We start from the raw sequence: 144,179 nt of genomic DNA, 5'->3' as shown, positions 1-144,179 counted from the left end.
CCGACAACCAATGTTCCCTCTAATTTTTTTTCGGTCTGAGCAAACACTCAAACCTCCTGAGCAGACATCAGCAACTACTGAGCAACATACATCACCTGCCGATTAACCGGTTAGTTGATAAGCGGCGGTTTGTAAAAAATCTGAGAATCTTAATTTCCCTCAATGTCTAACATAAAAATATACAAATCTTGCTGATACACCGAGAAATAATACAAAAAGGCATATTATATTCCTTAATCAAATATTTATTTGACCATTGATTGACGATACAGAGCAAAGTCCTTACTTTGGCGGCGGCGGTGTGAGTCGTGTCACTAACTTTTGTCTTTTTAGGAGGCTGACTCGTTTTTTTTAAAGAGGACACTGCCTTCAGCCTCAAGATACTTAATGATACTCAAAGTTTACTCAAAGATGCCTTATCATTATAATATATTTAAAGTATGCCTCCTCTGTATGGATATAAAATTATTGTTTATATTGTTTTATATAACAAAATAATATCTCTCTATAACCAAAGTTACTCAACATGCTGTATTATGCCTAAAGTAATCTATCTGACAAATCTCAAGAAAATAACAATCAACCTATGACAAAATAATATATATTTTCAAGTCTTACTGGACAAAATAAATAACAAGAACAATATGAAGTAATGTTCTAAATAATACCTCTTCTGTATTAGAAAATCCAGCTTAAAAAATATATCGTTGTATCTTTTCAATGTAATGTAAATTATAAAACAGTAACCTCACAAAGATACTAATTTAAAATGCACTATGCAGTTTCAGATTTGTTGCAATTAGTGTACTAAACTAATTTATTACACACATAATCCTTAGAATGATTGTATCATAACAAGCATCTTATCAAACCAAAACATAATTTTGAGGCATCAAAATAGTTTTCAATTATTTTCTTTCTCTCTGTATAGCTGCATGCTTCAATCAATTCGGTCAACTTTGCCATCAAACTCTTGCCTCGCACTGCTTTGTTTGTAATGTTTTTCTGTGTCCATGTGAGCTTTGAGATCGCCACCACTTTTATTAGACACAGAAACATATGGTCAAGCTTTGCATGCGTTACACTCCGCTTCCAATTAGTCTCGACCGGGACGATAAATTGGGAATTTTCTCTGCAGTTAATCTGTAATGTACATTTTTGCGTTTGCATTGTGAGAGGAGCCAGTGATGCTGGTCGGATCTGTCCGCTTCCTGCTCTGTTGTGTGTGTCTGTGTGAGCGCGTAGTAGCGCCGCCCACAAAGCACTGAAAGCGAGGCTTCTCTTGGTAACGTCACATGCAACAGGTTACCGTAGTATTCGGTGCAACGCACCAGTCAATTTAACTACATGCATTTTTTACACAAACGTTTCTGTGCGCGACAGATTTCAGATGTGCGCGGGAGCGTTTTGCCATGTGCGCGCGCGCACGGGCACACCTTGGGGGGAACATTGCCGACAACACACGTCAATGTCCCCATGGGCCGGACACGTCTTGTTTAAACAAGTCAAGAAGAAACATCACAATAAGTCAAGAACAAAACAAGAACACCATAAAGTCCAATTTTTTTTTTAATAAATGCAAAATAAATAAATGCAACACTCAGGGCCTTATGCCCCGGGGGGCAGGAGAAGCCGCTCAGAAGGTTCAACACTGCAGGCCAGACAGGAGGCGGTATGAAGCTGTTCTATGGGACCGGTTGAGACAGAGACAGAGGTTAAAAGGTTCTCCCATGGCTGCAGAAAAGCAGACATGGGAGCAAATAGACATCCTAACTAAAGACTACAGATTAATCTAAGGGTCAGTCCCCGACCAGGTGAGATCAGGCTAGGTTGAAGGAGAGAGAGAAAAGATGGGTCTTAAGCAGGGATTTAAAAGCTTCGACAGAGCAGGCGCCCCTGACGACGGCAGGTAATTTATTCCACAGGTAGGGAGCGCGGTAGACAAAGGCTCTGTGGCCGGCATATTTCTTTTTAACCCTAGGAATCGATAGAAGCCCCGCATTTTGTGAGTGCAGAGCATGAGCGGGCGAGTATCGAGAGATGAGATCGGATAGATATTCACTTCTTTTATTTTTAATTTAAAAAAAAGTTTGTAGATTTTTGTACTACCGGGCAGTCCGGTAGAGAGAGAGACAGAGGAAGAACGGGAGACAGAGAGGGGGGAAGACATTCGGCAAAGGATGCCGGGTCCGGGAATCGCGACGCAGCGTGTTACATGGGTCGCCACTTGGGTGCCCGATATTCACTTTTATTTTTTTTCTCCTCCTTTTCTGTTTTTTCTCCCATCCCAATTACCCGCTGTGCCAATTCTCCCCTCCCCTGTCTTGAACGTTGCTTGCATATGCCCCCCACTGGCCGGTTGTAGGGAGGATAGAAGCATTGCATCACGTGTCCCCTCCGATTCACGAGGAGGCAGCCTGTCACATCCTTTCACATGCCAGCGTGGACTCTCATTGGGGAGGTGTAACGTGTGGGAGGCTCACGCTACCCCCGCCATTTCCTGTCTCTGCTGTGCAGGCGTCCCCAACCGACCTGTAGGAGTCGCTGTCCACAACGTCCAGATTACCACCCATCGACTTCCACCCGCTAACTCTGCCAATTGAGTTAGTATGACGACTGGCCCAAGCCGGAGGCAACGCCGACAGCCGGAGTCGAACCCGGTGACTCTTGCGTTGGTGATGAGCGCAATGTCCGCTGCGCCACCCAGCCGCCCCTGATATTCACTTTCTTAAAGGTCCTCCTCACCTCATGTTCTGTTATCCTGAACACTGAGTCTCCACCGGCAGTGATTCCCCTCTCTATTGCAGTGGTCTGTAGGCTGATGTTGTTATTCACAGCCTCAAACCTGGCATAGAAGGTATTTAGCTCATTCGCCAGGGAGATATCATTGTTCAGCTTGGGGGATGGTGCCTTTGTAATCGGTCATCGTTTTGAGGCCCTGCCACATACCTCTGGAATCAGCCTGTTCAAATTGAAGTTCCACCTTATCCCTGTATCGCCTTTTTGCCTCTATTACTGTCCTCCTTACATTGTATTTCGCCGCCTTGTGCTCGTTCATGTTGCCTGTCACGAGCCCAGTGTTGTAGGCTGAGGTGCGTGCTTTCCCACCGCTCTTCTTCCCTGATTCTTCTTCCGTTCGGTCCTTGCGGTGGACGTAGAAGTTATTGGCCGGTTTTATGGCGTGATCCGGGACATCCGGGTCATATACATTAAATGCACCAACAGTTGGTATCTTCGCTGTCAACCATACCGATCATGTCATTTTCGATAAATGTGCAGACTGACTTGGGTTATTTTTTCGGCCCGTTGTGGGTCGCAGCTCAAAATATGTATTTGCAAGTTGCAAGTTGCCGTAGCTCACGTTTTCTTCCCTCGCTTATTTTCCAGACACAGAGGTGGTTGCCTTTATTGTTTATTGTTTATCGATGATGGTGCTTAGCGCATAGCTGTCAACATTGGGTTTTTAAAAAACGTGCAGGTTTTAGCCCCGCCCCTTCTCCTGGCCCCGCCCCCTCAGCCCGCCCCCTCCCACCCGGCCCCGCCCCCTCCCAATGGAGCACCGGTATTATTTTGTTTTCCTACTGTGTAGAGTGTAAATGCTATAAAAATACAGTAAATTACCTTTTATCAAAATATTAACCATTAAATAAAGGTTGTAATCTGTAAATGCATTTGATTTTACTGTAATTTGACAGTATTTGGAAACCATAGATGCCAGACATTTAGTTTTCTTGCAGCTTTTTTTCTTACAGTCTACAGTCAGTGAATCCTAAATCTCCACTAGGCAACCACTTAGAACATGAAGAACATATTTAGTATAACAGCGAACAGATATAATAACTAATTGTAAGAATTCTGTGTTTAAAACTGTTTTGAAACAGTTTGTACTCTCCACAGAGGAGAGGTGGGGGGGTATTTTTGCATCTGAATAGAGCTGCGCCTTAGTTAGCAATCAATCAATGTATTACCAGTGTCTTTATACCTTCATCACTGTAGGCTACATATTAATACGACAACTCAAGAAGAATCAAGAGGTTTATTTGTCACATACAGTGAAATGCAGGTGGTCACGCACGCATTGATTGTGCAAAATGCAAAAAAATATAGACACAGGATATGCATGATAAAAAAAGACATGCCATGTTCCTGAAAAAGCTATAAAAAATACCTATGGTCATTAATTTAGCAGTGGGAAATGGGAATATCATTTTTGGAACAGTGTGTGTGTGTCTATTAAGTCTGTGTAGTATGTCTGTATTGAGCCGTACTGTATTGTACCCATTCTGCAATCTGTTAAATAAAGTTTTCATTCATTCTACAGAGAAAAATGAGATAGAAAAAAAGCCAATGCGATTTTGTGTTTTTCCTCAATATCTCTGCAATGCCAAAAAGCCAATGCGATTTTGTGTTTTTCCTCAATATCTCTGCAATGCCTGCGAGTTACCAGTAACTGTATTTGTCATACCATGACAATTCACGACAACTTTTAAAACGGATCAATTTATTTATATGTATAAATCGCATTCAGGAAATTGGGCGTCAGTGAAAGCATGCTATCCGTGGAGGAATGGCAGGAGCAGGAGCAAACGGCTGTTAGTGTTCACCAACCATCACATTTACACATTCCTGCATTTGTATTGTTTTATCCACAGAAGATTTGCAAACCTTTTGTTCCAGAGACAAAAGCCACAGAGTGGGCAATCAAGAGACACTGGCTAAGTTGATTTGATGACACCCTCGGTCCGCGGCCGCCTCGGTGCATCATCTACTCTCTCCCCTGAGCTCTGAGCTCCGGTCGCGTCGCTGTCTTCTTCTGGTCGCAACGGTCTGACTTCCTGTGATAACGGTCCAATCTACACTGCTGCCACCTGTCGTCACGGAGGAGAATTGCACCCATTTTGTAAAAAAGAAAAAAATAATAATAAGCACAAAATACGTACCAATCCGTGCGCCGTAAAGAGGCCGTGCAGAGGGTCGAAAAACAGGAGAATCCCGGTAAAACCGTGAGTGTTGACAGCTATGTGCTTAGCGATGGTTCTTAGCCTAACAAAAGGATTGAGGATGGTTGTCAGCAATCCCCACCACCCCTGACATGAACAATGATGTGTTACGGTCTGGGGTGGTGGTAGGACCCAATAGCAGACAGGACAATTCAAAGGACAGCGATTCAAAGGAGCTTTAATTTAACATATAAACTAAAGCACCACAAACAAAACACTACCAACAAACGAACTTCACAAAAAAACATGAAAACAAAACCTCTCAGCGATGCTGGAAGAGGGGAAAACTAAACTAAGGGTTGCACAAGGAAAAGACAAAACTGATAAGAACATGAATGGGGGAACACGGAATGGAACCACAGGTAAAGATAAGACACGACATCCAAGGAACACGAGGGCAACAACGATAGTAACACCAACAATGAACGCACACCGGGAACAGGGAAGACAGGACTAATATACACGGCTAATTGACAAACAAGACACATAAGGGCTGATTACAACAAGAGACACCTGGGATGGGAAAACAGACTGACAGACTAGAGTACACAGAAAACCACAATACAAGAGACTAGAGTAACATAATACACCATAAGACAAGACTAGACAGTAACTCAAATACAAGAAGATAAACCACACTAGAAACATAACACTAAAAACTAAGACTAAACAGATAACACAATACAAGGGACTAAGACACCTAAAACAGAAAGGCAAGAGGCACACTGGGAGACACAGTAAGAGGGGGAGAAATGAGAAACATAGATACTTTAAAGATACACAAGTGCACAAGGAGTCCAAGAGGAGGTGAAGGGAATTGTCCAAGAACAGGCGGGGGGGAAGGCCATGCATAGGTGGGGGGAAGTGAGGTGGAGGGATAAGTCCATGCACTGGAGGGGGGAAGTGGGCAGGACGCGTCTATGCCAAATACAACGCTGTTCGGTTTCCGGGTTCCTCTGATTGGCCACTAAGCCCACGTGACCTCGCGCTAGCACGCCCCCCTTATCGCCCACTCTCGCGCTGTGAAGCGGAAGAGCCAGCGGGGCGAGGCGGTGGTTTCTCCCCGGCTCTGTGCGCCGCTCACTCGGTCCAGCTCCAGCAGCAGCGGCCGTCTTCTCTCCGAGGCGGCTCGTTCTTATTAATCCCCCATTGTTCAGGTCGACATGGTCGCACAAACACCCGTTGGAGGAGTAGTGGGGGAGAAATGAATTAATGAAAACTTTATTTAACAGATTGTAGAATGGGTACAATACAGTACGGCGCAATACACACAATTGTTAAGGGGATGCAGACCAGAGAAAGACGTTTGTCTTGTTTACATCAGGGTCCCCCATTTTCAATTCATATCGACATTTATGACATACACAACATACATGATATTAACATGTCTGACGAGCACAGAGTTGCCAGTCGATAATTCTTGCTATTTAAAAAGATTCCTCTTCTTCTCCCCCACTACTCCTCCAACGGGTGTTTGTGCGACCATGTCGACCTGAACAATGGGGGATTAATAAGAACGAGCCGCCTCGGAAGAAGACGGCCGCTGCTGCTGGAGCTGGACCGAGTGAGCGGCGCACGGCGCCGGGGAGAAACCATCGCACAGCGCGAGAGTGGGCGATAAGGGGGGCGTGCTAGCGGAGGAACCCGGAAACCGAACAGCGTTGTATTTGGCATAGACGCGGGCAGGACCAGGTGGAACATAACATGATGCCAGTAATTGAAAAACACATTAAACATTGTACTAAAACATTGTAGGCAATGACATTTTATAAGCTAATGCAGTATATTTGTCTTTGAGTACAATTAGTTACAAAATACAAATTGGTTACAATGGTATATTGCAATATTATTGGAAATGAGAAATGAAAGTAAAGATGCACATAGCCTATATTTAGTAATGCAATGTAGGGGAAATACACATATAACTGTATAAATGTATTGTGAAAACTATAAGACTCGACAGGTTTATTTACATGTAGGTAGGGGCTATATTTCACAATAATAACAACAGACATTCTAATGATCACCTAATGATTTTACTTACTTTCTTGAGAGGAATCCCGTCCAGTGAAAAAGAGAGGTGTGAGAGGTGAGAGGATTTTGAAGTTGTGCAGTTTCCTGCCTCTGTGGGGGGTACTTATATGCAAATATCCTGGCCAATGGCATTGCAAGACTAAACAATAGGATCCATTGATGAATGGTGAAAAAAAAGAACAGGAAAACAAATTACTTATACCCTTTTTTTTTTTAATAAAATACAAATGTTACACATGTGCAACTGTGGGCCTTGCAGGGTTAAATACGATCCCCATTAGCTGATGCCAATGGCACCAGCTAGTCTTCCTGGGGTCCGAAGTCCTACATATCAATATATACACATACTGTACATATATACATAAACACGCACACACGCACACGCACATATATACATGTATACACACACACACACACACACACACACACACACATAGATAATACACATATACGTACATACATACACATACACATACACAGAACATTTACAACAAGCGGTGCAAGGGGAAGGCTAAGAGAATTATTAAGGACTCGAGCCACCCGAACAACTGCCTCTTTGAACTGCTGTGGTCAGGCAAGCGATACCGGAGTCTTAAGGCGAGCACAGAAAGACTCAGAAGAAGCTTCTATCCCCAGGCCATCAGGCTGCTAAACGAACAATAAACACTATGCAACAACCATCAAATGCACACAGCACCAGTGATGCCGGTAACGCGTTACTAAGTAACGCGGTTATTGTAATCTGATTACTTTCCCCCGAAAATAGTAATCTAACGCGTTAATCTTTAAAAGCCAATAATCTGATTGCAGTTACTTGTCCAAGTGGCTGTGCGTTACTATTTCGTTACTATCTCATCATAAATTCATAATGCAGGCGGAATGCAGTATTTTATTTCGTTTTCGACAGTCAAAAATACATTTTGAGCTGTTTTTCTTTTGGGAGTGACGTAGTGTGGCAGTGAAAGGGTTACACAAGAATGTGTCCCGCGGCGTGACTGGACACTCTGTCTGTGAGTGACTCTGCTTTGGTACAATCACATTCCCCATCCACAGTCTGCGAATCAGAGGCAGAGTAGGGCGGGTCTTCACAGCACGTCATGTGACATATGCGCCAATCGTGTGACAGCAGGGCTCCGTCGTCGGAGAATTCCACCCCAAAACGCTTGGCAAAATTAAAAGTGAGTTTCTGTTCAGACTTCCATCCCAAAAACGCTCGTCTAAACGGGGCCTCAGTCACTACTTCACGTTCATATGCGGAGGAAACAAAATACTGTCTACCGCTAAAAACAGCACATCCAATTGCATTGAAAGCATCTGGAATCACAACACTAGCCGACGCTTCGACTAGGTACAGGAGGACTCGGAGGCCAGCCAAACAGCAAAAGAGAGAGATTGTTTCTTTCCCTTTTGATTAATGTATATTTGATGGTGGCAGAGCAAAAGCTCTTATTTGCCAGATTTACAGTTAATTTACATGTTAAAGAGAGACTGATTGTATGTTTATAGAGAGACATTTATAAAAACAATTTAATAGTTACAGTTGATATAATTGAATAGTTCAGCCTGCATTTGTTAGATGTGAATGGATACACTGGTTTTGTAAAACCACTGGCTGGCTGCTCTAATGCTGTGAGCATCATAGACTGTTGCTTTACCATACTTGATGGTACAGAAGCTGAAGCACTAGTTTAACAATTTACGTTATGTGCAGAGAAACAAGTTAAAAACAATTTATGCACTTTCAATAAAGCGTTTAAAAAAAACGGTTGGGGGAACGACGACGACTTCGTAACCTAGTTACTTTCAAAGTAACTAAGTTACTCTGATAATCAAGTAATCAGTAAAGTAACTTGGATTACTTTTTAAAGGAGTAATCAGTAATCAGTAATCGGATTACTTTTACAAGTAATCTGTGGCATCACTGCACAGCACACACACCCACACGCACTCACTCAAACAAACAACACACTGCAGCACCCACTCTCCACACTTTAGATCACACAAACACACTTTACACTTTATATTTATTGATAAAGGATTTGCACTACAACTCGTACACCTACTGTGAATTGTACCTAAATTGCACCTCGTCCCATTTCTGCCTTGCACTATATAGTATTGTATATTAGTACACTGCACAGTATTGTATATTGTATGGTAACTCAGTTACGTCTATTCTGCATCGAACATTGTACATATGTCTAAACTGAACACTGTGACCTCATTTTTTTTACTTCTAATTTTACTATGTTATTTTATTTCATACTTATCTTGTCTTGCACAGTCTCTGGAGCGTAACAGTAAGAAGCATTTTGTATAAAAGTATTCTGTACTTCTGTATGACAACTATTAAAGAAACTTGAAACATACATACATATACATATACATATACATACACACACACGCTATATACATACATACACACACGCACACATATTAACACTTTAAGGACCAGCCACGAGTTAACTCGTGTTTCGATTCCACCCGTTGAGGACCAGAGCCACGAGTTAACTCGTGGCAAGTTGTTATTGTTTTATTCCATATTAATAAACGGATCAAGATCCCGGATCGACTCTGCAGATTTACCGGCCAGATTTAAATCGGCAACATGCAATACCGGCCATATCCTCTTAGGGGCGCCATCGCTCCACTGCAGTATCATTGAGGCCGAATGGGAAAATTATTTTTTTTTTACTGTCTGGGGCGTTTCATATGAGCCTGGATCCCAGCCGAACATCCTCCATCTTTGATCACGTTACGGAACGCAGATTTCAGCCTGGAATAATGGGATTTATGATCAGCCAATGGACATATCGAGATGCCGATGAATAATGACGAAATGCTGCCGGCGATCACATGGGCTGATGGTAGGATACTATTCACCCAAATTACAGCCGGATTGGACATTGTTGTAACACGCAAGCGATCGATCAGTGAATATGGCTACTTGAACGCACACTGTATTGCTAATCAATAATACTGATCGGCGTCTCCTGCCGCCCCCATTTCATCCATAGATGCTCTGTAATAGTCCGGATGCTAAGCAGTTTGTTTTATTTCATTCGTATATATACAACAGAAATGGCGTTTGATATAACGTGACTAGCCTTTAGCCTCATATCTAGCTTCCCAGAAAAAAGACGAGACGAAAACTGCGATAAAGCTTATATTCACGACGCTATAAAATGACAACCAACCGATGGATTTTTATTTTCTTTAAGCCATTATGAAGGCACGGTTTATGCACTCAAGTGACAATGAGAATGGACAGATAGCAATACTATAAAGTATATATATAGCTGTTAGAAGGTACATCGGTTTGTTGACAAACCCTGGTCGTCCAGAACCATATTACACTGCAAACCGTGGTCGCCAATGTGTTAAGTATATACACAATACTACAACTAACTTATTACAATCGTCCAAAAAAAGACATCATACAAAAGAAAGAAAACAATATTGCACAGGAAAGATGAAGAGCTAATGCTTGCCTGTAAAGGGCAGCATTACCATCTTCAGCTTGTCAAAGTTAAGAAAATAATAAGAACAAATCATTTAAAACTAAAATAAATAACCACTGGACAACTGCTCACTAGCTAAGTAATACATTTGTAATTTATGTTTAAATGATGATTTGCTATTTAATTGGCGTATATCGGGCTTGACATTAGCACCCGCCCACCCGCCAGATGCGGGTAGAATTCCCCTGTGGCGTGTAACTCTGTCATTCTACCCGCCACAGTGGCTAGTGGCTTAAAGGTCTGTCTGTCTGTGTGTATGTGTGTGTGTTTAGCGTCTTTTTCTCCCTGGCCATGTGCGTTAAAAAAAAAGAAAAATATCTGCCTTTGATTGGCTATAACACGTGCATTATGCAAAGACCAGCCCTGGTCTGCCTCTGATTGGCTCTGATCATCACCCTGATTCTGAATGAAGGAATAAACAAAAAAGCCATGTGAAACCTGAAACCTCTCTTCAAAGTTCTTTTCATACTGAGTCGCGTCGCCAATAAACATAATAGTTTCAAGACATTGCGTCGGTCTGAGAGAAGAATCAAGCATCAGAAATACATTTGGACTGCAGTATTCTGTTGTGGATGGTTAAAACCTTTGTTTACATACTGGTGTGGATTAAAATGTTCGTTTATGGATCCGTTTTCTGCCTGGCTGAAATCAAGCTGGCAGGCTTGTTCGAAGTTGAACACAGCTAGAACATCCACCACAAGTCTCTGTAAGTAAGCTAGCTAATGGCTAATGCATCCTTACACTACTGACAAGTATTTTCATATCTTAACCAGCGTTGCAACTTGCAAGACGCTTATAATGAAACGTTCCAATGGCGACATTGTTCATCAATTCATTCAACCTAGAACCTAAGATAAGATATTCCTTTATTAATCCCCTTGGGGAAATTCCAGTGACACACACATACAGCTCATCGTCTCATTAATAACAACATATCACAATCATTACATTTTTACAGTAACAACGGCACAACATAAATTCACACAGACATGTACATTTGTTGACACATGTCATCTACAGAATGCCTGAGACGCCATATGCGATAGTCGGCTGCAACAACAACAAAGTGTCTGAAACAAAGTGTCGTCGCGCCAGGTGGCGGGAGGGAGGGCGGAAAAGATTGTCCAGAGGGAGGGGGCATGGACTGGGGGATAGGACATTGGTGATGAAACAGTCTTAGGTCCCCCCCCCTCCAGGATTGGGTAGGGATTGGGGGTGGGGGAAGCCGCTCGCCACTCTTATCTCCCAGATGGCCTTCGACTCCACAGCTCTCTGGTTCGACCTTGGTCCAGGAATTTGTTTTGGCTGACTGACTGGCACATTTATCCCAGCCACGTCACTTTAAATTTGATTTGAATAGAGTGAAATATAACTCTATTGATTTGAGTGGAGTGAGTTTTAACAACTCCGTCCAAATGACTGAATGCATTATTAGTCCAAGTGTCCAAGTGTCTTAATCAGTTCATTTTGGTAGGTCCTGTGCGCGGTAAACAGATCCAAAATCTTCTTATTGCAGTCCAAAAGCTTCGATAATCCAAAAATTACCACGTCTTCAAGTTGGTAGCCTGATTATGATGTCCCAATAGGCAGAGAGGGTTAGCCTTATTTTGCTTCTTGAAGAAAATATGCAATCCACTGATTAGATCCATTTAGAGTTGATTTGAGTATAGTCCGGCCACCGGCACGAAGCAGAGCATAGCAGCGGCGGTAGGAACGGCCTTGAGGGGCCTGGGGAGAGGAGAGAAATGCGACTGTCTCTGGGAAGGGCTGGGAAGGATTTTGGCATTAGATTTTGGGCGAGGTAACATGATATTCCCTTCTCCTGCCATTCTAATTATATGATTGTGTAAGTGACTGCATCTGATAATTTTACTATATAAAAACTCAGGCTTAGAGGTGTGGATGCGGTTGTTATGTTCCTTTACGCTACGGCGGGGCTTCACTGCATTACACAGAGGGAGGGCTGAAGGGAGAGGTGGGGTTAGATAGCTAGATAGATAGATAGATAGATAGATAGATAGATAGATAGATAGATAGATAGATAGATAGATAGATAGATAGATAGATAGATGACTGACTGACTGACTGACTGACTGACTGACTGACTGACTGACTGACTGACTGACTGACTGACTGACTGACTGACTGACTGACTGACTGACTGACTGACTGACTGACTGACTGACTGACTGACTGACTGACTGACTGACTGACTGACTGACTGACTGACTGACTGACTGACTGACTGACTGACTGACTGACTGACTGACTGACTGACTGACTGACTGACTGACTGACTGACTGACTGACTGACTGACTGACTGACTGACTGACTGACTGACTGACTGACTGACTGACTGACTGACTGACTGACTGACTGACTGACTGACTGACTGACTGACTGACTGACTGACTGACTGACTGACTGACTGACTGACTGACTGACTGACTGACTGACTGACTGACTGACTGACTGACTGACTGACTGACTGACTGACTGACTGACTGACTGACTGACTGACTGACTGACTGACTGACTGACTGACTGACTGACTGACTGACTGACTGACTGACTGACTGACTGACTGACTGACTGACTGACTGACTGACTGACTGACTGACTGACTGACTGACTGACTGACTGACTGACTGACTGACTGACTGACTGACTGACTGACTGACTGACTGACTGACTGACTGACTGACTGACTGACTGACTGACTGACTGACTGACTGACTGACTGACTGACTGACTGACTGACTGACTGACTGACTGACTGACTGACTGACTGACTGACTGACTGACTGACTGACTGACTGACTGACTGACTGACTGACTGACTGACTGACTGACTGACTGACTGACTGACTGACTGACTGACTGACTGACTGACTGACTGACTGACTGACTGACTGACTGACTGACTGACTGACTGACTGACTGACAGACAGACAGACAGACAGACAGATGTGTGTGTAGAGTGTGAGCTAATCACATTACTTTAAGACAGGCCGTTCCTGACACCCTAATCAACTGGTTTGGCTGGTGTACCTACTCAGAATTAACAAAAGGTTATCCTGCCGCAACCTTAACTTATTAACTGCCACGCTGTTTTCCCATCTTTACTCCCTGGCGCCAGCGTTATTGACCATGTTCACGATGTTTGCGGACCCATCGTATATTCTATATTATAGCTATGGAGACAATAGTATGGCTCATTTGACAGGCACAATTTATAGTCCAACATGGACAAACCAGTTCATTTCTACATACTTTCGTTTGTGCGCTATTCCACTCTAAACATCACCCCATTTCAAAAGAATCCAGTCTCGTTTTCTAGATAGTGAGATATGACGTGTTATATGCATATGCACAAATCGTTCGGGTTGCTCGCCTGAAACCTATATTATTTCCAAATCAAAGGTATATACCAATATAGATGTTTCTTCACAAAATCATCAATGGGGGGGGGGGGGGGGGGGGGGTCGTGTTACGAAGCTGCGATCGTTACCAAAAGGATGTTTTAGGTTCGGTAAAATACGACGCTGTGATCAATACAAAATCATCTTTTAGCTTCGGTAAAATAGACCGAAAATATACCTTAACTTAGTCAGAAGGTACTCCAAAATGAATAATCCCAGTAGTTCCATCGCAATCGCCATTAGTCGTGTGCATTGGGCCTGGCTATAATACGGGAAACAATAGGTTTCAGGCGAGCAGATCGGCGATTGTGTGCTGATTCACTTTGAGGGTGAGGGGATTCATGCAGCCGGAGGTACCTCAGTACTGAAAGACAACTGATAGACCCAGTTCAAAATGTAGGCGATACTGCCACCTATCGGGATTCGATCGTCATTGCAATTATAACGTAGGCAGCAGTGCCAGGGAGACACAGGCAGGTCCGCGCGAGTGTTTAGAATGAGAAAACGATCGAAGGATCAAAACCCGAGAAATCTCGGGTTTGGCGCTCAACGGTTGGATTCGAAACCAGAGAAATCTCGGGTTTGGCGCAGAAAGGGTTAAGAGAACAGAGGCCCGGGCGCAGAAAGGGTTAAGAGAACAGAGGCCCAGGCGGCCCCCCCTTTGGGCTATTGTTTCACGTGATGATGTCAAATCATCCAATAGACAAAAAGAGAAACAACTATCTAAACAGGGACAGAACTTCAGGTACCTAACCAGTACCATGGTTAAAATTTAAATCTAAGAATCCATCAAAGCAATGGCATGTGGGATGAGGAACTCTATAGCATGTCAAACTCACCATGAAGGGGATGCAAAGGATCAGACAATATTCACTGAGCCTTGTCCCTTTTCCGAAATACATACAACTCAGACTATTGTCTTTGTGGTTTCCCTATAACTTTACTTGCCATGTTAACAAGCCTTGCCAATTTGTTCTTATTCTTGGCCCCAAGGTTTTCATACCAGATTGAGATAACAAACGTTTACTGTATGAGCTGTGGGACTAGCTCCACATTCGTATAGACCAGCTTTAATTCAAAATGACATGGTTTTTTGGTTGTTGTTTTTTAAATGGGTGCCTTACTGCTGGAGTGGCTTCAGGGCAGAGACCAGCTCCTGTGCCCATTGTACATCTCCAGGAGTGAAGGAATATTGCCAGAAACAGAACATTATTGTCGCAGGCCACCACAAGGGCTGACTGTGCGGCAATCTGAATGGCAATCATTATTAAGCTAATTCATCATTTGAACTGACTCTTGTGCGACCTACTCTCACTTCACAGCCTCAGGAATTATATATGATGTAATATCGGTAGACTTAAGGTCAAATCTATGGGGCAATGAAGTTACGCTGAAGCTTACAAGGCTAGGACATTTACACCACACATAAATAATATCACAAATATATAACGAACAATAGTGCTATTGCACTGGTAGGAGAGAGAGAGTATCCAGGTGGTGCAGTAGTCCAGTGTATCATTGTGGTTACAACACTAAACTATAACTGTAAATTAAGCTGATTAAAAGGTGAGAAAACCATTTCATATCATCAAAGGCATGTGCATATTCTTTATCTGGATGAATCTAGCATAATGTAATTAGATTAGATTAGATTCAAATTGTCATTATACAGCACAAGTACTGTACAACAAAAATAAGTTGGCATCTAATCAGAGTGCAATGTAAAAGTAAAGTGCATTAGCAATATACAGTGTAACCTACAGTGTAATGCTAATCTGATGTATGTACAGTATTATTATGTACAGTGGTACAAGTATGAATACACTACTATGGTATGTATACATGTATGAAAACAGGAATATATGTGGATAAATATATATATGTAAATAAAAATATACATAAGATATATACAGTATTATTCTACATGGCTATCATACAGTGCTATATGTGTATCTGCAACATATTCATACCTGAGACACCATTTTGTTATTCAAGTGTCATTGGTTGGCATGGCACATTTGATAATCTTCTGAAACTTTGGAATCTCAGTTTTTAAATAGTGTTGTGCAGTGAGCAAACCCAGGCTAAATACTGTACGCATGGCTATTGTAACTGAGGGGTACAATTCCCTGACTGTATTGATAAGTATGGTATCATTAAACCACTACCGCTTTATGTACTTTAATTACTGGCCATACAGTACATGATATATGAATATGATGAACACTTCCCACAATGAAATCGGTTCCACACAAAGGTATAATCAAGTATTTAATGGAGCAAAAGGTACATAATATACTTTATATTATACTTTGAATGCACTTGTAAAGCAAAGGAATGTGCGTAGGCAAATCAACAATGAATGTCCATTCTCTGGTTACGCAGGAGGTAATTATACAACCTGAATCTTAGGGAATTATATCTATGGTACACTAGTAATATATATAGCGGGAGATACTGGAAGGGTCCCCCTGGTTGTAAGCCAGCAGGGGTAGAAGATCTGTCGGTAGTAGAGAGTCTGGTCAACGATGACTAAGGAGACTCCAGGTACAGGAGCCGGTGCAATAGCCTCTTGATCCACAGACGAATACAGCTGTTCTCCGTAGACTGTAGCTCCACAGTGAAGAAAGCTAGCCGGCCTCAGGCTCTCTGAGGCGCCGACTCGACTTGACTCCTCGCGGGGTAAATCCAACACGTGCAGGCGTCGGCGATTCTCCGTTCCATAAATCACAGGACCAAAGCAAATATATTCCAGCCGCAAAGGGCTATGTAGTCGTCGGGTAGATTAATCCAGTGTACATGTCCACACGGTTCTCGTCTAGGTCTCCTCGGGTGAAAGCGCAATGAAAGCAGCCCAGCCTGGATAAGAACGCTAGCTAATACGAGGAAGCGTTGGAGATGCTGGTCACTGTAGAACTTTAGCTGCACGATACACTATACACAAATAGACTATTATTGACTTAATAGAAATATGTCGCACTCGACGGTATAGCGCCAAACTCTGACAATTCAGTTATTAATTCGCACGCGGTCTCAATGCTCTATTCTGGGGCCAAACAGGCCATACTTCACCGCACGTTGTATCGTGGGTGAGGCTTCAACTTATTGGGTAACATACTTCTGTATTCACCTGCGACGTATTTATATGCACGGTGAACAAACTAGTGCCAATCTCATTTCTGTCGCGTATCCCTGGGCAAGGCCGGGCATGTCCAGACATGTCTTGACGGTGACTTTGAACCTGACTCCGGTCCACCATAATATTTCATTCTCCTATTGGACAGCAGTCCACCGGTCCCTGGCGCCGGTGGACCGCTGTCCAATAGGAGAATGAAATATTATGGTCTGGGCTAAAGGGATATTCCGTGTATATGTACAAGGAATATACAAGGGATATCAAACGATATACAAATACTATGCAATATATATCAATCAATAAATATATATATTCGGTTTAATCTGATCCTTTGTAACAGCTATGATTGCATTCTTGAATCCTTGTCTTGTCTTCTTCTAGTAACCATGGTGAAATAAACTGACCTCACCGTCCTGCTCAGCCAATGTCTGCATGGTTAGGGAAGCTTTAACACGTAGAAGAAGCAACAGCTGGAGCAGGCTTACTGTAAGATCTTATATTAATTTGAACTGCACCATGTAAAAGCCACATGCTTGCATAAAATGCGTTGACCAGCTTATGTTATGAGAGCAGGTCAAGGGAAATGTTGGAAACTGTATTTACCCTATAAGCCTATCCTAAATATTGGGACACAAGTACGCAATTTCCATGTGTATTACATTTCTGGCCTCATTACGGGCTCACCAAACAAAAATGGTTGGGAACCCCTGAACTAGCTGAGACCACAGACATGTAAGAAAGCTGCTCTTCTGTAAGGGCCTTAATCGCACAAATCAAAACATTGCTGTGATTTGGAATAACTGTTTAGAACCAACCTAGTTTACCAACCTATCGGTACTAGCTACTGTACTTCACAATGATAAATAAGCAAAAGGGCACATATTTTTTTTAGTCCTTTTCAACAAGTATAGGCCTTTGAGGACCCCTAAACATGTCTTTGAAGTTTTGTGCTGAAAGAACACTGAGATCTCAACAGGATGTTTTTGTGCCTGGAACGAGCGAGACGCTTTTATTGTACAAAGCATCTAGCGGTGGTGCACGAGCCTGTACCGTCAAGCGACATTCAGATCAAACTGTCAGACTAGACGTTGCAGATAAAATATGACTCAAGATACAGCAATAGCATGTTAAACGTACCCTTAGAAATGTTGTCAGAAACACATTTTAGGTTCAACTTTAGGTAAAAAAAATAAAGATTTCTTCACACGCACATACACACACATACTGTACAAGTCATTACTAACATTACTACGTTGATTGAAGATGCTATTCTGAATGGCCCAAGAGGGAGGGTTCTTTTCACAGCTGAAGTGCAGAAAAGGCACAAGGCACATATTCTCAGTGTTGGGACAACCCCTCATTCTGTAAAAACAACGCACAATTTTCTTGAAGTATTTTGTCACACTAATGCCCAAATGAGGTTCATGTTCTTATTTTGGTGTAAAAGCTCACACAAACATTTGATGGCCTCATAAAGTCAGAGCCCCAGTCAGTGGTGCAGTCGTGGTCACACGTGGTTACACACCGTGTTACTAGATGATCACTGGGCAGAAGTACGCGCGCACAAAGATGCGCTCTATCTATTCGTTGTGCGCTAAGTACCCGGCCAGTGGCCACCCATAACAAAAGCGCGTCTTCAACCACGCCCCCGCCCGCAAATACAAACAGATATAAACAGATCATTTGAGTACACCCGGCCACCCATAACAAAAGCGCGTCTTCAACCACGCCCCCGCCCGCAAATACAAACCGATATAAACAGATCATTTGACTACAGTATCATGTTCCTACCTGCAACGCAACCTGAACCAAAGATGCCACCGCCGCTCCCCAAGAGAAGAAAGTTGCAGCTTCAGAATCAGCTTATCCAAAGCAAACTTAGTTTCGCTATACCTGCACGACCTCCAACGCCCGGGTACAGTACAGTACAGCTCAATACATGCATACAATTGTTAAGGGGATGCAGACCAAGACTTTCGTCTTGTTTACATCAGGGTCCCCCATTTTCAATTCATCATAACATACACCAGATAGACAGTCTTGCTCTCTTAATATGCTGGTTAAATCGGCTGTCTTTAACCTGAATTAGCAAACAAGATACAAAGCATTCAGTTGACTAATTGTATATGTTCTAATGTTCTCTGTTCTAATGTTCCTGCTACCTTTTTCAGCTTCGCTATTTAAAAAAAAAAAATAATAATCTGTTCTGTGCGCATGCCCATATTACGACTGCACCACTGGCCCCAGTCAACTCGTTGTTGTGATCGTTATTTCTTTATTCGCTATTTCCATTCATAATTCATCCAGCAAGGCTCTGGGAAACTCTAGCACTCTGTCTGAGATCGCAACGGCCCGATACTGCCGCCTGGTGGTATTCGGCCGATGTTGCACTTACTTTCTGCAGGAAGCATGGCTCTGTGCGTCGGTGAATGTCGTCCGTGCGCAGTTATCTTGTAACGTGGATCCAGATGAACAGTTGAGTGCATTGAATCGCCTTCGAGACGCAAGAATCAATATGCTTTTGGAGTTTATGGCATCGGCAAAACGGAAATACGATCTAGCAGATGGCAAATAATTGGAATATTCTTTCTGCGGTCTCATTGCAATCCATCTGATCAACGTATGGAGTTGTACTCACGAATGCCGTTATTGAGAATCAATTAATCATAAACGACCCCCCCCCCATTTCCTGCATGCACGATGGAACATAATATATACCGATCATATGCATTTGAATTTTTTATTGTAGCGTGTATAGTGACGAAATGCCAATCGATTAAGTATAATATGCATCGCGGCCTATAACTAGCATTCTAGGAATGACCCCAGACCACTCTAAAACTATACTTATATTCACCACGGTATAAAACGACAATGTATGAATGGAAAAAATATTACTTTCCCACATCTTGAACGATAGATACCCGATGTCGAATGGGCCATAGTATTGCAGATATAGCTATAATATTTAAATAGTTATAGCCCTGCAAACAAGGTGAGCGACTCCCACCGTTTACAGCGTTGGCGGTAAAGCTATAAGATTGGGAGGGCTGGGTAAGGACTGCATGCTGCCCAACGAGGGGGCGTGCCGAACATTCTACCTCACGCACCTGAGAGTGGTTGGCAATCAGCTCGTCGGGAGACTACTAGTACTGCTGGTTGCCTTCCACTCATTGCCTGGTCGCTCTGTATGCTACCATCAACCGCCGCCTTCCTGGTGAGACGTCGTCTTCGCTCTCTATAATCCCACGGGAGGATTTCCTATGTTCTCACTGGGAGACGTCGTGCCATCCGTTGCTGCCATCTACCGCCGCGTCTCTGGGGTGAGATGTCGTTCTCCGTGGACCTCGCTCTCTATACAGTAGTTCCACGGGAGGATGCCCGTGTTCTCACTCTGTTCGTTTTTTCATTCATGGACTCAAGAAGATATTCCTGTGTACTTTTTGTTCGCCCTTTAAAGAGACAGCGCTGCACTTTTGTTGTTTCATGGACCCTAGTGTATTTCACCCTTAAAGGGTCAGTGCCGCTTTTTGTGTGTAAATAAATCATGCCCTTGTTTTTGGCTAAACTCTGAATACCTGTCTGTGTCGTGCTATTGGGGTTGATTTACAAACCATAACAAAGATGCTGATATTGCGTGGCAGATATTGTGTTAAAATAGATAATCCAAAGTAGTTATAACTAAAAGCTACTGATATTTGAATAGTTAAACTGCCACCCAACTAAATGTAATGCAATTAGTAATTGAAATGCATGTAGTTACTTGCCAACAATGTTAATTACTTACAGGAATAATTACTTTTGTATTTGTGTTTCTTCATCTCCAGTAATAATAATAATAATAATAATAATAATAATAATAATAATAATAATAATAATAATAATAATAATAATAATAATAATAATAATAATAATAATAACACACTTTATTTGTATAGCACCTTTCATACAAGAATTGCAGCTCAAAGTGCTTCACAGCAGTAAAAGAAAATAGTGCAATAGTGCAGTGCAATAAAACAGTTAGTAAAATAGAATAGACAGAGTTCTGAATGACTGTTTAAACAGTTTAAAACCTGACAGTCTTTCCTGTTTGATATCCACACAGTTTAAAACCTGACAGTCCTTCCTCCTGTTTGATACCCAAACTGCTTAAAATCTGACAGTCTTTCTTCCTGTTTGGTACCCAATTTGACCCTTCAAACGTCCCTCTCAGGGCAAACCTCCCTCTCAGGGCGCAGTTCCCTCTCTCAGGGCACAGTTCCTGGGTCACCCACACAGTTTAAAACCTGACAAGACTTGCTTCCTGCTTGATACCCACACAGTTGCCACACAAAACCTGACAGTCTGTCCCACACAGTAACTAACAATTACTTCCTGTGAATTTGAATTACCTACAGTAGCTCTTAGTGTTCTCATGTTTAGTTCAGTTAGTTAATTTGTTATAGACTTGTCCAGTGATCTCAGAGTCAATGAGACAGGATCTTCTCCATTTTCATCCCATTAGCACAGCTTAATACATACTTTTCCTTATTCAGTCATTTCTGTATGACCATAAACGAGAATGTGTGCGATGAATCTTCAGCCGTGGTGGCATCTCAACGTACAAACACATTCTCTCCCCATGCCGTTTTAGATGGATCCTTAGGTAACAGTATTGCATGTCAATGGGAGATGCAGAATAAGCACATCCGGATGCTAAAACTGACAAAATGAAACGTGATTAGCAGACACGTTAACAGCCTAAAATGGTGACTTGTGCCAAAGACTTTATTATGTCAGTATTTTTTTTTATCACCTATTTGGCCTGAGTAATGCAGCATTGAGTTCCCATCTGTCAGCTTTGTTGTTTCGACACTGGCTCACTATGCTATTTCATTATCTCACGTAGCAAGGCAGGTTGGTAAATGTAAATTGTAAATGAGAGCTTGCTCTCAATGATCCTTCAAGATTAAATAAAGATTGAATGAATGGTACAAGCTGTATTTACTCAGGTTTTGAATACACATTTCTATTTTCAAACAGCAAGTTATGCCACAACAACACTATGACCAGTAGTGGGATAAGTACACAGTTCCTTTACTTAAGTAAAAGTAGAAATACCCAGATACAATAGTACTCTGGTAAAGTAAAAGTCCTCCATTAAAAATTCGACTTAAGTAAAAGTAGAGAGGTTTTTTATGTTGATCAAAAGTAAAAGTATGCATTGATTCTACTATGATGTTTGTGTATTCCAGTGCTTGGGAGTGTTCATTCCTTGAAACCGTTTACCTCTAAAGGTGTTAAAGTAGTATGTCGTCCAGATTACATCCCCTTGTGGTTGACAGGCTTCAAATTTGAGAGTACAAAATCTCTTCATCAATCTTAAAGTAAAAAGTACAATATTTACTTTGAAATGTACAAAGTTCTCTAACATTTGTAAAATACAAGTGTCTCAGAATTGTCCTTTAATTAAAGAAAAATAATTAAGTAAGAAAAAAAAGTATGTAAAATAATAATAATAAAATAAAGGAAGTAACATTAGGGCTATAGCGATAAGCAGAGTTACTGAGATGGAGAGATCACAAAAAAGTTAAGATGTCGACCTCATCCCTGATGCCCTTATAATACATAATACTTTCCTGTCACAGGTCTTAGACTTTACCAGTTTAGTTCACAGCCCCTACAGGTGCCTGCTTGTCCACCAACTCAAGGTAGAGGACATTGTTGGGTCGGAGCGGCTTATACATGTTAATGTTCTCTTTTCTCTATTCCAGTCCTGTTAGATTGATGGCTCAGCAGTGGTTCTCATTGATCAATCAGACACAATCTGCTTCTGAAATTAACCTGGGCCAGGGGGATTGTGCATTCTTCCAGGGGACCCGCATACCCTTAGGGTATGACAGTGCGGCACCGTTGGATCGATTGTTTTCAACTTATTATGTGTAAATACTTTGTAACCTTGTTCATTTATCATCTGTGGCTCTCTGCCACGGAGCAGAGACAACATAACTACAATACACAATGAACAGACCGCCGACTCTGCCCGGCCGGCTCATCATTTCCATCGAGGGGTGGTCAACGTCTGGAGAAGGATTACAGTGACGACAAGAATTAATTATGCATTTCATCAGTGTGACGGATACCACGCATTCAACTCAAAACCATATATTTCCCCTGAGATCCTACCATGCTTTCCATGGGTGAAACCTTTGAGAAATACTGTTGATTGACACTTTCGGCGGATGGAACTGTACTGATGTTAAGTGGGAAAGGGTGTTATTTTTCTCTTTGGAGATGGATTGAACACCATACCACAGTCGCTAGAACGCTACTAATAGTGGTGAGATTCATTGATTAATCATCTCTCCTTTGAATAGGTCAGAGTTTACTTTTCTTTTCTTTCTTGTAAAGTCTGGAGACTTTCCACCTCTTCCATTTTTTTTTAATCCAGGCGGCTAGTTTCCAGCGGTAACATTCTGATTTGATGTGAAGGTTGTTTGACGTTTAGAGACATCCCCATTGCCCACAAAGAGATTACACTTTATTTTTATTGTATGTCTATTGTTTTCAGTTGGGGTTTTGCTAAGCGATTTCTGAGCCATATTTATCAACGTAATTCTGGTAATGTTTCTACTCTAATCATGTCTACACACACTGGTGCCTGTTCTTACACTTGTGGCTACAGTCCTGTCTATGTTAAATTTGTATTTGATTGACAGGCGGCTGGGTGGCGCAGCGGAGATTGCGCTCGTCACCAATGCAAGAGACTCCGGTCTCGAATCTGGGTGTCAGCATTGCCTCCGGCTTGGGCCGGCCGTCATACTGGCTCAATTGGCAGAGCCAGCGGGTGGAAGTCGATGGGTGGGGATTTGGACGTTGTGGACAGCGACTCCTACAGGTCGGTTGGGGGACGCCTGCACAGCAGAGACAGGAAGTAGCAGGGGTAGTGTGAGCCTCCCATGTGTTACACCTCGCCACTGAGAGTCCGCACTGGCAGGTGAAAAGATGTGACAGGCTGCCTCCTCGTGTACCGGAGGGGACACGTGATGCAAGGCTTCTATCCTCCCTACAACCGACCAGTGGGGGGCATAGTCGAGCAACGTTCAACACAGGGGAGGGGAGAATTGGAAAAACACGAAATTGGGAGAAAAAGTGGATCAAAAATAAATAAATGTATTTGATTGAGGAGTTGCGCCGCTTCATCAGTTGCTATCCAGCTGTTGCACTCTCCAAACCGTTATGTTTGAAAACTAGCTAACTGACAGGGTTTCTGTGTTTACGGTAGACACCCTGGTACAGCTATTCTCGCCATTGTTTAGTCTCTGGTTCCATTCCAGCACCTGAACAACAACTGTGTGCATTTTCCTTTTCCTGTTCTGATCAGATTATTCTACAGTAGCGATGTGACGTTCACACGAACGATCCAATTATTTTTAACAGCTCTTCGGTAGGAACGAAGAGAACCGAGTCATATTATTTGTATTGTTTCCAAAAACTGCAACGTTGTATAATTTGCTTAATTCGTGCTCTCGTAATTCAAGCACAAAATACTGAGTTTATTTTAATCTGACATTGCAAACCGTTGCAACAAGCATGGTTCTTTTTCAATCTAATTTCCCCTTCTGCCCTCTATAACGCGATAAGGATATGCTTAATATAGGCCAATATATTTTCTTTCATTCAAACTTTGGTGGATGCTTAATATCACACTAATTTTGGATATCATACATACATTTTAACGATTTGAGGCTTTGTTTCCAGGGGCTTTAAGTATTTAAGTTCCATCAAAATGTTATCCTATCATTATCCTAGTGATTATTCCGTGGATAAAGCAAAGATTTTGATTCAAGACTGCTAAACCAAGTAACCCCCGCCCCATAAAAAAAAAGGACGAGGAGCCGTTCTTTTGAACTCTTGGAAAGGAACAGAGCCAAAAAAACAGATCCGGCTCCATTCAACAAGCTGTAATTCCCATCACTATTCTACAGCCATGTCAACCAGCTGGCAGCTCCCTAACATTGTTCTACCGCGATTGTGTTACAGAATTCACGTTTGAATTCCTATTGCGATCCAATTCTTTTTGCTCTCCATCAACCCAGATATGACTGCAGACAGTTTACAAATGCATGAGACAGTCACTGGGGAGGAAGACACTGATGTTTCCTGTCCAATGAAGAGATGCACCTCGGGCGCCGTCAGCCCTGTCCTTATTTGTCACAAGTGTCCGACGTTTCCCATGGCTGGAGACAAAGGCCAAAGAATGCATGAGGAACATGCATTTTTAATGTGACATTCCTCATCAAATTCACCACAGTGGAATGGACGGAATGCCAATGATATCTTATTCCTCTACTCCTCACAGAAACAGTGGGATGATGTGAATGAAGAAGTGTGAAGGCCTTATCTTCCTCTCTGAATGAAATATTTTGAGTCACTGGGGGGGGGGGGGGGGGGGGGGGGGGGGGGGTGATACGGCAAAGAAAAACCTTCATGTTGTTACAACAATATGTTTTACAAATTGTTTTAATATCAAGGACACAGTTATGTTTATCACTCATGTAAAGACAAAAAAAAATACGGATTTCTTCACTGAATCACCCAATATGATATAAATAAATACCACATGACACTGTAGTACATCACATCATGGTTCCTGTTGCTTTAAGCACAGATTCTGATTTATCGTGTTACATACAGTATGGTATACACTAGGGATGCTCGATATTGTTTTTTTTACCGATACCGATATTCCGATATTGTCCAACTCTTAATTTCGATACCGATACCGATATCAACCGATACCGATATATGCAGGGTTTCCCCCCAAAAAAACTGAATAATTTCAGGTAATTAATAATTTCACTGGATGCATTCAAAAGGCTTTCTAAATGTAAGCATTATCTGTGCAAAATATGATAATTAAAAAAGTAAAAATTAACATTACATATCTCTTGTTGTTGAATTAAACCAACATGCATACTTTTGACAATAAATAAAATAAGAATTGGTTCTTACTTGCTTGCCTGGGTAAATAAAGGTTAAATAAATGTAAAAAAAAAAAAAAAAAAAATTTTTTTTTTTTTTTTATACCGATATTTTCCGATATCACATTTTACTGCCGATATCGGCCGATAATATCGGTCGGCCGATAATATCGGACATCCCTAGTATACACTCATTATTTAGCATTCCTGAAATGTCACCGCAGATTGAAAGATAAACAGTTGCATTCCTGTGTTATCAAAAAAAAACACCAGCACGACTGGAAATAATTCTGTCCGTGCAACACAATGCATAGCTCTCATCTCTAATGTTCTCTTGCAGTTGTTGGACCATGCTCTGTCATTTTAATGAGGGAGGTTCAATTAGCCAAGGTCTACAATGGGGGTTTTAAATGTCACAGTGCAGGTCCTGACATTTCTCTATTTGATATGGATTTCAGATTGGGAGTCACAGGGGTTCACAGCAGGAACTAATCTGAACTGAGAAAATAATAAATCCCACTGTGTCACTGCGTCAGAGAAAAGGCTAGTTCAGACGCTCCGAGAGACGTTGACTCGGAACAGCGCTGCCGCTGTGGCTCGCTCCTTGCTTTCCCATGATGGAATCTATTAACATTGTTCAGGAATGTAATTAACCGTCAAAAAGTTAGCATGTCAGGACACGCATTCAAAGCCACGTTAACTTCTGTTTCCAGACGGCGATATGGTGATATGTAATTCTTCGATTAGGGAACCAAAAAACTAAACAAAAAACAAAACTGACATCAGAAAATGAATGGCATAGAAATACCTTAACAGCCTAGTCGTTATTATGGTTAATCATTTCCGACTCGACAACGTGACACCTCCCACAGTAGATGAACCAGAGCATTCATGCCCAAAAAACACATTCATTTACAACTCGGGGTCACAGGAGGTTGGTTTTTAAATGTGCTCATATCAATACCACGCATTGCATAGAGAGCTTTCGTCCCCGTCTTGAATGTCAAAAAACAGACTGTCGCCTTCATATCACTTGCAGAAATACTGGTGGTTCTTATAGCGGACGGACCGCTGTCCCGCAATACCGACCAGGCTCTTAATAAGTGCTGGATTGTTCTCAAAGAGGGAGAGAGCGAGAGAGCCAGCGCGGGTGAGAAACATAGAAATCCATTTGTAACTCTGGGATCTGGCTATTTGCATGGCAATGAAGGGCCCCGAGTGTTCAGATGTGTGTGTCCAGACAATAGTGACAGTGTTTGTTCTTCCCAAAGACGCAGAGAAAAGGGGGAGAGAAGGAGAAGAAGAGGGGGAGGTCGTCAACGGAGAGTATAATTCTATGAGTATTACGCATTGTGTGAGAACGCTCGCTCCAACCGCTGTGGTGGCTGAATTGCTTTCCGGTACCAGGGCCGTTAGTTAAGCAGATTGTGTTTTCTTACACCCCCATGATGGTCTCCCTTGGCAGCTGTTGGTGACAAGTGGCTCGGCAAACAGCAGAATCCCGCACACACACACACACACAGGTGAGTGTGGCTCCATCCTGTCACAGATGATCTTATTAGTAGATACAGTTACATCAACAACAAAAAAGAGACAAAGGTATCATGTGGTATTGACTGTAGAAGGAGAATACTGTATGGACCTGACATTTGTTTTAAGTTCATGGTAATTACTTGACCAGACAGAGTTCTTTGTATTTATCTTGTTTCTTATCTTATGTGTAGTGAGTGTGACTGTTTATTTGAGCTGTTTCACTGATTTACTGCTACTGGCACTAAGTGACAATAAAAGGCTGGCAAAGGAAAGTTTAGAGTTTTTAGGCTTTTTCTAATTCTATCATGCTCTTTGGCTGCCACAATAACAAAGTATGCCATGGCCAAATCAATATCTCTGTGATAAAGAAAACAGCCGCAACGGTTTCAGTCAACGTTCGCCGGGTGACCTCAAGCTACAGTCATTTTCTAACAAAATATAATTTGTGTTATATTTTATGAAGGCCCATTCCCAAAAGAGATGGGGCGAATAGTATGTGGTGCCATCTTTCTCCCTCTACTGAGTTGGTGTAGCTGTGTTTTTAAGTTGGAAATGTTCTCATTTTATCATCTCATATCATTTTAGTAGCCTATATCTTTCACACTAATCACAGTTTATCTTCGACAGGAGTACATTTGAAACTTTTGGGATCAAATACACACTTGAGTTGGTGTTAAACAAATATACACAATGATTTCATAAAAAAAATAAGCTAAACAGGAGTTTTTATCAAATTGGGGAATGTATATAGTGAACTATTGGACATTATGACCCTGTTATATGATAACTTGCCTTTCTGTTCTATGATAAATAATTTGCCTGGCATGATTTTGAGAGATTCATGTTGAGGCCTTGTCACTTACACATGAAAGACAAGACAGAATACAAATGATTATTTGTATGGTTCAGAAATGTAATGTCCTCCACTTCCTATAGGTTTTATATAGGTTCATGTTCACTTTCCACATTCAATAGCATGCGTTCCCTTTGTAGTGTAAGCACTTTGAGCTGCAGTTTCTGTATGAAAGGTGCTATACAAATAACGTTTATTATTATTATTATTATTATTATTATTATTATTATTATTATTATTATTATTATTATTATTATTATTATTATTATTATTATTATTATCTCTGTGTAGCATGCGTTCCCTATGTATCTCTGTGTAACATGCGTTCCCTTTGTATCTCTGTGTAGCATTTGTTCCCTTTGTATCTCTGTGTAGCATGCGTTCCCTTTGTATCACTGTGACTGTACATTGGATCCTGGGTTATGGAAGAGAGAGAATCTGATCCTGGAATATGCATGGATATGGAAAGAGCAGGATATGTTTTTAAAACACTCCTAATAGTAACTTGTGGTTATTTTAAAAACGACTTGACAACATGCTATCAGCTAACATGATAACATGGCGATAGAGTCCCAACCATAGGGCTCACATACAGAAACGTAAGATGTACATAGTTAAAAAAAAAACATGTGAACATTTCAGCGTTGCGGCTATTACACATTAAAATGGTTTTATTCAAGCTTCATTCACTCCACTATTAAAACACTGAAAACTGAGAACGGGAAAACCAATTATGACATCAGCTCCTTGGAACGTTGTGTGTTTGCTCACCTACAATATGAGTTTGTAGTTTTACACTGATTGAGGATAGACGAATGTTTGCATTTCTAAGGAGGCGTAATGAATCCAAATGGTTATATTTCACATCCTAAATCTTCAAGATACCCGATAATTTGTTTTCCTAAAAAAAATGCGTTCAGAAATATATACATGTATGTGCGGACATGATTTGGTGTGCATCTTAGAAAAGATTGTTCAAAATGTGTCAAGCATATCCAATATCCCCAACTGCCTAGATGCCTGATTAGATTAAAATTAGATTAGATTAGATTCAGATCTATTGTCATTGTACAGCACAGGCACAGTACAATGAAAAGAAGTTGGGTCTAACCAGAGTGCAAGATAACAGTAAAGTGCATAACAATATACACCCCAGTGTAATAGGGAAGGAATGGAATAACGTATATATAGTAACAAAGCTACTATGTAAATATGCAGATGTATGTACAGTATTATTATGTACAGTGATACAGGTATAAATACACTATGGTAGTAAGCCATACTGGCCAGTGGTATAACTAATAAGAGTAGGCCTATGTGTGGGGTATATATGCAGCGTGTACAGTGTGCAGAGTGGGTATGTGTACTGGTATGTAAACAGGAGTATATGCAGATATATTCAGATATATAGTATACTGTATCTATATAGTAGAAATACTGCCTCGATATGTGACTGTGTGAAGATACGAGTCAACAGGAGGGGGGAAAAGAACCCTGCCTTTTAACACTTCATATCCCGTTGAAAACGTGTTTTGTATCGTTGCATAATAAAGGAGTGCAGCACTTCTGATGGTGGATTCCTAAACAGTGACAATTTTCACACAACATAACGAGCAGGTGACTTCTAACGAGTGTGTGATGGTGTGACGTCCCCCCGTTGTGTCAGTTCCAGCTTTGGGCTCGTCTGGGGCCCTGATTCGGGAGACGAGGGGGTACTGTACTGTCTGTGCCACTGTTTTCTGGAGCTGAACGGTAAACAAGAAGTCCCAACATTGGCTCCCCAATGACCAATTACACACCATTTCACTTTAGAGGGTTGAGCTAAAAATAAATACAGTCAGTAAATAATATATAAATAAAAGAAAGAAAGGGGGAGAAAAAAAAACAATATGTCTAGCGGAGGGAACGTTTGTATCTCTGCAGTCTTCATTCCAGTTGTCAGGAGAGTGCCCACACACCACAGATAAAATACTTTTTTTATTTGGCATGGTGTTATGACTGACTATAGAACTCTCGCCAACTTAGTAGATTGATGCATGAAAGACATTTGGATGTGCATGTCGAACAATACTCAAAATGTCCAACAGAGACTAAACAGAGACTATTTATTATTATTATTATTATTATAGACCTTTTCTTGTAACATCCATCAATCATGTCAATCACAGAGCACCATTTTCATTAGAGAGTAGCCTACACATATCATCATATAGGAATATAATGTGATGGTCTTACTGCATCTAGTGCTCAGCATTGTGAGACTGCAGCTCGTTCTCTCTCTCTGTCATGTGGCGGAATAGTGTATACAGTATACAGGCTACAGAGGGCCTGTTGGAAGTGGGAGGAATACCTATTAGATGTAATGGATGGCTATCAACCGTAAGGGCTCATCTGCATGTACTGAAAACTCTTAACTCTTTCACGACCAACAACGTTTATATACGTGTGAAGATACGAGTCAACAGGAGACACTGGGGGGAAAATAACCCTGCCTTTTAACACTTCATATCTCGTTGAAAACGTGTTTTGTATCGTTGCATAATAAAGGAGTGCAGCACTTCTGATGGTGGATTCCTAAACAGTGACAATTTTCACACAACATAACGAGCAGGTGACTTCTAACGAGTGTGTGATGGTGTGACGTCGTTTTTCCTTTTTTTCCGATTTTAATATTCTATTCAATGTACCGGCCAGATCCTGCTAGTAGGCAGTATCGAGAGTGCAGTAAACCTTGTTCCAGACTGGGTGTTACGTTTAAACTGCCCTGGGCACAGTCTTTTAGTACAAGGAAGCCTAGGGCTTCACTCAATCGCATTGAATCGTTTTCGGGACAATCGATGCATGTGTTGTGCCGTATTATGTCGTGGACCAAATGGACATCAGATGGACCAGATGGTGATCAAACTATTGGAATATTCTTTTTGGAATACCCCCGACCACAGGTAAGGACTATCTGACATCAATTTCAGCTTGATCCAACAATGTTTTCATACCGATCCAGCTGATCGGCGTGTGTTGTGGTAATAACGAATGCCGTTACTGGCAATCAAAGCATCAGAAACGACCCCCCCCCCCCCCCCTTTCATGCATTCATGATGAAACATAATACCTATTATATATACATTTGATTTGGAAATAGTAGCATGTCCAGGGACAAAACGCCAATGCTTTTAGTAGAATTCACGTAGCGCCCTATAACCAGCCTCCCAGGAATTAGCCCGGATCATTCCGAAATTATACTTATATTCACCACGGCATAACGCGCAAACGTATTCATGAAATCTTTTTTTCTTTTTTGCATCTTGGACAGAAGATTAGTTACTGTCAAATGACCATAGTATTGTATCCATAGCTATAATATAGAATATAGATATAGCTCTACAAACAATGTGACGCACTCCTATCTTTAAAGCGTGGCCTAGCTAGAACAGGATGAGGAATATCCTCTGCCCTGAATTTGCTTTGGATTCTCTCTATGAAACGATGTATTTGTAAACACCGTAAGCCATTACGCAAGGACCGCTCGGGAGGTAGAGTGGTCGTCTGGTAATCAGAAGGTTCCTGGTTTGAGTGTCTGTTCCCGATAAGCAGGCTGGAACCTTGCATGGTCGCCTCTGCCGTCTGGGTGCGTGAATGTGTTGACTGAATGGAGTGAACGTGAGGATAAATGCCAAGGACACATGACCACTGCTATTGTGTACCAACTATGGCTATTGTTGTTGTCCCCCTCTGGCCATCAACACAATGATGCAAGAGTCGCTTTAGTCTTCTTTTTGTCTCCCAACCGGTTGAGAATGTCAGGGCTGTGTGTGTGGCTGTGTGGTTCACCCATTATCCCTTCTTGTCATTCATCTTTTCATTCGTCCTTCTTCTTTTTTCGGTGGCTGAAGATCTGTTTGGCATCATGACAGCATTCCAGCCACTTAACAGTGAGAGACTCGTTCCTGGCTCACAAGAACATCGTTAGGGAACTGTTGTCTAGTTCTGGCTCAAGGCATTCTGTTTGGGCGCTCGCTTGGCAGCCCTATGAAAGCCCATAATAGCTCACGATTCACTGGCCGCTAATTGGAATGTCACTCCGCGAGGCTCGGAGATATGAATACAGTCTGTTACAGTAAGACACACACATAAGCACATAAACACACGCACACTCGCTCACATTGTCGCAACCAAATTGAATTTCAAAAGGGAAATCAGGCAGTATAGTAATTGATTTCACCAGCCCGTCATAACAAATGGGCCTTGACAGCCAATTTACTTTTACAAGATTAAACATGACCATTATGCACTCCTAAAACATTAATACCACAACTGCCGCCGTGTTATTACCATCGCGGCTTCTAACTACCTCTATCTCTTCAACTGCATACTGTAGACGTGCTAAAATGATATTACCTAACTATGAGTTGTGACCGGTGGCCGGTACATGAAAGTCCAAATAGCCTCTGGTGCTGCAGGGCATTTCTCTGGGTCTTAGAAGTTCTGCACGCTTCGGATTGGAGTGCTGAAAATCTTTGGGTCAAGGGTCTCAGTTTGGCTAAATCAATTTTCTGCTTTTCAAACAGTCGTAAAAACCGCAGGGCAGAGGCGGATGATGATAATACTGTAAGGGAACGTTCCACAATTACAACCCAAACACACAGCGGCACAGCACCCTCTGTACGAATAATACTGTACTAGGTACAATATGATCCGAGAAGGAGAAATCACGGATTATCACAGAGATAGGGAAAAACCGAAGAGAAATGTGATCAGAGAGTCTGAAACAGACAGTGTCTTATCTGCACCGCTTGCCTCGACATTCTGACAGTGTTATATCGGTCTATAGGCCAATGACAAACAGAGAGGACAATGAGTTGACAAACAAACAGAGAGGACAATGAGTCGCTATGGTTGCCATGGTGAGAAAAACTGAAATTGACTTTCTATCTGTCTCTCTTCCTTTCTTTGTGGTTCTTTCTTTCTTTCTTTCTTTCTTTCTTTCTTTCTTTCTTTCTTTCTTTCTTTCTTTCTTTCTTTCTTTCTTTCTTTCTTTCTTTCTTTCTTTCTTTCTTTCTTTCTTTCTTTCTTTCTTTCTTTCTTTCTTACCTTCTTTCTTTCCAACAAGACACGGTGCAACAGTACAGTAGCATTCATAGCAGTGTCAAGATTGCAGATTGTCAAGACTGCCTTAGCAGACAGTTATTTTGTCCCTTGATATACTGTAAGATTGATTGAATTTGCTCAAACAGGGTAGAAAGCTTGTTATTTTTTACTAAGACACTATATGCAGCCCGTCCTCCCTCAAAATATGAAAATAAAGTACTAATGGACCACAGGAAAAAACATATATTTACGTGTTGTATCGGCAATGTACAACATTTGTACGTATTACAAATAAGTACATATGGTACTTATGCATGTGTAACATAATATATATGTATAACAGTTTACGTTTTCAGAAAATGTAATGTCTCATGAAATGAGTCTTAACACTTTCAGCACCAATCACGTAAAAAGTCGGCTCTCGCCAACGGTTGAGCGCCAAAACCCGAGCAAAGTCAAGTTTTCGATCGTTTTCATCGTTTTTTCTTTTATTCGATTTTAATATTCTATACAGTCTCACGGACCTCTGTGTATCATTGGGACTCATTCTGAGACCTCGAGAGTGCAATGCCGGCCGAATCCTGCTAGGTGGCAGTATCGCCTACCCTTTGAAACCTTATTTCACACTGTGTGTTATATGGTCCGGGCGGAGAAATGGTATCACTCTGAAACTATACAATATTCACCATGGAATAACACGCGAACGTTTACACATATTTTTTTTACTCTTTTTTACATGTTGGACGAGAGATAGTGACTGTCAAATGAGCCATAGTATTGTCTCCATAGCTATAATATAGAATATAGATATAGCTCTACAAACATCATGACGCACAGTGAAAATGCCTATCTTTTAAAGCGTGGCCCATTGACTACAGGGATGGGGATACTCGCTGGCACTGAATGAGTTAAGAGAAAATCTGGCACAGGTCTTTGATCATGGCTGTTATAATTGTCTCCTTGATTAGTGAATAATGTGGGCGACAGTGACTTAGGAGCAGTGTTGGGAAAGTTACTTTAAAAAAGTAACTAGTTACAGTTACTAGTTACTTCTTCCAAAAAGTAACTAAATTACTTACTCAGTTACAAATTATAAAGGTAACTAGTTACTTCAGAAAGTAACTATTGCAAAGTGAGACTAGCCTCCAATCAAATGCCATGTATGTAGATATTATAATTACTATGTTTATATAGTGGATCATACAAATACAAACACAATAGATGTTTTGGAACTTTTGATATGTATTGCCCCTCAACAGGCCACAACTGGGCAACATTCAATTATGCTTGTTAAGCACTATACCAAAAATAAATAACAAATATATACTGATTGATTGATTGATTGAACATTTTAATTAACATATTGCAGAAAGGGTACAGTACAGTACAGCTCAATACACACAATTGTTAAGGGGATGCAGACCAGAGAAATACTTTCGTCTTGTTTACATCAGGGTCCCCCATTAGTTTCAAGTTCAAGTTTCAAGTTTCTTTAATAGTTGTCATACAGAAGTACAGAATACTTTTATACAAAATGCTTCTTACTGTTACGCTCCAGAGACTGTGCAAGACAAGATAAGTATGAAATAAAATAACATAGTATAGCATGTAAATTAGAAGTAAAAAATGAGGTCACAGTGTTCAGTATAGACATATTACATCAGGGTCCCCCATTTTCAATTCATAATGACATTTATGACATACAACTAAGACATACAAATATACAGTACTGTTTAAGAAAAATCGATCATAAAATAATATTTTGTTTTACCGGGGCCAGTTTCTAATTGCAGCCACCGGTAGGTGCTCTTTGAGAGCGGTCACATGTTGTGGACATTTACTACCCATTGTACTTCTTCTGATCAGAATGTGTTGCTACTGTTAATGGCACTACATTTTATTTGAATGCTTTCCCATTATCTCGCTAATCTACTGTATGTCACCAAGACTGACTCATCTCAAACTATGAAGTTATTCCACCAAAACAGTTTAAGCTAACTCAATTGAATATATTGTAATTTCAAAAAGATTGCAGCATAATGTGATAAAGTAATGTTCTGGAATTATTATTTACATTTACATTTACATTTAGTCATTTAGCTGACGCTTTTATCCAAAGCGACTTACAAGTTCTGTACGACAAGTCATCAGGAAGGGCACAACTCTATCAGCTGAGTAACAATGTTCATCAAAGTGTTGAGTGCTACAGTGTAGGTTTGTTTATTAGGACAAGTGCATGACAGTAAGGTTAGTTAGGGTTAGATATTATTAGAATTTTCTTTGAGATAATAATAATAACATATTATGAATATGTTATTACAAAGGTTTACTCCACTTAATCATAAAATAACATCACAACAGCTTTATAACCATGTAAGCCCCTCAGTTGCAAGAGGACAACATCACTTTTAGCTAGTTAAAAAAAAGTCTGTCAATTTTTTCACTTTTGGTCAATGCGGTATTCACCGTCAAAGATGGAAAAAAACTAATACTAATACTAATAATTTATATTCTCCTTTGGTTCATTACAATTTACTCAAGCATAGTAACAGACAATATTTACGACACTGGGAATACATACCCACAGGTCCATAGATGTCCATAGTGGAGCAATCAACCATTTACTTGGAAATAAATAAAACTATGCACATACTGTATGTATTCGCCCCCTGCCATTCTTGCTTATTTTGTGTCTGAAAAATAACAGAACATTATGGGAAATGTGCTTACCAGGTATAGCACAATTGAATGGAAGTGGATATGGATCAGCTAGCCTACAGCCTAGCCTAGCTGTTGGCCAAAAACACCTCTATTTTAAGCTATCTGATCCGTATCCTCTTCTGTTCACTTGTACTTGATTCAATTGAGAGAAAATTGGACTCTATCATGTTGTCTGACTCTGGAGGAGATGGTAAGCGCATTTCCCATAATGTTGGCATGTTCTTTTAAGAGGGGGCTTTTAACCCTGTGGTATCCTATGTCTCTGCCCTAATTGGGAGCGCTGGTCGAACTGGTGCCGTTGTGCTGGCGCTTCTCAATAGCTAATTTGAGGTCTGACTTTCCTTTGTCCTTACACTCTGGCCCCTGGTCGTACAATATAATTGGCGCATCGCTTCTAATCATGGTTTTTCAGAGGGATGTGCGTCTCAGTTTTCCATGTCTGGTTGGATGATGATCTAATTAGCTGGCTTCATTAGTCAGCTGCAGAGTGCAGCGTCATGCTAAAGGAATGATGCTCAGGCTCCGACGCACCCCCAGAACACAATACAGGGCCTTGTCTCCACTCTAAACAAAGGCTGGTTTTCATCCACCAATGTGCCATCCAACGTCAGGCCTCCCAAAAAGTGGAACTAATTTCCACCCTCTAAACTTAAGGATGTAAACAAACTGAGGATAATTGTTTTCTTCATTTTCTTTCATTAATTTTTCCTTCTGGTCTAAATTTACTTAATGTTGATAGATAGTACTATTTGGATACAATGAGCAAAATAATCGTAATTTACCATAATATGCCCAACACTGTAATTTCAGGGATATAATGTTCTGCTAAGTAATTGCAGTTGTACATCCAAAATCATATTCACCATTTAAAAAAAGTTCACCTGATCTCACAAAGTGGTTCCATGGCATACAATGTACAGTAGTAGCCTAGAATATTATTACAGTTATTAGATATAGAAGATATTTACTTACAAAACAACATTTAAAGCTGGAATAATCTCTGTTTTCTTATCAACTGATATCTCAATATCTGTTAGCAACATTGTTCCAAAATGGATACAGCATCTTAGAATAAAACCCAAGGAAACTATAAAAGAAGGAAGGGTCATCACGTCAGAATACCAGAGCTCTATGCTCTGTTTGGTGTCAGACTTTGGTGCCAGTTCTATTGAAGCATGTATTAAAATTCTAAATATAAAAGCTATCTGAGGAAATATACATCAACCAATATATCAAACTCTCCAACAACACCAAGCTACGGATCTTCAATACCAATGTGAAGACTGTCCTGCTCTACGGCTCGGAGACGTGGAAGACTACTGAGGGCCTCACAAGCAAGATCCAGGTATTTGTCAACAAATGCCTGCGCTACATCCTCAAGCTGTGGTGGCCCATCAAAACCACAAATGAAGAGCTGTGGAGGATAACCAACCAGGACAGCATAGCTACCACCATCAAAAGGAGAAAGTGGAACTGGATAGGGCATACCCTTAGGAAGGACTCCAACAACATCACTAGACAGGCCTTGGACTACAACCCGCAGGGGAAAAGGAAGGCCGGTAGGCCGAGAAACACCTGGAGACGTTCCACACTCCAAGACCTAAAGAACATCGGAGTGAGCTGGAAAGAAGCAAAGGCCCTGGCCCAGAAGAGAGTGAGATGGAGAGCTCTGGTGGACGCCCTATGCCCCCCAACGGGGTAAAGAGGATTAAGTAAGTCAATATATCAAAAGTATTAACTTGTTTAAATGACATAAACAAAGAGATGGCGATCCCATTCGTTTTTTAGTTTACTCAGTTTATTTGAGGGACAGTGCATATTAATCAACAGTTCATACATTTATAAATTAATACAAAAAAAAAAAAATTAAATATGCCAACATTAGCAGGGTTGCTAGTTTTCAGGTGTAGTCCCTGGGCTAGATGTTTAAGCCAGAAAAGAAACAAAAAATGGAAGAAAAAAAATAGAAGGATATTAGAGCTAATATAAAAACAGTCTAAAACATATTATGTACATTCACTCTCTAGGCATTTTGTGCATATATACATAAAAAAAAAAAAAGAGAAAAAAGAAAACAGTGTACAGGGACAAATCAAAGCTATACATGTATAAACATCGTATAGGCAGGCACACCATATGATAATCACACATATGCACACATATACATAATCATAAATCATATAACCACATAATCACAATAAGGACAGTCAGGCTAGTATAGGCAAGCATACTGGGGCTGGGAAGCTGGACTGCGATGTGACTTGCTAATGGTTATGGTCACAGACCTGATTTTGTAACAGCCATGATTTGAGTGTGTGTGTGAAGGACCTGAGTGTATTAGTACTGCGGATGTGTGATGGGATGGTGTTCCAGGGCCCTGTTTCTTGTACCTGGTTCAACTAAGTCGATCAAGATGTCATTATCCAGCTTCAGTTAACCCGATGTTCGAAGCCGGGATTTTCCTGTTCCTCGAAGGTGGATTCAGTCTCGTTAACTCAAGCCAGACTTGCGACTCAGGCTAAATGCGCGCGGCCGCTTCAGGCGAAAAGCCAGCACGTATCGATGGCAGAGATCCTGATTCTCTAACGGCATTGATTGATTAATTGATTTAAAACTTTATTGACAGATTGCAATACGGCTCAATCGCCTCGCCGACAAGTTAAATGCGTTATCTATAGGCTAATTTTAAGTCCCTCATTACCTCAATCAATCAGATTATATTTCTTTAAACTTGCCTGCTGGATTGAATAATCAAATGAGATCTTGCTAGCGAAAATAATTAGTTAAACTTATACAGAATTACGATACGGCTCTCTTACCCATTGATTGATGTATAGTCGATCTTTAACTTATCTCCAATGTGGTCTAATGGGTTGTTGTTTTGACTATCACGCAGAAGACCGGGGTTCGAGACCCTAGTCTTTTCCTTCTTTTTGCAATATAGGAATAATTCAATTTGGTGCACGTTGAGAGCTATATAAAGAATGACATCCTCAATGCATGTAGATTTATAATATTTTAACTTAAAACCAGGCTACTTTGGCGTATAATCATTAATATTATATTCAAAAAAATCATATTGGAAACACGGGGTTTTGAACCCCGGTCGCTGGGTTGGGAGGCTTGAGCACTACCGCTGCACCACTGTGCCAGATGGGATAAATTCGTTGTTTATACATTAATGAACGAGAGACCCGTGTTTAGAATATCCTTTGTTTTGAATGAAGTTTATCTCTTTATCCTCATTCATTAATGTGACGTCAACGGCTCATTCAATTTCTCAAATCCGTCAAACAGCGCATCTCATCAGACATCTTAATCCCAGTTACAATTAAAATAACCACATAATGTGTACATCGCACGAGCGAGCGCCACGGTATATATAACGTGCATTATTTAGGACAAAGTGAATTTAGTATCAGCATTTTGGGTCTATTTTACATTTCAAAAGCCCCCTCTGGAAGAATGGAGCACCTCAAGGTGCCCCGAGCGCACAATATAGCGCTGGCCTATGCCAACTCTACTACCCCATACACAGCGGCTCTAGCAGCACTCGACCAACGTTATGGACGCGTATGGGACTATGTGATACAGGAGATAAGAGACATTGACCGTCTCCCCCCAGCCAGAGACAACAGAGCATTAGATGACTTGTCTATCAAGGTACAGTCCCTGGTAGGGATGCTGGCGTCCCAAAAGGAAAAGGGTATCTACGAACTGTACGCTAACTCCAACGTAGAGAGGATATTAGAGAAGCTCCCTCCCGCCCGACAAGAGCGCTTCAGGCGGCAGAGAGACTACCGCGACCCCAACGGTCCAGAGGCATCCCTCCTAGACCTATCTGAGTTCCTCGCCAGGGAGGTCAGTAGCCTACGACTCGACACGTTCGTATGGAGTGGACCAAGCCCAAGACTCGGACCTCGGGGACAAACGGATAACCGCCGGTTGGTGACCGTTATGCACCAAGCCGAATCAGTACCACACAAGAACCACAACACCCCCTCGACGAAAGAGGACCAGTGGAGGATTGAGTGCCAGTACTGTGAGGGAGAACATCGGCTGTATCAGTGCGAAGATTTCAAGAAGCTGACCACGGATGATGTGAGTCAGTGGGTCAAGGACCACCGCCGCTGCTTCCGCTGCGCGCGCAGCCACCTAGCAGCTGAGTGCCGCTTGAAAAAGAAGTGCAGCAGGTGCGGTGGCACCCACTTGGAGGTCCTGCATGACATCAACAGGCGTCAGCCAGGACAACAGAGTGGGCCCGTCGCGGTAATGTACCATGCCGAGGCGGTGGCACCAGCACCGAAGAGCCACCAGACCGCTCCCTACTGTACCTACTGCGACGGCGGACACTGGCTGGCACAGTGCGCCGAATATAAGACACTGAACCCCGTCCAAGTGGACCAGTGGCGTGAGGCGGCCCAGGCGGGCGCCGCTTACCACGCAGGGGCGGCCCAGGCGGGCGCCGCTTACCGCGCAGCACGGTGCGGAGCCCACCAGAAGGTCCAAGACAACCAACCAACAGGAGTGCTCCACATTGACCAGCATAGTGGGACCCCCCGTGTGCTCCTCAAAGTGGTCAGGGTGCTCCTGAGCTACGAGGACAAGGTCCTGGACACTTACGCCGTCCTGGACGATGGGTCTGAAAAGACTCTCCTCCTCGCTTCCGCAGCAGCCCAGTTGGGCCTGCGAGGTGTCAAAGATACAATGACCATACGCACCATCAGAAGGGACCAGAAGACCATAAAGGGTGGAAAGGTCTCCTTCAAGATAGCAGCGGTGGACCAGCCTGAGAAGCAGTATAGTATAAGCAACGTCTTCACCAGCCACGACATAGGCCTGTCTCAGTACACCTACCCCATCCCACAGCTGATGGCTAAGTATGTGCACCTACGTCAACTACCTATACCGCTTATCGACGGCGCCACACCGACCCTGCTCATCGGCTCCGACCACGCGGACCTCATTCTCCCAATTGAGGCGGCCCACGTCGGACCCAAAGGATGCCCAGTCGCGGTTCAGACCCGACTGGGATGGACGCTCCAGGGCCCCCTCTACGGACTTGACAGTCAACCCACGTCTACACGCTGCCTACACACAGAGGCGAGCGACACCGGCCTCTCCCCCGTACAGCAGAGGCTATTGACATTAAGCGAGAGGCCCGTGGGAGAACCGTGGGTACCAGAGGGAGTTCGGAATTCCACCCCCCTCAGCTGCGCTCCAGACGTAGCTGACCTCGAACCCAGCACCCCAAGCGACTCCTTGACGGGGTGGCCGGGACCGGCCCCTCCTCAGATGGGGTACAGAGCAAACAAGAGAAACAGACGGAGGAGGAGAAAGTACAGCCAAGCACAGATCAAAGCAGTCTCAGGCCCGCTTCCTCCTAAGCCCCCCTTCATCCCGTCCAGTCGTCATGACCATAGACCAGTCACTACCCCAAGCTGCGTGGCCGGCCGGCCGCGTAAGCAAAGTGACCACTGGTGCCGACGGAAAGGTCAGAGTGGCAGAAGTGCTCGGCCAAGGGCAGACCTACAACCGACCCGTGGCGATGCTGATCGAGTCGCCAAGGCTCCCCGACTCGCTTAATGACGACCATGACCCCTGACTTTGTGAACTGACCGACCCCTCACAACGGACATTGAGTAGTGGACAGTGCGGTTAATCTGTCTCTGCTTAGCTAATTAGGTGGGACTAATTAGGGGGCGGCTGTTACAAAGGGTCAGATTAAACCGAATATATATATTTATTTATGGATATATATTGAATAGTATTTGTATGTCGTTTGATATCCCTTGTATATTCTTTGTACATATGCACGGAATATCCCTTTAGCCTACAGCCCATAATAGTTCATTCTCTCATTGGACCAGAACCTGGCGCCAGCAGACAGGCCCCCTTGAGTCAAGTTCAATGGTGCCGACGAACATGTCGTTACTAGCCCCGGCTCCGCGCAGGAATACGGCTACCGAAAGCAGAGCGGCACTATTTGTCCACCGTACATATAAATAGGGCGCAAGAAATGTAGAATTCCTCTTAGTCCCTTGTCCCGTTCAGTCTCGTTCAGTTCCAGTTATCCAAGTGACGTCTCTCCCCACTACGCAACGTGGGCAGAGTAGGGCTCGTATTGCCCCAAGATAGAGTCTCGTGTTATCCTAATACGTTTGTTTAACGTATCGTTCGCTCCTTACTAGTAAAAGCCTTCATTACGAGTCAAAGACCACGTGAAGTGGGTAATTGTGTGTCTACATAGAGCACTTATTGCCGCATGCTAATAAGGATAGTAACGTCAAGTTCAACTGTGAACTACCGTGCACCACGGAGGATACCTACACCGGTGATTGCAGAGCCACCTTCCGGCAGGATTATTGCTTTTGACTGTGGCTGCTGGAGCAGAGAACCGCCTACCCCGCTGCTGTGGGATCTACACAAGCCCGTGAGGACATCACTCGAGCCCGTCTCTGTCGGAGCAGAGACTCCACGGCTTCATCTGCGGCGCGCACCCTAGGATTACAGCTGCTGCTTTCCCCGCTGACACAGGGGTGATATCGCCTCCGTGGACCCTTGACTTTCATAGAGCATTGCCTCCCCCTGCTGGCTTACAACCGGTAGTACACCCCTTCCCAGAGTACAATAGAGAATTCCTAATATTCAGTATTGACTTGCCTACGCACATTCTTTGCCTTACAAGTGCATTCAAATGATAAATGTAATAATACCTTTTGATGTAATAAATATTCTAAACGAGTATTTGTGTGGAAACCGTGTTATTGTGGAGAAGTTCTCATCATATACCTGTGTACGGTATTGGCCAGTAATGTACATAAGACGGTAGTAGTTTAATGATACTAATACTTGATTAATACAGTCAGGGAATTGTACCCCTCAGTTACAGGAATTGAACATGGGCCCACACCTACAGTAACCTTTGGTCCACCTGTTTGAGGTGGTCTCAATCCACTTCCAAGTGAAGCAGCTTGAAGTGGAGCAGTTAGTTTGACGTGTGAATGCAATCGGACCAAAAGCAGGAAAAGGGAACAAAAATCCTGTGGTGTATTTAATTGGTCGGTTTTTAGTTTTTTCATATACTTCCAAATCATCATAATTATATTTGCATTATTCATTATTATTTTGCTGCTGGTAAGAAGCCAAATGATGTTGTGATGCTACACAAAAGTAACAATTACATTTTTTAATTGCACCATTTCAACAAACTTAGGTGTGAAAATGTCCTAAAGTTTAATTGATCTATCTCAAGCCCTGCACACTTTTCTCGATCCTTCAAATTGTTGCTATCCCTCGGCAAACTCAGGCCTACGGTGGAAATTGCACCCTTAACTGCGCAGGGTTTGTGCGCGGTATCTGCTCGGTCTTTGCAAGCTATCCACTAAGGACATTACGCAGATGAGATACCAGTGCAGACACGGCCATTATGTGTGGAGTTTTTCCCTGCTCTGCTCCAGCACAGTTGGCTCGCGGAGCAGTCTGCACCTGACAGCACTGAGAGAGGCAGAGAGAGAGAGCTCGGAGGAGCTCGGAGGACGTTCACTTGTTTCAACAAACTGTATAAACTTTCTGGTGGACCAAATGTGAGAATGATACATTGTTTGATTTTGGTTTGCGTTCATTTGTAAACAAAGGACATACAGTCTATTGGACAGATCATTTTTGGGAAAATCCTGCCTGAACAGCACACGCTCGCACACACTCTCTCTCATGCTCGTTCGCACACACACACACACTCTGTCTCTCTCACGCTCGCGCACGCACGCTCTCTCTCTCTCTCTCTCACACACTCGCTCTCTCATGCTCGCTCGCACACACACACGCTCTCTCTCTCACGCTCGTGCACACGCTCTCTCTCTCACACACTCGCTCTCTCATGCTTGCTCGCACACACACACATGCTCTCTATCTCACGCACACACGCTCTCTCTCACACTCGCTCTCTCATGCTCGCTCGCACACACACGCTCGCGCACACATGCTCTCTCTCTCTCACACACACGCTCTCTCATGCTCGCTCGCACACACATACACGCTCTCTCTCTCACGCTTGTGCACACACTGTTATGTCCCTCATGGCCCTGCTCCTCCTGTTCATCCACATCATCCCCCACTCATTCATGGTCCTCTTCCTCCACCTGCTGGACAATTCTCTTCACCTCCTCTTGGCCAATTACCCTCACTTTAACATACCCTCCTGGTGCACTGGTGCATCTTTAGTGTTTCTGTCTTCCTCTGTGTTGTCCCCCTTTTGCGGTGTCTCCCAGTGTGTCTCTTGCCCTTCATGTTCCCCTGTTAGTATTATGTCCCCAGTGTGTTTAGTCTTGTCTTGTGTTGTTATTTAGTATTGTACTCTAGTCTTGTCGTTCTGTTCCCATCCCAGGTATGTCTCGTTTCCAATCAACCCTCATGTGTCAATTAGTCTGTGTATATATGTCTTGTCTGCCCTGCCTTCCTTGTCGGTTCATTATCCTGTTTACTGTTTAGTCTGGTTCCTGTCGTATTAATGTGAGTGTTGTTACTGTGCATTTAGCTGTTGATTTCCTCGTAGTACTTAGTGTTTCCCGTGTTAGCTTTTGTGCCTTTATGTTTTTCTCCTTTTTCCAGCATTGCTGAGGTTTGGTTTCGTGTTTTGGAAAGTTCGTTTTTGTTCCTCCTCGTTTTTTCTGCGTTTGGGTTCTACCTCCTACAACCCATGCACACCATGATAAAACATTTTTATTTGGTTCTAACTTGATTTTATCTCTTTGTTTTTTATCTCTTGTTCTTTATCTCTTGTTTATCATCTCCTGTTTTACATTTATTTCTGTTTTTTCTCTATTCTATGATACATTTTCTTTGTGATACATGCTTTCTTATGTTCTATAGGTGTATGGTATCTTGTGTATGTGTATGTTGTTGGACCCCAGGAAGACTAGCTGCCGCTAAGGCGTCAGCTAAAGGGTATCGGTTTAAATAAACAAATAAATAAACACCACCATGCTGTCTAAACCTAACACAAACACTCTCTCTCTTTCACGCTCGTGCACACACACTCTCTCTAACTCGCTCGCTCGCACACACACATGCTTGCACACTCTCTCATTCACACTCACTTCCACAAATCCTGGGCTTCCTAGATTAGGTACTATATAAAGTTTGATTGCGTTCACACTAACAGCAAACCGCACCATGCTCCACTTAGTTACCAACTTGTCTGTGAAGACGGTAGGTACGTACCGTTAACTGCTTGGTGCAAATGGGAGCCGGGCTTTGAGGATTGGGAGCATTTTTGGACGAGGCTCATTTGCATAGAAAGGGGACATGTTCCGCCCATATTACCTCATTTAAATATGCACCAATTGCACCGGACGCAATGCTGACGGAACGCAGTTGCCACCTCATTTCACCCGTTGCGCGTCCTCTGTGGATAGCAAACTTGCGTCGGAAAAAGCCATGCAAACCCTTTGTGGATCCCGCCCACAGTGTGTGCCGCTGCGATCATTCTCACTCAAAACCACACATCAATTTAAGATAAGATAATATATTCCTTTATTGATCCCCTTGGGGAAATTCGAGCATCATAGCAGCATGGGGGATGCGGGAGGGGAGGTACAGGTATTGGCAGGGCAATAGAAGAAAGACATAAATATAGGCAATAAAATGTAATCTGAATATAAATATGAGAAAAATAAACAGTGTAAACAAAGGTGCAGATGTCGGAATGTATGCAGTAGCGGTCATAACATATGTTAATTTCTTACTTGTTCTGCAGAGATATGAAGATGCAAAGGAACAGGGGTGACACCGAGACGCCACGCTGCCTCTCCGAGGTCATTACCTGCTGCATGAATGGAGGTGTGGCGGCGCTGGACCAGTGAAGACACCTCTATCTTCTGCGTGCTAAACCATGGGAAGGAGAGAGGAGATGAGCTGCCACGGCATCCTGGCCGTGGTGACGGTCTTCTCTCTGATGCCTTGCTGGGTGTTGGGGGACGTGAGAAGGGGCCAGGGAGGCGCAGGGTCCCTGCAGCTCGCCCCCGGTTCCGGCCCTCCTCCCCACCGTCGACTGAAACGAGGCTGGATCTGGAAGCAGCTGTTTGTGCCTGAGGAAGATCCCACTCCTCGCATCATAGGGCAGGTACTCGTCTGAATGCCTTCCGCGCTCCTTGATACATAAGTGGCAATGCACTTTCCACAGTCCGGGTTCAGTTGACCCGTGAAGGCCGTTGTAATGATGTTTTTTTTATTTATTTTTTTCTCTGCCTGATTTTCTATTTTTCTCCCCATCCCAATTTAGTCGTTATGCCAATTCCCCCCCTTCCTCCTACTGGTCAGTACAAGAGAACCCTGAAGTCCACCACATGCTTCCTCCGACACATGTGGAGACAACCAGTGGCTCTTTTTTCACCTGGCAGCGAGGACTCTCATTGGTGAAGCGTAACGCGTGGGAGGTCATGCTCATGCCTTCACCATTTCCTGCCTTTCGCTGAGCAGGCTCCCAGACCTGATCTGTAGGCGTCGCTGTCCGCAACGCCAGATTACCACCCACGACTTCCCTCCCCCTAACTCAGCCAAACGAGTTAGTATGACGACCGGCCCAAGCCGCAGGGCAATGCTGACTCCGGCAGTCGAGACCGCAGCCTCTTGCATTGGTGACGAGCGAAATCTCCGCTACGCCACCCGACCGCCCCTGTAATGATGGTTTTCTATGGATGATAACATATTTTATATAAGAAAGGAATACTAAGGGCGCTTTCACATATAGTTTTGGTGGACTCGGTGCGGTTCGGGGGGTGAAGTTGCAACATTGTTGCATTCTTCATTTGGTTCGTCTGCATTCACATTGCAATTTGTCAAGCGCACTAAACTTTCTGAACAATGTCACGCGGTTGAAAAGGGCGCTTGTCTATTGGACACAATAGAGAGTGGAAATGTGTGTGTATGACTGTGACTGCGAGCCCTAACGTGTGTGTGCGCGCGCATGCGCGGATTTGACCGACTGTCCCGCATCCCGCATATTGAGAGGATGTCCCTCTTTTCGAAAAAAATAAAAAACATTGGTCTAAAAGCCCCTCCCTACAGGCAACCCGCCTCTTGTCCACACACATTGCTCTGCTTGTGACGCTACCTCATATCGCAGATCTGATTGGTTAGCGCTCTGCTCGTGAGAGGTGACTCACTTCCTATATTTAGTCGGCATTTGGTCCGATGAAGCGAACCGAGACCTAGGTTTTAAGCGGGGTCGTGGCCACACCATCAGCTCCTTCCCAAGTCTTTCACCACCGAAGGCAAAGACCACAGGGCCCTCAGTGAGTCCGAGCAGAGCGCTCGCTATACTCATATAACTATGGTTATAGAATAACCGTATGTTATATATCGTAATAGCTTACGCTCTGCTCATAGTGGAACATAGGAGCTAAGGCTGAGCCCGAACCCTGTTTTTAGGGTTCGAACGTTCGCCAGGGTTTATCGAACGAACGTTCGAACATTCGTTTTTTGTAAATTTTTTAATAAAATTTTTTTTTTATAATTTTTTTTTTTTTTTATAATTTTTTTTTATTATTATTATTATTATAGATCCTACGGAGGGCGGCACTGCATAATCTATTGGTGAAAAAACATGTTGTTTACAGTGGTGGCTGTTCATGTAAACATGTAATTAAACAAAGCACTCAGAAGAAAATAAACAAGCTACTGAGTACTGCATAAAGTTCCTACTTATGATAAACAATAGCCCTTGCACACCGCAGTCACGTAAGGGGCTAGATAAACAAATGCATTCGTTTTGTGGCATTCACGTTATATAGTTAGTGTTACACGTTCAATAACAGGTATTCACTCTTGGTCGACGGGAAGGAGAGAGGCGCGCGCCTCGGCTCCTTCCACCGTCTACCTCTGAACGGGGGACGGCAGAGAGACAGAGAGACACCGGCGCGGGGGTCCCGCCGGGCTCCCAACACGCCTGCCGCCTCGGCCAGAGTTGTTTCCAACGCAACCACCTCCCGCCATGAAGCTCGCGCTCCGTGACCGAAAAAGGCTGGTATTCAATACTATTTATTAATGATCCTTCCGCAGGTTCACCTATGGGAAGTTGTTACGACTTTTACTTCCTCGGCGGGGAGCTAACGCTACGTTAATGCTTCTCTCAAGCAGATCAATGGCGGCATTGCCGGAAGTAAAAAAAATAATAAACGCTTGCCGATTGGTGGTAACAGCAGAGGCGGGTGCAAGCGGTGTGACGTAATTGGCAGAATCGCCTGTCATTCAATCAAAATTGTTCTATTGCATTGGTTGAGACTAGAGCTCTGGTTGAGTATCCAGCAACAGCCCGGCAGAGACCATACTGGTTGAGCCGAGCGATCTCACTCGGGGGACGCGCCGCTTCACATCGCCTCACCGTCGTTGCGCCTGCTTTATTTTTTTTCACCGAACGTTCGAACCCATTAATTAAAGTCCGAATGTCAGCTTAACGAACGAACGTTCGAACGTTCGAACGTTCGGGCTCAGCCTTAATAGGAGCTGAGCAGAGCGGAAGCTCGACAGATGTACCTGCTGAGGCCCCCCACAACCATCAGAACCGTGGAGGACCCGGGCCTCCTGGACCCCCCTAGAGGAGAACGGGAGGGAATCGGATCCGACTCTGCGAAGAGGGTTTAGCACCTCAAAACGCACAGGGTAAGCAGACCGTGGGACTTACCTTCACACAGAAGGACCCGCGACCACTCAGGCGCGCATCCCACATGCCACCAGGGAACGGACGGGAAGCAAAACACCCCCGTCAGAGTCCCCAACATCACAGGGTCGAAGGTCAAGAACCCAACCCTGTGGCAAGGCCGTAGCAGCGGAGCGAGGAGGAGGACCCAGCCCTAGGAACAACCTGAGGGCCAGGACCCCCCGAAAAAGGGGGCCCGGTGAGGTCAACGATGCCGTAGCATCGGGACCCCACCAGACGGTCACTGGTGACACCACCACCCACATCGCCAGCGTATCGGACAGGGCCCAAATCAAGAGTAGGCCCTTCCCCCCTTTGGCACGCCGCTCTGAAGCACTCTAGCTTACTGCACCTGGTATTCCCAGGGGGTCTCCCATCGAAGAACTAACCAGGGCCGAACCTGCTTAGTTTCCGAGATCTGACGAGATCGGGCGTGTCCAGGTCGGCATGGCCGTAAGCCCAAAGAGGCTACCGCCCCACAATACTGTGGGGCCAGACGGCGCGCCGGGGAGACAACCCCCAAGGGGGTCTATCCCTCAATCCAGGCAACAGGCCAGAACTCGACCTGTGCCTGGAGCACTGCGGTCTAGACAGGCGCCTAAGAGGTCTACTGTGAGAACAGTACCTGGCGGAAGGGGTGTTCGGTATGCTGTGCACCATGTTATGACCTCCACAAGCCCGACCCCTCCAGCGGGGTCGAGGTTCAAAGGAGAGGCCGACACAATTGGCAGACGTCATGAAAGATGCGGGGGCATACTCTCGGGCAGACGGGGTCAAGCCCGGCCTCAACCAGACAGTCGACTCTGCTACCAACACACCGGAGAACCAACCACCTCCCTATGTTTAGTTTAACAGGAGGCGGTTGTTCCCTTAACCCACCAAGACAACTTTAGAAATATAACTGCGGGCATACACAGGCTATACAAGCAGTACAAGTGTTTCAGTTTTCAAAGGGTTAACCCAGGCCAACATGTCGACGAGAACGAGTCCGGACCTGGGCCTGGCGGACCGGGACCTACACAGGGATGCCTAGAGGGGTTGACAGCAACCACCCCGACAGCCCCCTCCCATCCCCGCCCAGCAGGGGGAGGGAGGGGTGAAACAAATGCTATATGCACGTCAAGAACCCGAAACACATCAATGGTGAATTCTAATAAGAAACACCAGACAACGTTCCCTCCATGCTGTCTGGGACGAGCAGCAGGAAGCCGGTCAATAAGACACAGACGCGTCTGAGGGCAACCCCGTCAATTCTGCTCCTCACATAAGAGGGGAAGACAGAAGTTCCCCCAGAGAGACCTCTACGTGAGTAACAATTGAAAAACATACATGCAATAATAATTGGGCCAAGTGACCAACGGCCCAATACACACTGTAATAGAGAGCAGAGCAGAAAACGAACAGTTTTCGAATGCATCGCATCATCCAACTTTGACAAAGACAGCGGTCTGCAGCACAGAGCCTGTAACCTCACGGATGTCTCCTGGCCAATAGGAAAACGTGCCCAGTGACGTATTCCATGGCCGGGGGGAAATCCCGTGACCCACCCATCCTAACATGGAGTGGAACCAGGGAACCCCCCCCCCCCCCCCCCTTCCCCCTCCCTGTGACGCGTGGCCACTTAAGGTAACTAACTTGCGTTCAGCGTTTCTCTGATTGGCCACGACGCCCACGTGACCACGCGCTAGCACGCCCCCTTATCCACGCCTGCCGCTCTGTGTGTTGCAGCGCGCGGCAGAGCGGCAGAGGTCCCTGTGTGTTCTCGCCTTCCTGTGTGTTGTTGTAGCCACTGGGTAAATCGGGATTTTTTTATTTGTTTGTCATGACAAACCAATTACATAATCCAACATATGTGTAAAGGCACAACATATTCCAGTTAACGGTATATTTTTTGAATGATTCGTTACGGCGCAATCAATACTTCCATGCATTCGGGACCTCCATGTTTTGGGGGTATTCATCAGACAAATCGGATCCGGGATTCGGCTCCCATCAGTCGGGCAAGAACTGCGGGTTTTCAGCCTCTCTCCTCTCTCCTGGAGCTTAAGGGGGTGCTTAGTATTCCTGCCTCTGAGGAGGTGGCTACAACAACACACTGTGACTACATGCAGTCACTGTGTGTTGTTGTAGCCACCGGGTAAATCGCAATTTTTTTAATTTGTTTGTCATGACAAACCAATTACATAATCCAACATATGTGTAAAGGCACAACATATTCCAGTTAACGGTATATTTTTTTAATGATTTTTAACGCTGTTTTCAGGTAGAGAGAAGACATAAGCCTTGGCCAATGCTAACCTAAGCTATACAAAGCGACCAAGACAATTTTCACACCACACGTCGTATCTCCAAATGTAGTGAAGCAACATATGTTTAGTTTAAACAAAGACATCGTTATTAACCAAAACATTCGGGAGGGGGAGGAAGGAAGAGTGGAGCAATGTCCTACGGACATCTTACCTGCACCTACGAACGCAGGACGAAAGGCCGCAACACAGGTTGGTCTACCACATTGACAAAGGCCTCTCGCTGGCAGGGCCAGAAGAGGCAATGGCTGGAGGCTCCTGCAGCCGGTCATGGCGCAGGCCCGACGACATCTTATACCAGAGATGACGTCGTAGTTAGAGTGCCAGGGCCCGCTATCCTCACGGCTATGGTTGTAACATAGCTAAAAAAGCTAACAGCTAACTCCAGGCTAACTGATAGCATCAAGCTAACGTTCCTAGCCGAGCGTAGCCGCCAGCTAACGCAGTGGCAAGCTAAGCGGCTACTACTGAAGCTGTACAACATGAGAATAGCAATACAGGCCAACACTTCAGACAGCCGCTGTCTTTTCCTCTTCTTACCCGAATAAAAAGGAAAAAAGGCAACACACGCCCCTCTCAGAGAACGGTGTTTACCAGACACAGCGGTATCGGCAGCAAGCCCCTCGTTGTACGCGGGCTGCAGCCGACCTGAGCTCGGAGACATTCTCATAATGAAAACACCAAGCTCACCCCCCTCGCGCCGGGTGTTTTTCGTCTTGAAAAGCGGGGCCAGCGCGGCGGCAGAGGGTATCCGTTTGTCCAGAGACCCGGGGAATTGAACCGCAGATTCGGAATCACGGTCCCAGGAAAACAAAGCTACGACTTCACTGAGGAGGAGCCAATGTTATCGTGGGGCATCAGACTAGAACCCCCTCCACGCCGCTAAGGGGCAGCGAAAAGGATTCTAGCCTGGAGCCGACCTTCGTAAGCTGTGCAGTTGTCCCCCCACAACTGACACACCTGGCGCCCGCGTCACAAAAAATATCACCCGCCCAGAGAGGCCGTCAGCCCTTACACAGCCGACCGCCTCCCAAGCATAGTATCCAGCTGCAGAGCCGGAGACAATGCCGGCGGGGATTGCTCAGCGACGCGCGCCCCTAATACGAAGCGCCGGTGGAGGTCAGAATGATCATCATCTTCTAGACACTCTGGTGGCGAAGACATTATCGCTGTATTTCCTCGAAAAATTGTGAGAGAGAAAACAAAGATACAATGTCAACGCAGCTCCTCTTCTCCAATAACTATTTCAGCACTAAACTTTAAAGTTGTGTGTTACAGACACTTTTTCGGTGGTGAAAATAGGGAAGGAGCTGATGGTGTGGCCACGACCCGCTTATGTAGAGGAGCGGGTGTGGGTGTGGCCAGGCGGATGGGTGTGTGCATGTGGAGAAAATGTTTCATTATTAGACTGGATAAAGGGATAGTTCCACTACGAGCAGAGCGTAAGCTATTACGATATATAACCCACGTTATCCAATCAGGAGAGAGAACTCCACACTGCAAAAATAAGAAATTAAAACTACTTTTAAGCAACAATATAATAATCTACCAGTGCAGTAAGGAAATTGGTATGGCAAGTTTTCTTGAAATAAGTAAAAATATCTAGGGTTCTCTCTCCTGATTGGATAAAGTGGGAAGGGATACCAGGACATGTTTTTTGTGTTTACTGTAGAGCAGAGGGACTGGGAGACCCATGTTACTGACCAAACACTCTATATCATTGATGGCTGTCGGAATGTAGAGCTAATTATTTTAACAATAATATAGAAAATACCATTTTCAGCACCTTTAATTCATGATATCTGATATTATAATAACCAGGAGACAATTTATGAGGTTCAATATGATTTGTATTGTTATTACATTATTACAACATGATTTATTACAGATATGGATCCATACAAGTATGCAACAGCAATAGGTGAAAGATAATTAAGTAAATAAGCAAGTAGAAATAAAAGCAAGTGAAGATTTATCTTTCCATGATATTTAAGATAACAGGATACCGGGTGTTCCTTACAATAACAACATTCAGGTTAGAATACAAACGTACACAGGTACAGTACCTACAGTGCCTTTCTCCTACTGGATATCTCTACAGTTCGTTAGATGGGAACTAACAGACCTTTGATGTCTTGCATGCAAAGTTCACTATTGAATGTACATACAAGATATATTCAGAAATACACTAGATGCATGAAAGAGACGATAATATAGAAATGATTATGGATATGATATAGATATGATAAAGATACTATATGTAGAATTCACCTACTCATAGCCGTTTATCAGGTTCACCCATAGCTTTCAATGGCCAGTAGCCATTGTGACATCATCATTAGAAAGAACACACTGATGTGATCATACACAGAAAAAACATACTCTCTCTCTCTGTCTCTCCTTTTTACAGCTCAAGTCTGACTACGACCGGGGCGACTTTTCCGTCAAGTACATCCTCTCGGGGGAGGGTGCCGGGGAAGTGTTCGAGATAGACGAGTATTCCGGCGAGATCCGGATGCTGCAGAAGCTGGACCGGGAGCAGAAGGCCTTCTACGTTCTCCAGGCTCAGGCTATAAACAGGAGGTCCAACGAGCCAGTGGAGCCGCAGTCGGAGTTCATCATCAAGGTCCAGGACATCAACGACAACGCGCCAGAGTTCCAGAACGAACCCTACACGTCCAACATCCCAGAGATGTGTCCCACTGGTACGTGGCCGACGGGGTCCTGCCTCTTAAGCGATGGGTCACGTCAAACATTTTACATTATGTAAAATTCTAACAAAGCAGTCAACCAGCACCTGCTAACAGGTCAGATCCTTTAGCTCAGCTGGTTAGTGCGGCCGCCCTGTGGATCCCAGGTTCAAATCCACATTGGTGGTAGCGGTGGGATCTCACTGCCCTGTGAATCTGTATCCAGGTTTACATAGCAATAGGGGTGTGATCTCAGTGTCTTATCCCTGGGAAAGTGCAAGGATGTGACTGTAAACTACTAATGTATTGTTCGCAGTCAACCAGCACCTGCTAACGAGTCTGACCCTTTAGCTGATCTGGTTAGTGTGGCCTCCTGCGGATCCTATGGTCCCAGGTTCAAATCCACTTGGTTACATTTATATGAATATATGTTGATGTCAAAATCGACATTGCATAATTCCAACAACGTTGGACAGTTCAGTCAATATCTTCAAATGTACACAATTGTCTCCCTGTACCAGAAATAATAGTGGCGAGGCTTGAACTTGTGACATCATCCAGGGGAAATGTGTGGAGTCGGCCCAATTGCTGACCGACTTTGTAGGCACATAGCATTTCAGTTTGTGCTATTACATCCAAATGAGTTTTATTTAAATGCAGGAATCAGAATCATAAAATATACCCCTACCCCAGTAAAATCACCATGGCTACTGTCATAGTGTCCTAAGTAGTTCCATTATTCACTGTCTGAGGAGCAGCTCCAGGATTTATCTCTTGATGACATCATCACTTGAGTATTCTCTGGTATTCCAGTCTTTGGTGTTCAGCTGAAGGGTTGTTCATATTCACGAATTGCAACTGAGCTCAACGTTACTATAGAAACATAAATAATATTTTAGAGTGCATTTCACCCTTTAGAGGAGCACTATAAAATGTGTTTTATTTCAAGTGAGGACCATGTAGAGTCACTAATTTGGTTGAATAAGCGTGTTATTTAGTGGTCAAGGCAACCCGCTCCTCATTCGACACGGGTCCAGCAATGTGGGGACCGTGTGGACTCAGCCACTCGAATCCTGCGCTGTGGGGACCGTGTGGACTCAGCCACTCGAATCCTGCGCTTATTCCTCGCAATCGAGTCTAACAGTTCCACATTTCCAATCATCTAAATCGTAGCCGGTGCATCTTCAGAAACACTTGATTAATGGGTGGACATACTGTAATTTGCAAAGATGCAGGTTAAAATGTTGCTTGTATTTCAAGGGCACCCATTTCAAACAAATCACCCCATTATCTTTATCTGAAAGGAAGAAAAATAACCAAAGCTATTTTGAATGCCAGATGCCTGCCAAACGGCCCCCCCCACCCCCACCCCTTAAAGGAGTTTAAAGTATTGGTTCAGGTATCATTGATTGCCTTTATATGATATATTATTTTACTTAAGTAATGTTATTAGAACCAGTGGCCTTTCATAGCACAAACATTACCATTTCAATTTATATGTAATCTGCTTTTTCTCCCCCCAGTATAATATCTATCGTAATAAATCATAATGCATTTCTCTACAAAGACAAAAGAGAAGGGGGCGGGGGTGGGGGAGGGGTAGTGAGGGATACTGAGAATATCTGGCTGTGAGATAGAGAGAGACATACTTACTGGGAGGAAGGAGAGAGAGGCCACATCCACACAGACATAGATTGAGACAAAGAGAGAGATAGATAGAGAGAGAGAGAGAGAGAGAGAGAGAGAGAGAGAGAGAGAGAGAGAGAGAGAGAGAGAGAGAGACAGAGAGAGAGAGAGAGAGAGAGAGAGAGAGAGAGAGAGAGAGAGAGAGAGAGAGAGAGAGAGAGAGACAGAGAGAGAGAGAGACAGAGATTGAGACCAAGAGAGAGAAACAGAGATTGAGACCGAGAGAGAAAGACAGAGAGAGATTGAGACAGAGAGAGAAACAGAGATTGAGACACAGAGAGAGAGAAACAGAGAATGAGACAGAGAGAGATAACAGAGATTGAGAGAGTGCTGAGGAGAGAGGGATGGGGTGGGTGGACGAAAGGGCAAGGAGAGAGAGAAGCAGAGTGAGAAAAAGATAGAGGTTTGTTCCACCCTAGGTGAAAATCTGCATAAAATGTATACCTAGGTAAATGGAATATTGCTCCACTTCTACAAGGGCTATTTGCATATTCTTGGTATCTAGGTATCTATGGACCTCATTGAATGTATTCTCAGTGTCAGAAATATTGTGTCTATTACTAGGCTTGCTTAAATTGTGATGAAACAAAGGAAAATATGAATTATGATTTTTCTTTTCATCTTTGACAGTGAATAACACCATGATAATAATGACCAGACTTAAAAAACTGCCACTGACCTCGTTCAGTACCCTCTTGAGATCATGTGTACAAAAGATCTAAGGAAATTAATAAAGGGAAGATGATAAAAGGTTCTGTATATACAGTACTGAATTCTCCCATCCGGACCAATGCAATTTGAAATATTATTATAGAATATAGAATATATGCTTATACATTACTGTAACTGAGGGGTACAATTCCCTGACTGTATTGATAAGTATGGTATCATTAAACCACTACCGCTTGATGTACTTTAACTTCTGGCCATACAGTACACGATATATAAGTATGATGAACACTTTCCCACATATGAAATCAGGTCCACACAAATATAACAGTCGAAGGTTTAATATAGCAAAAGGTATATACAACATTCACTTAATTACATTTATGATTTGAATGCACTTGTAAGGCAAATGAGTATTCGTAGGCAAATCAACACTGAATGTTCAATCTCTGGTTACGCAGGAAGCAAGTATACAACCTGGTTCTTTAGGGAAACTATAGCGATGGTACTTAAGGATTATAGCGGGATACTAAAGGGGTCCTGCTGGTTGTAAGTCAGTAAGGGGGGGGGGGGGGGGGTTTGGAGAGCCGTCAGCTGCATCCCATCTGGTCAACGATTCCTGGGGAGAATTCAGGTACAGAAAACAGTGCCCGCAGGATCTTGATCCACAGATGAATACACTTGGGCCCTCTTGTAGACGGTAGCTGTAGGTCCACAACGAAGGAGAAGCGAGGCGGCCTCGGTCTGGGTTGAGCGCCGTCTCACCTGGGCTCCTCTCGGGGGTCATTCCAACACTCACTGGCGTTGGCTGTTATCCGCTCCACAAATCAAAGCACCCAAAGCAAATAGATATTCCATGCCGTATAGGCTCAGCAGTCGTCCGGGTAGGTAATCCAATGTGCAGGTCCACTCGTCCTCGCCCAGAACTCCTCGGATGAAAGCACCACGCGTGGTCTGCCCAGCCTGGTTAAGACTCTAGATAACGCGAGGAACGATGGGGGTGCTGCTCACTTTAGAACTTTAACCGAACGATGCACCATACATAATAGACTATTATTACTTAATAGAAATACGTCCCACTCGACGGTACAGTGCCAAACTATGACAATTCAGCTATGAATTTACACGAGGTCTCAATGCCTATTCTGGGGCCAAATAGGCCATACTGCACCACACGTGGGTCGTGGGTGAGGCTTCACGTCTGTTACTAGGTTGGAGGGTAAAGGACTAATGGACTAAAAGAAAGTTCTACTTTACTTGCGCCCTATTTATATGCACGGTGAACAAATAGTACCATTCGTATTTCGGTAGCCGTATTCCTACGCGGAACCGGGGCTAGTTGGGACATGTTCGTCGGCACTATTGAACTTGACTCAAGGGGCCTGTCTGCTGGCGCCAGGTTCTTGTCCAATGAGAGAATGAACTATTATGGGCTGTAGTAGACTAAAGGGATATTCAGTGTATATGTACAAAGAATATACAAGGGATATCAAACGATATACAAATACTATTAAATATATTCCATAAATAAATATATATATTCGGTTTAATCTGATCCTTCACAACAGCCGCCCCCTAATTAGTCCCACCTAATTAGCTAAGCAGAGACAGATTAACCGCACTGTCTACCACTCAAGGTCCGCTGTAAGGGTCAGTCAACTCACAAAGTCATGGGGTCATGGTCGTCATCGATAGTGTCTGGGAGTCTTGGCAGTTCTATTAGCCTCGCCACGGGTCGTGTGTAAGTTCGCCCTTGGACGAGCACTTCAGCTGCTCGGACCTTGCCATCGGCACCGGTGATCACTTTGCTTACGCGGCCAGCCGGCCACATAGCTCTGGGTAGTGACTGGTCGATAATCATGACGACTGTTCCTTCTGTCAAATTGTCTCTCTCTTTTACCCACTTCTGGCGGGTCTGTAGAGACGGTAGATAGTGGAGTAGGAAGCTATTCCAAAACGTGTCAGCCAATCAATCAATCAATCAATCAAATTTATTTATAAAGCACATTTCACATGACGCGTGTCAACCAAAGTGCTGTACAGAGGGTAAATAGCCAGTACTTGACTGTACCTCCACATTCTTCGGCCGTTCGCTTCTTCAGGCCTGTACATTGTCTGGGGTAGCGCGGGGTCCAGCCGCCCCATCAAGAGTGTGTTGGGGGTGACTGGGTCGACATCTGCTACATCACTTGAGACGTAACCGAGGGGCTTGGAGTTCAATACTCCCTCGATCTCCGTGAGGACTGTCATTAGGACTTCTTCCGCCACAGTCTGGGCCCCAAGCACGGCGTACAGGGCTGTCTTTATAGAACGTACTTCTCGTTCCCAGGTTCCACCGAAGTGGGGTGCGTTCGGGGGATTAAACTGGAAGTCAATCTGGGATGGAGCGAGGTGGGTCTTAAGTTCTGGGCCCATAGCTTGGAAGCTCTCTCTCAGCTCTCTTTCTCCGCCTTTGAAGTTTGTCCCGTGATCAGACAACAATGTAGACGGTTTTCCTTTCCGCGATGTGAATCTTCGGAAGGCCATAAGGAATGAGTCTGTGCTCATGGTTGGAAGGAGTTCGATGTGTATCGCTCTGGTGGTCATGCATTTGAATACAATACCCCACCGCTTCTCGGTTCCTCTTCCTTTCTTTATATACAACGGGCCAAAACAGTCCATGCCTGTGGAGTGAAAGGGCTTGTCGCCGAGTCGGAGGCGACAGGGAGGTAGGTCAGCCACCCGGGGTATGCTGGGCTGCGCGCGCCACTTTCGGCAGTCTAGACAGGTTCGCTGGAAGCGTCGCACTGCTTCTCTCCCTTGAAGTATCCAATAGCGACGTCTGATCTCCGCGAAGACTCTCTCTGCTCCTGCGTGGTGCACATCCTCGTCGTATTTCTTTATGAGAAGCTCTGTGACCTTGTGTCGGCTGTTCAAGACTATCGGCTACTTAACGTCATCCGGTAGGTCGGGGGCTCTCCGCAGACGACCACCCACTCTGATGAGATTATGGGCGTCACTCTCGGGTGCCAGGTGGAGCAGTCTGCTGTCTGATGGGACGGGCTTTCCTCCCTGTAGACAGTCTAGCTCATCGGGGAACGAGTCTCTCTGGGCTCGTTGTAGTAGAAGAAGTTCTGCTTCTTCGTAGTCAGCTGCTGAAATGTCAGTGGTGGGCTGAATCTCTGGGTGGTGCCACAGGAATGTCTTTATCTGCGCACTCTGTAGGGTGAGGCAATCATCTATGTTGGGGTCTGTGGAGGCGACTGTGCTCAATCCACAGAACATAGGTTTCTTGTTTTCTGCCTCCTCTTTACTCGCTTCCCGTGGGGTGGGCGTAGGCCACTCTTCTTCCGGGAGCTTGAGGAACTCTGGTCCGTCACTGTAGATGTTGTGACGGGTGAGGTCATCTAGGGACATTCCCCGGGTGATGACGTCAGCTGGGTTGTGTTTGGTGTCCACATACCGCCAGCTCGCTGCTTCTGTTAACTCTTGAATCTCTGTGACTCTGACTCCCACGAAGACCTTGTATCTGCATGAATCAGACTTGATCCATGTGAGTACTGTCGTAGAGTCTGACCACAAGATTGTTCTTTGCACCGGGATGGTGAGTTCACGTTGGATTAACGTGGCTAGATGCGCTCCTGCTAGGGCTGCGCAGAGCTCTAGACGCGGGATAGATTGTTGCTTTCGTGGGGCTAGTCTTGAGCGAGCCAGGATGAAAGCGGTGTGTATCTCTCCTCCCTTCTCTTGGGCACGCAAGTAGGCCACAGATCCATAGGCTACTTCGGAGGCGTCGCTGAAGACGTGTAGATCCATCTTGCATGTCTCTGGCCTCACTGTGGGTGGGAAGTAGCTGCGGCGTATGTTGACGCCTGGGAGTGAGCGGAGTTCCGTCTCCCACTCTCTCCATGTGGAGGCAAGGTGTGCGGGTATTGGGTCGTCCCAGCCCTGGTCCTTGTCCCATAGTGCTTGTACAATCATCTTTGCCCTGGTGGTGTAAGGTAGAATACATCCCAACGGGTCATATTGTCTGGCGAGTGTTCTGTACACACTCCGTCTGGTGGTCGGTATCGCCGTCGACCTTCCCTGCTCCGTGGTCAGGGGTTTGTGTCTATAGTGGAGCGAGTCTGTTTTGAAGCGCCAGACTAGTCCTAGTGTCATTTCTTGGGCTTCTCCTGGGATGGTCGCCATCCAGGTCTCGCTACTGGCTGCCTTGTCTGCGGGGGAGAGGCTGCGCAATACTTGCGGGTCGCTGCTGGCCCACTGCCTGAGATCAAAGCCGCCTTTGATCAGGGAGGCGCGTAGCTTGAGTAGGAGAGCCTCGGCTTCTTCTTGGGTCGAAACGCTTTGTAAACAGTTGTCCACGTAGAAACTGTTCTTCACACTGTGTCGGACCTCTTCATCTGCTGCTGGGTCCTCTGCGACGTGTTTCGGCAGTGCAAATGTAGCACAGCACGGGCTGCATGTGGTTCCGAAGGGGAGGACTTCCCATTGGTAGATGGCTGGGTGCTCATCTCCGATCCTCTCTCTCCATAGGAACCGCAGTAGGGGCTTATCCTCCTCCACTAGTCTCACCTGCAGGAACATCCCTTTGATATCCCCGCTGATAGCCACCTTGTCCTGGCGGAAGCGTAGTAGCACGCCTAGTAGAGAGGGGCCGAGTGTGGGGCCGGGCAAGAGCTCTTTATTCAGATTCTGGGATCCGATCTGGTAGCTGCAGTTAAACACAATGCGATCCTTGCCGTTGTGGTGGACCTTGTGGTGCGGCACGTACCATGATTCGGTCGTCTGATCGGCCTCTTTAATGTCAATCTTCATTACGTGTCTCGCTGTGATTAGCTTCTCAATCTCAGCGCGGTACACACTCTCTTGAGCGGGGTCTTTGGCTAGTGTTCAATAGATACCGCTCCGTAGCTTCTTTCGTGGCGTGAAAGGTGGGCATTCCCTCTCGCCTCAGGAGTGGAGTTGCGTATCTCATCACTCCGCCGACTGTGACTCTCTTTGTCCCTTGCTCGAGGAGGTTTATGGCGTAAATGTCTTCTTTAGAACGAATGTCTTTCTTTTCGTTCTTAAAGGGCATTGTCTCTAGTGTCCATAGCCTCTTGACATGCTGCAGGAGAGTGGTGTCTTCTTCTGTCACTCTGGAGTGGAGGCAGCTAGTGGCTGCTGTTCGGTTGAGAGATTTAGCGAGGGGGCCTTGTAGTGTCCATCCTAGGCGGGTCTCGACTGCTGCAGGACAGCCTCTGGGTCCTGTATGGACCCGGTCTATCGGGACTATGAGGTCTGCATGGTCGGAGCCTATCAGCAGGGTCGGGGTGGCGCCGTCTATGAGCGGGATAGGTAGTTGACGCAGGTGCACATATTTATCCATCAGCTTGGCGATGGGGTAGGTGTACTGTGATAGTCCTATTTCTTGGCTGGTGAAAGCATTTGTAATCCTATACCGTCTCTCTGGCTGCCCGCTTGCTGCGATAGTGAAGGAGACATTCTTGCCTTTTATCGTCTTTAAATCTCTTCTTATTGTCCGAATCGTCATGTGGTTCTCGCTCCCCCGCAGTCCCAGCTGGGCCGCAGCGGATGCGAGGAGAAGGGTCTTCTCTGACCCGTCATCAAGGACGGCGTAAGTGTCCATGACTTTATCTTGGTGGCTCAATGTTACACGGACTACCTTTAAGAGCACCTGGGCGCCGCTGCTGCTGGCGGGGTCAATGTACATGACACTTGCCTTTGTGCTGCTCGATGGTGCAGGTGCAGGCTTTCTTCTGTTACTGTCGTGTAGGACATCTAGGTGTGCTCCGTCACACCGACTGCACCTCTTCTTTAGGCGGCACTCGGCTGCCATGTGACTGCGCGCACATCGGTAACAGCGCCTGTTGGACTTGATCCATTGACTCACTTCTTCTGCATTCATCTTCTTGAACAGGTCACATTGTGACAGCCAGTGTTCCTTCTCGCAGTACGGGCACACCATCTTCCACTTCTCTTTTCTCGAGGGGGTACTGTGGTTCTTACTGCTCGGTACTGATTCTGATTGGTGCATGACAGTCACTGATCTTCTTCCATCGTTTACTCTCCTAGGTCCCTCTCTGGAGCTTGGTGTTCTCCGCACGAATGTATCCAAGCGTAGGCTGCTGACTTCTCTCGTCAGGAAGTCGGCTAAATCGAGGAGGGATGGTTCGGGACCGTTAGGATCACGGTGGTCTCTTTGCCGCCTAAAGCGCTCTTGTCTGGCGGGCGGCAGCTTCTCTAAAATCCTCTCGACGTTAGAGTTGGCGTATAGCTCGTGCATACCCTTTTCTCGTTGCGCTCCCAGCATCCCTACCAGGGACTGCACTTTTATAGACAGGTCGTCTAGTGAGCGATTGTCTGTTGCTGGGGGTAGGCGGTCAATATGCCTTATCTCTTGGATTACGTAATCCCATATACGTCCATATCTCTGGTCCAGCGCTGCTAGAGCCGCGGTGTATGGGGTCGTAGACGTGGCATAGGCTAGCGCTATATTGTGCGCTCGGGGTACTTTCAGGTGCTTCAGTAATATTGCATACTTGTGGCGTTCGTCAACGACATCCACCATCATTGTCTCTAAGCACATCCGGAGCTCCGTGTACTGTGCTCGATTCTCATGGGTGAAGTCTGGAACGTCGGTGTGCCAATGTATGACGCCGTGGATGGCTGGCACATCGGTGAGCGTTGGGAGAGAGGCCTCCTAGGCGAGTCTCCTCTTGCGCCTCTCTGTGGGCTGGTACCGGCAGGGTACCATGGCCCGCTGGTCCAGGTGCTGTTCCTCGGGGCTGGTCGTGCGTCATGCTCACCCGTGAATAGAGTCGGGGGTCTGTAGCGCAGCGCCGCGGGGGTATAGCCTGGGCTGTACTGGACCTCCTGGTCCGGTGGAGTACTGTGCTGTCGTCGGGCTTGGTTCTCCTCCTCTCCCTCTTCTTCTTCTGTCAGGTCCTCTAGATCCTGTAGTCGTTTATTTAGCCTCTCCGCAGTGTATGCTGCTCCTTCCTTGTAGCTGGGTCTCGCTTGGACCGGTCGGGGAAGGGGGTCTGCGGGGGGTATAGGCTCTCTCTGGTGGTCAAGTTCAGGGTCGCTTGGTCGGTTAGGGGATGCTGCCCTTGACTGTTGTCTCGACGAGGCCCTTGAACCCCTGGCGGAGGGAGAGGGTGTTGCCCTGGTGATCAGCTGCTCCATTAGCTGCGCTTGTAGTCTGTCGCGCTCGGCTTGTAGTCTGTCGCGCTCGGCTTCGCGCTGGATGAGAGCGATGTCGCGCTCTGCTTCTCTTTGGGCACCGTCAGCGGCGCGCTGGGTGTCGGACCGGTCTCTTGCCATATTCTCTTCCGTCTGAAGGCGTCTCATCTCCAGGCGTATGTGCTCTTCTTCGCTCCGTTGCTGTGTTTGGAGTCGGTCGCGTTCACCCTGAAGTTGATCGCGTTCACCCTGGAGTCGATCGCGTTCGGTAGAGGCTGTCAGGCTGACGAGGAACGCCTGTGACAGCATCCTCTCCGCCTCGCTGGGGGAAGACGCTTGTAGAGGTGAGCCGCTCCTGGCTGTCCTCGTTGGGGAGTCCTGGAGCTCTATCTCCTCGGCGCTCTCCTCATCTTGTTCCGTGCAGGGTTCCACCTCTGGAGGGTTGTCTTCCTCCCGGAGCTGGTCGGGGACTACTTCTTCGGTATTGGCGGGGGGTAAAGGCATGTCTGTTCCCTCCTGGTCCCCACCGTGAGCTTGGTCAGTTACATTAGAACCCACTAGGGCCTCTGTGGTCGGGGTAACCTGGTCGTTAAGGTCAGACATAATTTTACTTTCTACTTTTACCGCGTTTACCGTCTGTAGAAGGCTAGGTAGTTGACTGACAGCGTAATCCTCTAAGTACTGAGGTGTCTGTCGTCTGCGCCGCGGGCGTTCTACGTTAGGAGGACCGTTTCGTGGAGTGTTCATCATAGGCCATTTCAATATTAATAACACTATATTAATATTACACTAGTTACCCTCCGGCTCGAAGGACCAATTGTAACTGAGGGGTACAATTCCCTGACTGTATTGATAAGTATGGTATCATTAAACCACTACCGCTTGATGTACTTTAACTTCTGGCCATACAGTACACGATATCTAAGTATGATGAACACTTTCCCACATATGAAATCAGGTCCACACAAATATAACAGTCGAAGGTTTAATATAGCAAAAGGTATATACAACATTCACTTAATTACATTTATGATTTGAATGCACTTGTAAGGCAAATGAGTATTCGTAGGCAAATCAACACTGAATGTCCAATCTCTGGTTACGCAGGAAGCAAGTATACAACCTGGTTCTTTAGGGAAACTATAGCGATGGTACTTAAGGATTATAGCGGGATACTAAAGGGGTCCTGCTGGTTGTAAGTCAGTAAGGGGGGGGGGGGGGTTTGGAGAGCCGTCAGCTGCATCCCATCTGGCCAACGATTCCTGGGGAGAATTCAGGTACAGAAAACAGTGCCCGCAGGATCTTGATCCACAGATGAATACACTTGGGCCCTCTTGTAGACGGTAGCTGTAGGTCCACAACGAAGGAGAAGCGAGGCGGCCTCGGTCTGTGTTGAGCGCCGTCTCACCTGGGCTCCTCTCGGGGGTAATTCCAACACTCACTGGCGTTGGCTGTTATCCGCTCCACAAATCAAAGCACCCAAAGCAAATAGATATTCCATGCCGTATAGGCTCAGCAGTCGTCCGGGTAGGTAATCCAATGTGCAGGTCCACTCGTCCTCGCCAGAACTCCTCGGATGAAAGCACCACGCGTGGTCTGCCCAGCCTGGTTAAGACTCTAGATAACGCGAGGAACGATGGGGGTGCTGCTCACTTTAGAACTTTAACCGAACGATGCACCATACATAATAGACTATTATTACTTAATAGAAATACGTCCCACTCGACGGTACAGTGCCAAACTATGACAATTCAGCTATGAATTTACACGAGGTCTCAATGCCTATTCTGGGGCCAAATAGGCCATACTGCACCACACGTGGGTCGTGGGTGAGGCTTCACGTCTGTTACTAGGTTGGAGGGTAAAGGACTAATGGACTAAAAGAAAGTTCTACTTTACTTGCGCCCTATTTATATGCACGGTGAACAAATAGTACCATTCGTATTTCGGTAGCCGTATTCCTACGCGGAACCGGGGCTAGTTGGGACATGTTCGTCGGCACTATTGAACTTGACTCAAGGGGCCTGTCTGCTGGCGCCAGGTTCTTGTCCAATGAGAGAATGAACTATTATGGGCTGTAGTAGACTAAAGGGATATTCAGTGTATATGTACAAAGAATATACAAGGGATATCAAACGATATACAAATACTATTAAATATATATCCATAAATAAATATATATTCGGTTTAATCTGATCCTTCACAACAATTACCTTATTATAGCCAATTCGCACATTTATATATATATATACATATAGTATCTTTAAAATGCCCGAGTTCAATTTGTATTTAGTATCACCAGCATGCATAATAACAGATAATAATATCTACTGTAATCGACTGTACTTTTTTATTTTTCTCATAGTGCAACCATTTTGAAACTAATTTCAGATCTAGTTGTTCCTATATGCTAACAATAGGGAGGAGAAACTAACTGCGTTTCAATATTTGTCAAATCGTTATCTTTTGTGGCTTATTATCAAGAATAATAACAGTTATTGACATTGCAACCTGAGCCAACTCTGCCTGTGTGATCTGCCCCCTTCCCTTTAGGGACCACCGTAGCTCAGGTGACAGCCACAGATGCTGACGATCCAATGTTTGGAAACAACGCCAAGCTTATCTACTCCATCCTGCAGGGGAGCCATACTTCTCCGTGGAGCCAAAGACCGGTACACAAAAATAATAGTTATTTGTTCTGCTGTTTGAATTAATACTGTAGTTCAGCACTAACACTGTGTGTATGTCACACGCTTCACTACTCCAGGCAACGTTTGTTTACTTGTGTGTGCAAAAGAAAAGCTAAACACTAGAGTTAAAACGACCACTACCGACCGATACACAATGCAATCTTAATGACTAGCTTTTCTCATCTCTCTCTCTCTCTCTCTCTCTCTCTCTCTCTCTCTCTCTCTCTCTCTCTCTCTCTCTCTCTCCTCTCTCTCTCCTCCTCTCTCTCTCTCTCTCTCTCTCTCTCTCTCTCTCTCTCTCTCTCTCTCTCTCTCTCTCTCTCTCTCTCTCACACACACTCTCTCTCTCTTGTCTGTCTGTATATCTACCAATCTCTCTCTATATCTACCTATCTCTGTCTCTCTATATATCTACCAATCTCTCTATATATCTACCTATCTCTGTCTCTCTAAATACCGACCAATCTCTCTCTATACTGTATATATATACCTATCTCTGTCTCTATATATATCTACCTGTCTCTCTATATATCTAACAATATCTCCATATATCTAATAATCTGTTTCTCTCTCTCTCTCTCTCTCTCTCTCTCTCTCTCTCTCTCTCTCTCTCTCTCTCTCTCTCTACCAGGCATTGTGGTGACATCGTGGCCTAACATGGACCGCGAGGCCAGGGAGCATTACCTGGTGGTGGTGCAGGTGAAGGACATGCTAGGCCTCAGTGGCGGTTACTCCTCCTCCACCACGGTGACCGTCACCCTGACGGATGTCAACGACAACGGCCCCACGTTCCAGCATAGTGAGTCACTCGCGTCATCGCTCACTGGCGCTCCTCCGTGAGCCGTTCACGCACAGCAAATCAATAGAGAAATCATCATTCAAATTCTAAAATAAATAAAAGGTGGGATTCTGAGATGACATGCTTATTACAGGTCACATACCGGTATTGTGAAAAATGATTAGTATCATACTGTAGGAATACTTTTTCAGTGCTTGGGTATCTGATGGTCATACTAACACAACTGTGAAATGACAGCCCATCCAGAAGAGGACTGAAACAGAGGGGTATAGAGACATGTTAGAATGCATAATCTGAGTGGTATTTTCAGAAAAAAAACTTCAAAGACATGTCTTAAGTTGGCGACCTCAGAGACGTCATTTTTATATTATTGTTCAATATGTGACCTTTGATATATCCTGGGGGGGGCGGGGGGGGGGGGGGGGGTTGTGTGGTTTGTAGGGCTATTCATATCATTATAGGCATGGTAAGCATGAGATTTAAAGAGGGCCTTCTGCATGATTGCAAAACAATTTGACAGATTTGTTCATTTAAATAATTAGTCGATTAATTGTTGTATTTCTTTAGTATAGTTGCGGCTGGTCCATAGAGGGCGCTAGGGTGCCACCCCCCTGGTGGAAAGTGGTTTGTATTTTTCTATAATTGTAGATTTCGACCTCTAAAAATATAATATAATAAACATTTTTAAAATAAATAATAATTACACATTTTAAGTATGTTTGTGTTTAAAATGCACAATAACGTGTAATATATCAAATATAAATCATTGTTTGTGCATCCTGTCATCCCCTCTCTCTTCTGGGGTGCTCGAAATATCGCCCCACTGACTGGACGTCAGTGTTCAACGCAGCCAATTGAAATATGCACAGGGCAACGTAGCAACTACATTTAGCCAAACAGCATCTTCAAATATGATGCATGAAGTGCGCTTTTTGTAGCACCCCAAGCAGAGTCTTTGGTTTAGTGGTTTAGTGGGTGCGCAGACTGATGACGTCAACAGTGGCGACTGGTCATTAGGGGCAGAGCCCCACCTACACAAATGAATGAATGTATGAGTGCACACATGGACAATTCGTTCAAGCTAGGCATGCTAGACAGCATCAACATCGCCACACAACTGGACAGAGGCTACAGGATTGGTGTGTGAAAACACAACAAAGAGGTGAGAGGTTTACAAGAGGTTTACATTTACGTTTACATTTAGTCATTTATCTGACGCTTTTATCCAAAGCGACTTACAAGTTCTGTACGACAAGCCATCAGGAAGGGCACAACTCTATCAGCTGAGTAACAATGTTCATCAAAGTGTTGAGTGCTACAGTGTAGGTTAGTTTATTAGGACAAGTGCATGACAGTAAGGTTAGTTAGGGTTCGATTTTTTTTACATCTTTAAAAAAATAAATGTATTTCAGATAATGGTTGAAGAAGTGCATCTTTAGTCAATGGCGAAAGATTGGACGGGTTTCGGCTGTCCTAACTGGGGTGAGTAGTTCATTCCACCATTGTGAGGCAAGGACTGAGAAAAGGCAGCTTCTCCTTGATGACCCTCCCGGAGCTCGGATAGGAGTGGGTCTGAGACGGCCAGAAGATGCAGAGCGTAGGGGTCTTGAATGTGTGTAGTTAGAGACCATTGACCGGGAGCTGTTCCCTTTGCCGCACGGTATGCCAGGTCGAGGGCCTTGAAGCTGATTCGTGCAGCAATGGGGAGCCAGTGCAGGTCCCTAAGAAGTGGGGTGACATGGGCAGACTTCGGTAGGTTTGAGATCAGGCGGGCCGCTGCGTTCTGAATAAGTTGAAGAGGCTTGGTGGCAGTGGCCGGGAGGCCAGCAAGCAGTGCGTTGTAGTAGTCGAGGCGGGAGATGACTGTTGATTGGACGAGGAGTTGGGTGGCTTCTTTTGTCAGGAAGGGGTGGATCCTTCTGATGTTGCTCAGGAGGAATCTGCAGGTTCTGGTTGTTGCTGCGATGTGAGCGGAGAACATCAACTGGTCGTCGAGGACAACACCAAGATTCTTGGTGGTCGGGGATGCGGTCACAGCTGCATTCTTGACTGTGATGGAAAGGTCGGTCAAGGGGGAGGATTTGGCCAGCAGGTTGAGCAATTCTGTTTTGCTTAGGTTCAGTTTAAGGTGGTTGGTCGCCATCCAGGCGTAGATGTCGGACAGATCCGCTCAGAGACGTGGATATCTGAGGGAGGGAAGGAGAGGAAGAGTTGAGTATCATCGGCATAACAATGATACGAGAAGGCATGAGACGTGATAATGTTACCCAGAGATTTAGTGTAGACTAGAGGGAGAAGAGAAGGGGTCCTAGGACTGTTCTGTAGTTACTGAAACTGATTGAATATGGCACCGCCCCACCTAGAATAATTTCCACCAGCCGCCACTGATTCCATGCATTCTATATTTACATTTAGCTGACACTTTTATCCAAAGCGACAAGTTCTGTAGAACATGTATACATTCTCCTACTATATATATGTTGTTATTCAGTATGCAGCCAACACTCAGAGACAGAGAGAGAGAAGCAGATAGAGAGACAGACAGAGAGAATGAGAGAGAATGAGAGAGAATGAGAGAGAGAGAGAGAGAGAGAGAGAGAGAGAGAGAGAGAGAGAGAGAGAGAGAGAGAGAGAGAGAGAGAGAGAGAGAGAGAGAGAGAGAGAGAGAGAGAGAGATGGTGAAAGATGAGTCTGCTCTGTTCTGTTTGTGTATGCATGCATGTGTACGTGCATTGCTTAAGCTCACTGGATGAATTTAATCATTCACACATGAAAGGACATTTGTCATGACCTTTGGAAACAAACCTGGCCTTCTCGGAGATAAACCCCTTTAAATGAATGCCCCGGGAGGAAATCAATTTCACAGAGATGAGAAAACAAGGCTGATGCTTTTAACTATGAACGCCAGGATCGCATTTCCGTCCTCACGCTGTTCCAGTCCATACTGTACGCTCATGTCAGAGGGTCCATCTGCATGTTGTGGGGAGAAAGTGCACCGTGAACGGTGTGCTATATTGTGTCACATAATTGCACCTCTAAACTCATTATCAGAGGGAGTTTGTTTTCTGTCGGGGAGTTCGTGACCCTCTCTGCGCCGCCCCTATCTCCCTGTCTCCGGCTGTCCCTGAGCAACGACCGGAGTGTTAAATGTCCCTTGACTAAGACGGGGAGGACGTGACCCTCTTTGCGCCGCCCCTGTGCCTCAAATAGATTGCTATCAGCTCTATCTTTAATCTTTCAAAATGTTCAGTTGCTATCGCTATTAGCTCTATCTTTAATTTTTCAAAATGTACAGTTGCTATTGCATGCACTCATCTGTGTTCCACTACACACATGAGTGCATGCTTACCAACTGTCCGTCTGCAACACTACTATCACCAACATCTAAGAAGGGAGATCCCCCCTTGAATGGCCCTTCTAAGGTTTCTCTCCTCCACACTGCCTGTGGAGCTTTTTTTCCCCTATTGTTAGGTTTTAGTGAGTTTTTCCTTACCTTCGCGTGGGGTATGTCTGGGAGTGCTTGCATTCTTTCATTTATTTGCATCCATCTAAAAATGTTTGCACCTTATGGTGTTCTTGTTCTGTTCTTGACTTATTGTTATGTTTTCTTCTTGACTTGTTTAAAGAAGATCTGTACGGCCCATGGGGACATTAACGTGTGTTGTTGGGCCCTATAAATAAATTTGATTTGATTTGATTTGATTCAGGGTGGGGCGGGAAGGGTGGGTTACGGTGGGGAGGCTGGTTGTTTGTCGAGTATCTCCTAATAGTGGCAACCATCCAAATGGACTCCCTTGAAGACACAATCACATCTTCTCATCTTCTTATTAGAGTTCGACCAGGATTATTGTGCACTTGCCACAACTTTATCTTTGACTCACACAAATTGACTCCCCCACCACAATGTTCTCGCTTCCTATCCTTTTGCACATAGACTAATATCTCGACTGTTGTCGGGTCGCAAACTTTTAAAAAGGCCCATCCTTCCCGGTTTGGTTATGGAGCACATCATATTTTGTGGTGGTACAGATGAAAGCGGCTGTGTGGGATCACACAGTTCTCTCTCTGACACAATGGGAATGGATGAAATGACTATTTTCTGAGTCCTTCGGCTGGCGTTAAAGACGTACTTAAAGAGAGATGTGTGATAATTTGGAATGAGATCCGTTAAGCCGTATGCAAATTACAAATTCAGGTTCAAGTTTATTTGTTACATACAAGCGTATACACATACATTACATTGCAGCGGAATGCTTTCTCTGTGCGTCCCCCCCCCCCACCCCGAACTGTGCATAGCAAGATAAAAACAAGACAGTAGAGCAGTACTGCTCAGTAATAAATAAAACACCTTAAATAGCATAACAGTAAAAATATATGGTGCAATAACCATCAAATATGAACCTTCAAATATAAGTATCTTAACCCTTCAGAAGACGCTGCCTGGTGCAATGGATGTGAAAATGAATGAGGTGAGATAATATGGCTTAGGCTATATACTGTACATTAGTGAAAATGAGTAGTTAGATATAGAAATAGACTATGGGTGTAGGTAGATATAACATATATACTGTACATACAGTAATGCAAATGAAAGATATTTAGATATCAATGTAGATCTAATTTACAATGACATTGAGAGGAACAATACATAATACAAAAACTATATAAAAACTGAAAAGTCAATCAATTAAACAATTAAAATCAATCAAAACAATTACAGGCTGAGGTGAAATGGTTGGCCATTATATATTTAAAGTAAACTGACCAATGGATATTCAAATATTGAGTTTTAAAGTGCTTTGCAAAACATTCCATGTGTCAGGGGCTAAAAGCTAAACGCACATTTTCCTAATTCAGTGCAAACTCTGGGGACCTTAGGCGTAAGCCAATCACCAGAGCGAGTACGATAGAGTCCACATGGATTATATATGGATACATATAGCCATGGAAGATATACTGTATACATACCGTAGTTTGTTCAAATGAATTATAGTAAGTATAGTATAGTATAGTATAGTATAGTAATCTTTTAGAGTCATTGTTAAGGATTAGACTCTTCTCTTGAGCCTCTCTGTGGCCTTGCCTGACCTGCACCAGAGAGAAGAGACTGTTGCTCGGGTGGCTGGAGTCTTCTGTGATTCTCTTGGCCTTGGTCGTACACCACTCTGTGTAGTCCTGAGCAGTGGGGAGTACAGCTCCAGGGTTCTGCAGGTCACTGGTGGGGGGGGGGGGACACTGTACAACTGTACAAGCAAAACTGTACATTGGAATATTGACAACCATACTTGGTCATTTACTGTACATTGGAGGGGGTTGGGTTAGGACATTTACATGGGCCAGTTTCGAATTGTAGTCTCCCGTAGGTGTTCTTTGAGAGTGTTTTTGAAAGTGGGTAGTGATTCACATTCCTTTACAGCTTTGGGTAGGGCGCGTTCCACATTGATGTGGCATAATTGCGAAACGTGTTTAGTCCCTTGTTTGAGCTGAATCTGGGTTTAACATGATTTGTGGAGCTCCCTCTGGTGTTCGTGGTATTCACTGACCTTTGGGAAGTATTTTGACATGTACATGGGTACCTTGGTTGTGTAGTGTATCTTGTAGACCAGGCCCATTGCAAGTTGCTGTACTCTGTCGTCTACTCTAAGCCATCCTAGGTTGTCAAAGTGGGCAGGGGTGAGGTGGGTTCTAGGAGTAAGGTCAAGCAGTAGTCTGACCAGTTTGTTTTGAGATGTTTGTAATTTAGTTTTTAGAGCCTTTGAGGTGCTTTGGTACCATTAGGTGCAAGCATAGTCGTAGTACCCTTGTATGAGTGCTCCTGCCAGAGTCTTCAGGGTGTTCTTGTTTACCAGAGAGGAGATCCGGTACAAGAATCGAGTTCGTTGGTTGGTTTTTTTATTACATTGGATGCCATTTTGTCACAGGACAGATTAGCCTCTAGGATGGAGCCCAGGTAGGTAATTTCATCTTTCCTTGTGACAATATTGTCACCCACTGTAACTGAGAAGCCGTCGGTCTTGCTGAGTTTGTTATTTGAGGGAGGGTGGTTGATTGACAGATGTGGATGGGACGGTGTTCCAGAGGAAGGGTGTGGCAACTGAAAAGGCCCTGTGGACCGCTTGGCCCTTCGGTCAATCAGTGTCCGTTGTTCACTCTCTCCACTAGGACCTGTTGATCCTGAGAGGGTTGTACCTGTGGTTCCTCTCTGTTTCCTCTGAAAGTCAAAATCAACTCCTTTTGGTCCTGCTGATGTTCAGTGAGAGGCTGTCCTCCTGGCCCACCACAGCTGTGTCGTCTGCAAACTTGACGATGGTGTTGGAGCCATGCATGGTCATATAGTCACATGTATATAAAGGGGGGGGGGGGGGGGGGGGCTCCCATGTTGAGGATGAGGAGGTGCAGTTGCCTACCCTCACCATTGATGTCTGCCTGTCAGGAAGTTGAGGACCCACCCTCACCATTGATGTCTGCCTGTCAGGAAGTCGAGGACCCACCCTCACCATTGATGACTGCCTGTCAGGAAGTCAAGAACCCACTGGCATAGGATGTTAAAGCCCAAGCCCCTGAGCTTGGTGATGAGCATGAGCGTGGTGGGGGGGTGATGAGCAAGAGGGTGGGGGGGGGGACTATGTTGTTGAATAATGAGCTGTACTCAACGAACAGCATCCTCATGTGATTCTCAAGTATGCAGTATTCTTCAGTGGACCAATTTGGATAGTAGGCAAGGGTCTAGGGTGCTGGAGAGAGAGGAACACATGTTCAGTAGCCTAGCTTCTCATAACACTTCAATGTCTGTGGAGGTGAATGCACAGGGACAATAGTCAACTTCTTGAACCAAGTGGGAATGACAAACTGAGACAGGGAGAGATTGAATATATCCTGAATACCGATGCTAGTTGGTCAGCGCAGACTTTTAGGACACATGTGGGTATGTACCTGCTGCTTTCCTGGCATTCACCTTTTTAATAAAGGACATCCTCACGTCACACTCCGTGATCCTGAACACACGCTTCTCACTGGCGACGCCTCTCGTTTACGATGACCAGGGAAATCTCGCTGAGTGCGTCTTTAAAATAAAAAAAATATCTTTTGTCTCTCCAGACCTGTACACCTTCGCTGTTCCTGAAGATGCGGCGGTGGGCACCACGGTGGGCAGGATCATGGCGGATGATGGCGATGTCGGCGTTAATGCCAGGATGAACTATAGCCTGGAGGACCTGGAGGAGAGCACCACCTTCACCATACAAACAGACCCTGTGACACAGGAAGGAGTGGTTTTGCTGGCCAAGGTCAGTTCGAACAACAACCTTTTTGTAGTCATACAAGTGGTTTGCATCCTTTTTTCCTCTTCTATTTCCTGATTTATAGGGACATTTACCACACTTCCAAAAGTTAAAAACCATCACACGGTAATGACCTGTCAAATACCTTCATCTGAATGATTTTATTTCTTTTAATAGTATTTTTTACTCTCTTGGGCATGATATTGGATCTTATTTCATAGACCAGACTTAATGTATTCTAGATAGATGTTTCCCGTGACACAGTGGGTTGATTTAAATGGCCTTGTGATAATGAGGGAAAAAAAGAAAGAAAAGGAAGTACGGGTTGAGAAATGCTATAATGATTTGCATGCTGTTCTTCGTTTTTTACAACCAGCATCATGTTGTTAATCACAAACACAATATTATTTAATGTGCACTCCCAGCTGGTTGATACTCATTGACATTTACAAAGCCACTTTCCTCACCCATTCTGAGTGTTGTATGGCTGATTTGTCCTTTGCGCCAACTCATTTGAAGACATATTTCTTGACATCTAACCAACAAAGTGTTTTTTTCCGTTCCACTTGTCCCACAGTAATAGTGGTAACTGGCTAAAAGGCGATGAGGAATGAGCTTCGCATAAAGAGGTGATACTGATTTTCTAAAACTTTAACTTTCAGCCACTGGACTATGAGAGCAAGAGGCGTTTTGTCATGGCTGCCGAGGCGGTCAATGACCACATAGACACTCACTTTCTGAGTTATAACGACTTCAGGGACAGGACCACCCTCAAGATCGCCATTGAAGACGTGGACGAGGCTCCTGTGTTCCTCTCCCTTGTCTACGAGTGGAAAGTCCCAGAGAACGCACTGGTGGGAACTGTGGTCGGCACGGTTAGCGCCAGAGACACCGACGCAGTCAACAATCCCATCAGGTAATGTGACCCACGCTCCACACACTCCCCCAGATGGGTCTCACATGCCACACACAAAGGACACCTGTCCCAAATATAGGTCAGCTGTATTCAATGATTGAAACAAAGAAAAGCCTGGGCCATTAATTGAAGTTTTACGGTGTTCAGGCTTGGGTAGAGCAGAGTGGGGGGAGGAGCATTCACCTCAGAAAGCTCCCTCCATGGGGTGAAAAATCATTCCATTTCAAATAGCGTTACTGGCTCGGTGCATCCATTTTACCCTTGATCTCTGTGGATAACCCGTACATGGCCATATTTATCTCATATTACTTTAGTAGGAAATGAGCCCTGCTGAATAAATCATGGCTATTTTATTTTTTATACCTCACAGGCTTCTCTATCTATTGCTGTGGTATTATCACAAAGGGACGCGGCCGGGACCTATGAATGTAATAAAGCACCATACGGAGCGGCATATGGAATTCATATTTCCAGTCATTTGCAAGGAGGACACGTTGCAGAGGAGGGCTGGAGCCTATAGTCCGTCCCAGTAGAGCTAAAGAGTGGCGGGCTCTCTGCGTATCGCCCACACTCTCTCTCCATTCTATCTGTGTCTCCACCTTTTACATTTTTTATAGTTTTTAGATGGTGCTCCTCTTGATAATGTCAATTAATATAAGTATTTGGATCTTTGGCTTGATTCTTAACTCACTTTCAAGTCACATATTGATGCTGTGATAAAGAAAACAAATTGTAGCCTGAGAATATTGTATCATTCTATTAACCGTTTTTCCCTCCATGTTAGAAAAATAATTATTACACAGCTGGTGGACTACGCAAATATAGTCTATCAGAACACCTCACTATCGGGGTGCTCCAGTAGCACGCCACATAGCGCGCTGAGTCGCGAATCGGTCGTCCCGGGTTCGTTTCCCAGTCCCCGCGACCATTTGCGCATGTCTTCCCTACCTCTCCTCCCGTTCTCCCTCTCTCCCTCTATCGGTCCTGCGTGGCCAGAAAAAGCTGAAAAGGCTAAAAAAAATAAAAGAACACCTCACTATCAAACCTCCGTCCTTTAAATGTCACTTATAATAGTGTATGCAAATTTGTATTTGAGGTGTCCTTGTAGAAGCCACAACTGTCTTATGTTTGAGTCGTTAAACTGGCTTTCCCCTCAATTCAGAAGACATTTTCATTGGTTTCTAGGGCTGTCTTAAATACTTCGAAGTTTTGTTCATTGGGCATGGGATTCGAACTGGAATTTTTTTTTCTTTTTTTATAATAATAAAACATATTTGTTTTCTTTTTCTTTTTTTACCTGCAAAATCTTGCGCCTCCAATGCAACGGACGTCATATGCCTCATTAACTCTGCCTATCTTTGTTAACTACAACAAGCACATGGAGATTCCTCATTAACTCCTCTCTGTGTTGAATACAACTTGCTGCTTTTATAAAGCCTCAAATGACGGCTTACAATATTTCATAAAAGCAAAGTGTTTCGTTTGTCTAAGATTTAAAAAGGTTTAAACATTACAGCACTGACAATTCTCTATAGTATTTTTAGTTTAACTGTGTTTGATAAGACACCCAGTCAGCAGAAGTGTCCCGACCCATATACAAACATGTCTTAATAAAACCTGCTTAATTAATAGAGACAAAGGCAGAATTCAACTTAACTACATATAAATATTTATATAATTGTTTACTTTATAGACGAAGGTTGCAACATAATTATGTAATGTAATGTCGTTGGCTGTGTAACGGAGAGCAGCCGCCCAGGCAGCGCAGCTCCAGACTCCTTATTCATTTAATTAATTAATCCAATCCACTTTATTTATAGAGCACATTTAAAAACAACAAAGTTGACCAAAGTGCTGTACAAGTCCCACAACATAAGAAAAAAAATAAAATAAAAAATTTAAAGTTTGACGCCAACATTTTTTCCGAAGGTCAACCCTATTGGTTTCATGTAATTTACTTTAATTACCCCCCCCCCCCCATCTAAAGCAGTTCTTAATTCCATATAGTTCATCCTATAATTTAAGACACACGGATCATCCTTTCTTTATCATACCTCGAACCACCAAAGTTATTGGTCGACTCGCCTTATAAAGCTCCAGCTGATTGGAACAAACTGCCTAGTTGACTCAGATCTCTCACATCTTACCAGTTATTTACAGTAGAGGTTTGATTTTTAAGAGCTGGATCTGTAAGACATCTTTGTTTACTCATCTGCAGACTACTTGCACTTGCTAGAATCTGATGTACTGTGTTATGGTTTACATGTTTACAGATCAAACTGTCATTTGTTGTGTACACTTATATGCAGGGGCCGACCTTCCTACAGCCGATATAGGCGGTCGCCTAGAGCGCCACCCAGAGGGGGGCGCCAAAAAAAAAGAAAAAAAAAAAAAAAATTATTTTTCTTTGTGCAGTTTTGGCCATAGATATATATAGAACACTAGATAGCTTGCCCGCGCTGCCGGCCAATGGAGAGCGACGTCACTGAACCGCCGCCATCTTGCGGAGGTCAGTCTTGAGTGAGAGTGAGTGAGCTGCACAGACTAAAATACTCATAACTCACTGAAATATTGACGGATTTACAAACGGTTTGGTTTATTACAAGCATTATTAACGTGGCTATGATTCAAGCGGTTTGTAAAAAAAAACATCTTCAAATTCTTTTTTTTATAAGTATGCAGTATCATAACTACATTTTTGATGTTTATAGCAAACCAACCCGTTTGTAAATCCGTCAATATTTCAGCGAGTTATGAGTATTTTTGTCTGTGCAGCTCACTCACTTTCACTCAAGGCTGACCTCCGCAAGATGGCGGCGGTTCAGTGACGCTGGTGACTCCGCCTTAAGCTATCTAGTGTTCTATATATATCTATGGTTTTGGCGCCCCCCTCTAGATCTGCAACCATTATTTTAACATAAAAACAATTCTAACATAAGGGAAAATGAGCCAAAAATCTAAAACGGTCGGTCGGTCTGAGCCTCAGCTTTAGGTGTTCACAGTCAGAACATGCTAGAGCGCTGTGCATTGATGGGTATCGGTCAAGTGTTTATAGAATTGAGCATTGAGGAAAGAAAGACTAACGTTAGAGAACTATGAAGAGGCAAAAGCCATCCGGCCATCCAGTTTAAAAAGAGAAGAAAAGAAGAAGACGAGAAACGTGCCAAGGTGAAAGGTATGCAATTTTGTACAACTTCCAAGACCTGCCACACCAAGAGCTGATGAAGCAAGCAAAGGCACTTGTACACACCTTAAACCATGGAGGGCAATCTGATTTGGATGGGAAGGAGCTGGCTCAGGAGTTGGACAATTTGATGTGATTGATGACTTTGCAGCGAGGAAGGCCAGAAGGATTGCACTGTAAATGGAAACCAGTAGGAGCTACAGGCTAACCTTGAAGTCTGATGATAGGGAGTGTAATGTAAATAGTTCTTTAGACAAAGTTAATTTGTAATTTTTTGTTTGTTTATTTAGCATATTATATTTTGATTATATATGTGTAACATATTTTACAATACATCATTTTCTTTTAAAGCAAATTTGCACGTTATTTTATTGTTTGTTGTTATTATTGTTTGTTGTTATTATTATTATTATTATTATTATTATTATTATTATTATTATTATTATTATTATTATTATTATTATTATTATTATTATTATTATTATTATTATTATTATTATTATTATTATTATTATTATTATTATTATTATTATTATTATTATTATTATTATTATTATTATTATTATTATTATTGTTGTGTGTTAGCTAAGTTGTTTATTTGTTTTAATTCTTTAGTGTGCATTTTACATTTATTCTTAGCTCTTGTTCTTGCTTGTAAAAATGATAGGTGCAGTACTTTACTGTATAACTGTTAACCCTTTCACTGCCACACGACGGAGGTTTAACCCTTTACTATCACACAACCGACGGTCGTGAACGGGTTAACCTTCGGTGTATTGTCGCAGTGAAAAGGGTTAACTGGTTGGTAGCGCGGCGATGTTTTAGATTTTTGGGGGGGGGGGGCTCAGACCGACCGACCGTTTTAGATTTTTGGCTCATTTTCCCTTATGTTAGAATTTTTTTTATGTAAAAATAATGGTTGCAGATATAGAGGGGTGCGCCAAAACTGCGCAGAGCAAAAAAAAATATATTAAATATATTCACCACTGCGGCGCAGTGGTGAATCTCGCCTAGGGCGCCAAATGTGCTAGGTCCGCCCCTGCTTATATGGGAACATAATATTGACAATCCTCTTGGGAGGAATCAGTGTGGACTGTGGGGGTGAGGTTGGGAGAGCGTCTGTCAGTGTATTTTGTTGTCCTGTGTTTTGTTTTGTTATGTATTGTATGTTTTATAATTTTATGTTAATAAGACATTGGGCGACGGCCATTAGCCTTATCCTTGTAGCTAACGCGCCAGGTTTCCATAGCATATTTTCACTGTGCGTCACTATGTTTGGAGAGCTATATATATATTCTATATTATAGCTATGGAGACAATACTATGGTCATTTGACAGTGACTTTCTTCCATCGAACATACAAAAAAGAGATAATTTTTTCATGTATACGTATAGTTTAGGAGTGATCCGGGATAATTCCTGAAAAGCTGAGTTATAGGGCGCTACATGAATTCTGCTATGCGTTGGCATTTCTTGCCTGGACACGCTACTATTTCCAAATCAAATGTATCTAATAGGTATTATGTTTACGTTTTTTTATGCTTTGATGGCCAGTAACGGCATTCGTTTTGAACACCCCACACGCTGATCAGCTGGATCGATATGAAAACTTTGTACAATCAAGCTGGAATTGACGTCAGATAGTCCTTACCTTTGATCGGGGGTATTCCAAAAAGAATATTCCAATTGTCTGATCGCGATTTCCAGTATTGGTGTCCATCGTGTCCTCGACATAATCCGGCACACACATGCATGGAGGGTCATTGGACGCGTTTCAATGTAATCGGGTGAACCGCTAGACTCGCCTGACCCAAAATATGGCGCCCCGAGGGATTTAAGTGTAACACCCGGTGTGAAGGAGGGTTTCGAAGGGTGGGTGATACTGCCACCTAGCAGGATGCTGCCGGTATTGCCGGTACTCTGGCGATCTCAGAATGATTCCCTATGGTAACCCCGAGGTCCGTGTGCCTGAAATGAATACAAATATAGAATAAAAGAAATAATGACCAAAACCCGAGATATCTCGGGTCTGGCACCCCACCGCATGGCGAGTTAACCTGGGATATCTGGGGTCTGGCGCCGAATGTGTTAACAGGCGCCCCCAAAATTGGCAATTTTAGTTTTTGTTTTTGAGGACTGCATACTTTTTTTGCAAACCAAAATACTATACTTTATACTTATAGCACATGCATGAGCCTGGTCTCTTTTGAAAGATGACATTCTGAAGTTTCTGATACAAATAAAACGTAAGGTTATCCTATAACCCTAGTTATATGAGTATAGCGAGCGCTCTGCTCTATTGGAACTATCCCTTTATCCACTCTAATAATGAATAACTTTCTCCACATGCACACACCTATTTCCCTCCACCTGGCCACACCCACATCCGCTCCTATGTAAGCGGGGTCGTGGCCACACAAACAGCTCCTTCCCAAGTCTTTCACCACCGAAGGCGAAGACCATGGGGTCCTCAGTGAGTCAGAGCAGAGCGCTCGCTATACTCATATAACTAGGGTTATAGGATAACCTTACGTTATATATCGTATAGCTTTACAATCTGCTCTATTGGAACACAGGAGCTGAGCAGAGCGAAAAGCTCGACAGATGTACCCGCTGAGGCCCCCTACAACCATCAGAACCGGGGAGGACCCGAGCCCACCGGTCCTCCCTAGTGGAGGATGGGAGGGACATCGGATCCGAGAGGGTTTAGCACCTCAAACACACCGTGGGACTTACCTTCGTTCAGAAGGACCCGCGACCACTCTGGCGCGCATCCCACATGCCACCAGGGAACGGACGGGAAGCAAAACACCCCTGTCACAGCCCCCAACATCACGGGGTCGAAGGTCAAGAACCCAACCCCGTGGCAAGGCTGCAGCAGCGGAGCGCGGAGGAGGTCCCAAGCCTAGGATAACCTGAGGGATAGGACCCCCTGAAAAAAGGGGCCTGGTGAGGCCAACAAGGCCGCAGCATCGGGACCCCACCAGACGGTCACTGGTGACATCACCCCCCACATCGCCAGCGTATCGGACAGGGCCCAAATCAAGAGCAGGCCCTTCCCCCCTTGGCACGCCGCTCTGAAGCACTCTTCAGGAGGCTACCCCCCCACAACACTGCAGGGCCAAACATTTAATTTAAATTTTTTTTTATCGGATCGGGAAATATCGGTAGATACTCAAAATCACATGATCGGGATCGGATCGGGAGCCAAAAAACGTGATTGGGACATCCCTAGTGTATACAGACACTTTCGGTGGTGAAAGTAGGGAAGGAGCTGATTGTGTGCCCACGACCCCGCTTATATAGGAGCGGGTGTGGCCAGGCGGAGGTAAATAGGTGTGTGCATGTGGAGAAAGTTATTCATTATTAGAGTGGATAAAGGGATAGTTCCAATAGAGCAGAGCGTAAAGCTATACGATCTATAACTCACATTTAGTGCTAATGAAATAGAGTAACATAGGTCTGAACTTGAGTTGTAGAAAAACTTGTTACTCACGTTTTTCTGTAGTAGTTAGTAGTCCAGAATGAGTATTTCCAAAAACAAATTTGTATGGCTGAAAAGACACCCTGGGTCCATAGCCTGAAGTATTTTGTAGTACATGTCCAAATTCTTTCAGAAATGAGTGATTAGAACTTAGAAGCGGTTTTGGTAAAAGGTGAGAGGGCTCAGAAAACGATTTTCTCATAGACTTCAATGCATTTGACGGAGAATTCTCTTCCTGTTTTGGCTTGAGACTTTTCACCTAGATTCCTGATTCGCTCATTCCCACGTGGGATACCATTGGAAATCCCTACTCATTGGTTACAACCCTGTCCAATAATTATCGATATCGCCAAATGATTGACGGAGGTAGAGGCTCGAGAGTCAGGAGTGGTATTTGAACTTGAATTTGTACTTCGGCGCACGCCTCACATATCGACATTTAACTCGAGAACCACTGGACGGATTTTGTCAACTGAATCGACAGGCTATCGACAGGCAACAAAGAGGGCTTTAATTCGATATATATATTGTATTAAAAATATGCACACTCAAGCCGCTAGAGGTCGCCAAAGTGCCGGTGGGAAAATCATCCTCAAGAGAAAGGACCCCTTCGAAAACGAGATATCTCAAGGGGTTTATCCTTCAAATACATTTCAAATGATAGCTCCAAAGCTCAAAATCTAAAGTCGAGTTCAGAATTGGCTCATTTGCCATGTCAACCAAGTTCTATTCTATCCAATTTCTATTCGTATTCCCCCCCCCCCTCTAGTTCACTGTAGTACAATGAATGTTTATTTATTGATTAGTATATTCATGCCATTCATTTTAATTAATGTAGCTATGATGAAATACAACTATATCCATCTTTGTCCACATTCAATGAGAAAAACATTGTAAAAAAATTAAATATCAAGGTTACATCACTTCTATTTAGTTGATTCAACTAAGAAAAGTCAACGCCAAAAGGTTACTTGAAATTATAAGTTGAGGCAACCTATGGTTTTTTACAGTGTAGGATTGCTGAAGCAAAAAGTTGTTGAAAATATTATCTGTTGAGCAACATTATCTTGAACTAAATATACCATTGTAATAATTATTTTACGTCTATTGCCATACTGAGAATAGTATTCAGTATTCAGCACAAGACCTTAGCAGACTACAGAGAGTGGCCCATTCAGCCGAACGCACAATTGGAGGTGGGCTTCCCACTCTCCAAGACATTTACAACAAGCGTTGCAGGAGTAAGGCTAGAGAATAATAAAAGACTCTAGCCACCCAAATAACTGCCTCTTTGAACTGCTGTGGTCAGGCAAGCGATACCGGAGTCTCATGGCAAGCACAGAGAGACTCAGAAGGAGCTTCTATCCCCAGGCCATCAGGATGCTCAATGACAATAACACTATGTAACAAACCATCAATACACTCACAGCACACACATCCACACGTACACACTCACTTTAAATAAACAACTCACTGTAGCACCCACTTTACCCACTTTAGACACTTTAACACTTTATATTTATTGGTAAAGAGATTTGCACTACAACTCATACCTCATTGCACCTTACCCTAAGTTGTACTTCATCCCATTTCTGCATTGTACTGTATATTGTATTGTAACTCAGTTACTTTTTCTCTACTCTGCATTGTATATTGTATATATGTATATTGAACACTTTTGTTTTGTTTACACTTGTCTACGTACTTGACTTTCTATTTTATACTTATTTTATACTTATCTATTTTTATCTAGCACACTCTCAGGAGCAAAACAGAAAGAAGCATTTCATATAAAAGTATTCTGTATTTTTGTATGACAACTAATAAAGAAACTTGAAACTTGAAACAACAAAAGAGTTTGTTTACGTCTCTGTCTCAACTTTTAAAAATCATTTTATTTCACTGCTCGCTGTTGCCATCGCTTAATTTCGGTGTGTGCGTGAGCTGTGGATATCTGTCAGATGATAAAAAAAATACCAGTTTTCCCTCCCCATGGCATTGCAGCGTTTTGTGTGCCTAGAAAAGAATTCCACTTGCTAAATGTGTCCTTGCGATTTTTCTTTCAGATACTCAATTGACAAAAGCAGTGATATCAGACAAGCCTTCAAAATAGACCCAAACAATGGAACCATAGCTGTCGCTAAACCTTTGGACCGTGAGACTGCAAACTGGCACAATGTGACGGTTGTAGCCAAGGAGACAAGTAAGATGAATTTCATATCCTATATACAATAGTACCCTGGTAATAAGGCCAGGCAAAACGCACATTTCCTTAGATAAGAAACCCATCTACAGTATGTCTGATGGTAATGCACTGATGACAAATCTAAATTGTGCAGGGAACAAAGCAAATCCATTCAACTCCCTTGAAAGGGTTTATTTTACAGCTCTTTCACTAGTCCTGCGCCAGTGATGAGACGGGACACATGGCTAAAGGTACAAGGTGTTTATTGATAACTGGCAAATGGAGCAGAGTCGAGAATAGAGGGGTCAATACATGTGCCTTACTGGCGGCTTGTCGTGGATGCACTGGGTGCGCGCTCGGCAAGGTGGGATGGGGGCGGGGCAGGGAGTGAACACATGCGGCCGGCCGTCTTTGATCGACACCGGAGTTGCCGGCGTAAAAGGGGAAGCGCGGAAACCGAGCGTGCAGACTGAGGGGTGCAGACTGAGGGGCGCAGACTGAGAGGAGCAGACTGAGGGGTGCAGACTGAGAGGTGTAGACTGAGGGGTGCAGACTGAGAGGAGCAGATTGAGGGGTGCAGACTGAGGGGCGCAGACTGAGGGTGCAGACTGAGAGGTGCAGACTGAGGGGCGCAGACTGAGAGGTGCAGACTGAGGGGTGCAGACTGAGAGGTGCAGACTGAGGAGCAGACTGAGAGGAGCAGACTGAGGGGTGCAGACTGAGAGGTGCAGACTGAGGGGTGCAGACTGAGAGGTGCAGACTGAGAGGTGCAGACTGAGGAGTGCAGACTGAGGGGTGCAGACCGAGGAGTGCAGACTGAGGAGTGCAGACTGAGAGGAGCAGAATGAGGGGTGCAGACTGAGAGGTGCAGACTGAGGAGTGCAGACTGAGGAGTGCAGACTGAGGAGTGCAGACTGAGAGGTGCAGACTGAGGGGTGCAGACTGAGGAGTGCAGACTGAGGGGTGCAGACTGATGGGGTGCAGACTGAGGAGCAGACTGATGGGGTGCAGACTGAGGAGCAGACTGAGGGGTGCAGACTGAGGAGCAGACTGAGGAGTGCAGACTGAGAGGTGCAGACTGAGGAGTGCAGACTGAGGAGCAGACTGAGGGGTGTAGACTGAGGGGCGCAGACTGAGGGGCGCAGACTGAGGGGTGCAGACTGAGAGGTGCAGACTGAGGGGTGCAGACTGAGGGGTGCAGACTGATGGGTGCAGACTGAGGAGTGCAGACTGAGGGGTGCAGACTGAGGAGCAGACTGAGGGGTGCACACTGAGAGCTGCAGACTGAGGAGTGCAGACTGAGAGGTGCAGACTGAGGAGCAGACTGAGGGGTGCAGACTGAGAGGTGCAGACTGAGGAGCAGACTGAGGGGTGCAGACTGAGGAGTGCAGACTGAGGGGCGCATACTGAGGGGTGCAGACTGAGGAGCAGACTGAGGAGTGCAGACTGAGGGGTGCAGACTGAGGAGTGCAGACTGAGGGGTGCAGACTGAGGGGTGCAGACTGAGGAGCAGACTGAGGGGTGCACACTGAGAGCTGCAGACTGAGAGGTGCAGACTGAGGGGTGCAGACTGAGGGGTGCAGACTGAGGAGTGCAGACTGAGAGGTGCAGACTGAGAGCTGCAGACTGAGAGGTGCAGACTGAGGGGTGCAGACTGAGGAGCAGACTGAGGGGTGCAGACTGAGGAGCAGACTAAGGCGTGCACACTGAGAGCTGCAGACTGAGAGGTGCAGACTGAGAGGCGTGTCCAAGCTATGCGCTGGGAGATGTACATGTGTGTGAATCCCTGAGCACCCAGCCAGCTTTACCACAGGAGCTGGAGAGAAGGCTGAGCTTGGAGGTGATGTGAAGGGTTGGTTCGGATGTACATGTTGTAGGTGCTTGAGGACCAGCGACGAGGTGTTATTTCGGGAAGGCCGTTGTGGGTGGCGGTGGTGGGTACACCTATGCAGAAATAGTGGGGTGAGAAGTTATGGGCAGGAAGATGTGAGAAATGACAACCTTTATACAACCTGTGGACATGTGTGTTTATTGGCGAGATTGCTACAGTAGTTTCACACGTGATCTCGTATTTCAAACTGTTCTGAGCATGGAATCCTGCAACCATCAAGGTGGACATAACTTTGATTGTTTTTAAACAATAATTTTCTACGTCATGCCATGCTGAATAAACATGATTTAAGGTATTTAGAGAAAGAAAGACTCACGTATCCCTGCAAGAAAGTGGTCACATTGTTACTGCAGTAACACAGAGTGGCAAATTCACAAAGGGATTGCTCAGCTTTTTCTGACGCTATGCCTGTGTAAATAGCCCCGAAACACAGTTTGCTACGGTATTCACAAAGCAAGCACAAAGGGTGAAATGCGGTGGTAATTGCGTTGCCATCAGCATTGCGTCTCGGTGCATCGGTGCTATTTGCGGCTATTTAAATTATGTAATATGGGCGGAACATGTGCCCCTTTCTATGCAAATGAGGCGCATCGCAAAAACACTCCAATTCACAAACTTCAGCGCTAATTGCCATGCGCAGTTAAAGCGACGCTATTTACTTCAGCTATTTACTAATATCTTCAGAGATTTGGTGGTAACTAAGCGCATTTATAAGGGGGTGTCATTGCCAGCGTCTCAGGTGATCATGGCAGCAGTAATTGTTGCCAGGCGAAGGCATTGTAATGCCAGGCATGCTTGTGAAAGAATATTTCTAATGAGAATATCACTTTTTGAAGCGAGACCGAAATCATCCAGAGACACAGGTTGCCAGCTCAAGCAATTCTTGATCTACTCGATGAAATCAAGGATGATATTGAGCCAGCCACCCAGAGATCCCATGAAATCTTATTTATTATTTAAATATTGTTATTTAACGTTGTCAGCTTCCCCAATGTTGTTGGCACTATTGATTGATTGATTTTGTAACGCGATTTTGCATCATGCTGCAATCTTAATTTGTGTTATGCATTGCTCTTGCTGCTTCTTTTATTATGTCTTTATTATGTAAAGCACTTTCAACTGCAATCCTTGTATGAAAGGTGATATATAAATAAAGTTATTATTATTATTATTATTATTATTATTATTATTATTATTATTATTATTATTATTATTATTATTATTATTATTATTATTATTATTATTATTATTATTATTATTATTATTATTATTATTATTATTATTATTATTATTATTATTATTATTATTATTATTATTATTATTATTATTATTATTATTATTATTATTATTATTATTATTATTATTATTATTGACTCAGATTCAGATTCAGATTCCTTTATTAAGCCATTTGTGTAAAAACACATTGGTAATTGTTGCGGCATTACAGTGTATGCATTTTTTTCACAGTAACAACAACACCAACACAGACAGGACAAAAAACAGTGCAGTGGAGGATTAATAATTTAAATATATATATATATATATATATATATATATAATAGTGTAAAGTGCAGAGTTCCAGTAAAGACCAGTGCAGTGTCATTGTGCCAGTGTCACTTGGGGGCGGAGGGGGGGGGGGGACCTGAGGTATTGATCAGCCTGGCGGCTGACTGCACTCACGTTCCAATTGTACCACCAAGCGAAAACAAACATGTTTTTAGAAATAGGAAGCAAACATATACAATCAACAGCTGGTAGTGTGCAACACCAGTAATATAATAACAAATGTGGTTGCCAAATTCCCTCGGTCTGTGCACGACAGCTACCCATATGGCCATGTTTGCGCTAATATAAAATTTGCGCAATATCGTTAGTGAATAGGTTGCAAAGACGGAGCAGATTGCACGCAGTTAAGGGTGCTATTAGCGCTGCACAATCCATTCTTTGTGAATTCTCCCCAGAGTCTCCAGCTCAGATAAGCTTAGTTTAGATTCAGTCCAATCCGATTGTAGCTCACAGCCTCTCAGAGCCAATCATGGACTCTGCTATTTTACCTACTGTACCCCCATGTTGGTCCCGCCTACATTAGTTAATTGTTTACTTGGGTGAAAAAAACACGATATATCTCCTGCGATTGATCCCTTTTTGGGAGTAGTTGATGACTACTAAAATGCAGTCGTGAATGCCCTAGTAGGAAGGAAGTTGGGCTGAATCCTCTGGATGCCTCACAGGAGGAATGAGGTCTGGGAGTGAGAAAGGGCAGGGCAAGTTGAACCTAAAATGTATTTACATATGAAGTGGAATCCCAGAGGGTTTGTGGGAGAGATGGAGGGTGAAGGATGGTTAAGGGGAAGCCGACATGTACCGCTAGGCAGATGGCCTCTAGCCGGCACTAGGGCCAACTGTACCCGGGGCCAATTGTAGCCGGGGATTTCAATCAGGCGAATTTGAAAAAAGTCATGCCGTCTTTCTTTCAACACATCGTCTGCTCCACAAGGGGAGGAAATACACTCGACCACTGTTACACCCCGTTCAGAGCCGGATACAAGGCTGTACCAGCTCCACCATTAGCGGGAGCGACGAACACGTCGGATCATGCCGCCATCTTGTTGGTCCCTGCTTACAAACAAAGATCACGTGACGCCGTCGTGTCACGTGAGGTAAAAAGATGGACCGACCAATCAGAGGCCACGCTTCAGGACGCACACGATGACGTAGACTGGGGAATGTTCGAGAGAAGCACCAGTGACGTCAGCGAGTTCACAGACACCGTTGTGAGCTTTATAACAACACTCGCTGACAGTATTGTCCCCACAAAGAAGGCGAGGGTGTTCCCGAACCAGAAACCATGGGTGGACAGTACTATCAGAGCAGCTCTGAACTCTCGGACCACTGCTTATAACCTTGGCAGAGAGTCAGGAAACATGGAAGAGTACAAGACAACAGTCTACACTCTGCGCAAGGCTGTTAAACTTGTTAAGAGGACGTATGCCGACAAGATGGAGGCACAAATGGCACAGAATGACACAAGAGGCTTATGGCAGGGACTGAGGACGATAACTGACTACAAAGTCAGAGCCCCCTCAATGGGGAGCGACGACGCCTCCCTTGCGGACCAGCTCAACACCTTCTATGCGCGGTTTGGTGCAAACAGTGGCGCTGCTAGCTCAACGGCTAGTGACGTCACTGGTGCGCCGGCTGTTGTGGAGGGGGGGGGGGGGGGGGGGCATCCGCGGGGGGGCGGGGACGCTCTCTCATTGACGGTACACAGTGTGAGAAGAGCATTTATGCAGGTGAACACCAGGAAAGCGGCTGGCCCAGATGGAATAACAGGACGCATACTTAAGTCCTGTGCTAACCAGCTAGCCCCTGTGTTCACCACCATATTTAATCGATCCCTGAAGGAGTCAGTGGTCCCTGCCTGCTTCAAGATGTCTACCATTATCCCGGTACCAAAGAAACCCTCCCCAGCAGGTCTCAATGACTACAGACCGGTGGCACTCACCTCTGTGGCCATGAAATGTTTCGAGAGGCTGGTCAAGGATCACATTTGTGCCTCCCTCCCCAGTGATATGGACCCTATGCAATTTGCATACAGGCCAAACAGGTCCACTGACGATGCGGTCTCGCAAGTGCTGCACAGCACCCTCTCTCACCTGGACCGTCAGAAGGGGGGCTATGTGAGACTGTTGTTCATTGACTACAGCTCAGCGTTCAACACCATAGTCCCCACCAGACTGGTGGACAAGCTGATCGAGCTGGGTCTGAGCGCCTGGATACTGGACTTTCTGATTGAAAGGCCCAGGCGGTCAGGGTGGGGGGTCAGACCTCCAACACCATCACCCTGAGCATCGGGTCCCCCCAGGGCTGTGTTCTCAGCCCCCTGCTGTACTCACTATACACACATGACTGTGTGGCCAAGTTCAGCTCCAACTCCATAGTGAAGTTTGCGGACGACACAGTGGTGGTGGGGCTGATCTCGGACAACGACGAGAAGGCCTACCGGGAGGAGGTTGAGGTACTGGAACGCTGGTGCCAGGACAACAGCCTGCTCCTGAACATTGGTAAAACCAAGGAGCTGATCGTGGATTATAGGAGAGGACAGCAGGAGACACACACTGAGGATTAACGGGGCTACCGTGGACAGGGTGAGCAGCTTTAAGTACCTGGGGGTCCACATCGCAGAGGATCTGACATGGACAACACACATAGACTCAGTCGTAAAAAAGGCGAAGCAACGCCTCTACCACCTGAGACAGTTAAGGAAATTCAGAGTATCTGGGAAGATACTCCAGTCCTTCTACTCCGGAGCTGTAGAGAGCATCTTGACTGGAAACATCACTGCCTGGTATGGAAACAGCACGGCACAGGACAAGAAGGCCCTACAGAGAGTGATGCGCTCAGCCGAGCGTACCACGGGTATTGCACTACCACCCCTGCAGGTTCTATACAACAAGAGGTGCAAATCCAGAGCCTGCAGAATAATGAAAGACCCACACCACCCCAACAACAGCCTGTTCATGCTGCTCAGGTCAGGCAGACGCCTACAAACACCAGCTGCTAGGACAGAGAGACTTCGGCTCAGCTTCTTCCCCCAGGCCATCAGAGCCCTGAACACTGAACTCTCCACACACAAGCACACATGAGCACACGCACAACACACTCACTGTACACGCTCACACACTAGCAGCCACTTTAACATGAGCAGGCACACACTCATGCTGCACACGCCCACACTTATGGCCACCAAGAAGGGTCACTTTAAAAATAGTATAGTATAACCGGAGATTGTATAAATGAGCATGTACAGAAAGACACTACCAAAGGTAGTATGTCCTCCATGCTCTGTAAATAACTTATGTACATATACCGATATGCCCTAACATGTTACTTGTTTATTGCACAATGTTACTTGTTTATTGCACAATGTTGATTCTATTATATGTTATTTGCACATCGTTGCGGGCAAGACCACCCGCATTTCATTGTATACTTGTATGCCGTGACAAATAAATCTCTTGACTTGACTTGACTAGGTGAGAGGTGTGAAGCTGCTGGAGGGAGGGGCAGAAGGAGATGGATGGACGGGGGAGCCCCGGCCGAGCATGAAGCTGGGCATGGCTCGGGTCCCCCCCCGGCGGGCTGGGCAGGCATAGGGAGAGGGAAGATGGGGAAGGGGACAGACCCTTCCTTTAGGCGCTGGCCTCCAACCCGGTGGAGTGATATGGGGTTGATCTGGCAGGGCTGGGGACGGCGAGGGGGCCTGGACTGGGGAGCGGACCTGGGCCGAGAACCTGTTCGACTCTGGAGCAGGGACTGCAAATCCCAAGGCGAGAAGAGGGAGAGGAGGAGGGCTGGCTGGTGGAGGTGGTAGGGTTGTGTACTCTGCTGGAGATAGTGACTGAGTGGTTGGGTTGGTAGAGATGTGTTCTGAGCTGGAGAGTGTAAATGGTGTAGTGAATAATTGTTGGGATAGAAGCCTGGGAGATGGTGACAATATGCCCCTGAGGCATGCCACCTACCTGGGGATGATGGTTGGGGGAATAATTGGTGAGATAGTAGCCTGGGAGGTAGCGATTCTATTTGCAAAAGGTCAATATAGGTAGGCAGATTAAATTACAGAGAAACGAGTGGGGAAGGGTGAAATTAATGTGGGAATTATGGAATATGAAAGTCCAACTGTGGTGTTGTATCATGTATAGCTGTCATTGTGTACATATTGTTATTATATTTATTGTTGTCATGCTTATCATATTATATAATTGAATTATCATTATTGGTATTATTGGTAATAGTAGTAGTATAGGCTAGCAGTAGCAGTAAAAGTGTAAGAGTAAAAGTAGTGTTAAATATTCAGGATTGTAATGCAGAAATGCTGAAAGCCAGATTATCACGAATGATTCAGAAATGTTGAGAATATCAGGCTAAATAACTATCAATGGTTGCGTTAAAACAGCAGGAACGATATATAAGGATGGCTTGCCTACGGGTAACTTGTGTGTGGGCTGTGAGGCTCGGTAGATAAGTTGTGTTACCACAAATAATAGAAAGATCCTCTGGTTTTCAACCCGGAAGATGTGTGACCCGGCCAGTGACTCTAGGCCTCCCTGCAGCTGAGCGAGCCCGGGAGCTGGCCTGAGAGCGGGGCTGGGTCAGAGCGGGTAGATATATCGCCGGGGGGAGACTCATTGTCAGAGAGGCTGACGGATGGTGTGGAGTTAGATAGAATCCATGGTTTAAAGCGCTAAATAAATGTAATGAATTATTATTATTATTATTATTATTATTATTATTGTAGGAGTGCGGAACAAATGGACTGCCAGACAGTTGTTAGATGCAATACACAACCCGTGTGACTATACAACGCCAATGCCCTCTAACCACACCCTGTGCATAACATTGAATGTGGATGTGACAGAATGTGAATGTGAATTCTATTGTCCATTATTGTCCCCCACATGCACCCCCCCCAGAATTCACAAGAACTGGCAGCATGAGCCGCTGAGCACCCTGTATAATCCTGCTTAAGCGGCTTCGGGTGTTCGGAGTCTGTGTAGCGACGGGACCAGTGACCACCAGGGGGTGGCCTGAGGACTTAACGGCCAGGGGAAAACCCTGTGTCGTGGTGGAACCGTGGTAGTCCTATTTTGACTACAAACGACTTGTCCCCCGTTTCCAGAACATGAAAAGGCCCCTCATATGGTGGCCGTAGTGGCGACCGATGGGCATCATGGCGGACAAAGACGTACTCTGCTGTATGGAGATCAGGTGGAATATAAGCTTGCGGCACAATGTGCTGTGATGTAGGCACCGGCCTAAATACCTTGGCATTGTCCAGGAAAACAGACTGTTGCTGGCCAGCAGACCAAGGTGTTGTGGTGTTGGGGATGAAATACCTGGGGACTCGCAATGGCTGCCCATAAACCAGTTAGGCTGAGGAGGATGGAAGATCTTCCTTAGGGGCTGATCGGATGACCCACGGAAGTCTGTCAACCCACCCATTGTCCCGGAGACTGGCCCTGAATGCGGCCTTCATTGACCTATGAAACCTCTCGCAGAGTCCATTGGCTTGAGGGTGATAAGCTGTGCAGCTTCACCCCGAGACCCTGGGCCACAGCATTCCAGAGCTCCGATGTGAACTGAGGCCCTTGTCGGAGGTTATGTCCGATGGAGCACCAAAACGGGCAAACCAGGTGCCGATGAATGCTTGTGCAATGTCGGCAGATGTAGTTGAAGACAGCGGAACGGCCTCTTGCCAACGAGTCATCCTGTCAATCATGGTAAGGAGGTGGGTGTAACCGTTTGATGGCGGCAGTGGCCCAACCAAGTCTATGTGCACATGATCAAACCGCCTTTCAGGCACATTGAAAGGGGTTAGTGGGGCCTTGGTGTGGTGGTGCACCTTGGCCAGTTGACACTCCAGACAAGCATTAGCCCAATCTCGAACATCCTTTTTAAGACCGTGCCAGACGAACTTGGCTGCCACCAACTGCTGAGAAAGGCAGTGAAGGGCATCGAAAACATGCCTCCTCCAAGCAGCAGGGACAACAGGGCGAGGCTGCCCAAGTGAGATGTCACACAGGAGCGTGACCAGTGTCATTAAAAGAGATGTCCACCAACTGATGACCTGTATCGGTGGTCCTACATGCCTGCACATCCTTGTCAGAAAGCTGATCGGCTTCCATCTGTGCATAATCAATCCTGAGGTGGACCGTACTGATGATAGCACAAGAGAGGCAGTCGGCGACACGGTTGTTCTTCCCGGCAACATGTTGGATGTCTGTTGTAAACTCCGAGATGGAGGACAACTGGCGTTGCTGGCGAGCGGACCATGGCTCTGAGACCGTGGCCATGGCAAAAGGGAGCGGTTTGTGATCGACAAATGCTGTCAATGGTCGGCCCTCCAATAGGAAACGGAAATGCCATACCGCACGATAGAGGCTGAGGAGCTCCCGGTCGAAGGTGCTGTAATTGCGCTCAATGGCTTTGAGCTGCCGACTAAAAAAGGCAAGGGGTTGCCAGTGACTATCGACTAGCTGCTCATACACCATCCCAACAGCATAATCCCATGCGTTGATTGTGAGAGCGATTGGCGCCTCAGGTAATGGTGGGCCAACATGGCCACCCTAGCTAGGGCTTGCTTGGTGTTTTTAAAAGCTCCATCCATCTCCTCTGTCCAAGTGAGAGTGAGCTTAGCAGGCTTGCCCTTGAGTGCCTCGTAGAGGGGCTGCATGAGCTGGGCTGCCCCAGGCACAAAGCGATGGTAAAAATGTAGTGCCCGGAGGGTGGGGGCTGCGGAAACTCGCTCACAGCCTGCACTTTTGATGGCAGTGGCACTGCCCCATCCTTTGTGATGCGGTGCCCCAGGAAATCAATTATTGGTAGTCCAAACTGGCACTTTGCGGGGTTAATAATCAAGCCATGCTGACTCAGTCGCTCGAAAAGTGTGCGGAGGTGAACCATGTGTTCAGCCTTGGAGGAGCTGGCGATGAGCATAATAATAATAATAATAAATTGGATTTAAAGAGAGAAGCACCTTTCTCAGACTCAAGGACACTGTACAAAGAGAGAGAAGCTATATAAAAGAAAGGGTAAAAAAATATGAATATATATGTATAGTAACAACAGGAAAAGATAAAACAACAATAAGATAAAAAAGGAGCAAGGTGCTGTTCAATTGCATGAAACGGTAACAAGAAAATTAACAAAAACAACGGGATCTGTGGCTTAAAAGAAAAGAGTCAGGGGGTGGGCTACTTGGGACCAGGGCCGTGTTGCGTGAAGGCAAGTGTGGACAGGTGTTTTTAGGTGGGTTTTGAAGAGGTTGATGGTGTCAGAGCCTCGAATGGAGGGGGAGAGGGAGTTCCACAGCCTGAGGGCAGCTACAGAGAAAGCTCTGTCTCCCAGTGTGGAACGCCTGGTGCGGGGGATCAATCAAGATGTTTATTTGTCACATACATACCAGGGCGTACAGTGAAATGCGGGTGGTCATGGTGATGAGGAGGTTGGAGATGGAGGAGCGGAGGCCTCGTGCTGGAGTGTACGGGTAGAGTAGGTTGGTCAGGTAGGAAGGGGCCAACCCATGCAGGGATTTGTAGGTGAGGAGGAGGATCTTGTAGGCCTGCTGGTGGACATTAAAAAACGGCGCTTGGTCAGCACAGAGACTTTTAGCTCATTCCCATGTGAACTCAGTGGTTCTAGCTCCTCAAGGCTGTCCAGTACCCTCACTGCCTCTGAGTTCTCAAATATGTTGGAGTTCCCAGTTCTTACCATGCCGACCTTTTCGGCAGCTACAGCTAACCACGGTGTGGAACATTATATACTAACTACCAAGTACATGCCCGTGCACGGCGCCTGGATCCAGGCAAACTGGCTATTGCTAAGACTGAGTTTGAGGCGATGGAGTGCCTTGGCATCGTGCACCGGCCAAATAGCCCCTGGGCCTCGCTACTCCATATGGTGCCAAAGCCTGCCGGATGTTGGCGCCCATGTGGTGATTATCAGCACCTGAATGATGCTACGACCCCTGACCGCTATCCCATACTGCACATTCAGGACTTTTCATCTCGCCTGGCGGGGAAGGTCATATTTTCAAAGGTTGACCTGGTTCGTGGTTATCACCAGGTGCCGGTGCAGTCACAGGACATTTCCAAGACTGCAGTAATCACCCCTTTTGGGCTCTTTGAGTTCCTCCGCATGCCTTTTGGGCTCAAGAACGCTGCCCAAGCATTTCAGCGCCTCATGGACAGTGTATTAAGGGACCTGCCTTTCCTGTTCACTTACTTACCTCCTCCCACTCGGTGACATCATAAGGAAACATGGCCTCCACTTCCACTCCTACGCAGACGACACACAGCTTTACCTCCACACCAAACCCTCTGCTCCCCTCCCTCCCCCCTCCCTCACTGCCTGCCTCCAGGACATAAAAACATGGATGACCACCAACTCCCTTCAACTCAACAGCAAGAAGACCGAATTAATAGTTGTAGCTTCCCCAGCCCTCCTCCAAAAGATTGACCGCCTTGTTCTCTCCGTGGATGGTTACTCCATCTGCCCCTAAGGAACCTGGGCGTAATACTGGACTCAACCCTCTCATTTCACCCTCACGTCAAGTCTGTCACCAGGTCCGCCTTTTTCCACTTCAGAACCATTTCCCGCCTCCGCCCCTCACTCCCCGACACCTCAGCGGAAACACTCATTCATGCCTTCATCACTTCCCGCCTCGACTACTGTAACGGAATCCTTTGTGGTGCTTCCAAGAAGGTTCTGGATTGCTTACATTACGTCCAAAACTCAGCTGCGAGGGTTCTCACGTGCACCAAACCCTGGCAGCACATCACCCCCACCCTGCAAAAACTCCACTGGCTCCCCATCAACTACAGAATCCCCTACATAGACACCTCAGCGGTAACAAATGTCCATGAGAAATGCTGCCCCTCCAAACACAATGTCACATCCCGTTCACCATAGGTCCGTATGGGACTGCCGTTGGCCGCCTCTAGTGGTGAACCACGTACTCCGGCTTGTACATCCAAAACAGATGCGGGTAAAATGCTCACAGTGGCCCCAGTGTCGCATAAAAAAACGCTGCCCAGAAAGTGTCTCTAATAAATAATAAACTGCCTTCATGGCCAACACTCATGGCAGCTACAGATATCAAAAATCAAACCTCTCCTGCGCCTCTACCACTCCTTCACCACTCCACTCCAAACTGATTTTGTGACTCCTATTGTTCTGGACCGGGCCAGTTTTCACACCTCCACTGCCTCCCACAGGCTGGGGAGATTTTCATCTTAAATTTGTATTCGTCCCAAATGTCCCAGCCCCATCCGATTCCTTAGCTTTTTTCACTGTTTACTTATCATGCATTGCAACACTAATATATGGTCAGTACCCCATATACAAATTATCTTGGGGGTCTGAGGGCAGTAGCCCCCAACCCCCTCCCTGGGGAAGCACTTAAGTTAAGTACCCTCCCTTTGTTTCACGTTTAGACCCAGCCACTTTTCTTCTTGCAGCCTCAGCAGATGTGTTTTAATTACTGTACTATGTTTTTTAACTGAGGGGTTGTATTTTAATGTATTTATTTGTATGTATTTTAGTGTATTGTAACCTATACTGATTCCTACTGTGTTTTAATTATTGTACTATGTTTTAATTATTGTTGTGCTCATGTCACCTGCCCCAGAGACTACAGTTGAAAATTAGCCAACTTGGCTAAACTGGCATATTTACAGTCAAATGTTCCTTAATATGCACTGTCTCTGTATTTTAAACCAATAAATACAAATACAAAAATTCTCTCCATTTCCTGTATCCCCTCTACCAACTCTATCCATTGATCCTTTGTCGGCCCTTCTACCTTGTACCACAGTTTAATTAAAGCTTTCTTGGCTACCACTATCAATATCCTAATCAAATATTTGTCTTCCCCTTGGATTCCTTCTTGTGACAGATTCCCCAAATACAACACTTGGCCTCCCTGGGGTATTTCGTATCCTATTATTTCATTTATTATCCCTCCTATCTCTTCCCAGTAGTGCCTTATCTTCTGACATCCCCAGAATATGTGTGTATGGTTCGCCCCTTCCTGTCCACACTCCCTCCAACATGTTTTCTTTGCTGGTGTGTAATTGCCCTGTATTTCTGGTGTTATAAAGTATCTAATTATATTTTTCCACCCAAACTCCCTCCATATCCTTGATCCTGTGGTTGTTTGTTGTGTCTTACATGTGTCATACCATTCCTCCTCTGTTATCTCTATTTCCAACTCTCTTTCCCATTTTTCTTTTACATACAATGTTGTATTTCCCTTACTGTCCTGAGTGCTAGACTTAAGTGGCACACAAGCAGCAACAAGCAGTAGACAAGCAGCAGACAAGCAGCAGAATTGGTTTGATTTTTTAGCGCTGCGTCTGTAGCAGGTGCTGGCCCTCTTGTTTCCTGACACCTTGGCATGGGGGTAGTTACATGGGGGTTGGCAACTTCTAGCTTTAGAGCCAAACTGTGCATGGTAGAAACACATACCTGTGGGCTTTTGTCTCTAGGCAGGGGAGGGGGCTCTGGACAGGGCAGCAGCAACAGCAGGGGGCGTAGAGTCATCCACCTGGTACACAATATTATTAGCCACCTGACACTGTTGTGTAGCAGAGAAAAACGTATCAGCCTCTATAGCCAATGCACGATATTCTTTAATGTGAGAGTTAGCCAAAGCCGAGCGCACTTGCCATGGTAGCTGCTGTAGGAATAGCTCCTTAAAGATAAAACAAGGCTTGTGGTTGTCTGGTAGTAGAGCCAACATTCGATCCATTAGCTCCGATGGTTTAGCATCGCCCAGGCCCGGCAAAGACAGTAGCTGACGTGCACTCTCAGACTCCGTCTGACCAAAAGTTTCTAGCAGAATGTCTTTCAGTGTGTCGTACTTACTATCCTCTGGAGGTTTCCTGAGCAGATGTGCTACTCTGGATGTGGTATAGCACCGCTGAACGCATATACCACATAATAGTACTTTGTATCATCTTCTGTGATCCTCCGTGTAGCAAACTGCGGCTCCGTTTGCGCAAACCAAACGGCAGCCTACTGCTCCCAGAACTCAGGTAGCTTGATTGCTACAGCGTTAACACTGTTTGTGTTTTGTTTGTTCAAAAATGTAATCCAGTCCTTGGAAGCGTCCAAAAACGATCGTCAAGGGTCACCAATGTAGGAGTGCGGAACAAACGGACTGCCAAACGGTTGTTAGATGCAATACACGTGAATTGCAATGTTTACTTCCTACTTCCTATATACAACTTAATACGTCATCACGTCAACCCGTGTGACTATACAACGTCAATGCCCTCTAACCACACCCTGTGCATAACATTGAATGTGGATGTGACAGAATGTGAATGTGAATTCTATTGTCCATTATTGTCCCCCACATTATTACGTATCCGTTGTAGAGCTTGTCACAAATTGTTGAGTTGAGTTGGATTAATTAATTCAATCTATAATTTAAATTGACTGACTAAGTTTGTAAAACCCGATAGTCTAAGAGGCATTAATGAGGGTAAGAATATGCATGCAAAATGGAGCATGGATAACTCAATGATATAGAAATGGATGTAGCCTACCCTCGGGTTCCCAGAAACAGGAGAAACAACAGATAGGAATATGAAGAGGGGGCGAAAGGCACAAAGGAAATGCCACATAGGAATGAATGAAATTAATGAATTAAACTGTTTGTAAGAAGTCTTTATTTGTAGCACATTGCTACATCATCATGCAGCGTACACCCACACATTCGAGATGGGCGACACTGGACACACACACACACATTTTTTGGGTCGCCGTTGAAATGTCCTGTGCTCTTGTCCATCTTCATCAGGAACGTTGCAGCGTTAGTGATCTGTTCTGCATGTTTTTCCATTGGGTTTATTTATTTTTCTGGAGGAAAACTCTTGCGAGCACGGGAAGAAACTCCACACAGAAAGGCCAGAGAGATAACCCACCTGGGTACCTGGCAACACTACACCACCATACTGCCTGGAGGAGTGGGAGGGGGGGGGGGGCTTATTGCATACTGTAGGTATGTTCCTGTAGTGAGTAGAGAGACAGGTAGAGGCAGGTAGCCTCCTGACCAGCGTGTGGAGTCATGTGCGTGGCATCGGTGCAGGCCTCCTCTCGAAATGCATTCGATAATTCCAATTGTGTTCAATCTCTTGTCTTGTTTTGGGAAGGACAGTGGCAAAGCAGTGCTCATTCTTTTGCCACAGCTGTAACTCAAGGATATGTGAACAATACAGACACATGAATCATTCTAGAAGTACTATTTTGACTGAGCTTTTTACAAAGGATTTATGATGCATGTATGCAAATGTCTGTCTCCACAAACTGCAGAGCAGAATCACTTGTCCTCCTCCGTGGTGGCGTTCATCAAAGTGCTGGACATAAACGACAACGTGCCAAGGCTCGCCAGAGACTACCAGCCGTATATCTGTGAGGGGACGCAGGCAGGAGAAGTATGCATATTATGATGTATTGATTGATGTACTACGTCTGGCAGCATAACAATGATAATTTTCTAGACAATAGGAATCAATTTGATGGACAAAATAGGCGCTCCAGCCGTGCTTCATGAAGGATATTGGTTGCTAAGCAAACTATTTATGGTAACCAGGGACCTAGTTGACATCTTTCTTTCTTTCTCCTGGATGTCACTCTTACTACATTAAATAGAACCTTTCAGGCGCCACACAATCGTTCACATCCAATATATTGGCAGACGAGCACAAAGCACTGACACCGCATGGGCGCATTGGTCGCTTTGTTACCCTTTGTACTGGGAGTTTGTTGCTTAACCTCTTAGGCCTCATTGATTAGTTGTCTTTCATGGGTTCTAGCCATTCAAAGCTGCAATAAATATGTTCTCACAGTGTTTCTCACATTTTCAAAACGTCCTATGACCACCTGGCATCAGATGGTCCTACTTGATCAACCCTGCGCTACCAGCTAGATAGTTATTCTATCATTTATTTTCTTTGTTGACAAAACTCGGCTCACACTTATTTTATAAAACCAAATACAACAAAACGTGAATCTCTTAATTACATCAATATTATGCTGTCAGAAAAGTATTATGTTTATAGTTAAAATCTAGTAAACCATGCATGAAAACGATATTTTGTTTCAGGGAAGACTTTTGTTTTGGGAGAAATTAAGGGTTTGTTTAGAGTGGTTCCATGCTGCCTGCTAGGGGTCAGAAAAGAATGAGCTTTAAGCACAAAGGTAATGGCACCATGTGAAACTAGCTGTAGATACCAGCCATATTAGTGGTAAATATTGCTCCAAAGTTAAGCAAGATTTTGGGGGGGTAAAAAAGGGATTAAACCCTAGGGTAATTTGACCTCTCACCTCAATATATCTGAATGAAAAGGGGCTCAGTGGAACCACAAGTGGCTCTCCTTTAGAGTCATGTCCAAATGATGCTAGTCAGCCTGCAGTTTGTGCAAAAAGCGTATTTTTTTTTATTATATATTTGCCTATTTCTGCACACTGTGCTCCCCAAACAGTCTTGGAATTGCATAAATTCAGTATGACTGTGAAGGTTCAAACGCACTGAAAGCGATGATGTGCCTGATTTAACATGCCTTATTTGATGCTTCTGTGGCACACTGCAGGCATCAGATTTGAAATGCCCACACTACAGAACTAGCAGTAGGTTTGGTGTTGCTATATTAATTGTGCAGCAGAGGGCGCTTTTTTATAGGCAACATTGTATTTACTTTAATTTCAAAATCCTGTTGGCGTCTTATTTGTTTCGGTGTGGGACTTGTGGTTTAGTGAAAGGCAGTGTCTCAACACCACTATGTTCTATGAAGTAAACATTGGGTGATGGCATGTGGACATTAGACAATAACTGAAACAGACGAAAAACGGATTCCCTTTACTGGATGAAAATAGCTAAACTGAAGGACATGGATTCAGCAAATGTAGCTAACGCCATGCAATACAGTGTAGGTACCAGATACACTTGTCAATAACAGATTGGCGCTATTGCCGTGAAGCCACAACCAATGATCTATGGTACAGTGTGATAAACGTCTATGACGCTGCTATGCGACTCGACTGAAAAATGGACCCCGAGCGGATCTGCATGCATGTACCTACAGTGGTCGTTCTGATACTCTTTATTTTTAAGGCTGTGTGCTTAGCACTGATACTTTTGAAAACCTGTAGTTTATTAGCATAGAGCCATAGACCATAGGCTTCATAACACTAATTATATCAGTTTGAGCTTGAAATTATATTTGAAACCATTCTGCTCTAATATGTCCATCCATGCCAGTTAACCTGTTAAGCTGTAAGGTCCCCCAATTGGGGGACCCTGCTGTTTTGATCATAAATCGATCAATACAGACCGTATTAGATCCCTACATAGGGTATCATTGGAAAGCCACACTCATTGGCTACAACCCTGTCCAAAATCTTTCAAGATCGCTAAATGATTGACGGAGCTAGTGCCCCGGGAGTCGGGGGTGGTAATGTGTAGGTGCACGCCTCACATATCGGCATGTAACTCGAAAACTGCTGAACGGACTTTGTCGCCTGAAACAGCAATCGACATGCAACATATCGTATTAAAAGAAATGCACACCCGAGCCACTAGAGGTCGGCAAAGTGGCGCGTCGCGAATCATCCTCAAGAGGGCCCACATGTGGGTGAGTGAACATTAAATTCATTTAATTTATGTAATACAATGTGACCATAGACCTTAGTCTCAACCGCAAAACTTGATACTTGATACTTTCTCCCTGAGCCTTTTAACATCTCTGGTATAATAGGCCTGCCTGCTGTAATTTGAGAAAAGCTTTTTAACTAGTTGGGTAGGGCATTACAAGCTTGGGGTAACTGAACAAAATGTCCACCCTGAATAAATAAACTGGCTTTGCTTACAAATAGGTCAGTGATTTCTGCAGCCTCAAACAGTCTTTTTTCATTAACAGAAGGATTGTATACACAAACAGGCAATCTCAGTCACAGTCAAGCAATCTCCTCAAACAGCCTTGATTTGGTCGCTAGGTCCTCATTCGACACACCAAAATCAAAACAAGTTTGGAGTAGGGGCGTCATGGCAGTTTGACGTGTCTAAAAACGCTTTTAAGGAACGTTCAGCCATTTAACCCTCGAGTCAACCTTTAAAAAACCCACTACCTGTCTCCCTAGTGACCGAAACTGCGATCTCAGTAAAACATATATTTTTCATGTATTGTTCCAATTTTCTTTCATAAATATCATTATTAACTTCAGTCCTCACCATACATATCGAATATTTATTCATTTTCATTTAACCATTTCTTAAATTAGGGTTAGGGTTGGGGTTGGGGTTGGGGTTGGGGTTGGGGTTGGGGTTGGGGTTGGGGTTAGGGTTAGGGTTGGGGTTAGGGTTAGGGGGTTAGGGTTACCCTAGCCTGTCCAGTTCTGCGACTAGGGTGAAAGGTGTGACACTTGTTGTCGCGCGCTTAACACTTCCGGTGCCGTTCATGTAGAACTACGTTTCTGTCGCCCAATCGTTGAGTGCCGGAAATGTAGATCTACGTTTTTCTCACGGTATTTCTTTTAATCGCTATTGCCATTAATAATTTAGCAGGGCACCTTGTGCATACTGTTCTGAGTGTGTCTGAGCTGGCAGACAGTCTTATACCACCTTCTAATGCCTTCGGCCATTATTGCACCCCATTAGAAATGGGTTAGTTTCTTTTCTCTACCGAGCTGCGGTGTGGGGGCGGGTCCTAAACACTCCGGCAAAACACACGCTTGTAGGGATGGTTTGGACTACTGACCCCGCCTGCCCGTTGAAGTGCAATGCCCAACAATGTCAGAGACAGGATCGCTGTGGATAACTGGAATGGCGATCAGATAATTGGATTATTTTTTTTGCATTACATCAGATACCAGGTAAGGACACTATATATGAAAGCTTGCGTTGATCTGATATTTATTTCTACCGCGATTGAAGCTATCTGTGTTTTATGTTTGTGGCTGTCTGCCGTTAGGTTGCATATATTGTATTGCGCCGGTCTAAACCACATTGCATGCTTGCACGAGGAAGGATAACAATGATGATCTAGCGTTGATTTCAGGAAGATCCGATAATCAGGCGAAAAATGACAACGTGTTTATTGAATTACACAAAAACGCTGTTTTTGCGTCTTTTCCCTGGAATTACTCAGAAGCAACCAAACTATATTCATATTCAAAACGGTATAAAACGGAAATGTATGGATGAAAAAAGAATTGCGACAAGGGTGGCTGGAGGGTTAAAACAATAGGTGTATGTCAAAACACGTGCGTCAGGTGCTTTCAGTGCATTTGAGCCTTAAAGCTGTGAGTCTTGTGGATCCAATGAGCCCAACTGTATTCATGTGTGATGATGTGAATCTTCATAGTAGCCCTTTCAATGTGGTGAGACAATTTCTTTATTTTTTATATTGGTGCACCCAATATTTATATACACCAATGCTATACCATATATATACTACTCAGTAGTAATAATTTATATATTGTATACCCAGTTTAATTATCTGTAAATTGTTATTGCACTTTTCTGTTACATTTGCACTCTGGTTGGAGTCTTATTTCTGTTGTACTGTACTTGTGCTGTATAATGACAATACATTTTAATCAAATTTAATCCATAATTTTGGTGCATCTCATGTTCCTGTGTGTCTCCCAGGTCATTCAGCAACTCAGCGCTGTGGACCCAGATGACCCAGCAGAGGGACACCATTTTTACTTCTCTATGGTCCCTGAGAAGCACATCAACCCAAACTTCACCATTAGGGATAATCAAGGTTATATTCAGTCAAATTATTAGGCAATCTGTCCTGTTCTTTTTAGGAACCTTATTATTATCCGCCTGGGGGGAGATCATGTAATTGGTTGTGTTTGTCTGTCTCTGTGTGTGATTCTGTCTGTCCGCAGCTAAACGTTTCTCATAGGCTACCAGCAGGCCAGGGACATAGATTCAGATCAATCAACACATTTTTTTTAATTTGAGGTATTGTCCATTGAAATACATATTCAGTGTGAAGTTACAACTTTTGGACGGAAGCAGGCGATACTACACAGTTTCGCTGGTAATCAGCTCTCTGGCACTTGTTTACAACATGCCATATGTTTTAAAGGTTAATTCCACCCAAATAGTTTTAAAGGTTAATTCCATTCTAATAATTGTTAAGGTTTATTCTACCCAATAGTGTAATCATGTAATAGTGTGTAATAGTGTAATTATGTGATAGTGTGTAATAGTGTAATTGTGTGCTAGTGTGTAATAGTGTAATTGTGTGCTTGTGTAATAGGAATAATGTGGGGAGATCTGCCAGTAGAAAATAAATGGGTGGCTGCCGTCTGGTGGATATTTGTGTTCTACTGAGCGCACCTTTCTAGTTTATTGTGGGATCATTATCATTCATCATCCTATCCTGTCCCACCCTGTCCTATCCTTCTACCCGTCCCATCCTTCTACCCTGCACTGTTAAAGGGAAGTGTGTTGAAAAACCAAAAGCCACACAGTCAGTGCCACCAATCAAATTAGACATAAACCACTACAATTAGTTTGAAGCTATTCAGAGCAAACACATCATGTGTTTGAATATATGAGGGTAAACTTGTTTCCTGAAATCTAACCCAACTGCAAATTAATCATGTAAAAAGGTATATGAAGCAGAATAAACTGTCCTAAATCTGTTAACACATGTACATTTTGTCTACCGCAACTCAGTGATAACAACTTCAGAAAACTGTAACTGTAACATAACAAATTATATCTTTACCACTACAAAGTAAGGCACCTGTAGCAAAACAGCTGCAGGCAGAGGATCTTGCAAAGGAAAGGATCTTTCCAATTTTCCCTTAGGAACAACAAAAATGTTATTTGGCAAGCCCGCTAGATGTTTCAGGGAACTAGAACGGGTGTTTTAAATCACATTTAGTGTCGACACACTTATTACTCGTTACTCAGCTTCACCTTTGACCCCCCGCCCCCCCCCCCCTTCAAACACCATGCGGTCTTCAGTGCGGGTGGATTACTTCCCGTGGTTTCAAGAATCGCCTTCTTCCACTGACCCCGTTCTCTCCACAACACAGACAATACAGCTGGCATCCTGGCACGAAGGAGCACCTTCACCCGCAGGGACCGCACCCAGTACCTGCTGCCGGTGGTGCTGACAGACAGCGGCTCGCCGGCCCTCTCCAGCACTAGCACCTTGACCATCAGCGTGTGTAGCTGCCAGCCCGCTGGCCACTGTCCCACAGGAGGGGTGGAGGCACTGGCCCTCTCCATGGGGATCAGCCTCCAAACACTGCTGGGTTTGCTGGTCTGCCTGGCCACACTCACAGGTGAGATGGGGCAGGGGGAGGGTGGGCTAAACACATGGAATAGATTCAAGATTCAAGAGGTTTATTCATCACATACATACAAGACCAGTGATGCCAGTAACTAGTTACTAAGTAACTAGTTACTCTAATCTGATTACTTTTGTCAGTAAATAGTAATCTAACTTGTTACTTTTTACAAGCCAGTAATCTAATTACAGTTACTTTTCCAAGTGGCTGTGAGTTACTATTTAGTTACTATCTCATAATGCTGATGATAAGAGAGCCAGGGGTACAGTCAGCTAGACCGGATTATGGCCTGATGGCTGATGACGTCTCATGATGACCTGTCTGAGCAGCCAATCATGATTTATGACATTATGCACTTTCAATAAAGCATTATTTATTTATAATTTTATTGGCAGCAGCAGGGGGGACGGCGACGACTTTGTAACTTAGTTACTTTTAAAGTAACTAAGTTACTTTGATAATCAAGTAATCAGTAAAGTAACTAGATTATTTTTTAAAGGAGTAATCAGTAATCAGATTATCTTTACAAGTAATCTGTGCCATCATTGCACAAGACATATAGTGAAATGAAGGTGGCCATGCCCAATTCGATTGTGCAAAATATGTATATGTGGAGAGACACAGAATCATGATCGTGACTCATATCCAGTTACTAGCTCTGCTGTTGGGGAGAATGCCTCATAATATTTTTTTTTGTTGTTGATTATTTTCACGTCTTTACTTGAGTTGAAAATGTTTGTGGTCTTCATGTTGTGAGAATAAAATAATAACACCCATTCAAAACACAATGTACAGTATTACATTGTATTACTTTATATTACCATTATATTACTTCAAAAACAATGTGGTGTCACGCCTGTTTTTTCTCTCCTGAAAAGTTAACAAGGTTTTATACCCAACAGTGGCCAAGCTTTGCTGACTATTGTGGTATTAGGCTACATGAAAACTGAGTAGCAAAGTAAAAATTATCTCGTGTTTTTCAGCAGATCAGTTGTGTTAGTGTGAGCTAAGCAGCTCCACCTCGCATCATCTCGGCAAGTATAAATGCGTGGCTCAACATTAGGGTTTCTCTGTAACAAATTGCATTCATTGCAATAACTTTAATTTATTACAATAACTTTTTTTTTAACTCACCAGTGTGCCTTTTAACACAAACCTTTAAAAACGCTGAATCCTCACAGAACATTGGTGTCTGGTAATGAGCGTATTGGTTGCAATACATCAGTGTTAATGCCATCTTGGGACGTTGATGGGTTTGCATAGTGAAGAGCTTTATTATGACCTCTGCTGCTTTGTGTACTCCCCATGCCCATCACATGAAAGATTAATGACAATGCTTACAATGCTAACGTCCCTCCCGATGAGAGCAATGCTCAGTGAAAACACTAGCAGACAATAAACACACTACCGTATCACAATTTAACATTCTCTGAGCCGAGAAGCATCACAAAGAATCCCTCCCTTTTATTTTATGCATAAGTCGAAATTAAAATTAAGACTTTGGGGCCTAATTCCCCCCCCCCCCCCCCCCCCCCCTCAATTAAAGAACACAACAATTTTTTTTTTTTTGCACTTGCACATTCCAAGTGCATACTCCATCGTGAGCCCTATTGCTCCTTCACGCTCGGAGCTCACGCCCTGCCGTTTAACAGTAATGAACCCCCGCTGTGTTGTGTCTCCAGCCCTGTCCGTTCTGCTGCTGATGGTGAGGAGACACCGAAGGAAACAGCAGGAGGGTCTAGAGGTGGCGGGCAAGGAGCTGGAGCTGCCCGACAGGGTGTCGCAGAAGGTGCTGCGCTACGGAGAACCAGGGGTCGGAGGGGGCGGCGGCCTGGGCTTCGGCCAGCAGCACATCCCCCTGCGTCCCCATCCCAGGAGGAGGGAGCGCCGGCTCCGGAGGGAGGACGTCGCCGCCAGCATACGGATGTCCCTCCGACACTCCCACCTCATCGGCCCGGAGGACGATGTCTTCCGGCAGTTCATCCTGGACAGGCTGGTGGAAGCCGACCAGGACCCTTACGTGCCTCCGTTCGACTGCCTGAGGACCTACGCCTTCGAGGGGACAGGGTCGGCCACGGGTTCTCTGAGCTCGCTGGAGTCGTGCGCCGACGGCTTTGAGCCCGGCTCCGAACCGCCGGTCCACAACCCCAGGCCACACGTGGTCCGACTTACCCCCTGGTATGGAGGAGGGGGGGAAGAGACCACGTTCTGAAAAAAACAAACACTTAAGTTATTGCTGTGTTTCCATGTCGGAACAATATTTTCCAATGAATATTCACAGATAAGGACAGTGGTGAAAAGCAGATGCATGCATTTGCGAACACATTGGGACCTTGAGTACATGTGAACCAACAATGGGAATAAGGTAATAATTAGTGTTACAGTATTACACTTATAATATCTATAACTTACTGTATATTATGTATTACAGAATGTTGCTAAAGACTTGCAATATTATTGACAGCAACGTTACATTAACTCCTCTCTGTTACCTCTTGCCATATTGGTTCATAATATATGTGTACTTGAGTAGTACATCATCAATTCATATAAAATGTACTACTTCCCATGGATGTGTCTATACTGTATCTATTATAGCCTACCTTATAAAGTTTATATCAGTTATACTTTACTTAAGGCATTTATTAGTATTGTAAGCATACGTTCATGATTAATCACAATGCATTATGTGTGGCTATGAACAAATACATATTACTAACACGGAGAAGAAATTACAGCCATCATGGGGCAGTTTATAAATGGTGTCTTCAAGATGTCATGTGCTTGTTCTAAAAGGTTTTATTAACTTGTGCACTATACCACACTAACCTGGCTTTCACTGCAGCGTCTTTTGATCTGTGTCTGCAAATCCGCAATAAGAGATTATTATGCCATAGTAGAGTTTATAATGATTCGATATCGATATCAAATTGTGTTATTGTGCTACTATACACAAAGGGTATAATCACGTTTCAAACACACAACCAGCCTATGTTTTCACATTGCTCTGCTAGCGGAAGCCAATCACTTTCCTCGCCCAGTTTTGGGTGAACATAGAATCTTCATTATAGCCGCTTACCGGAGTAGTCAGCCAAGAGCCATACTGATACAAGTCAGAGCACTAATACAATACTTTATAATCCATTATAGCCATACAGTGTTACCAATTTGTCCTTATTAGTCATTTTCTCCGATTTGAAAAGGTCATGCTTATATATAGCCACATCTCACATAATAGTCATTCGTGTACCGCAATGTGAGATGGCTCTCCGCTACGTGGTGATTGAGTCACCAGAGCCCAACTCACTACTCGTATCATCCAATCAGTGGACGGCACATGGGTGGGCTGGACGTTAAAAGCTGCGAGCCGATCTGGTAAATAAGTGTGGAGACGGAGAGAATGTCTCAAGTGAAAGAGCATGTGGGGATAAAAAAGAGAAAAACAGAACAGTGCAAGTTAAGAAAATAAAGGGTGGACGATATAAAGAATTTCTCTCAATTTTTCTGTGGTTGTCCTCCTCAACGGGCAAACACGAGTTTGGAGTCTATCGGGAGGATAAATGCTTCGGGGGTGGTTGTAGGTAATTGCATAGTGATAAGGTCCAGCTGCCTCCACCCTCACGGCAACTCCAGTAATTGGGCTGTTTTCTGTCTGAGAAGGCCAATGTTTGGACCTGAGAGAATAACCCCTGTGATATAACTGCATTTTAAAAGCGGACCTTTGTGGCAAATGGTCATATACAGTAGGTAAAAAAAATTAGGAGAACAATATGATCCGCTAAGTAGTTTTTCTTTCCTCTTACTGCTCTCATTGCATGTATGAGTATGCACTTGCTGAGCCAATTGATCGGCAATAGCTGTGATTGGAGGGTCGAGAAAAGAGGGAGGGGTTTGAGGTCCATTTTAAGACCCTGCTGCAGCTCAATGTGAGGTTGAAAATAGCCTCAGAATGGAACACTGTTTGGGCTAAATCTATCTGGCCAGTCATTTTTAAACGAAATCAAACGGACACAATGATTTCTATAGACCCAGTTGTTCACAAAAGACAGCTATTTAAAGTTCTTTTAAGTCAGTTGCTACAGTCGAACGTGTGGGACATTGGATTCACTTGTGAAGGCGCTGTTGTAATTCCTTTTCCAATCGCACGTTAGCGTCTAGAGCCATTCAGTTCCCAGTTGTCGTTTAACCTTCTGAGCTTTTGTCATTACCCATGGTGAATATCACGGCTAATTTAACCTATCAGCCCTTTTCTTGACGTAATTATGCCCATTACAGTGATGTGAAAGATTTCACACTGTCTTGTTCCCCCACTCTCCTGCACAGGTTATAAATTCTGCTCTTCTTTTCAAAGCCAGTGCTGACCTCATCACAAAGTGCCATGGCACTCACAAGTGGGCCTGTAATGGCTGCTTTCATTGGGCAGATAGGCTGGATCATTGAGGATTGGTCAAAGAAAATATTCATTTGAATATAGACAGCATGGTTAATGTATAGACACTTTGTAAATGTAACTGCATATTTGAGCAATTTATTCAGCTCTATTTTATGTGGTATAGTTGTTCTGACCTGACGGTTGCTTTCACACCTGAGCTCTTTGGTCTGCTTTATTCAAACTCTGGTTCGGGTCAAACTCTAGTCCGCCTGAAAACGTGGGACTTGGTTCGCTTGCAAGTGAACCCTGGTGCGGTTTGTTTGAGGTGTGAAAGCAAACCGAAAAAATTGCACATGTACTGAAACTGATTGGGCAGATTTTGTGTGATTTTTCATAATCATATTGTTATTATTTTATACAGCTGGTATGTAGCCAAATAATGTTGTGATACTAAACAAATACATGATTCAGGTGACAGTAGAGCCTACACAGTGGTGCATATTAATTACTGACAGTGAATTGTAAAACATGTAGTATTTCATAACCTTCTACAACAAGCCAAGGTGGGAGATCACATGATTGTCTTTGTCCACATATATCATCTATTACCTTGTGATGCAGCTGGATTCCGGAGATCACACAAATCTGTGTAACAAACCATATAATCTCCTGCTTACCAAAAAGGTTTTAATTAAGTTGTATAGTGACATGAATTAAATCAGGTTTTGTATGTGAGATATGTGTTGCCAGATTAGATTGAAAATACACTACGTTTAATTATTCATGCACATCCTGGCAACCCAGAGTAAACAACCAGCCTGCACAGTCTTATTCAGAATATGAATGAGGACAAAATACCAAAATGAAAGAAATATCCTGCAAGTTTGAAGTCCCTTTGTCACAGCATAATGTTGGCAGGTATGGGATTCAAAATGATGCGCAATATGACCTACGTCACCTTCACGATCGTGAAACAGATTGAGCTGGTAACACTTTATAATAACACTCAGTTATAAGACCTTTATAAGGTATTTGTAGATAATGAACTAATCATGAACAAACCATTTATATACATTCATAAATTATTATTAAATCATTTATAACTATATTTGTATAATATTTACAAATTAGTTCTACATTATTTATAACTCATTATCAACATTGTTTGTACTTGATTTGTTCATCATTAAATAATGTTGTTTAATGTGTAGTAACACATTTGTAGATGCTTTGACAAATGGATATGAAAAAACGACTATACTGTACCTCCATTTATTTGTTCATGTTCAACAAATGATTTGTTAAGACATTCATAAAACATCTATAGATCATTTGCAGATGCTATTGTGTGCCCTAATCTAAAGTGAAGCCTATTCATCATTAACTTAATGTCTAAAAGTTTGTTTATTTGTGGACTTTTATGAATACACGAAGCAATTACCAGACTTGTCTTTTCATGTTTAACAAATTATTTGTTAAGACATTCATAAAACATCTATAAATCATTTGCAGATGCTATTGTGTGCCCTAATCTGAAGTGAAGCCTATTCATCATTTACAAATGTCTAATACAGTTAATTATTTGTTTACTTTTTCATCACCTGTTACAAATGTTGTAGACAGCTTTCGGATACACCCTTATTTGTGACATCAAACAGTGACAGAATTAGGACTATAGATAAATGCAATTGTATTAACATATAAAATACATGCATAACATATAGTGTAACGTGTGTGCTCAGTATATTGCGGTATGTGATGATGACACGAGGGTAATAATTATTTGTATTTTCAGGCTGTATCGGCGCCTATACAGCCTGAAAATACAAATAATTATTACCCTTGTGTCATCATCACATACCGCAATATACTGAGCACACATTAGGAACAAACACATAATTCAAATGTAACGTTAGCGCCCACCACATCAAGTATGTCTAACATGGTATAAGAGTTGTAGGTCGGAAATTATGGAATAGATTTACCAACAAAAAAGGTGTTTAGCCTGCTCATACCTTAAAAGCGTGGGGCAGCACGAATAACTTGGCTCTGCTAATGAATCGTGCTTCAATTCAACAGACGGCAACAAACGTGAAGTCAAGTCTCACTCGCGTGATACTTCTTCTACATACTCTGTCAATACCTGGCCAGGGTACTCCTGGGTCCTAGTGCCCCCCAGGTTACACTATATGTTATGCATGTATTTTATATGTTAATAAAATTGCATTTATCTATAGTCCTAATTCTGTCACTGTTTGATGTCACAAAGAAGGGTGTATCTGAAAGCTGTCTACAACATTTGTAACAGGTGATGAAAAAGTAAACAAATAATTAACTGTATTAGACATTTGTTAATGATGAATAGGCTTCACTTTAGATTAGGGCACACAATAGCATCTGCAAATGATTTATAGATGTTTTATGAATGTCTTAACAAATCATTTGTTGAACATGAACAAATAAATGGAGGTACAGTATAGTCGTTTTTTCATATCCATTTTTTAAAGCATCTACAAATGTGTTATTACACATTAAACAACATTATTTAATGATGAACAAATCAAGTACAAACAATGTTGATAATGAGTTATAAATAATGTAGAACTAATTTGTAAATGTTATACAAATATAGTTATAAATTATTTAATAATAATTTACGAATGTATATAAATGATTTGTTCATGATTAGTTCATTATCTACAAATACCTTATAAAGGTCTTATAACTGAGTGTTATTATAAAGTGTTACCGAATGAGCTTGATCAGGAATGGAACAGGTCTAAGACTTTATGTCAGTATTTGGATGGAGTATTAAAGAATGCATCACAACGATCAATGTACACTCAGTGTACACGTTGTTGAACTGGTACCAGGAGAAATGTGTTTTATCTGAGAATCCTTGTGATCATGTGAGCTGGAGTCAAATCTGACAGAAAAGGTGGTAAAGCGTTGTGCAAACATCAATATTTTAAGATGTTTTCTTATTTCATGTACAGTATTTCAGCACGTTTTCACTGGATCCATTTAATGACATTTGTGAAATATCATTTACAGTATAAACAACAATGGTGTACTTTTATTATTATACTTATTCTTTTTAATGTTTTATATTTGGTGAATATTAAAATTTACTTTAGTCATAATACAAATGGAATTCTGGAATACTGTTGACAGTTTCATTCAGTTAGGTAATTTGAATATCTTTATGGGCTTCCATACACCTCTTGGCGTTCCCTTCATTTAAAGGGATTATGTGACATTTTGAACTTGTCAGATTGCGGTATGAACAAAAACATACCACTATACTAACGTTGCCCCTTGGCTTCAAGGATAACTGCTAAGCCTGTTTTAGGACAGGTGAATAAAAAATTTGAAAATAACAAAACATTTCAAAACGTCTAGGTCTTCCTTTTACTCATAGGCTTGTCAACCTCAAAGGGTTCCTTGTGGGGCAGAGCCTTCAAAGGACGTTTGAAGCACACTTTTTATTTCCTGTAAGAGGAAGGGAATTCTCCTTTTGAACACTGAACACAAAAAGTAACCTTTAAGAGCAAACGTGAAGCAGCTGTGCAATTGCTACGTCATTTGATTTGTCCTATTCCAAGGTGGATTACATGTGAAATGTGGGCGACAATAAATATTGGCAAATATAGATTTAATTAGATAGACCCACATTTACATGTAGACAGATTGATTTTTATTGATTACAGAGTATCATTTATTTGGAGTGACACGAAAGAAATAATAAAAAAATAAATGGAATTAACGGATACTAATTAATTCCCTTTGAGTGGACGAGGCTTCAAGTAATTGCCTACCTATGGTACAACAGCCTATGCACAAACATTACATTTATTTATGGTGCAAAAGTAGTTTTTTTCTTTGACTGCAGAATTGAGAGGGAAAACACTCCATCTCTCATTCATACCACATGCATTCGATCTGATTTCATATTGTTCTTACCTTAGGCCCGGTAAATGTGAAAATATAGTACTATTATGGAATACCAAAGACTCCGGGGTCCAAAGTGAAAAGTCCCATTAATAAAGAAGAGATTACTTTCACTGGCTGTCAAGGCCTTCTGTCTGCTAAAGGAATGATGTCCTCTCATTAAGTCAGCCCATTGAAAGGCCCTTACAACGCTGCATGAGTGCCAACTGTACAGGCTTACTATTTTCTCTTTCCATTACGTGTTCCACTTTCTCGAGCGTGTTCAATGGCATTATCAAGGTATCAATATCAAGGTTTCACTGTTTCTCCTTCTCTGAACCTCCCCTCTCTCTCTCCCTCTCTCTCTCTCCGTCGTGCCATTTCTCTCTGGAGAGCCACAGGGTTTGTTGTTCACTTTTTGTTGTTTGGGCCATCGTTCAAAATGCAGGTCTTTCCCTCTCTGACGGTCAGCAGTGTGCGAGGGAATGAGAAATTACTCACACACTTTAGCACCTCTTCATTTTCAATTTGCCTTATTATTATCAAACGCACACACATACATACAGTATGAACACACATATGGATATAAACACACGTGCACATCATCTGCATACACTTTAATAGGTGAATAGTGAAGTATCCACAGTAAGGAGACACCCCAAATCTGTAAATCTGTGAAAGACTTTGTGTCAAGGTCTGCACTGTGTGACTCGTAAGACGGTTGACTTTGACTTTGAGGAGAGGGATGGCTCTGGCACGGCACTATTTAGCTGGCATTCATCATTTATTAATATCAGAGGGAAATATAAATAATAAACAGACAAACTGATTTTATTCTGGATGTTTTTAGTCAATTAGGCACTGTTCAGAATGGATGCAAACACGCCGCTGTAATTGTACCATAATTTGCTATTAGGCCTACTACTGTAGTTACCTAGACTACTGGTACATACATCGTGGTACCGGCTCCCCCAGCATAGCGATCTCTCTCCCTGTGTCAGCTTCTTCTGATGTAGGTTTCCCCTGAAAGGCTGAGAATAACAATTCTTAAGAATGGGGGGACTGTATTAAGCATCGCTGCCCCCATTAATGATGCCACTCACTCAGACGCCATGCAGCTTCCAGTGTGTGCTGGATTAGCTATGTTACAGTTATATCACACTGTCTCAGAGCTGTATACAGAACAAGGTAACGTTAATGTGAAAACTGTCAGAGCATTGCTATGTTATGGTAGCAGTAGTAGTGTCGTGCACGTAGACCTTTGTGTCACTGATCATGTGAGACCGCTTAGCCAATAGGTGTTGGTTAGTATACCGTGCTAGCGGGGATGTGCCAGGAAGAAATATTTTTATTTAATAATAACTACTAAGGGTCGTGCAAGCCATGGTATTTTGAGAAGAATGCACTGAGTGTATCGCAAAAATATCTAGGATAGAAATTCTCATTGTCACATGAAATGCCAAGTTAGCTATGTAGCCTCATTCACTTCTATTCATTGAAATACGATATTTTTTTTTATAAATTATGTTCCACGTACTGGTGCTAGAGGGCGCTCTGAGAATTCCATTGAGGGAACATGGAGTTTGAAATCTTCACGCTGGATAATTTTTGGTATTTTTTTTTCTTGAACTTAATAATAATAATAATAATGGTGCCAGCCATAACGTCGGTTAATGTCCTTGAGTGCCATCATCCACTTCAATGATAGCATTAAAAACGCATAATCTATGTTTTAAAGTATGGCTATTTGTCTAATCTGCCCGTCGCTTATCAATGACTTGTTTGCAGTCAACATTGTCGAAACGGATTGTTTTTTAATCGGTTCATATCCTTTTTTATCCAAAGCTATTGTTTTCTCAAAAATTTCCGGAAAATAGAAAGATTCCCTCATAAACAGCATTTATTGGAATATTCTCGAATACACTAGACACGTTGTCATTTGTTGGCCTATTTATGAATCGTTTTCAAATAAACGCTAGATTATCGATAGTATATGTGTACTTATGCACGCTATAGAAGCGAGCTGAGAAATCGATTCTCTCATTTTCTCAACATCACAAACACACACACACACACACACACACACACACACACACACACACACACACACACACACACACACACACACACACACACACACACACACACACACACACACACACACATATACACATACGGGACACGCTGTTATCTCAGTGAAGACAGCTCTGATTATCCTAAAACTGGTAACATAGACTCCTTACTTTAGATCATATGTTCTCCAAAAAGTTTATTCCAATTCCTGATCGCCATTCCAAATATCGATAGCGTTTATTGATTGATTATTGGCTGCTGTATATATATATTCCAGGCTGCTTTCCGTCTCGCGATCACTTCCCTCGTCATCAGATCCCTCGCCAGCATAGTGGAGCGAGGAGGCTCCCCCTCCACAGATCCACCAGTATAATCGAATGGCCTGCAGTTACACAGGGATAGACGATAGGGGGCGGTATTTTCCCATCGGAGCTCCTAGAGGGGCTGCTGTACCAACGGGGACTCGGTTGATGAAATATGAATTCAGATCGCTAATAAAAAAATCAAACGACAATTTGCGTCGTCGGCACTCAGCGGGGGGCAGGAAAAGACGACATAACACGCCGCTGGCACTCAAAGTGTTAAGGACTGCATACTTTTTTTGCAAACCAAAATAGTATACTTTATACTTATAGCACATGCATAAGCCTGGTCTCTTTTGAAAGATAACATTCTGACGTTTCTGATAAAGAATAAAGAATAAAGAATAAAGAAAATTCACATTTAGTGCTAATGAAATAGAGTAACATAGGTCCAGTGCTGTCTGGGAGAAATGTGAGGCCCTGTGCAAGATTTAAATGCGAGGCCCCACCCTAAAGGTAACAAAAAATGTATTTAATAAATATTATATATTTTTTTTGCATACAGTCAACGTATTCTTAAATAATAGCGCTGCCCGAGGCTGGGCATATGATACAGTCAATATATTCTTAAATAATAGCGCTGCCCGAGGCTGGACATATGATACAGTCAACGTATTTAAAAAAAGAAAAATTATTGATCTTTTTTCCCCCTCCTTTTTCCTCCGATTTTTCTCCCATCCCAATGTTAGTCGTTATGCCAATTCCCAATCCCCTTCCTGGTCGCTGCGCATTTACCCCCCACAGTCGGTCTGGGAGAGTGGAGGCTACCACGTGTTTCCTCCGACACACGTCCAGCCAATCAACCGCTTCTTTTCACCTGGCAGCGCGGATTCTCACTGAGAGGGCGTAGCGTAGCGTGTGGAAGGATCACACTTAGATCCTATCCCCGCTTAGCAGGCGGCCCGACCGAACTGTAGGAGTCGCTGTTTACAACGACCCGGACCCACCCCGCCAGCTTCTCCCACCCTCCACACTGCCAATTGTATTAGTGTGAATGGCCAGCCAAGCTGGTGACAACCCCGGAGCTGTGAGCTGGATTCGAACAGGCGAATCCAGCCGCTCCGGGGTTGGTGACGAACGCAATCTCCGTTATGCCACCTGACCGCCCTCAGTCAACGTATTCTTAAATAATAGCGCTGCCCGAGGCTTAGTGGTAATGCACCTGTACAGTCGTACACCTGGCAGTAACAGGGAAAATGCATAAAACACCCCTGGAACCTGATAAACAAGCCAGGTAAATTTTTCAAGCATGACATGCAGATTTGCAGTTTTGCCTTATTTGAATCGAACTCTATAAGAGAGAGAGAGAGAGAGAGAGAGAGAGAGAGAGAGAGAGAGAGAGAGAGAGAGAGAGAGAGAGAGAGAGAGAGAGAGATCCATGGCGGGAACAGATTAGATTGCATTAAAAACTAACGCATAATCAGGTCCAAGAGGAAGGAGACGACCTTGGAGATGACAAAGTTCACCAGTCCCATGATATTGTCCCCCCTGTTGGGATGAACTTGGGAGTCTGTTCCTAGTTTATCTGCCACACGTTAGCACTCGATAACGCTAGTTAGCTGTCCCTGCCTTTAGCTAAGCTACTAGCCGACATGGCTAGCCCGACTGCACCACACGTTAGCACTCGATAACGCTAGTTAGCTGTCCCTGCCTTTAGCTAAGCTACTAGGCAACATGGCTAGCCCGACTGAACCACACGTTAGCACTCGATAACGTTACGTAGCTAAAGCTAACTAGCTAGCTAGGTTAGCTAACGCTAGTTAGCTGTCCCTGCCGCGTCTATGCGCGTCCGTTTTGCGCTCTGATTGGCCACTGACCTACGCTAGTACGCCCCCCTCACTATGAGTGTAGCAGGACGCTGAAATGCAAATGCGTATCACAGTACTGCCTCCAGGAACAGCTGTTTCCACGTGACTTTATGTGCGGGCTCGCTCTGAGGGAAGGAGGCCGTTCATATTCATTTCTAGATTTTATACATAATATCCCAGCGTTTCAACCAGCTGCACATTATACTCACATTATGTGCTCATTAGAAGAAAAAAATGTACGCATATTGGTCAGGAAATGGCGAAACGTTATAAAATACCCTGACATTGGGTAGAAATGTAGCGGGGTTAGGGTGACTTATTGACATGTCTGGGAGAGAGATGCGGGGGGGTCTGCCTCGCACTGACGCTGCCCGCCTCGAGGTGCACACAAGCGGCTGCGCATCTCACATCACCAGCCACACCTGAACGAATCTATCCCCCCCAAATCGGCAGCCCCTCTCGGCTAGAGACATTCACCCTATATTGTGCCATGCAGTGCATGTGTGCACTACCTACTATCTGTTGATACAATTATATAGAAAACGATATATTGTATATAATAAATTTTAGGCAGTTATGAATTGCATTTCGCTGTAGACCGCAGCAGCTGGTGATAGAAATATAGGCTATATATTGCAGAAATAGAAATATATGATAGAAATATAGGCTATATTTCTATCACCAGCTGTTGCGGTCTACAGCGAAATACAGCGAAATGCAATTCATGCCACGATCGAAACTGCCTAAAATATATTATATACAATATATCGTTTTCTATATAATTGTATCAACAGATAGTAGGTAGTGCACACATGCACTGCATGGCACAATATAGGGTGAATGTCTCTAGTCGAGAGGGGCTGCCGATTTGGGGGGGATAGATTCGTTCAGGTGTGGCTGGTGATGTGAGACACGCGGCCGCTTGTGTGCACCTCGAGGCGGGCAGCGTCAGCGCGAGGCAGCCCCCCCCCCCCCCCCCCCCCCCCCCGCATCTCTCTCCCAGACTCGTCAATAGGTCACCCTAACCCCACTACATTTCTACCCAATGTCAGGGTATTTTATAACGTTAGCGTTTCACCATTTCCTGACCAATATGCGTAAATTTGTTTCTTCTAATGAGCACATAATGTGAGTATAATGTGCAGCTGGTTGAAACGCTGGGATATTATGTATAAAATACAGCTGTTCCTGGAGGCAGTACTGTGATACACATTTGCATTTCAGCGTCCTGCTACGCTCATAGCAAGGGGGGCGTACTAGCGTAGGTCAGTGGCCAATCAGAGCGCAAAACGGGAACCCGGAAACACGAACGCGTTGGTAAAAGCATAGACGTGTCTCTGCCTTTAGCTAAGCTACTAGCCGACATGGCTAGCCTGAACTTTCATCTTCAGTCCATCTGCCGAACGTCCTCTTCGTCTTGGCATAACCTAATCACTATACTTGGTATTGATAAGCTTACGGCACGCAGCGTTATTTCTTCTGCTCCGATGCTGCACATTTGGTTTTCAAAAGTAGGATGCTCTTGGCCAATACATCTACTTGCTCCCGTGGATAGCGCCGAATAGACCCTGTACCTGTACCCCCTCCCCTCGTGGATAATACCGGTCTTCTTCACATCTCTCTACCGACTACCAGACCGACGCCAACCAGCTCCCCCTAGTGTTAGTCCTCCCACGATGCTTTGCAAAAAGGTAAACGGGTCATGAATGAAACCAATAGTATATCTGCAGAGCCGCAGAGCCCGGAACACTATTCTACAAACGTGTCTAATGTGAAATATATAAGCATGTAAGCAAAACTAGATTTTAGGTCTGTGAAGGAAAGTGATTGTTAACACATCCACGGCCAAAAACGGCTTACGACGGGTTTCAAGGTCATGCGAATTCCGCCATTCCACGGCGTACGACGTTATTGAGATCATATTTAATTTTTTCGCCATGGTATTCATAATTCCCTCACCCAGCCTCGGCTGAGACAGTGGGACTCGGCACAACCGTGCAACGCTTCAATACCGCCACCTGGTGGATGATCGGGCGAGTTACAACCGGAAATGGATCTCTGGTGATCTCCGTGCATCTGGGAAATGCGTCCGGCAGTCACATATTGTTGCGGGACTCTAGACACACATCCGTGTATATGGATCGCTGCCATAACTCAATAATCTATATGATTTGGGCGTTTATTTCACCATACAAACCGGAAATGGATCTAGTCGATCGACGTCAAATAAGTGTGATCTTTTTTCTCCAGTCTCATCGGCGGACGGTAAGAGGACAGTAACGTTACTTTCAGCATGATTGTTTATTATTATTAATGCAAACCGCTCTGATCAATATATCACCCATACTACATAAAGCATTTACTGACGATCACGGAATTATAAACGACCCCCCCCCCCCCCCGTTCATCCGCGCATGATGGGTCATAACGTTTAGGATCGTATTCAGTTGGATTTTTTAATATAGCGTGTATCACGAATAAACTGCTATCGATAATCTATATTATGCGTTTAGGCCTATAACTAGCGTTCTAGGAATTACTGCAGAAAACGATAAAAACATATTTATATTCTAGACGGTATTTTCGTATGAATCTATGAATGAAAAAGTATAACGTTCCTACATCCTGAACGATAGATAATCGATGTTGAATGGGCCATAGTAATGTCAATTTAGCAATACAATTTAAAAAGTTATAGCCCTGCAAAGAAGGTGAACATCTCCATAGGCTTAGAGTGGTGGCAGAGAGTGGTATGAGAGGGGCAAACTGCGTGGCAGTTAATGTGTTAACATTCTATTTATTTTTATAAAAAGAAAGATTTAAATTAAAAATCTCTCTTCTCGCGAGGCCCCCCTTCTCACGAGGCCCTGTGCGACCGCACTGCTCGCACGCCCCTAGTGGCGGCCCTGCATAGGTCTGAACTTGAGTTGTAGAAAAACTTGTTACTCGTTTTTCTGTAGTAGTTGCAATATCCAAACATGTAAAGTATGCTAAAGACTTTGGTGCATGCCCCTCATACAGACCAGGGCCCCGTTCCATGTACCGGGATAACCGAGTTAGCCGGATAACTTTAGCTGGATAACTGTGTTAGCCTGACTTTCCGATTTCATGTACGTGGATTTCCCAAATCACCATGACAACATATCCAAAAGTTTGACCCTGCTCGAAAGCAGAGTTCAAGTTCAAGTTAGCCTGAACTATCGCCACGCCCCCGCAAAGAAGTGACAGCCCGTTTCCTGAAACTATTCCCACAGTCTACGATCTGCATTATACCATTCTGAATTACGTTTTTGTGCTCCATTCTTCCAGAGGGGGCTTTTGAAATGTAAAATAGACCCAAAATGCTGATATTAAATTCACTTTGTCCTAAATAATGCACGTTATATATACCGTGGCGACGGTGGCGCTCGCTCGTGCGATGTACACATGATGTGGTTATTTTAATTGTAACTGGGATTAAGATGTCTGATGAGATGCGCTGTTTGACGGATTTGAGAAATTGAATGAGCCGTTGACGTCACATTAATGAATGAGGATAAAGAGATAAACTTCATTCAAAACAACGGATATTCTAAACACGGGTCTCTCGTTCATTAATGTATAAACAATGAATTTATCCCATCTGGCCCAGTGGCCCAGCGGTAGTGCTCATGCCTGCCAATTCAGCGACCGGGGTTCAAATCCCCGTGTTTCCAATATGATTTTTTTGAATATAATATTAATGATTATACGCCAAAGTAGCCTGGTTTTAAGTTAAAATATTATAAATCTACATGCATTGAGGATGTCATTCTTTATATAGCTCTCAACGTGCACCAAATTGAATTATTCCTATATTGCAAAAAGAAGGAAAAGACTAGGGCCTTGAACCCCGGTCGTCCGTGTGAAAGTCAAAAGAAGAACCCGTTACACCACAGAGAAGATAAGTAAAAGATTGACTATACATCAATCAATGGGTAAGAGAGCCGTATCGTAATTCTGTATAACAGTTAACTAATAATTTTCGCTAGCAAGATCTCATTTGATTATTCAATCCAGCAGGCAAGTTTAAAGAAATATAATCTGATTGATTGAGGTAATGAGGGACTTAGAATTAGCCTATAGATAACGCATTTAACTTGTCGGCGAGGCGATTGAGCCTATTGCAATCTGTCAATAAAGTCTTAAATCAATTAATCAATCAATGCCGTTGAGAATCAGGGTCTCTGCCATCGATACGTGCTGGCTTTCCACCTAAAACGGGAGCGCGCATCTAGCCTGACTTGAGCCTGACTCTCAAGTCTGGCTTGAGTTAACGAGACTGAATCCTCCTTTGTGAAACAGGAAAATCCCGGCTTTGAACATCGGGTTAACTGAAGCTGGATAATGGACATGTTGATCGACTTAGTTGAACCACGTACATGGAACGGGGCCCAGGCTGCAGAAACACATTAGTGGGGGGGCATAACATTTTCTCGGGGGGGCACAATGGTTTTTCAACACAGGTTCCCTTTTATACATTTCAGCTGGGACAACGGCGCTGTGGCTTGCTTGGCGCTGCCCACGGTGCTGAACTAAACAGCAGAGAGGCAATTGAAAAATCTAATTTCTCTCTATCTTAAGAACATTCACTTATACAAAAACAGACTGAACGGATATATATAACAGACTTGCTGGGGCAGCAGACTGAGAGCAGGGGACACAAACAGGCTGGATAAGATGGTCAGGAAGGCCAGTAGCGTGGTTGGGGTGGAGCTGGACTCTAGCGAGGGTGGCGGAGAGGAGGAACCTTGCTAAGCTCCAGGCCATCAGGTAAAACCCCTCCCACCCACTATACACATACTTGGCGGCCAGGAGGAGCATGTTCAGTGCTAGGCTCACACTACCTACATGCAGCACTGAACGGCACAGGAAGTCCTTCATTCAGACTATACAATGCATCACTGTGCCTCACTGCATCACTGAGCACAGAGTGACAGTTACCATCTTCCTGGGCCCCGTTCCCCGTACCTGGATAACTGAGTTAGCCGGATAATTTCCAGTCTAGCCTGACTTAAGCCGGACCTTCCTGTTCCCCGACGCTCGATTGTCCAAATCACCATGACAACAGATCAAAAAGTTTGAGCCTGGTCGAGAGCAGGGTTAACTTCAGTTAGCCGGATGAACCATGGCCATGCCCCCGCAAAGAAATGACAGCTCGCTTCCTGAAATGATTCTCACAGTCTAGAGATCCCATTTATACCATTCTGAATTATGTTTCTGTGCTTCGTTTTCCTAGAGGGGGCTTTTGAAATGTATAATAATAGAACTAAATGCTGATAATAAATCATATTGAGCCTATAGATTTACTTTGTCCTAAATAAAATAATGCACGTCATATACGGCGCTCGGAGTCGCGATACACGCTGCATGTGGTTATATTAATAACGGCGCATTGCAAATGTGAATCCCGCGGGGATATTTTTAATGAATGAAACCTATCGGCCGTTTGGCTCTGATTAGTTTCATATATTCTCCGCTGTAGATTTGCTTAACGGAGCGCCCGGATTGTGTTTCATTCAAGCATAAAATTGAAGTGTCTATGCGTGGATTGTGGTTTTTGTGTGATATTGTAACTGGGATTAAAATGTCTGATGAGATGCGCTGTTTGACGGATTTGAGAAATTGAATGAGCCATTGACGTCACATTAATGCATTTGAGAATAAAGAGATAAAACTTCATTCAAAAGAAAATATTCTAAACACGGGTCTCTCGTCCATTAATGGATAAACAATGAATATATCCCGTCTGGCACAGTGGCGCAGCGGCTAGTGCTGAATCCTTGCAACAGGGCGACCGGTGTTCGAAACCCCGCGTTTCCAATATATATTTTTTTGGAATATAATATTAATGATTATACGCAAAAGTTGCCTAGTTTTAAGTTAAAATATTATAAATCTACATGCATTGAGGATGTCATTCTTTATATAGCTCTCAACGTGCACCAAATTGAATTATTCCTACATTGCAAAAAGAAGGAAAAGACTAGGAGAAGTGGGATTCGAACCCGGGCCGTCTGCGTGAAAGTCAAAACCACAAACCGTCACACCACAGTGCAGATTAGTAAAAGATGGTATTGGTCAATCAATGGGTAAGAGAGCCGTATCCTTATTCTGTTGAACTAATTATTTTCGCTAGCAAGATCTCATTTGATTATTCAATCCATAAACCTACTGCCAGCAGGCAAGTTTAAAGAAATATAATCTGATTGATTGGGGTAATGAGGGACTTAAAATTAGCCTATAGATTATGCATTTAACTTGTCGGCGAGGCTATTGAGCCGTACTGCAATCTGTTAATAAAGTTTTAAATCAATTAATCAATCAATGCTGTTAGAAAATCAGGATCTCTGCTATCGATACGTGCTGGCTTTTCAACTGAAGCGGCCGCGCGCACTTATCCTGGGTCTCAAGTCTGGTTCGAGTTAACGAGACTGAATCCACCTTCGAGGAACAGGAAAATCCCAGCTTCAAACATCGGGTTAATTGAATCTGGATAATGGGACTCTTGATCGACTTAGTTGAACCAGGTACGGGGAATAGGGCCCTGGACTCTTACTTCTTAAACAGCACTATGCAATATTACACCTACTGTAGACTTCAGTATATTTTTACTGTATTTATTTACTGTATCTTTTATTCTATTTTTATTCTATTTAATTTTATTCGATTCTTAGGCCATTTGTTTTGTTATTCTTATTCGTGACTTGTTCTGTCTAAATGTTTAATGTTGAGTAATTTGCAGTGTCAAATTTCCCTCAGGATAATACATTTATATTCTATTCTATTCTATATCTTTGAAAAGTCTCCATTTATTCAACACTTCTAAATTCACTGACAAACTGAACTGAACTGACAAAAATAAGGTGCTTAAAAAAACAAACAAAATTCCTCCACAGGCTACTCACCATCATTAGTAGAGCGGCAAGCGGCGTTTGGGGACAGAGTGAAATATTCTTAAAACACTGCCCCTCCACTCATTCCTGAACTTTTTTAAGTCCTTCTCAAATGCCAACTGAATTAAATTGGCCTTGCGTCGATGAAGCATATGTACTAAGGCGATGTTCTGTAAAGACGTTCTTCAGGGTAGAAAACGAATTCTCACAGAGTGCCGTGCTAGCTTCAGTAATGTTGTTGTTGACATCAGTTCCCACTAGGGCTGTCCCCGACTAAGGGGATAGTCGACTTTGATTGACCAAAAAAGAAAAAAAGAAAAATTCCCAGGGTGGGCACAGCTGACTCAGTGGGCGGGCCCGGCCCCCTAATGCCCGCCCATGGCGCCGGGTCTGCCCACATATGGGCATGTAACTCGAGAACCACTGAATGGATTTTGTCGCCTGAAACGGCAATCGACAGACAACAAATAATTGTATTGTATTAGGCACACCCAAGCTGCTAGATGTCGCCAAAGTGGCGTCGGCGGGCAAATCGTCCTCAAGTATACGGGCCGTTGCGTGTTAAGAGGCAGGCTGGCCAGCTATTACTACTTTCTTTACTTTATTAGACAAAAGTCAATACAATCATACAGCTTTGCAAAGACAACAGGATAGAAGCAAAACGAGGCACACAAAAAATGATCTGGCTAACATGTACACTTTCCTCCAAACATCAGTCTATGACATTGATGTTGAACAAAGGTGAATCCGAGGGTAGCAGAGCTGAGAACCAGAGTGTTGCACTGAACAGACATTGCAAGATTTGAGATACAATTACGTTTTGTTTTATTTGTAAAAGGCCTCGTACAGCATTTTATGGTCTAGTCCAGGGAAATATCTATGTTTATGTTACAATGTGGGGTGGTAGGTGTAGGACTCAATTGCAGAACAAATGAGGCAGAAGAATGGTCCAAAGGTGCTTAATTAGAGGCAATCTAAAAAATTACAACGCTCAATTGCAAAAATATCAAACAAAAACACCAGAGGCAAAAAAAACAAGGGAGACTAGATATATATATATTAACATACATTGACAAGAAACACAATAAAACACCTAATAGTCGACACAGAACACAATACAACTTAGTGTCACAGTGGATCAGGAGGAGGTAGAGCAGTCGTCTGGTAATCAGAAGGTTCCCGGTTCAATTCCAGCTTCTCCCGGCAGCGCATCAAAGTGTCCCTGAGCAAGACACTTAACCCCTAACTGCTCCCGATGAGTAGGTTGGCACATTGCATGGTTACCTCTGCCGTCGGTGTGTGAATGTATGAGTGGATGGGTGACTGACTGTGAGGCATACGTTGTAAAGCACTATGGATAACAATGCTATATAAATACAGTCCATTTATAAAAATGCAGCTATTTACATCTAACAAGAGACACTGAAAATCAAGACAGTTGGCAATGGACAAGCAAACAGGAAACAATAAACTAAAATACACAGAGAGCAAATGACCAAAACTCGAAACACCTAGGATTATTATCAATGGGAAACAGCGGGAAGGGAACATCATACAAAGGAACTACAGGAAACGAGATAGGGAACTACAACCAAGACGCTAAACAACTAGACCAAGAACAGGAGAGACAGAGAGAGAAACAGGCAGAGAACAGAGAGATGAGAAAACAAGAAAGGAGTGTGAAAGGGGAAGACAAGTCCATGGCCCAGCAGGAAGCACAGAATGTTGAAACTTTTTCTGGATTTAGAAAGCATCTAAACATACCAAAGCTTATTCAGACAATGATGGTGAAGGCCCCCCTATACTGCTGCAAGCTGCACAGTTTTAATAATTTGCCTCACCTTGTGAGTTAGCTTTGTGTAAATAAGAGTATTGTACCTAGTGTGTGTGTGTGTGTGTGTGTGTGTGTGTGTGTGTGTGTGTGTGTGTGTGTGTGTGTGTGTGTGTGTGTGTGTGCGTGCGTGCGTGCGTGCGTGCGTGCGTGCGTGCGTGCGTGCGTGTGTGTGTGTGTGGTGAAGGAGCGTTGTCTGGTGGAGATTTGTGCTCTACTGAGCACAGCCTTCTAGTTACAGATACATTTGTGTACATACCCATTTTGCAGACATTACAGTCCATTTACAAAAGCATGTACAGTAAAGGAAATGTTGCAGCTGGTGTCTGGTCCAAGAGAAAATCTACTTTACGACTTGCGTGATGGATCTTTCTCGAAGGAAACATGCTCTTTTATGTCAATTCTGAGACTGCAAATTTTATACATTTCAGCTGGGACAACGGCGCTGTGGCTTGCTTGGCGCTGCCCACGGTGCTGAACTAAACAGCAGAGAGGCAATTGAAAAATCTAATTTCTCTCTATCTTAAGAACATTCACTTATACAAAAACAGACTGAACGGATATATATAACAGACTTGCTGGGGCAGCAGACTGAGAGCAGGGGACACAAACAGGCTGGATAAGATGGTCAGGAAGGCCAGTAGCGTGGTTGGGGTGGAGCTGGACTCTAGCGAGGGTGGCGGAGAGGAGGAACCTTGCTAAGCTCCAGGCCATCAGGTAAAACCCCTCCCACCCACTATACACATACTTGGCGGCCAGGAGGAGCATGTTCAGTGCTAGGCTCACACTACCTACATGCAGCACTGAACGGCACAGGAAGTCCTTCATTCAGACTATACAATGCATCACTGTGCCTCACTGCATCACTGAGCACAGAGTGACAGTTACCATCTTCCTGGGCCCCGTTCCCCGTACCTGGATAACTGAGTTAGCCGGATAATTTCCAGTCTAGCCTGACTTAAGCCGGACCTTCCTGTTCCCCGACGCTCGATTGTCCAAATCACCATGACAACAGATCAAAAAGTTTGAGCCTGGTCGAGAGCAGGGTTAACTTCAGTTAGCCGGATGAACCATGGCCATGCCCCCGCAAAGAAATGACAGCTCGCTTCCTGAAATGATTCTCACAGTCTAGAGATCCCATTTATACCATTCTTATAATTTAGAATTATGTTTCTGTGCTTCGTTTTCCTAGAGGGGGCTTTTGAAATGTATAATAATAGAACTAAATGCTGATAATAAATCATATTGAGCCTATAGATTTACTTTGTCCTAAATAAAATAATGCACGTCATATACGGCGCTCGGAGTCGCGATACACGCTGCATGTGGTTATATTAATAACGGCGCATTGCAAATGTGAATCCCGCGGGGATATTTTTAATGAATGAAACCTATCGGACATTACAGTCCATTTACAAAAGCATGTACAGTAAAGGAAATGTTGCAGCTGGTGTCTGGTCCAAGAGAAAATCTACTTTACGACTTGCGTGATGGATCTTTCTCGAAGGAAACATGCTCTTTTATGTCAATTCTGAGACTGCAAATCCTCTTGGATCAAAACAGGGGAGAGAAATGTCTCTCCAAAGTGCAATTCAGGGCTCTTAAATGCCATTCAGTGTTGATTGAATTGATTGATTGAAAAGTTTATTAACAGATTGCAGAATGGGTACAGTACAGTACAGCTCAATACATACAATTGTTAAGAGGATGCAGACCTGAGAAAGACTTTCGTCTTGTTTCCATCAGGGTCCCCCATTTTCAATTCATCATATGACACACATGACATACAGATAGACAGTACTGCTACATCTATACATTTATGACATACCAGATTTTCAAATACAGTACTGTTTGTGATACTAAAAAAATCCAGAAGAAGAGTGTATATACATTTGACATAGAAACTGTGCATTGGGGGAGGTTGGGTAGGTGGGGTGGGGCTGTACATTGGAGGTGGGGGGGGGGGGGGGGGGGGTTGGGTAGGGGGGGACACACACTGTACATTGGAATACTGACATACATTTGACATAGAAACTGTACATGACTGTCCCATACTGGTGTCTATTACATGATCTACGTCTTATCTTAGGGGACTTGGTGTGTCCAAATGATTGCTGCTGGTATTTGCTACTGTTATTGCTTCAAATTGTCAATATTGTATTTTTTTCCCAGTGTTATCAAATTATATTACAGTTTTTCTTCTTTTGAATGCCTGATTGCAGAGCACCACAGATTGTTTAAGAATTTGTCTCCTGGAGAGAAGCTGCTACCCAAGCATCATCAAGTAAACAGAAAATAAATGTTCTGGTATCCCATTCCCACTTTATCCAATCAGGAGAGAGAACTCCACACTGCAAAAGTAAGACATAAAAAGTTGTAAGCAATAATGTGCTTGAAACAAGTAAAATAATCTGCCAGTGCAGTAAGCAAATGTGGCATATCTTTATCTATATATATGGACTGCATTTATATAGCTATTTTATCCAAAGGGCTTTACAACTTATGCCTCACATTCATCCATTCTCTCACACATTCACACTGACAGGGGAGGCAACCATGCAAGGTGCCAATCTGCTCATCGGGAGCAGTTAGGGGTTAAGTGTCTTGCTCAAGGACATTTCGACATGTTGCCCGGGAGGAGCTGGAATCGAACCGGGAACCATCTGATTGCTCGACCTCCTGAGACAGATGTCATAATGGTGGTGGTGATTGGAGTTTGCTTGCTCTCTGTGGTGGAGGTCTCTTTTGACTGAGTAAGTTATTAGCTTTGGCTACTTCCACCACACTCTCCCATACTGTTTCCTGTGACTTTACATTTCAGCCTGTGCACAGAGCTGGTTATCCTATAGTTACGGATGTTGTGTAGTGGTGTCCTTTGGTTTTATAGCCAAGCCTATGACCAGTGCTAGTATTTTACCTCATAGTCCTGATCGCTGAGCGGGCACTGGAAAGGGACACGTGTGATTCAAATGAGCCCCCTGCCTTCAGTTCTCATCCGTTTGACAGCCTTTTTACGGAAGTCCCAGGGACGGCTGCCTGGGATATGTCGGAAAGTCACTGTTGTAATTTGGAGAGACCAATAGAGAGAGCGGTACAGATAGTAGAATTCACCCGACATACAGAGCGCGGACAGAGCGTGCAGCGTGTATTTTGAGACTAGCGTGTAAGTAGTGATTTCAATCAATTATACTTAGTTGTTAATAATATAATAGTATTAGTTTAGTTCCTGACAGTTTCTAGTGTCTGTGACATGTTTTTGCTGTGATTTAGGTAATCTGTTTCGCTTCAGGAAGTATTTTATAAAGCCGCGAGGCAAAGGAAATCGTATCCCCGGAAAACGGAGCTCGTTCCCGGGGTTCTGTCAAGAAGGGTTCCTTTGACAGAGCGTAACAATGTTTTTCCGGGTGCTCAGAACCGGCCAACCCCCCCCGGACCCAGGAGCTGACGCAGAGAGCAGTGGTACCTCAAGGAAGAGAACAGAGTAAGTTTGAATACACATTTTCACACACACATTACATTATTATATAAATAATATGTAATAACACAACTTTCCTGGAGGGATTCTTTTATTTTTAGTTAATTCATTCATTCATAACTTTTTAACAATAGATGATATTTCTAATATGTCAGCTGTTCTATATTGCCCACAAAATTGTATAAATTCTATGCATGCACATGTTTCTAATCCCAAGTAAGTAAAGTGGTTGAAAATGCATTTGTTTGTTGAAGTTCAAGTTCAACTAAAAGATTTGCTGTGACATATGAAGAATAATCACAATAATAATCATGATTATTATACACATATTTTCTATCATTTGAAAGCCTAGTTGTTATCTTCAAAATTGTACTATATATGAGGTACTTTGAAATACCCACTAACAAATAATCTATCACAAACCGATGAAGTTCAAGTTCAGGAATTTTCAGATGGCCTGGCCTGGGGGGACACATACCTGACAAACAAATGTAGGGAGAGAACATAATCAGAATGGCATGCCCCAGTGGGGACATTTCTCCCATGGAGGCACAGGGGTGGGGCATTCTGCTGTCTCAATGGTTCTCAATCAGTGCATTTGAACCTTTTCTCTCATGGCCCCCATTTTATTGTAGGAAACAACCACTGTTGTTCTCCACCTCTCCCTCCACCATCAGCTCTATTCCACATCTCCCTCCACCATCAACTCTATTCCACATCTCCCTCCACCATCAGCTCTATTCCACATCTCTCACCACCCTCAGCTCTATTCCGAGCGGCACGGTGGTGTAGTGGTTAACTCTGTCGCCTCACAGCTAGAAGGTCCAGGGTTCGATTCCCGCTTGGCGACCAGGTTTCTGCGTTGCCAGGTACCCAGGTGGGGTATCTCCCGGGCCTTTCTGTGTGGAGTTTGCATGTTCTCCTTGTGCTCGCAAGGGTTTCCCCTCCCGATAAGAAAAACCCAATGGAAAAACATGCACAACAGATCGCTAACGCTGTCGCGTCCCTGACGAAGATGGACAGGAGCACTTTAATTGGTCCCCGGGGGGCGGCCCCTCGCCGACGCCCCTACACTGTAAACTGAGTACATTTTACTCAAACTGAGTAAAATGTTACTCACTTGGGCTCAAATGGACTCAGTTTGAGTAAAATTTACTCTGCGAAATTTGCTGTGTATCTGCTCCCGGCTGCCCTTGGGGGGAAGGATGACAGGATGGGTCAAGTGCAGAGACTCAATCGCATCGGCAACCCAACGAATTGCATGTGTGTGTGTTCCACATGTGTGTGCCGCCCATCGCATGTGTGTCTGCCTGCATGCCGAATGTTACGAAGGCTCAGATTAAACCGAATATATATATTTATTACTTGATATATATTGCATAGTATTTGTATATCGTCTGATATCCCTTGTGTATTCTTTGTACATATACACGGAATATCCCTTTTACCTAGTACAGACCATAATATTTCGTTCTCCTATTGGACAGCGATCCCCTAGGCGCCACGGCCATACCCCCAAGGTCTAGTTCAAAGTCACCGCCAAAGACATGCCTGGACATGACCGGCTCTGCGCAAGAATACGAGACAGAAATAAGGCTGGTACTAGATTGTTCACCTAACGTATAAATACGGCGCAGGTGAATACAGAAGTATGTTACCCAATAAGTTAAAGCCTCACACCACGATACAACGTGCTGTGAAGTGGGCCCGTTTTGCCCCGAAATAGAGCCTTGAGACCGCGTGCGAATTGATAGCTGAAGTATCAGAGTTTAACGCTGTACCGTCGAGTTCGACCTATTCTATTATTCAGTAATAGTCTATTTATGTATAGTGTATCGTGCGGCTACCGTTCTACAGTGACCAACATTACCAACGCTTCCTCGTACCTAGCTAGTGTGCTTATCCAGGCTGGGCGGCTTAACCTGGTGCCGTCATCCGAGGAGCCCTAGACGAGGACCGTGTGGATATGTACACTGGATAACCTACCCGACGACTACAGAGCCCTTTTCGGCTGGATTATATTTGCTTTGGTCCTGTATCTGATGGAGCGGAGAATCGTCTACACCCACAATTGTGGGGGATTTCCCTGTGAGGAGCATCGTCGAGCCCGCCTCTAGGACGCCTGAGGCTGGCTAGCTTTCCTCCATGCTGCACTGCATACCGGAGAATAGCTGTTGTTCGTCTGCGGATCAAGAGATTATCGCACTGTCTCCTGTACCTGGAGTCTCCTTATTCTTCGTTGACCCAGACATTCGTTACCGACAAATCCTCTCCCCTGCTGGCCTACAACCGGAAGGACCCTACTAGTATCTCCCGCTGCCCTACTAGTGTACCATAGATATAATTCCTATGATACAGGTGGTATTCATTATCTCCTGCGTAATATTCTAATGGACTTACGCTCTTGACCTATTCACGCACATTCTTCGCCTTACAAGCGCGACTCTAATTCTCAAGTAATGTAAGATAATCTTCGTGCTGCTAATAAATATTATTCTAACCAAGATTTGTTGTGGAACCGTGTCATTGTGGAGGTGTTCATCTCATATACCTGTGTACTGTATGGCCAGTAGTAATGTACATAAGACAGTAGTGGTTTAATGATACCATACTTATTTAATACAGTCAGGGAATTGTACCCCTCAGTTACAATTGGTCCTTCGAGCCGGAGGGTAACTAGCGTAATATTAATATAATATTAATATTGACATGGCCAATGATGAACACTCCACAAACGGTTCTCCTAAGCTAGATCGCCCGCAGCGCAGACGGCAGCCACCTCATTACCTAGAGGACTACGCTGCCAGTCTACTACCTAGCTTTATACAGACGTTAAATGCGGAAAAGGCGGATAGTAAAAGTATGCCAAACCCTACCGACCAGGCGACCCCGCCAGTAGAGACCCTAGTGGGTTCTAACGTAACTGACCAAGCTCACAGGGGGGACCAGGAGGGACCTGACATGACTTTACCCCCCGCCAACGTCGACGAGGTAGTCCCCGGAGAGCTCCAGGATAAAGAAAGCCCTCCAGGGACGGAACCCGACCCACCACCAGAAGAGACGCGCACCCAGGAGATTGACCTCCTCGGTACGCGACAGGAGAACGGATCTCCAACGAGTACTACCAGAAGCCGATCACCTCCATCAGTGTCTTCCCCCAGCGAAGCGGATAAGATGCTGGCGCAGGCTTTTATCGCCACCCTGGCAGCCTCAACCGAACGCGATCGACTCCAAGCACAGACACTTAGCGAGCGCGAACATTCTTCCATGGAACAAGAGCGCCTCCGCGCGCAACACCAAAGTGAGCGCGAACAATCTGCAGACCAAAGAGAACGCTTCCACGCGCAGCTCCAAGCGCAAGCCCTTAGTGAACGCGAACACTCTGCGATCGAGCGAGAGCGCTTCCAGGCGCAGCAACGGAGTGACGGCGACCGCATACGCCTAGAGACTAGACGCCTCCAGACGGAAGAGAATATGGAAAGAGACCGCGCCGAAGCCCAGCGCGCCGCCGCCGATGCACAGCGCGGAGCCGCCAATGCACAGCGCGACGCAGCCCAAGCCCAGCGCAAAGCAGAGCACAACCTCGCTCACATCAAGCGCGAAGCCGAGTGCGACCGATTACAAGCGCAGATAATGGAGCAACTGATTGCCAGGGTAACCCCCCCTCCCTCTGCACGGAGCTCCAGGGCCTCGTCAAGACAAGGGTCTAGGGCACCCTCCCCTACCCGATCAAGCGACCCTGAGCCCGGCCAACAGAGAGAGCCTATACCCCTCTCCGAACCCCTTCCCCGACCGGTCCATGTGAGACCCAGCAACAGGGAAGAACCGGCCTACGCCGCTGAGAGACTAAATAGAAGATTACAGGATCTAGATGACCTGGCAGAGGAAGAAGAAGAGGGAGAGGAGGAAAGTCAAGCCCAAGAGCAGCATCGTACTCCACAGGACCAGGAGGTCCAGTACAGCCCAGACTTTACCCCCGCGGCTCTGCGCTACAGACCCCCGACTCAATTCACGGGTGAGCTTGACGCACGACCAGCCCCGAGGAACAGCACCTGGGTACACGGGCCTTGGTACCCGACAGGTACCAGCCCACCACGACACGTAAGAGGAGACTCGCCTAGGAGGCCTCTCCTCCAACGCTCACCGATGTGCCAGCCATCCATGGCATCGTACCTTGGCACACCGACGTTCCCGGACTTCACACACGAGAACAGAGCACAGTACACAGAGCTACGAATGTGCTTAGAGACAATGATGTCCGATGTACCAGATGAACCGTACAAGTATGCTATCCTACTCAAGCACCTGAAGGTGCCCAGAGCGCACAATATAGCGCTGGCATATTCCACCTCTACTACCCCATACACCGCGGCTCTAGCAGCCCTCGACCAACGTTATGGACGCATATGGGACTACGTAATACAAGAGATAAGGAATATTGACCGTCTACCCCCAGCCACAGACAATTGCTTATTAGATGACCTGTCTATCAAGGTACAATCCCTGGTAGGGATGCTGGGGGCACAAAAGGAAAAGGGTATGCACGAACTGTACGCAAACTCTAATGTTGAGAAGATATTAGAGAAGCTTCCGCCCGCCCGACAAGAGCGCTTCAGGCGGCAAAGAGACCACCGTGATCCTAACGGTCCCGAGCCATCCCTCCTAGACCTAGCCGACTTCCTGGCGAGAGAAGTCAACAGCCTACGATTGGATACGTTCGTGCGGAGCGCGCCAAGCTCCAGAGAGGGACCTAGGAGAGCAAACGATGGCCGCAGGCTGGTGACCGTCATGCACCAAGCCGAATCAGTACCGAGCAACAAGAACCACAGTACCCCCTCGATGAAAGAGAAGTGGAAGATTGTATGCCTGTACTGCGAAAAGGAACACTGGCTGTCACACTGTGACACGTTCAAGAAGATGACCGCCGACGAGGTGAGTCAATGGATAAAGTCCAACCGCCGCTGTTACCGATGTGCGCGCAGTCACATGGCAGCCGAGTGCCGCTTAAAGAAGAGGTGTAGTCGGTGTGACGGAGCCCACTTGGACGTTTTACATGACAGTAACAGAAGAAAGCCTGCACCCCCAAGCAGCACAAAGGCAAGTGTTATGTACATTGACCCCGCCAGCAGCGGGGGCGCCCGGGTGCTCTTGAAGGTGGTCCGCGTAACATTGAGTTACGAGAACAATGTCATGGACACCTACGCCGTCCTTGACGACGGGTCAGAGAAGACCCTTCTCCTCGCGTCCGCTGCGGCCCAGCTGGGGCTGCGGGGGAGCGAAGAAACGATGACGATTCGGACAATAAGAAGAGACCTGAAGACGATCAAGGGCGAGAACGTCTCCTTCACTATCGCAGCAAGCGGGCAGCCAGAGAGACGGTATAGGATCACTAACGCTTTCACCAGCCAAGACATAGGCCTGTCGCAGTACACCTACCCCATCGCCAAGCTGATGGATAAATATGTGCACCTGCGTCAACTACCTATACCGCTCATAGACGGTGCCACCCCGACCCTGCTGATAGGATCCGACCATGCACACCTCATCGTCCCGATGGACCGGGTCCACACTGGGCCCAGAGGCTGTCCAGCAGCAGTCGAGACCCGCCTAGGATGGACACTACAAGGCCCCCTCTCTAGGTCTCCCAACCGAACAGCAGCCACTCGCTGCCTCCACTCCAGAGTGACAGAAGAAGACACCACCCTCCTACAGCACGTCGAGAGGCTATGGACACTAGAGACAATGCCCTTTAAGAACGAAAAGAAACACATTCGTTCCAAGGAAGACATTTATGCTATAGCCCTCCTCGAGCAGGGGACAAAGAGAGTCAAAGTCAACGGAGTGATGAGATACGCAACTCCACTCCTGAGGCGAGAGGGTATGCCTACCTTCCACGCCCCAAAAGAAGCGACGGAGCGGTATCTATCGAACACAGAGCGGCGCCTAGCCAGAGACCCCGCTCAAGCTACTGTGTACCGCGCTGAGATTGACAAGCTAATCACAGCGGGACACATAAAGAAAATTGACATTAAAGAGGCCGATCAGACGACCGAATCATGGTACGTGCCGCACCACAAAGTCCACCACAACGGCAAGGATCGGATTGTGTTTAACTGCAGCTACCAGATCGGATCACAAAATCTGAATAAAGAACTCTTGCCCGGCCCAACACTCGGCCCCTCTCTACTAGGCGTGTTGCTACGTTTCCGCCAGGACAAGGTGGCCATCAGCGGCGACATCAAAGGGATGTTCCTGCAGGTGCGACTAGTGGAAGAGGACAAGCCCCTGCTGCGGTTCTTATGGAGAGAGAGGATCGGGGATGAGCAACCATCCATCTATCAATGGGAAGTCCTCCCTTTCGGAACCACATGCAGCCCATGCTGTGCTACGTTCGCACTGCAAAAACACGTCGCAGAAGACCCAGCAGCTGATGAAGAGGTCCGACAAAGTGTAGGAAATAGTTTCTACGTGGACAACTGTCTGCAAAGCGTCTCGACGCCAGAAGAAGCCGAGGCCCTCCTACTCAAGCTCCGCGCCTCCCTGATCAAAGGCGGCTTTGATCTCCGGCAGTGGGCCAGCAGCGACCCTCAAGTACTGCGCAGCCTCTCCCCAGAGGACAAGGCAGCAAGCAGCGAGACCTGGATGGCGACCATCCCAGGAGAAGCCCAAGAAATGACATTAGGACTAGTCTGGCGCTTCAAAACAGACTCGCTCCATTATAAACACACACCCCTGACCAAGGAGCAGGGAATGTCGACTTCACTACCGACCACAAGACGGAGTGTATACAGAACACTCGCCAGACAATATGACCCGTTGGGATGTATTCTACCTTACACCACCAGGGCAAAGATGATTGTGCGAGCGCTATGGGACAAGGACCAGGGCTGGGACGACCCCATACCCGAACACCTTGCCTCCACATGGAGAGAGTGGGAGACAGAACTCAGCTCGCTCCCAGGTGTCAACATACGCCGCAGCTACTTCCCACCCACAGTGAGGCCGGAGACGTGTCAGATGGACCTGCACGTCTTCAGCGACGCCTCCGAAGTAGCCTACGGTTCGGTGGCCTACCTGCGGGCCCGAGAGGAGGGAGGAGAAATACATACTGCCTTCATCCTGGCTCGCTCAAGAATAGCCCCCCGCAAGCAACAATCTATCCCGCGTCTAGAGCTCTGCGCAGCCCTAGCAGGAGCGCAACTCGCCACGTTAATCCAACGTGAACTCACCATCCCGGTGCAAAGAACAATCCTGTGGTCAGACTCCATGACCGTACTCACATGGATCCAATCCGATTCGTGTAGATACAAGGTCTTCGTGGGAGTCAGAATCACAGAGATCCAAGAGTTAACAGAAGCAGCATGCTGGAGGTATGTGGACACAAAACAGAACCCAGCTGACGTCATCACACGGGGAATGTCCCTGGATGACCTCACCCGTCACAATCTCTATAGTGACGGTCCCGAGTTCCTCAAGCTCCCGGAAGAAGAGTGGCCTACACCCACCCCACGGGAGGCGAGTGAAGAGGAGGCAGAGAAGAAGAAATCTATGTCCTGTGGGTTGACACACACACTCGTCCCCACAGACCCCAACATAGATGACTGCCTCACCCTTGAGAGTGCGCAGTTAAAGACATTCCTGTGGCACCACCCAGAGGTTCCGTCCACTACTGACATTACTGCAGCTAACTACGAAGAAGCAGAACTCCTTCTGCTACAGCGAGCCCAAAGAGACTCGTTCCCCGACGAGATAGACTGTCTGCAGGGATCAAAGCCAGTCCCGTCAGACAGCAGACTGCTCCACTTAGCCCCTGAGAGCGACGCCCATAATCTCATCAGAGTGGGTGGTCGTCTGAGGAGAGCCCCAGACTTAACGGATGACGTCAAGTACCCGATAGTCTTAAACAGCCGACACAAGGTCACAGAGCTCATCATAAAGAAATACGACGAGGACGTGCACCACGCCGGGGCAGAGAGAGTCTTCGCGGAGATCAGACGTCGTTATTGGATACTGCAAGGAAGAGAAGCAGTACGACGTTTCCAGCGGACCTGTCTAGACTGTCGTAAATGGCGAGCACAGCCCAGTATACCCCGGATGGCTGACCTACCCCCCTGTCGCCTCCGACTCGGCGACAAGCATTTTCACTCCACCGGTATGGACTGTTTCGGCCCGCTGTATGTAAAGAAAGGAAGAGGGACGGAGAAGCGGTGGGGTATTGTATTCAAATGCATGACCACCCGAGCGATACACATAGAACTCCTTCCAACCATGAGTACGGACTCATTCCTTATGGCCTTCCGGAGATTCACATCGCGGAAAGGAAAACCGTCTATATTATTGTCTGATCACGGGACAAACTTCAAAGGTGGAGAAAGAGAGCTGAGAGAGAGCTTCCAAACTATGGGCTCAGAACTTAAGACCCACCTCGCTCCATCTCAGATTGATTTCCAGTTTAACCCCCCGAATGCACCTCACTTCGGTGGAACTTGGGAACGAGAAGTACGTTCAATAAAGACAGCCCCGTACGCCGTGCTTGGGGCCCAGACCGTGGCGGAGGAAGTCCTCACGACAGTCCTCACGGAGATCGAGGGAGTATTGAACTCAAAGCCCCTCGGTTACGTCTCAAGTGATGTGGCAGATGTCGACCCAGTCACCCCCAACACTCTCTTGATAGTGCGGCTGGACCCCGCGCTCCCACAGACAGTGTACAGGCCTGAAGAAGCGAATGGCCGAAGGATGTGGAGGTACAGTCAAGTATTGGCTGACAAGTTTTGGAACAGTTTCCTCCTCCACTATCTACCGTCTCTACAGACCCGGCAGAAATGGGTGAAAGAAAGAGACAATTTGACGGAAGGTACAGTCGTCATGATTATCGACCAGTCACTACCCCGAGCTATGTGGCCGGCCGGCCGCGTAAGCAAAGTGATCACTGGTGCCGACGGAAAGGGCAGAGCGGCAGAAGTGCTCGTCCAAGGGCGGACATACACCCGACCCGTGGCGAGGCTGATAGAGTTGCCAAGGCTCCCCGACTCTCTTAATGACGACCATGACCCCCTGACTTTGTGAACTGCCCTACCCTCACAACGGACATTGAGTAGTGGACAGTGCGGTTAATCTGTCTCTGCTTATCTAATTAGGTGCGGACTAATTAGGAGGCGGCTGTTACGAAGGATCAGATTAAACCGAATATATATATTTATTACTTGATATATATTGCATAGTATTTGTATATCGTCTGATATCCCTTGTGTATTCTTTGTACATATACACGGAATATCCCTTTTACCTAGTACAGACCATAATATTTCGTTCTCCTATTGGACAGCGATCCCCTAGGCGCCACGGCCATACCCCCAAGGTCTAGTTCAAAGTCACCGCCAAAGACATGCCTGGACATGACCGGCTCTGCGCAAGAATACGAGACAGAAATAAGGCTGGTACTAGATTGTTCACCTAACGTATAAATACGGCGCAGGTGAATACAGAAGTATGTTACCCAATAAGTTGAAGCCTCACACCACGATACAACGTGCTGTGAAGTGGGCCCGTTTTGCCCCGAAATAGAGCCTTGAGACCGCGTGCAAATTGATAGCTGAAGTATCAGAGTTTAACGCTGTACCGTCGAGTTCGACCTATTCTATTATTCAGTAATAGTCTATTTATGTATAGTGTATCGTGCGGCTACCGTTCTACAGTGACCAACATTACCAACGCTTCCTCGTACCTAGCTAGTGTGCTTATCCAGGCTGGGCGGCTTAACCTGGTGCCGTCATCCGAGGAGCCCTAGACGAGGACCGTGTGGATATGTACACTGGATAACCTACCCGACGACTACAGAGCCCTTTTCGGCTGGATTATATTTGCTTTGGTCCTGTATCTGATGGAGCGGAGAATCGTCTACACCCACAATTGTGTGGGATTTCCCTGTGATGAGCATCGTCGAGCCCGCCTCTAGGACGCCTGAGGCTGGCTAGCTTTCCTCCATGCTGCACTGCATACCGGAGAATAGCTGTTGTTCGTCTGCGGATCAAGAGATTATTGCACTCCTCCTTTACCTGGAGTCTCCTTATTCTTCGTTGACCCAGACTTTCGTTACCGACAAATCCTCTCCCCTGCTGGCCTACAACCGGAGGGACCCTACTAGTATCTCCCGCTGCCCTACTAGTGTACCATAGATATAATTCCTATGATACAGGTGGTATTCATTATCTCCTGCGTAATATTCGAATGGACTTACGCCCTTGACCTATTCACGCACATTCTTCGCCTTACAAGCGCGACTCTAATTCTCAAGTAATGTAAGATAATCTTCGTGCTGCTAATAAATATTATTCTAACCAAGATTTGTTGTGGAACCGTGTCATTGTGGAGGTGTTCATCTCATATACCTGTGTACTGTATGGCCAGTAGTAATGTACATAAGACAGTAGTGGTTTAATGATACCATACTTATTTAATACAGTCAGGGAATTGTACCCCTCAGTTACACCGAATAAAGACTTCTCCAAAGTCCAGTTATTATTATTATTCCACCTCTCCCTCCATCCTCAGCTCTATTCCACCTCTACCTCCACCCTCAGCTCTATTCCACATCTCCCTCCACCCTCAGCTCTATTCCACATCTCCCTCCACCCTCAGCTCTATTCCACCTCTCCCTCCGCCCTCACCTCTATTCCACCTCTCCCTTCACCCTCAGCTCTATTCCACATCTCCCTCCACCATCAGCTCTATTCCACATCTCCCTCCACTCTGTTCCACATCTCCCTCCACTCTATTCCACATCTCCCTCCACCCTCACCTCTATTCCACATCTCCCTCCACCATCAGCTCTATTCTACATCTCCCTCCACTCTGTTCCACATCTCCCTCCACTCTATTCCACATCTCCCTCCACCCTCAGCTCTATTCCACATGTCCTCCACCCTCAGCTCTATTCCACATCTCCCTCCACCCTCAGCTCTATTCCACATGTCCTCCACCCTCCACTCTATTCCACATCTCCCTCGACCTTCAGCTCTATTCCACATGTCCTCCACCCTCCACTCTATTCCACATCTCCCTCCACCCTCAGCTCTTCCCCACGTCTCTCTCAGCTCTTCTCCACCTCTCTCTCAGCTCTTCTCCACCTCTGCGTCCACTCTCAGCTCCTCTTCTCCACCTCTCTCTCAGCTCTTCTCCACCTCTCTCTCAGCTCTTCTCCACCTCTTCGTCCACTCTCACCTCCTCTTCTCCACCTCTCTCTCAGCTCTTCTCCACCTCTCTCTCAGCCCTTCTCCACCTCTCTCTCAGCTCTTCTCCACCTCTGCGTCCACTCTCAGCTCCTCTTCTCCACCTCTCTCTCAGCTCTTCTCCACCTCTGCGTCCACCCTCAGCGCCTCTTCTCCACCTCTCTCTCAGCCCTTCTCCACCTCTCTCTCAGCCCTTCTCCACCTCTGCGTCCACCCTCTGCTCCTCTTCTCCACCTCTCTCAGCTCTTCTCCATCTCTGCGTCCACCCTCAGCTCCTCTTCTCCACCTCTCCCTCTATCCACAGCCGCACGCCCCTCTCTACCCACAACACTTCCCCACCTCTACCCATATCCTCACCTGTTTTTATTGTCAGTGAATTCACTTTGCTCTGGGCAATTTAGCAGATACTAATGCTAGACCATGCTCATCTAATGGGGGATTTGTAAAATATTTTTTTGCTTACCCTGATTAATTAAAAAGAGTCCTACAGCTTGAAAACCACTGCTTTCAGTAGTGTCTGCTGTAGTTGAGAATTGCTTTTCATTTAAAGGTTTGTAGCCTATGCCAGTGGTTCCCAAAGTCGGGGTCGCGACCCAAAGGTGGGCCGCGAGCAGCCACGGGAGGGCCGCAAGATGATTTTTCACAAAAAAATAAAATAAAAATAAAAAAAATCCAATTCTTATTCCTTTTTTTTTTTTCAGGCCACTGAACTTAGAAGCAGGCCAGGACAGTGTTTCTAGTTGTATTCTAAAATTCTATTCTATTGTATTCTAAAATGTGACTATATGGTTTTATATTAACTTAATAAATAAACAAAAACGAAAAATCTACTTATTTCAACGAACATTTCAAACTAAATAACAGATTATGCACATAAAACGCTGAAAACAACCGAAGCAACAATAGTATTTTAATGAGGCTATTATTATTATCATTATTATTTTGCAACAAGTTAGCCCTCTCATAAATAGCACATATAAATGAATAACTAACTTGAACTAATGATAGGTTATGTAGATAACCTAGTTATATTAGTATTGGCTGAGCGTCCCGCTCTGAGCCTTATGAGATATCCCTTATCTCCTATGATACCTATTGTATCTCCCACGAACAAAAACACATGCACCCCACCTGTATGGGGCCCCGCCCCCATGGTGGCACCGCCCATATAGCAGTGACTCTAGTCACCAAACACCCTTCCTCGCCAAAACCCGTCCCAGAAAAAGATCCCTCAAGAGGGAACTCAGGGCCGCGCAGAGCGGGACGCTCAGCCAATACTAATATAACTAGGTTATCTACATAACCTATCGTTATATATCGTATTTGCTTCGCGTCCCGCTCTGAGCCTTATGAGATAATGGGGAAGAGCGGACGCGAGGCCCGACAAATGTACCCCCTGAGGACCCGTAAGCCCACATCAAGGGGTGCGGGGAGCCCTGTCACCCCATCCTTCCTAACGAAGGGGGGGCGCAGTCAACTCCACCTGAATGCGAACAAGAGGGAACTAGAACCCCTTGAACACACCGTACAGGCGGAACCACGTGTGACCCAACACACTGTGGCCCATACCCATACACTCCTGCTACCCGACCAAAGGAGGCCACAGACCCCAGAACCGCCTGGGAGACAGAACCCCCGGTCATGTCCATGAGGTAAAACCTTACAAAGGGGCCCGGGGAGGACCATGAAGCTGCAGCACAGATGTCCTCCACCGAGGCCCCACCCAGGAGAGCGGCAGAAGCAGCCACCCCACGAGTGGAGTACGCCCTGACGCCCCCAGGGGGATCCTGCCCAGCCAACGTGTAGCAGAGGGTAATGCCCTCGCACAACCAATGGGACAGGCGCTGCTCCGACAGTGCCTTACCAGCACGAGCCCCACCATAACAGACAAAGCTGGTCGGTAACCCTGAAGTCCTGAGTATGGCTGAGGTAAATCCCCAAGCACGGACTGGACATGACAGGTGAAGGCCCGCATCTAACTAGTGTGAGGAGGAGGACGAAACGCCTGAACCACAATATCCCGGGAGCGGAAGGAACTCCGGATATTCTTAGGCACGAAAGCAGGATTAGGTCGCAGAGTGACACTGCAATCGGTCCGAAAAGACAGGCACTCTGGACGTACCGAGAGAGCACAGAGCTCACCTACGCGTTTAGCGGAAGTGACAGCCAGTAGGAACGCGGTCTTGAAGGACAGCTGTCCCAACGGCGCCTGCTCGAGCGGCTCAAACGGGGCCAAGGACAACCGACCGAGGACCAATTGAAGATCCCAAGTCGGAGCCAAGGAGCGTTGCACCGGCTTAACGCGTCGAGCGCCAAGCAGGAAACGCTTCACAAGAGGGTGGCTGAACAAGACATCCCCTCAAACCCCTCATGATAGGAGGATATAGCT

The 144,179-nt window shown here is 44.7% G+C and overlaps 1 protein-coding gene across 1 annotated transcript; it reads left to right on the top strand.

Moving 5' to 3' along the window:
• Nucleotides 1-27,460: 27,460 nt before the first annotated feature.
• Nucleotides 27,461-108,359, top strand: cdh19 (cadherin 19, type 2). Its single transcript, XM_084326061.1, is given in 13 exon segments — nucleotides 27,461-27,600; nucleotides 46,027-46,392; nucleotides 53,683-53,977; nucleotides 66,038-66,124; nucleotides 66,127-66,156; nucleotides 66,806-66,973; nucleotides 74,072-74,259; nucleotides 74,916-75,169; nucleotides 83,904-84,040; nucleotides 99,792-99,913; nucleotides 104,128-104,245; nucleotides 105,540-105,791; nucleotides 107,480-108,359. Coding segments are annotated over 12 exon segments (2,412 nt in total). The 5' UTR covers nucleotides 27,461-27,600; nucleotides 46,027-46,161; the 3' UTR covers nucleotides 108,010-108,359.
• The last annotated feature ends 35,820 nt before the right edge of the window (nucleotides 108,360-144,179 follow it).

Source organism: Notolepis coatsorum (assembly GCF_963971535.1).
Source record: "Notolepis coatsorum genome assembly, chromosome: 12".
NCBI classification, from domain to species: domain Eukaryota; kingdom Metazoa; phylum Chordata; class Actinopteri; order Aulopiformes; family Paralepididae; genus Notolepis; species Notolepis coatsorum.
Note: the sequence above shows the minus strand (reverse complement) of the source record. Positions and strands in the feature narration are given on the sequence as shown.